The sequence below is a fragment of the Lethenteron reissneri genome, chromosome 18, assembly GCF_015708825.2.
Source record: "Lethenteron reissneri isolate LAM-NWPU_2019-01 chromosome 18, ASM1570882v1, whole genome shotgun sequence".
Classification (NCBI taxonomy): Eukaryota; Metazoa; Chordata; class Hyperoartia; order Petromyzontiformes; family Petromyzontidae; genus Lethenteron; species Lethenteron reissneri.
The window spans coordinates 9,084,950-9,207,428 of record NC_083796.1 but is presented as its reverse complement, the minus strand read 5'-3'; the positions used below and the strand labels follow the sequence as shown (position 1 = coordinate 9,207,428).

Genomic DNA, 122,479 nt, shown 5'->3' with positions numbered 1-122,479 from the left:
TCATTCTATAGTAGATAAAACAAGAACGCCTTTTTTTTAACACGAATGGAATAATAATCAAGTGGAGTTTTTAATTATCGACAGACGGAACAGTGGCCCGTGTGAACCTCTAGCTCATTGTAGGCAATGTGTAAGTGGACTGATCACAGCCAGGAAACAGTGTTTCTGAGATTCCTTGCAGGAAAACAGATATTTTATATTTCGATAACGCCTACTGTAACATGGGACATGACATGAAAACTGTGCAAGATCCTTTTACCTGTGATAATTATAATCTAGATATATGACCAGAGTAGAAAATTGTCTTGTGAAATCACTTCACTTTACAACATTGCACTGCGTTTTATTCAATGAGATTTTCCTAAATCATGTCCAATGTTCACCCACTGAAAATACAGTAAACATTTTTACACAAAACATTGAAATGCCCTAAGTGGCAATAATATTTATGTGGTATGATTACTTATTGCAACTCAAAACATATTGTGGATGATTGCTCCCAGAAAATGTTGCATTAGAAAATCCAGTTCGTGACTTTGCCATGGACTGAGGTTTTGTTTGTATGGGTGCGGCACCACCATGAGCTTAGAATCCATAAATGACTCAATACATATTAAAACAAAAACACCTTCCTTCAAAGCTGCTCACACACAGCTGGTCAAGGGGTTTTCTCGTGACTAATAATGCAACATTTTAAAGTTATACAACTTTCCACACTTGTAGAATGTGAACAAATTATTTAAGTGCAAAACAAATGTGAGAGGGAAAAAAGCATTCAAATGCCATGCAACGCATCAATACAAAAACATCTGCACCTGAACAGCATTCTCCATTCGCTCACACGTCTTGAAAGGCACTTCAAAAAGAGCCACTTCTCCACTCTTTTGTACAAGATGTCCAGAGAAATGAAACGCACCACTCTGTCATGGCATAATGCAATCAAGGGCGCTTCATGTAATGCGTATCAGACTACATTTAAAAGCTAAACGTGTGGAGAACATTAGTGCACTGTTTCTGCAACCTGGGTGTTGTTTATAACTCACCAAGATCAGCCGACTGCCCCACCGGTCCGAAGTTTCTGTCTTCTTTTTTGGTGTTTACCGAAATGTTATTCTGAAATTATGACTTCGGTTTATTTTATAGCCTACATCTATTAATATTACTCGTAGCAAAGAAAACAGTCCGTGGGAGGATGGTTTGCTGTTTTAAATCTTCAAAAGTGTTCTCCACGTTGCGTTGTTTGCTCAGGGCTGAGAAATGCGTGTTGGTAACGCAAGGCTTGGTGTTTTTATTGATCCAGGCAACTGCTTTTTATTGCGTGGAACTGCATAACAAAACACTTTTCCGCTTGCTTTTGCTGGCCACTTAAAAACCGAACACAGCTAAGTGACATTTCACGGTAAACCTTTACGATGTGTTTGTTCTATACCCTTATTTAAATGTACAATGGCTTTGCAGTTGCTCCTCATTTCACACTTTTTTTCTCTTTTAAATATTATTTGCCAAATTTGCAATGCGTATTGAGTGTTCTGTGGTTATGTAACTGAATTACATATTTAATAGGTATCTCCATTTCTAAAGTAAACATGAACAGCTCACGAAATTAACGAACTTGTGACAATAATTTGTCCGGGAGTTGCATACTCGAACATTTAAATCCAATGTAATAATTGAGATCACTTAAATTCGAAGAAAATTTACCAACACTCATCCTACTAAAGCAGTATGGCCACAAATGATAGCTCAACGAAGTGGCTTATCACGTGGAAATCTATAGCAGCCAAATGTGGAGAGAAAAACTGGGTGACCCGGAGAAAAATCCACGTGCAGACAAAGATGCAAACACCAAATATACAGCAGGCGTCAGAGTTTGGATCGAATCCACGACCTCCTGCATAACAAGTGAGGGAGTTAACATCTCGCCACCGCAGCGCTAAACTAAACCGTGGATGTCATGATTGTGTGTCATGTTGACATATAAAATACATTGACCTCGATGAACGCTCAAATAATACGAACAAATCTACCACATCTAACCACAAAGTTATTCATAAGTCAATATGCCTGAGCTAAAGCATTTTCTTTCCCAAGTCCGTTCACTTCGTATTGCAAACTAAGTTTGTAAGTTTAGTTGTACACAACGTACCAACAACAGCAGAGACTTGCGCAGTGCGGTTGCCATGAGATGAAATTCCTCTAGTTATGAACCACAAAACTATTTGTAAACCAACTTTTGATGAACTGCAAACTGTAGCAAACACAGGCTTGAGAAAATGTTGCTTCGCCATGCCAGACATAGATTCTCATCCATTCCACAATGAAAATGATGCGCCGATTCAATAATCAGAGTTATAAACAGTTGCTTTATTGTTACTTGAAGACAGCGGTGAGTACAATGAAGACTGACTACTACAGTACATTATAATGGCAGGTCAGCAGCTGAAGCTTAAGTGGTGTTACGAGAGCACAAACAACATTCTAAAAGAATGCTAAATTCACTCATAGATGTGTATTTCATGTTGAAGGAAATAAACATAACCTTGGCAAAATGACATTAAGTAAACATGTACAGTTTCCTTTAATTCATTATAAGTCTTTCGTCATGTAACGCGTATATTGTCCACCTCCCACCCAAAAAATTCATTCACTACTGTTTTCAGTCAAGCAAAAAGATGGTTATTTCAGCGTGTCACGTAGTACCTTATATAAATGTTGGATGATAACTGCATGGTAACAATGCTTCCAATGAACATTCTATGTTTGTATTATCAATTAAAATGTGGTCTTACCTTATTAATTTAAATATATACCATACATAGTGCCATATATTTTCACATATATTAATGTAAAAGCAACTTTGTTTAGTCGTACTGCTTCGGAAACTCATGCAGTTATTGCTGTTTAATGAGGCCAATTGGAATAAATATGGATACACTTTTACAGGACCTACGTAAATTTACTACAAAAATGTCCTGCTATTCGAATATATCACTTATCGCTGCACCAAAGAACAAAACAAAATTAACAATAAAATATTGTTACTAGCTTTAAAAAGGCATACTAATTTAAATGTGCCTAATTTGGAGGATAGTTCTGGGTAAAAAAAAATCTAATGCACATAATAATATCAAATGTAGAAACAACAAAACACCACCCCTTTCATTCCTGCATTTAAATTGCGCACAAACAACCAACACTGCATTGTTAATTACTTGTTATTAAATGATCTATGTTGTGTATGTCAAAAGCAAAACAACATCATTAACCAGCTGTTCTTTCCACAGACAAACAGGTTTTGTGGGTAAAAATCGTATCTTCTATCGATATACTTTGAAAAGAAAATATAAAATTACACTAATGAGTTATACTTACTTAGCTTTTGTTCTCAGTAAAGAGTGTCTCGAAACCGCAAGCTGCGTTACAAGTGGGTGTCTGCTATTGGAATCCGTTTCAGTTCCACGATTTGGGAGTTCGTTATGCTCCCGTCATCATGGCTGTCTCTGTAGGAGCCATCCTCACTCACACTCAGTCCAGCGCCTGAATAAACAAAAATGAAATGAACATCAAAATAAATTTATCAGAGGACATTGCAGCAAATTACAACGCTAGTTAATCAATTAAATGGGATAATCTCTTGAAAACATTAAATGATTTACACCGGGATGTGATAAACACCGGTTATAAATATTATGAATTCCCAATAAATTATTTAGATGATTCTTGGCATATTTTCAATAGCTCTTTGGAACATACCTTCAGTTATACATTGTAGAGAAAAATATCTTATCAAACATAATTGCTTAATCTATCATTCTAATACAAAATAAGTGTTAATGGTATGAATAGAATTATGTCTATTTTTTTCACAAAATTACATCTACGTAATAGTCTGATACATTTTATTTTAAACATGCAAATACTGTATCATAACAATAGCGTACAACATCCGTGCATTGTTGAATGTTCCACGTAAAATATAACCAACAAAAGTAAATAAATACAAAATAAACACACTACTAGAAAATATGTTTTATAATGAAGACATGTTATCATACAATTTTTCATCACGTTATATTATTGTCTATGTGCAATGAATGAGCATAAATCAGTCACAGGTGGCCGTATATTTACTCTTTGTAAAGCAAAATATGTTATGCTTATGCCCCGGGATTTCATTATCATTTCAGAAATAACCTCGATACACCAAACAGTTATGTATTCATGGTCATGTAAGGTCAACACAATACTCTTGATGTATGCATGGTGAGACCTGGGAGAGGTGAAAAGAGGCACATTGGGTGCTCATGTTACCGAGGGTCCCCATTGACTCCTGTTTACTATGACCAGGCAGAGACCGCCACGTCTCAGCTTCCATGGACCTTACAATAATTATGCAAATGCAAACAATTTACATATGCGCAATGCATATCTGTTACCATTTAATGGTTGCCAATGCGCTCAATTCAATTTCTCAGATTTCATTCTTTGAAGTCTTTTTTTCACATAAGAGAAAAGCGATTCATGTAATTGTAGTGTAACATTCACTACCAGCATTTTCCTGCATAAGTAAGTGGGGAGCTGCTGAGTGAACCCTTGTTTTACTGTCACTGCAAACGTCGCAGCCTTACACCTGCCGGTTAATTCATTCACCCCTGAAATGGCTCTCTCGGTAGACTCACCCGCTTTGAGTGCAAAAATTAGGTCATCAAAGTCCTGCGAGTCTTCGTCTGGAAGCAGTCCGTTGTTGACGTACGCGTACGTGGGGTCGTAGCGGAGGCCCCTTTGAGGGCTCTCCTTGGGAAGGCTTTGGGCACGGCTCGCTTGGCGTACGGAGTGGCCAGGCCAGTCCACTTGGGTCTTGAGCAAAATTCAAAAGGCACAGTCAACTGAGCACCACTGAATCACAACGCTGTGCACAGATTTCACGCATGTTTTCATAAAATACCACTTGACGTTTAACTCCGTGCAATGTAACTATGTAACAATTTATTTTACATTACCGAGTAAGGCCCACTGAGCTATATAGCTCTTTTTCAGAAGCAATGTAGCCATAAATGATAGCTCAACGAAGCGGCCTATTACTTGGAAATTTCTAACGGCCAAATACTCTAAACGCGTGTTTCTAAATGTGGAGGTAAAAACTGGAGGACCCGGAATAAAAACCACGTGATTACAGGGAGAACATGCAAACTCCAAATATACAGGGGACCTCCTGTATACCAGGCAAGGTAGTTAACATCTCACCACCGCGGCACCCCACTATAAGCAGTGTCTTACAACTATGGGTTAGACCACGTAAATATATAAATGTGTCGTTAAACCCGCCACCACCTGACACAGCCAACTAGTACGGTTTGTTATGTAAACGAAACATGCCAATTCATTACCAGTACAGCACACCAGTGTGTTGGAGAACAAAGGCACAACATTTACAATCTGAGTACTGTCGCTTTGCTCTCCAACACACCGGTGTGCTGTACTAGTAACGAATTGGCATGTTCTGTTTACATGACAAACCTTACTAATTGGCTGTGTAGAGTGGTGACGACTTTAACGACACGTATATTTACATGATCTAACCCAAAAAAAAACCTGTATTCTGGATGACATTGGTCGCGAAAGCCTACGTGTGAAACTGTCTTACAACTATTGTATTCACATTTAAATAAAATTCAATCTCAGCTGATATTGTTTCCTGTCTAAAGGCACACTTAAAATAAACAAGCCAGGCTATTAATACATTTGTATATTCTACCAGAATAAACAAATATACTTTTTTGCACTTAATTGCAACTGAAAATCCAGTAGCCATAGGCAAAATTGTGAATCACATTCTGGAAAAGCCCAGTGATCTATTTGCTCTTTTTCATAGGCGACCTGGCCACACATAACTCACCGAAGTGGTTTATCAAATGTGTAGTCACATAATCTGAATACATGTTTCTAAAAGTGGTGAACCAAACTGGAGGAACTGTTGGAAATCCACGCGACCACGGGGTGAGAACACGCAAACTCCAAACAACACATACAGACGTCAGGGTTCGATTGAACCCACGATCTCCTGCATACCAATCGAGGTAGATAACATCTCGCCACCACGGGATCCCATGACAGTAGGTGTATTAACCATAAAATACACACCGTCTGCTTCGCAGTGGATGACATTCACAATAGTAGGCCATTGTCTGTTGGCGTCATGGTCCGCATTTGCCAAATTTGAAAAATTACCAGCAAATTACTCAATTGGGATTATACACAGCAATCATCCCCACACCCCCTCCTGCGAAAACTAGGCAAGACCCTCCTGAAACACAATAATGAGTGTCAGTGAGGCTTTCCTGAGGAAGCCAGCATTCTAATATATAATGCTAATCACCCACTGCTTCCAAGCAAAATGTTATTTTATTTTTAATAGGTTCTATTTCCATGTTGCTACATTTCAATCCATCTTATTTTCAGTTGCTGTCTAAACCAAGTGCTAGAGACACAATATCTGAAGTAACCTCAAATTGTACACATTATATACTGCACTGATAACCTTTTTTTACATTTTACATGTACAATGCAGGAGCCCAATAATATCTTAAGAAAGTACACAATTGGATTTAATCCATTTGTGAGAATCTTTGAGTTTTATTAACTCGCATCCATGGGGTTACTCCAGATTTACTCTGGTTTCATCCACTTGCCAAATACTAAATATAATGGGAATGGTCATACAGCCCATTCCAGGGCCTTCCTGAAAAAGAACATCTCAGGCTTTCCTAGATAAAGGGCATTATTATTATTATTATTAAATTACAGTGTAATAAAGTAATGACTTATGGTGCAAGGAAGAGTGGTTGTTGTGGACAGGTTATTACCTCCTCTAGGGCAGTGATGAGGTTCTGGGTGCTTTTGTTGATGTCTCCAATGTCCTCAGGATACGTACTGCCAGGCAAGGGGTGAGTTGCCCTCCCAGACGCCTCTCTGCTTGCATTTAAATTGTAGCTGGTTTTCACTGGCCAGCACAGCTGATTCCGCAGCACTGCATAGACCACCAGCGTGTACAGGCCCTGGAATGGCAGTGGCACATTTCCAAAATTGCATTGTGATAACTGCAACACATTTTGCAGTGAAACGCTTGATGTAAAATAAGTTTGGAAAACCAACTGTGGAATCGAACTCGGGTTAGCAGGTTCATATGCCGTGCTCTAGCTATTGCACCACGAGTCCACCAATGACTTTCAATATCAATAGGAAATACAAACAATTGCAGTTTCTGCATGGTTGCTGTATATTGATTAAAAGCAGCACATGCTCTTTTATCTCTCAAGACTTTGTTGCAATAAAAAACTGACACACCAGAATAAAAAATGTGGATGAACAAGGGTCTAATAGAGCAGAAAATATAGAATTAAAAAAACCTACCTGCAGACTATTGCAGATCACAAACAGAATAAGCATCCACAGTCTCCGATATGCCAAGTGCAGTCCTCCCCAGAGCCAGCTCAATGTGATTAGCACAAACAAGTACAGGATAAGTGGGACCTCTGGGAAAACACACACACAGAAACATACATGTACAATGTCAAACGTAGAAATGCTTGATAAGCAATGTGTGCACAGTGGAATATTTCATATTTCAGTTTTCACCAGACCAATAATATGGTTTGAATAGGGTTAAGCAAAAAATGTTTTTCATAAAATGCATGCGAAAGGCTCCTAACATGTGCAACCAATTGTATGTGCCCATTCAAAAGTAACCATTGTCATAATTTATTTTGATGACACAAAAGACTAATCCCAGACATGAGGATGTTGGTGCTCCAGCTATATATTCACCCACCACGTAATCAATTTATCTACGTAATAATAACCAACCAAAAGTGTGACTAGGGCTCGTTAAGTCTTGTTGACTTCGTCCCGCACGTGACCCCACCTGAGGAGTTGGGCTTGCCCCTGAAAACGTCATCGTAGCTGCGCCACTGCTCAGCCAGCTGGTAGGCATGCAGGAGGGTGACAGTTGAAGCCAGCAGGCACACGAGCGGTCCAAGTACGGCCGACACCAGCGCCACGTACTGCTCACGGACAAAGCAGCTACAGAGCAATACGCACGGCCCATGACACAACACAAAACACGTCTGTCAAAGGGGTTGTTATTTGTAAATGGCTATAGTAAAAGTCTCGCCCTGCATTGCTTGCTTTTGCGTCTGCTGGCAGCAGGGAGTCCACAAGAGGGAGCTCTAGAAAGCCCCACTCGAAGGTAATGTTGGGCCTACTCTTCCACACTGGTCAGACTTCTTGCCATGCCAGAAAGATCCAACCAGTGACCTCAGGATTGCAGTGGCCAGTGTGATAACCATCACACCATGGCAGCACCCCTGGTTTATATGTAAGCAATCCTGTTTACTATGAAATACATTCATAGTCGATTTTCTATCTAATAACATAGGGCATAACACAAGTAATGAGACATTCTCAAATCCTTTTAATTAAAATAATTCATCATGGTACAAAAAGGATAAATATTTATTTGCATGTATGGTTCCTCTTTCATTTGATTTGAGAAATGTTATTCATGTATCCTCATATTACACGTCCTATTTTCTAAGTAATAAATTGTGAAACGTAAGATATTTTAATGGCTTTCAGTTGCTTTGCAGGTGAATATATTTAGAGCAATGCTCTTTTGTCAATTAAATTAAGGAAATACACACGTAAAAATTGTCCTTTTCAACGGTACGCTGACAGTTCTCATAATTAAATCCCCACCCCCACCCAAAAAAAAACCACAAACACAATTCAGTGATAGAATTGAATAAAGTACTGCAAATAATACACCCTTTATCCTTTTGAAAAATGATTTAATTTACCAATTTTCTCAATTGTGACCTCGTAGTAATTTCGAGGCATTGCTTGCGCTGGGTGGACTTACAGATCACCATGAATGGCGCCGTAAACGTTTCGTGACTCCCAGCCGAGTGCAGCCAAGAGGACAATCACCAACAGGACGAGCAGGGCTACGGGCAGCCCCCAACCCAGGATTACAAAGAGCGGGAAACGCCGGTCTGTGTGTTCGTCATTCAGCACCAGCACCTGCCACAGATTGATGGACTAAAAGCAATGGGGGACAGGGGAAGGTGAAACAATATCAAGTAACAATAAGTTAATATGGGCAATAATAAACATCAGGAAACAATGGGATTAACATTTCAATGTGAGCATTTTAGGGGGGTTTCTGTATTGAATACAAACAGTGTGAATTAAAATGAATGCTTTTTGCATGTTTATGAATTCAACCCAATAGCACCCAAACGCATTGGGCAAGCGGCAACTTTGTATGGTTGTGAAAAATTAGGCTGCCGAAATTTGCATTTTTGCCATTGTCAGGTGGTATACAGCTTTGCGGATGTCATAAAGACCTCCACTTGAACATTGATTTTGAGGTTTGTTGGTAACAAAAAAAATCTATGCTCAGTCGCAAACAATGTGCATTTGCAGTGTCTTTATAGCTAAATTTGTAGTAGACCCCTGTGAAGAAATCTGTATCTATTTAGATTTGCCCATAGTAAATGGAGCACATGTAGAGTGAGCACAATGACAACTGGATTTGCACAAAATGTAGTTAATTCCAAATGTGCAAGAACTCTTGAAAGGGTTTTATTTCATCTTCATGCATTCATGGACTAGATAATATGAAAAGAGTCAAATAAATTTGTTGTAATTTAGACTATACATTCAGCAAGCAGCACTTGTGAACATCATTTTGTATAACATCTGATTCACAATCCAGGTTTTTATTCCCTGGATTATCCAGGCAAATTCAAATTCAATGCCCCTGCATAAAATCAATTAAATCCTCATGACGTGCTTATTTAGTTCTCAATAATCCACTAAAACAATTATTTGATGTGTTTTATAAAGTAAAGTCTAAGTCACTTATACATTTAAAATATGAAAGGAATCTAACGTTTTGTATTTTGAAATACTCTGCAAACATTTGAATGCATTACACTGCAGTATGACGAAGCAATGCGATTTTATTAACACTCCTTTTTGTTAATTTGTATAAAAAAATAAGATAATATGTAAAAAATTGCAACGGTTGGTACACGTTACTTTTTCTAAAATCATTGTGATATATAATTAAAAACGTTGTGCCAAAGCAGCAGATTTCACGTGAAATTGGAAGCACAGAGTCCTTATGAATTACAATGCAATTCCCGTGAAGTGTCGACTTTACCCGAGGCTGACACTTACCTGCACCAGTATCCAGGTGAACTGCGCCAAGAAGAAGTAGTGCACGATCAGTCCCATCGCAAAACAGCTCTCGTCTGACACCTGGCCACTTACATAGGCGGCGATTAGAAAGACCACCTGATGGCGGACACAAATGTTAATCGGTAGCATTAGTGCAGTCAACGGTGAGCATGACAGCCTGTCACATGTGCACCCCGCCGTTTTGGTCATAAAAGCCCTTTTCAATTACCCATCATTAAGGTAAACATGCCAAGGAGAATTTGCCCCACCGTATGTTAGCTCTGCAGAGATGTTCTACGTCGTGAAAAGAAAAGCACTTCTCATGACGTGAAGCATGCTGTATCATTTTTTTATGCTACTACGCTTGGATAACTATATATTTATGTTTTATATAAATAATATTGCTCCAAATAATGAATCATGTCACTATCAATGGAGAGATATGTATTTAATCACGTGGAGTCTTCGTGTGCCATATTTAATTTAGAAAATGCACGATAGGGGTATTTAGCATTTTGATTCAAAATAATGGGAAGGATTCATTTTTGTTGCAACAATAAAACAGGCAGTTTCAATAAATGTCTTCAGCAACCAATCTGACCAACCACTTGAGCAAGCCACATTTAGAAAAGGGTTTCCTACTTTTGACCACCTACATACTATCAATCAATTTCTGGAAAAGACAAATAAATGGTAAATACCATTACGATTCACCTTTGTAGACTATACAAGGGCATTTGACTCAGTGAAAAATTAATGCAGTCATCCAAGCTCTCACAAACCGAGGCATAAACGAAAACATATTTAGAACTGATAAAAAAAAGACATTTGAAAGAATGAAACAGCGACAATGTGACTGCATGAAGTAACAAAATACATTTCAGAGTCGGGCCAGCGCATTTGCTCTCGCCAAAGTTATTCGCAGAACACTTGCAAGACCGTTACGATTCATGGAGGATTACACCCACCAAGAATATAGCGTTCATTTGTACAGACACAAAAGAAATCAATGTTTCAGGCGATTAAGCCACCAAATTACCTGCGTGGCAAAGCATGCAAACAGCATGTGCATGAGCAGCTTGGCTGCAAACATGGAGAGACGGGAGCAGAGAAGATGTGCAAGGAGCGCCAGTGCTAGGCCTGACCACAAGTACACACACACACACACCAGCTGTCAAAACCACGTGTGCATTCGCATGATTGTGTATAAAGTACAGGTTCAAGGGACAGCGCTGAAATTTCTTGCTTACACCACAGCTGACAAAAGGGCCTTCACGAGAGGGAGCCTTCACTACAGACAGCCTCGCCAAAGGGTATTTTACCTGCGCTTCCACACTGGCCAGGTGTCGTGTAGAATGAGAATACATTATTTTTTATTGTTACTAATTTAACAGTATTCCACGGAAAACATCTCAACACTTTATCCCACCGCGCACGACGTGCTGATCTGGCGAACTGCGGCAAACACCGTTTCTACTGCCGGGCGAACGGAGGTGGCGGAGATTTCGGAGACTTTGCACCGTTCTGTCGACTGCTGTGGCCCGGGAGATGGAACGGGCGACCGTGGATCGCGACAGGCAGCCCACCCACAGTAATAGCCACACGCAAGTGCACGAAAGCATAATTGATGCATTCAATGCTCAACTATTCTCGCCACTTTGTTTATTTGTTTAAAGCAGATGTGATTTTTATTCTCACCAGCACCATGCGTCCATCGTTCTGCGCAGGTCTATTGGACTTCATAATAATGGGGTACTTTTATTTTGGGGGGGGGTGGGGGAGGTTTGTTTACACAGAAAACACACAATGTGCGAAGTTCATATTGAGACCTCTATTTCATCAGATTTTTGTAACAAACCGTAAAATTAACTCCCAAGCATTTACACATGAAAAATGACCAACTGACAGAAGCTGTTAAATAATAACTCTCGCTTACTTTTGGAATGAAACATAGCGATGCTAAAGATAGGGAGTACAATCTATTCTGTGATTTTTCAGCTACTACTTCATCTTAATATGTATTGTCGTTTAGCTGTTTGCCCATTTGGTATTTTTGTTGTTATAACAAAAATAATTGAAGTGTGCTTGCCATACACAGGAGGGGATTCATGTACGGTGCCTTACCAGTCATGCAGATGATACAGGATATGTAGACCGCTATGTTGTATGAAGCCAGGTTGTCCGTTTTACCATAAACGGCATATGTCGACATGTGAGAACAGGCGCATTCAACAAAGTTGAAAGAGTCTTCTACAACCCGACAGTATTTGCTGTCCACCAACCAACTGTGGACAGATGACACACAAGATTTCTATATATATGGTGAAGGATGAGTTATGGATAAAAAAAATTACAGGTTTTCATTTTTAAAAGAACAATTTCTTAAAGATTTTCAGGATCACTGACATTGCGTATAATTTAACGTAACTTCCTGCTAACAATGTCACTCGATATCAAGTGACACTACTTTTGGTGGGAAATCACAAAAGTGATGTAACATGTGACGCCATTTACCGTGACATCATAATTTCATATACATCCACAATAAAACATTTGTCAGATTTTTATCCAAAAAATTTGAACATTTCCCTGAAATACATATAACACAAACCAAGTCAAATCCCAAGTAGTGAATGCATACCTCCTGTGCAAATAAAGCTATTTTGACACGCATACATCTGGCTCGGTAAATGATACCCACGCACGGTGATGTTTAATTGCATTGCTCTGATTAAAACTCGTTAATATTTGGGGGTTTTTTTTGAGTGGAAGTCATGCATTTGTTGTACCCCTCATCAGCCGGGTTCCAGAGAAGACAAGCAGACTTATGTGGCACCACCCTTCTGTCTGTAGCGTGTATCCTGTACGTGACTTCTTCCTGTGTAAGTGGCCTTGATGGGATGCCCTTCACGCCAACCGACAATACCTGAATGCACGTACGTGGCACAGGTTATGAATTAAACTCCATACAACCTTGCACAAGACAAAAAATTGCCAATGGCTAAGTGAGACCAAATTACTTCAATGAAAGGCCCATAAGAGGCCATTTTACTTGCTCAATGCAACTTACTGGTTATAAGTGAGAACTGAACAAACGTAAAACCCCATTTGGCCCCTCTAACAAGAGTGCATTTTAACCATAAAAAAAGCTTGCAAAAAGTAGAATCACCACAGCAGGGATAACGAGTAGGGTGCTGCTCACTGCAACCACGTAAAGACTGCAGTCGTATTCATGATAAATATCCCTCATCCACCACAGCTGTCAAATGTATTTTTAGAAAGCACTTCCTTGGGTGGGGTCAGTCAGTAAGTGATGTACCTTGCTTATCCTGGTTGTCAAATATATCCCAATAAAACATTTTAATTGGAAATTACATTTTTTTTACCAAAGCTCAGAAATCATATCCGCGTTACAAAAAGCTGAACACAATGCAGCGTAAATTCAAACCAGTATCAATAACAGCAGTCCAGCTGGTTGCCTCAAGCCAAAAGTAGTTTATGATCCCTTGACATGAACCGTGTGTATATTTGATCTACAGATCATCATTTTATCAAATCATTACAGACACACACACAGTAAATGTGTTGGCTTGGAATAGAATATGGCTCAACATAATGTGTATGGTATTAATTCAATGTATATTTATGATCAGGGATCCAACATGTGAATTAAGACATCCTTTTAAAAACAAAATATACCAAACTTGATTTGGAGCTTTCGTGACTGCAGGAATTACTCTTTGGTTCTTTCGGTAAAGTCACGTAGAAAGACTTTATATACCATTAACTTCAAAATATACCATTAACTTTATTTCACAACTTTACAAATATACAGGAATTCTTCATACTTTTTTCTTCAAACACAAACGCCACCCTCACCGTGCCTGCCATCACAGATGGCTGGTCTTTTGGTTGGTACCACTGCTGGCTCTGGTACTCAACGAAGAGAACATCATAACACTCCTGCAGGTTGGAGCCAGTCACGGGCAGCAGTCGCTCTGGCAGAGCCAAGGAATCTGCGGCTCGGCCCACAAAGTGATGTCCATTTATTTGTTGAGGGTACCAACGGGCAGACAGCACCATCAGACGTCCACATGAATCCAGCATGGTCTTGCCTCTGTTGTGTGCAAAGGGAAATGCCCATGGTTAGTTTCACAAAAAGAAAAATACATTTGTATTTAATTATATAGGGCCATTTGTCAATGCACTGTTGGATCACAGACTCCCCATTCTGTGTCGGCGAGCGTTGGTGAATGAGGGCCCTAGGATCGGTTTAGATATAATTCGCCGCTGATGTTAGCCATGGTCAGGGATTGCACACATATCAATGGGTTCGTACCAGTGTGCCGAGCACTGCACTACTTCTCGCCTAACAAAGAATGGTGTAAATTTTACTCTTGAATAACACTGTTGGGATTTTACATAGATGCCACCATGGGAAATCTAAAGTGTGCATTAAATCACAAAGAAAACAATAAATGTAGATTTGGCTGTGCAATTCTAGAGGGCATCTCACATGACAGCTAATCCATGGTAGTTAAAGATTGCTTCTGTGGCTTCATTGTAATCACCTGGACTAATTGGTATAACACCCTGCACAAAAATTCAAACCAGAATTAACACAAATACGCACCTATTATTCGAACGTCAATTGTTCATATATATTAATATTAGAAACAAACATCTGTGACACCCATAACATGCATTTTCTCAATAGTGGATTAAACTTAAGGTATAAATACATTCCAATAGAAACAAAAAAGGATGAATTAAGAGACCATGCTGTCCAAATGAATGGTTTACCTGATTGGGGCAGAGTCGCATTGGGTGCCTGTAAGCAGGGAGAAGGCAAAACGTTCCGTCATCTCCCCAAGAAGCGTATATCCACGCGTATCGAGCCGGCCTGGGTCCACCAGGTGACACAAGATGTTGTAGATCACCTTATTAATCGACTCATTGAGAGCTCGCTTCTCTCCTTCACTAATTATCTACCGAAGGGGACAATAAACAGAGCAGCCATTGCAGATGTTTTACACTCGTTGCCTTACTGCACCTTCTACAATATTGATTTTGTTTTTTACACATTTGCATAGGCGTGATGTGTAAGCTCTCTAGCCCGTGTTTGTTTAAGCGTATGCCGTTTGGCAAAGATGTCTGACGTTTCACACGATCTGCTGGGAGCTACTTCAGGAATTTAATGGAAGAAACTCCCAGGACGTGGAGCAAAATTCCAGACACCATGGGAAATAATACAAAGGACAACGCGAAAACACATTGGAATAATACACAGGACAACGCGAAAACACATTGAAATAATACACAGGACAACGCGAAAACACATTGGAATAATACACAGTACAACGCGAAAACACATTGGAATAATACACAGCACAACGCGAAAACACATTGGAATAATACACAGCACAACGCGAAAACACATTGGAATAATACACAGGACAACGCGAAAACACATTGAAATAATACACAGGACAACGCGAAAACACATTGGAATAATACACAGGACAACGCGAAAACACATTGGAATAATACACAGTACAACGCGAAAACACATTGGAATAATACACAGGACAACGCGAAAACACATTGGAATAATACACAGTACAACGCGAAAACACATTGGAATAATACACAGTACAACGCGAAAACACATTGGAATAATACACAGTACAACGCGAAAACACATTGGAATAATACACAGTACAACGCGAAAACACATTGGAATAATACACAGTACAACACGAAAACACATTGGAATAATACACAGGACAACGCGAAAACACATTGGAATAATACACAGGACAACGCGAAAACACATTGGAATAATACACAGGAAAACGCGAAAACACATTGGAATAATACACAGTACAATACGAAAACACATTGGAATAATACACAGGACAACGCGAAAACACATTGGAATAATACACAGTACAACGCGAAAACACATTGGAATAATACACAGGAAAACGTGAAAATACATTGGAATAATACACAGAACAACGCGAAAACACATTGGAAAAATACAAAGGACAACGCGAAAACACATTGGAATAATACACAGTACAACGCGAAAACACATTGGAATAATACACAGTACAACGCGAAAACACATTGGAATAATACACAGGACAACCCGAAAACACATTGGAATAATACACAGTACAACGCGAAAACACATTGGAATAATACACAGTACAACGCGAAAATACATTGGAATAATACACAGTACAACGCGAAAACACATTGGAATAATACACAGTACAACGCGAAAACACATTGGAATAATACACAGTACAACGCGAAAATACATTGGAATAATACACAGTACAACGCGAAAACACATTGGAATAATACACAGGACAACCCGAAAACACATTGGAATAATACACAGTACAACGCGAAAACACATTGGAATAATACACAGTACAACGCGAAAATACATTGGAATAATACACAGTACAACGCGAAAACACATTGGAATAATACACAGTACAACGCGAAAACACATTGGAATAATACACAGGACAACGCGAAAACACATTGGAGAGCATACACGTTTGTTAGTTCCATGCCGACGATCGACATTTCAGCTGTTGCAGGTCGCTGTAAGATAACCCTCAGGGTGGTGTGATATGTATTATTGCTTTACGATCGCTTTTCATTACCGCCGCTGTAGAATTTCACGTCTCAGCAGACCCTCCGCGAAACAATGTCAACAATGAAGAGCTCCATTTGTATTTAATTATCAATAACAATGTTTAACAGCCTTGTGATGTTCAAAAACATTTGCTGTGACTCCCATCAGTCGCCATCCAGGTGTGTCCAACCCGACCTCCGTAGCTCTCTCACAACACATCTTAATAACTGCCACCTCTCCACACATTCTCTCCAAGCCTCTGCCTCCCTCCCATACAGCTTGCCAGCCATTTCAGATCTCTTCTTCCAAGGTCTCCATCAATGCTAACACCATTGTGCTATCTTTATTATGTCTTTTAGGGTTTTATTGATGTCCGACTTTTTTTTTGCATGCTGGGAAGTGTTTGGTGCGAAATGTCAGGACATCACACCAAGTTACGTGTGATAAGTCAGAAATCACATCAAAGAGCTGAAAACATATTCCTGTTATCCACGAAACTCCCCCACTCACTCCTCTGGCCCTTCCCTTCCAATTAATTATTAAGTTCAGGATTAATCAACCTCTCAGTCTGACGTTTAATTCATTTTAAATGACCATCATCTTCCTGACGGTCTTTTCTGTTTTACCAGACAGCAATTAATCTGCCCATAGGATACCCCTAAGCCCTCAGCCTATATACCATTCTAACTAACGGAGCTCACATTCATCTGTGTTACACAACGTGATTTTTTTTCTCTGAAAAATCCAAGCAGGTAAACGAACCCATTGCGCTCAGTTCACCAGGCGATTCCATACCTGATGCAGCACCTGCAGGCAGGCGCTGAGCTGCTCGGGTGAGGCCTCTTGCTCCCGCCCCACTTTGCTTTCCAGAGTCTGCAGGATGCGTTTGATGGTAGCCTCCTCCACAGGCTGCTGAAGAGGATCCAGGAGACTCCAGTAGAACTGGGTGTCTGCGTCCGTCACGACGGTGACATTGGCCAGGTTGTAGCTCTCGTCCAGGCCTAGGCCCCCTGTCGGGGAGCTCAGCAGCACTTGGAAGCGCTTGGGGACGGGATTGGGAGATGCACTCTCGGGCGTGAGCGTGATGTCGAGGGACACCTCACGCTGGCCTGGCTGGAATTCCAGATGCCCCTCAGATGGAACAAAATCTTGGTCTGCAATAGCTGGGTAAATCATCACGCCGCCCATCTCCATCTCTGCACGACGCAGCTCCTGCAGAAAAAACAAACAATTATAGAATTTTAATTTGAGAATACATACAACCTAACTGACCAGCGTGGTGAAGTATTGTGAAATAACCCCTCGAACCATCATAGTATGGGGAGGCCTTCATCCTAAGGTGGATTGACAAAGGACTGTAATCATTACAATGCATACAGTATATAATTTAATTTGTTAATTTTCATTACTTTTCCTGTATTTATCTTCAACAAAAAGTTGAGCAGCATGAATGTATGACAAAATTAGGTTAATCAAATTTCCACATTCATGACATTTAAAGACAAAAACGTGTTATTTGAATCAATAACACTTTAAAGTTGTACTGATTTTTTTTCTTTCATTTTGAGTAAAAAAATATATAACAGGGAAGAAAATTATCATAAAATATTTTTAGAATATAATTAAAAGTCTAGACATGTCGTGAAATGTCTGGCACCATATGCGTCATGATAGAATATAAATATTTATCTGTACACTTGCTCTTCTTAATAATTTAATTACGCACCTCCGACTAGCACGGTTGGCTACGTACCGTGTGAAAGAAGTTCAACATACATACACAGTGGCTATTGCGACTACCCTGTAATGACACAAAGACAGCAGAAGGGGCTATACTACGGACTCATGATTTGGAAAAAGGTAAAACACAATCCAGAGAAGACAACATCTTAAAAGGTTTTCATTGAACGAATAAAGTTCAGTTAATTTTTTCTAAATTCATGAAAGCTATCATGTAATTTTAGACACTAGCATTTTAAATTCATACGGTTATAAGGAAAAAAAATATTTTATTAATAAAACATAAACATTTTAATTGTCCATCGGCTATTATCCCTAATCTTAATGTGTCCTGCCCAAGTAAAAATATATCTGAGAACTGCTGAGAACCCGACTTCCAATCCGGATAGCAAATCATGATCCGAGTTCTCAAGTGCAGCAAGTTAATGGTCTCAACCTCGTCACTGATGACTGCACACAAAAAACATGTGACATACAATTTGTTTTTTGACTTAATTTGACAAAAATCCACCCTTGAAAATGAAAAATGTTGGTTTTACTGCCAGTCTAAATTTTTTTTCTCTGTGGCAGAGAATGTGGGTAAGCACAGCACCCCTGGTGTATATATCAGAGGTCAGTTGAAGGGATCTGTGAATACATTGTGATATATCCTTGCATGAGCCATTCTCTAATGTGGAGGGTGCCCTGCACTGGCCTCTAAGAGTTCTGAATGAACACTCATTCTGATGATGCATTGGAAAAACATAAATTTGGATAAAATTTTACAAATTGTAAACATAAATATGATCAACCAAGTCGATGAAGTATCATTCATTCATTCATCACGCATAGTCAGTGAAAAGTGTGACCTCTTGCGACAACATTTGCATAAACTACTCTTGCTGCCATACCAGTGTCTCGAGTAATTTGTTCAAGTCTGGTCACAATTAATTGGCATTGAACAGATGCATTTAATTTGCAAAAAATCCCAATATAAATAGATTTTAGACAATTTCCAAATGTGTTTTTTTCAATCATAACCTGAATTAGAAGGTCTGCTTGGGAACAAGCCTGACTATAAGATGAGAAGTGCGGCAATCCAAGTTGACAGGCCTTAACTAGCAGTGGATTCTCAAACGGATGATGGCAATAATGATGATGACGACGATGACCATCATCACGATAATGGGCAGCCTCGTACCAGAATCCTGTAGTGCACAGCGACGGGCGTGGAGATGCCGTATTCGCGCACGACACGCAAGGTGACGATGCTGGACTTCTGGTGCGTGACCATCAGCCTGGAGCCCACGGCGAAGAGGACGAGGCCGTGAGGGTGATCACTGCTCTCCACGGTCACGTTGGCAAAACGGCTCGTGCTGTTGATCGCCGCACCCTCACCAACCCAGTAGATCTCAAGCAGGAACCAAGATTGGATTTCGGGCACCTTGAAGACAACCGTGGATTCATTGCGGTTCATCATGCATGCACCGCAGGGTGCAACGGCTATTGCCAACGAGAAGTTTAATGTCACAGCGTCTTGTGACAATCGCATCGCTTTAAAAATAATCAAACGTCAATAACGTTTAACCTTTTTAAAAGTATGTAAAAGCCCACACATATATCAACACTACTGATCGCCGCAAATTAATAATCACGTTTAATTTTCTTTATAACGACGACATATTTTTTTGCGTATATTAATCACCATGAGCGTCATTAACCCGCATCTTAGTGCATTAACATTACTGTTCTAATGGATACCTTATCAGGCCTGAGGCCCACACGAATTGGACAGCTGAAATGTCCCGCTTGACACACAGTCTCCCCAGTCACCGCCTCCAGCTCCTTCTCAAGGCTCACACCCTCCCTGTGTAACTGCACTGTGTCCTTGTCAAAGGTCGCCCTCCAGGCCACACGTACGTCATCAAAGACCCTGTTGTCGACACAAAACACGTGAAAGCATAATTCAACAGCACAAACACCACGCAAAGGCCAAACACGCAGAGACCAAACACGCGACGACATAACCATGTGCACTGGTTGGGGCAATTTATGCCAGCAAGCACCGATTAAGGTAGGTGTGGTGCACATTGGAGGTGGTATTGCCAGCACCATGCCCAACGAGCTACCTTTTGACTTCCCAGTGCTGATGTTGATACGCCGCACCAGGCACCAAGCACTCATGTAATGCAGGCGTGTCTCGCTTAACGAGCAAGATACGGGACCCGAAAATTGCTCGTTAAGCGAAAAAATTGTTAAATGATCGTCGTTTTGCCATTGAGTCCCATGTTACAAGCCGAATTATGTGTTCAGCCCCAAATGTTCCACTCTTGAACAACCTTTTCACTCGATAAATACAAATTAAAATTTTAAAATAAAGTAATAAACATCAAATGTAACACTGACCACACATGAAGAACCACAGTGCTTACAGGTGCTTGTCCTCAGCGTCTGTGATTAACCCCCCCCCCCACCCACTGCTCGGCCACCCACCCATTACAGTGCAACCACGAGCCCCCCTCTCCCACATGGCAAATCACACAACACAGCACAACTGGTAAACAAACAACTGCGGTCCACGGTTCGCCCCCTGCCGCCTCACGGTACGCATTCGATAGTTCGGTCTCTACTCGTTACGCAAACATTTGCTCGTTTTGCGAACAAATTGGTCTACATTCAAAATGCTCGTTATAGCGAATTTTCGTAGAAAGAACGCTGGGAGAGCAAGACACGCCTGCACGGAGTTAACCGATAGGAGGCTCAGGAAAGGCTTTAATATACTTGCCACAACTGTATGAAAATAACAATAACCTTTCTTTCTGCCGTATAATTATGAGCTCTGCAGAACGACCTTCTTCCGAATCTTCATCCAGCACCACTCCCAACAGGAAATGTGGAGAAAATCCCAACATTCCATTCTGCAGATCATTTCCTAGGGCGAGCAACAAACAGCTTGTGGTAAATTATCGACAAAACCAGAACAAAGCATTCCTCCCAGCTGTAATATGATTGGATTGAATATTTCACCAAGATTTGGAAATAAGCTGTATTTTTGGCCAAAACGGCTGCAATGTGGAAATTATGCAATAAATATATTAATAACAATGCAATATTTTTTATTACATTTACTGGTCACAAATAGCACCACATGATATGATATATTTTGAAAACAACCTTTTGTTAGACTCAATTCTTTAGCCTACACCTGGTTTTGAATAGTAGATTGAAATAATTGCCCGTGCACATTTTATTTGCTAAACAAATGGTGAAATAATAATCTTAAGCTCATGTATTTTTACAACATATTAATTTAGCTTAGGGTAAAAAAGTTAAAAAAATGTTTACGTAATATTTGAGCAAACAACAAATATATAGGTCAGGCATAATATGAATGTGTATGCACTTGCATATTAATCTATAACACCAGTTGTTCCTGAGGCTAACGAGCATGATTAGAGTGAAACTTCCCATCAGCCTGGGATAGAGTATTTGTCAATCTGCCAAGGCAATATTCAGATAGAATTCAAATAAAAATCCTTTATGCAAGGTACACCTCACAATGTATATGCTTATAGCAGTAACACTTAAACCACGCATTTTATACGTATGTACACACACACACCCATGCATGCACACACAATGGAAACAGTCGTATTACCTAGAATGATTACTTTAGCATATCCTCTCAGTCCAGAGTCATTTGTTGCTATTGAGGCCCCTCCAATGGGATCAGTCAAGTATACAAAGAAAGCCTCCTTGCCCTCCGTGACATCATCATCGAGGATCGTGAGTGTGACTAAAGCCTCCGGCACTCCCTCATGCAGGCTCACGTTCACATCCAATGACTCAAAGTCTTCTCCCTCTGTCGCCAGCGGTAACGTATTGTTGGCCAGAGCATGTTGCAACTCAACGGAGGCCGATAGAGAATGAACAAATCGGCTTCCTGCAGCTCTGACAGTCACGCCAACTGTTCCAAAAAGCCCTCGAACTCGACGGACAATCAACTTTACAATGTGGACCTTGTCTTCCACAACAAGCATTTCACTGGGACTCAAACCGAGTACTCCGTGGGGGTCATCATTTGCTACAATGGTAATGGCCTCAGAGCTGCCATCCGGGTTTAGTCGTGGACTATGCTCTGGGTCATCAGGCTCAGGCCAAGCAGATAAGCCAGTAAGGTTAACGAAAAACACCTCGTCCGGTTCAGGTATGTCATCATCAAGCACAGACATTTCTATCAGGGCCTCAATTTGTCCCCTTTGGAATATCACTTCCCCCTCGAGCACAGGAACAAAGTCCAAGTTTGGTGTAGCTGAACCACTGATGGTTTGGTATGTCAGTCGAGTTCCATTGCCTTCATAGCCATACAGTCTCTGGATCTTCAGCACGGCAGAGCCATTGGCTTCTTGTATCCTCAGGGGCTGCACGGCTTGGTCAAACTGGAAGACTCCAAATGGCTCGATTTTGGCAAATGATTGATTCTGCCTTCAGAGACAAATATCAGGGGAAGAAAAATGTGAAGTCAGCGAAAAATATGTTTTCATCAAAGCAAGACTATTTTAATTGTGAACAAGTATCACAGTATTATTTATATTTCGATTTAAAGCTTTCGTGACTGCAGGGATCCATCTTCTTGGTTCTTTCGGTAAAGTCACGTAGAAGGGAAGTAATAAAATAATAAAAAATAAAACATAATAAAATAAAATAATATAATAATATAATTATTTTATTTTAATAAAAATAAAACATAATAAAATAAAATAATATAATAATATAATTATTTTATTTTATTATGTTTTATTTTTATTATTTTAGTATTATTTATATTACGTGCTTATAGTAATACACTTATTTACAGACACATGGTATGTTTTTTTCTTTTCTCCTGGAAATAAAACATTGCCCCCAGCTCGATACTTGCACATGGCATTAAACCCACTGTGCACAGCTGCACCTAGCTGATTTGTCATGAACAGCAAAAATGTGTCCATAGCCTGAGATTTAGGAATAAAAAAAAAATCCCTTAATCCTATTGCAAAGCTGTTTATGTCCCATCACACTATCTGGGGTGAATGTATCTCTGCCAGTTTAAAATCAGTATCCCTTTCTGAACGTATATAAATATAATCCCACTTAAACTTCATTCTGATTATGCATTACCTACACGTATTTTCACGTTTGTACATTTATGCAAAGAAACAAATGAATTCAGCAAACATAACTATTTTATGACTGAATATTGTTTTAGGCACGAACTGTTAAATACAACCAAACAAGCACATAATGCAACCAAAGGCTGATCACATCCCTAATTTGCCACACATCGTTCTGTTGATAAAAATCTCTGAGTTAAAGTAGAAGGGGAAATGGTATCATCTACCTTATCTTGGCCCCACCAGTTACACTGCTGTATACCTGTGTGATATGAACAGCAAATGATTCAAGCTGCTTGCTACGTGGCATCAGCCTAAAGTCTACAGAATGGTGTTGTTCTCCATGGGCAAAGTGAATCAAACCTGCAGGAAAACACAATGACAATTCAATCAACTTAAAAACCTGGATGCAGTAAAAAAAAGGAATTGTTCTGCTTATAATTGATTTATAATTACACACCATTTTGTGATTATACAACCAATACTAATCATTATGTCGTATATAAAGGATGGTACCCACTTGAAACAACCAATGAAAAGTTCAGTAAATTGTTACCCTCTTTAATGAATAACAAATTAGGTTAAAATGACTCATACATAAATGAACATATATTATTTTGTTAATGCTGTCTATGCTATATGTAGTTTCTTGTTATGTGAACACCTACGCACAGAGCGGAGCTATTAATGAAGAGAAAGGTTGTTAAAAGAAAACTTTGTTCCACTCCCTGCTGGTGAATTTGGAGCTTCAAAGGCAAATTATGCTTTCAAAATGGCCATGACACGGACACATAATGATCTGCTGTTGTGCAAAGCATCACGAGATCCATTTACTGCCACAATGAAGCAAACAGAAATAATTGGCCTAATGTCTCTTCTTGCAAGGGTGCAAAGTTTATTAATAATACTCCCAGGCACGGTAAAAGGTAAACGGCGGTGCACGGCCAAGGCTGAAATTGTGCCAGTATTAGATGAACATGGCTCACCTGGGATAATAACAAATACAAGCAGCTGACGTGTATTTTGATTTAAAAACAAAACAAAACGGTGGCTTGATCCTCATTACAATTTTGTACGTACCGGCTGGTGGAAGAATTATGCCCGCTGAAAAGGCATTTGCGCTGCTTCCCTTTGGAAACCCACTGTTCCAGTGCACAGTGACATCCCCGAATTTGCCGTAGCGGGAGACCACAGCCTCACACTCGCCGGAGCTGACGTTGCTCACCCTGACAACTGTCTTCTCAAAACCCACCTGGGCACACACATCAAAAACATTGGAGACATTGGCATATTATTTTTTCAGACATCATATTTGATCACCTTACGTAATGTACTGGGTGTGACAATTATTATTATTATTATTATACGTTAATGCATTGTTTCAAACTTAGCATGTGCTGATCGTTCAACACTAACCGATGAAACATTATGGACATGTGCAGACGAATAATACATCTTCGTACTTTAATATGTGGGGGTTTTTCGCCCAAAAGCGTGCAACTCTTTCATTGCACACTTGGTACAGTTTAACACTCTGAAAATTAAATGTATCACACCTATGCAATCACACCAAGCCTTCTGGAGTTACTCAGTTAGAGGTGTTGGACATATAATTATTAAATGTTCAACGTTGTGTTGGTTGACATCAGGGATTGAACACCTTTTTGAGCATGGGCCTGACACCAGAGTAAAAAAATATTAATAATAAAAAAATATATACAAATAATGTGCTCAAGCAGGTCCTCACCATGGCATTTGCAGCTTCAGCAGTAACTGTAATTATCACGGAGTTTTGATCACTGTGGACTCTGGGAGGCCGGGGGGAGGTGCCAGATGCCAGGCGGACATTTGTGAGGGTCGCCACGAATGTGAAGCCGACAGGTAGAAACTCCTGTTACACACACACACGTACATTTGAATCCTCAATATAAAATATTTATCATCCATAAAACTTATTTTCTTTAGTAAAAGTTTCAACATGCCGTAAAACACCATAACATGACTAACAGAAAAAAAAGTATCATCATAATTAAGTGTTATAAATGGGTATAATAATTACCTCTATTAAAATAGGAATGAATGCTAAGCCAGAGGAGGCCCCATCTTGTATAGTTATGCTCCCATAGCCAATATCCTGGCCTGTTGATGCCCGGACGTGGTATGACACCACCACATCATCATGGGCTCCCGCCAGCCTGCTGATGTTCAGCTTGATCGCTCGGGTCACATTCTGGCTGCTGACCACTGCCTGCAAATTGGGCAGCAGTGAAAAAATACCATGTGGATCTCCGTTGGCAGGAACGGTGAGTAGGGTACTGTTCCTGCCAGGTTCTATCTCGGCCCCTCCCTCCACCCGAGTGATGGAGACGCGAAAAGTCTCATCAAGCTCTGCCGCATCATCCGGCAGGAGCCAAAGAATGATGTCAGCATCTCTCTCCATGTCAGGGATTGTCACCACTCCGTGACTTGTTTCAAAATCCTCTTCAACCCCAGCGTCACTTTGAACCTCCCAGTAAACCTGCAAATGAAATTATATTCATGAAGGTCGTTTAAAAAGTAATAAAAATAGGTCCTCAACTGTTATCCATGGCATGTCTTCCTAGCTTATTTTTTTATGTCACCTCTTGTCCAATTTAAATATTCATGAGAGTTTAAAATTCTTCTTCTTGGTTATTTCGGTAAAGTCACGTAGAAGGGAAATAATAAAATAATAAAAATTTAACATAATAAAATACAGTTCTCACGCGTCTTTCCGACAAACCTGTTCTTCACCTGAGGACGGCTGCTTGCGTTGTGGCCGAAACGTCGTGGGAATTGTATTTTATTATGTTGAATTTTTATTATTTTATTATTTCCCTTCTACGTGACTTTACCGAAAGAACCAAGAAGATGAATCCCTGCAGTCACGAAAGTTTTAAATCGTAATTTTAAATTCTTATTATTTTTTCCCAGAAGACTCTCAGCTAAGTCTCACGAATGTTTAATGAGGATCCTGCTGAGGATGTTTGGCCAATTCCTTATTGAGAAATGTCTCATTTAGTACATTGATGGAAAGTATATTTTTGATATTAAGTGAACAATGTGGTCCTACATTTCCTTTTACTTTAATCAACAGGTGTATACGGGGATCATGCAGTTAATAACATGTTATGTTGCTTATCAGGTGGCTTTGAAAAATTAAAGGAATATTCTGTACTGTACTTTAAAACTGATAATAGTGTTTTCATGTCATTCGATCGTACAGTAAGCCTTTACCTAATCTCGCGAAAAGTGTCCACATCACAAGCAGCACTCAAAATCGGACGCGATTAACATAAAGTACCACGACATTTGATTACGCGACAACACAGCAACCAGCAGGGTCCAGGATGGAAGGCAGAAATGTCAAGAGATGAACTCGCGAGACAGAGCGTGCTACTTCTGAGACGGGTAAAAAACAAATGTTACACCAGAAAAGAACATGTAACAGAAGAACAACATTAGGAATTTTCTTTTGCATAATTTTATTTAAAAAACGCATTTAAGAGTTAGTTTTGAGATGGATTAAATGTATGACATACCATCACATTCCAAGAATATCTGCCTGAATTTGGACAATATAACTATACTTGAAAAGTGTGTTTACAAGTACGGTAATAAAACATCAGAGATAGCAATGCTTCATGTAACTTGTGTTATTATAAATTTGCTCTACATTTTCTTGAATATCAACAGTATAGAAAAGAAAATACGTTATATATGCTTATAAAATTGCTTTTTAATGGGACGAAAAAATATTTTAGGCAAACATCTCAAATATAAATGCAGTTGTATTAAGTCTTCGTCTACCTGTCCAAGTGCTCACTTGCAATGGAAAATTACTTTTAATAAAAGCACGGTACTTTTTATGACCACAAGACACAGGGTGTTCCAAGTGTCTGAAAAGAGAAACTTGCCTATTATGTTTCCCTCCCTGGCATGCCAGTTTATGTATCAAATTCATCACCAAATATTTGGCATGCATACTTTTCAGTAAGTAACCCTTAAAACGCTACGGGGCGAAATAAATAAGCTAAACACACACTTTATCTGCCTCTTGGTCATTTTAAAATTACCGACTTAGGACCAAAGGTATCGCGTAACAAAATTTCACCATTCTTCACATTTATCACCCTAAATACTCGCAGGACACATCTCAGATATCACGCACAAATACATCACTTCATTAACCTCCTGTAAGCGCACAACAGGGGCACAACGACACGAGGATTAATGGGGCCGCAACGGCCCCGGCCCTTAATTATCCCGGGCCCGGCCAGCGTGACAAGCCAGAGCGATGAGTCTATCTCCGCACCCCAGACACGCACATAATGGAGCGTGGTGCGCGCTGCGCTGCCCGCATGAATTTAGATGAGCCGGGATCTCGCGCTGGATTCGCCTCATTATACGGGGGGGGGAGCCGTGGTTCTCCGGAGGTGGCGATGGTGCTCGAAAATGTTGGGACCACTAACAGATGACGCACGGTGTCCTGAGCGCTGTACCGGCGAAGACAGTGCTAATTAAGTTCAGCAAAGCCACTTTGATCAATGGCACCATTAAAAATACATTCCTGTTTGTATTTGTTATTCTCTAAAAGGGGATCATTAGCATGCTGTAGAGCAAGATGATTAATAGTTGTATCACTGCAAGCTCAACAAAACAACAGGAATGCAATTTATTTTCTAAGAAATTTTTTTTTATCCACTTTCAGCCCATGGGTAATAGAATTATTCAGTTATACAGCAAAAGTAAGCCTTTATATTTTACGTTATTTTGTTGCAAATATAGATTTTACTTGGATTTTTACACGATTATAATGACAATACAAAGTGAGTGATAATTTTTAAAACCTGGTAATCCCCTTGCACCATGTCCTATTCGTAAAACTTCAATACAACAGAGATCGCTATTCTTTTGTTACGACGTTATTCCCAGTAATTTGTGTGCACTGAACATTTTTCTTTAAACAGTCATCACTGTTAAATGTAATGTGCATGGAATTTTAAAAAAAGTTAAACAAAACTTACAAACATAAACTATCTCGACAACATTACCATTATATGCATCAAATAGCCGAACGTCAAACATGTAAAACAACATATAATGGCCAACAAAACACTGATATTCAATGTTGAGGTAGCCACTTCAACGCAATGAGCAACGCTGTTCCAATCGAAAGTTGCGTGGTCCAGAAGTGGTGTCGCAATGGCGTACCTCAATGTCTCCCATAGTTCCCTTGCTTCTGGTGATCGGGAAGGTAAGTGCGAGAGGGCCTTCTTTCACCGTGGGCTCCACAATTGTTTTATGCATTAAAGACTGCTCAGTGAACTGTACTACTCCATTAGGGTCTCCGTGCTTGAGAATCTGCAGAAAATGTTAATCCATATTTAATGGCTTATTCAATAAACACCGACAAATATTCATATTAAAAAAGTTACAAAAAAGATATGGATATATTGTTTAAACCCTGCATCTCTTACATGGACCACACCTGTGCCCCCCTCTCTGGTCATCCTAGTATGACGGAGAGATGTTCCAATGTTTGTACCGTATATTAAGGAACATTTATTTTTAAAACATTTCACAAAATGCAACCATTACCTCCGCTGTACATTTGCCTTGGCCACTACGAGCATCATTTCCCCCCTGCATTAATGTTGTATAAATTGCACGGGGAATTTTCAAAAGTGGAGTCACGCTAAGTCAACCATGAAGTCCAAGCCGTAGAGCCCAAAATCTATGCTGGATCTACACAGCAGCCGCGAGTTTATTGACATTTTTTGAAATGGTGTGTAAAAAGCCCTCATTGTGGGGCAGACACACAGCTGTGTCGGGTGTGTAAATCTACCGATATGCCCACTATACACGAACACAGGTAAAGCTGTTCTGGTGTCAAAATATTAAAACTTAGCACGGCTTTTAGAATCAATGGGGCAGAATGCGGCCGATAAGGAAGTGCAAAAAAAAAAACTAAGGTCTGCACATTTGACAACTTGTTGGCTTGTCAATCTTTGTAAAAGAGAATGCCCACATTTTAGAGGGCGGGAGAAAAAAACCCACCAAAACATTGCAACAGGAATGTCAGCAACCTACTTATCGTACTGCCTTCTTGAAGAGTTGCTCACAGCCCAGAAGATGGTAACGTCACACAAAGCGTCTGTTTGATTCGACAACGCCCCCCACCCCCCACGTACAAATTGCTGGATTACAAACAATGCTCTACCAACCCAAGCTAAATGACGATAATGGACCCCTGATGGTGATAAATTGCATTTCACTTCTACGTACGGTGAGAGACACTTCCCAGGACTCGGGCTGTCGGTCGGCTCCTCCTATCACTCCATGCAGTCGAATGAAAAAGGTCTCTGTCACTTCCGCCCCAACGTACGGCAGGACTTGTAACCTCAAATATTTTTCTCCACCCTCGCCATCATCAAACACCACGAGCCCTTGCACTGGAGGCAGCAGGTCTTGGTTCTCTTCTGGCAAGGCTTGCTCACCGTTGGGACCTAAAATTTCCCAGTGTACCTGAAGGGATGAGACAAACGGTCACCATCACGAAAATTGATTTCCGTTAATGCGATATTGTATGCGTGCGTGTATGTTGTTGAACTTAGTTCCCAGCGTACGCAGCTAACCGTGCTAATCGTTGGTGTGGGGGTAGGATAACAAATGAAACACAAAAGAATATTGCAAATGCTTGGGTTTAGAACACGTTTACAGGTACAATACAATGTCGCACATCCGGGCATCACATAGTCTCCCTGACCAGTTAAACCACCCATATCTAGTGCAATATATCTGCGTATATTGTAACTGTCATTTTATACAGATCTTCACACATCCAATGTTTTAGCATGCCCACCTACTCAGTCCACAGAAAGTCGGATATGCGACATTGCACTGTATGACTATTAGAAAATAATAAATTAAATGCTATTTAATTTATTATTTTCTCTTGATACGTGACTTTACCGAAAGAACCAAAGAGTAATTCCTGCAGTCACGAAAGCTCCAAATTAAGTATGTATGACTTGTTATGATTATTTTACTTCACGCTATTGTCTTCCTTATTTGTTTTTTGTTAATCCATCAATTATTACGAATACATATTTTTACTAAACCTATTTGTTTTCACTGAGTAAAAAGTTATGAGAATTAGCAGTTTTGCATTACAAAGATACTCGTTATATACCGCCTTACACATTCACACATTCACATACTATATTTGGCCTATATCTAGTACAAGCAAACCTATACCCAGTTGTATTACAATGTATCAAATCTTTAAAGTAAAAATGTTTCTGACCAATAACCAAAACAACAAAAAATGTAGAAAATTTCACTCTATTACTCTTATCACTTGTCGACAATTTTATATTGCATTTAAATGAATACTAGTCATCAACATAGTTCAAGACATTACTTGTTCCCCTTTCTATTTGAGGATATTGTCAGGCATTAACTTGGGGCTAAACCCAATATATTTGCTGCAATGGAAGAAGTTCGAACACTTTCAATTCCCCCCACAGACTCTGGCCCTCGGTACAATCAGATTTTAATGAAGTACACGAAAATCTGTGGTTACTGTCCACTTCTTTAAATTAGATTGACCTTTTATATGCACAAATACTACCAGGCAATTTTAAAGGGCAGATTATTTGAAAACGGCCTGTCCAGTGTGTAATGGTGTCACTCAGGAGGGTAATCTGCACCCAGCCATGTTTGCAGAGCTTATGCATGAAATGAAATAGTGCAGACATTTCTATTAGTTTTGGAATGTGGTGCTTATAACATTTGTGATGTCTTCATTTCCCTACTGACAGCTGTACTTATTCCAGCGTTTGCCTTGCCTGCGCTTATCAGGCGTGTGCAGGGATTTACCAGGCGAGATTGCAGAAGCACAGCCTTCATTGTTTGCTGGGCTGCAGGGAAAAAATCTGCTTATACGTCAGGCCGAACATCCCTAGCCCTCTTGAAGGAAAACATTTGAAATGAGACAGCTGCCGCACACTGCCAATGTAGGTACTTCGAATTTGAGTAATATGTTGGGATAAACACCTCCTTTTCAAGCCATTTTCAAAATGGATTTCTTGTGAACTTGGCGATGTTAGCTGCATACCTATATAGCGGCATTCATGAAATATAGAAAAAAAAACAGATATGATTCGAAAACAAACCATTTACCAATTGAGAAAGAGACCAGTCCGAGAACATGTTCACGCAAAACTGCCAGATATATTTTGCATTAAAAATATTGCTATTTGCTGAAGCATGGCAATATTTTGTTTCAATACAAAATGTACATATTTTAAGTGGATGGATATTTTAAAACTGGCATGGTCATATACAATTATTTAAAGCATGCATAATGGGATAAATTAATATATTAACGTTATTTTGTCCACAACACTATTCTGCCCATAAATTCCTCAATAAGTAAACCACTAATCACCAAGCACAAACAAAATCAAACTCACCGCCTTCATCGTTAAAACTTCTTAGGACAAAAATATAAACCGGATGAATATTCTGGGCAAGGGACCCTTATTGCTATGCACTAACATATAAAATAATCTCAGAGCCATTCATTTTCACGGAGAGCACAGTTTTGAATAATATACAGTTTAAAACAAGTGGGATGTAAGCTCCGATTACTCTCACAAATACCTATGTTTGGTTACATAAGAGCATTTTGTTTAAACAGACTTGCTGATCTTTTGCAGGTGCAGTTGAAATATTCGCAAGTAAAAAAAAACGCAAGCATTCAGTACCTGCTGTTCACCAATAAGGCCTCCACTCCTCCTGATGGGTAGCACCAGCTGGTGAGTAACATTGGGGTTGGGAACAATCAGCCGCGTACCTCCCAGGAAGCCTATGAGGCCATTGGGAGCATCGCTCTTGGCTATGGTGATGGTGGTGATGAGACGTGAGCCCAGCACTGCACCGCCCGTTGTTGAAACCAGTTGAATTTCAAAGGTTTCCTCAAACTCTCTGTCCAGGCAAGAGAAATATAGGCATGAGAAAATCCTGATCTGTATTCCCGAATCCTGAGCTGCTAATGTGTGACAGACGGAATATGTCACGCCCCATCTGATACTTTAAAGTCCTTGATATTTCATCGATGTCTGCACAAGTTTTATGCTGCTCACTCAAAATCAAAAGGAGCAGAATTTATTTACAAACTTGCAAAAAGAAAACAATAGTTAGTGTACTGCTTTGTTAACATAGTGCCAATTAGAAGAACAAGTAAAGACTAAAAGCAAAAAAAGAATACATATATTTATATCACATCCATAAATACTCTCCGTAAATAACACCGGTGTATACGTATTTCGTTCAACCAAACACCTTCACAGCTCAAAGCAAGCTGCTGCATTGGTAGCAAGTCAAGCTGGTGCACTCAGCTGAGCTGCCCACCTTTCGTCATCATCGGTGATGGATACGTTGACGAAGCTGACATTCTGTCCATCCATGAAGAGGGCCGCGCCATCCGGTAGGAGGTAATCTACACCCCCGGGTTGAGCTGTGACACCCCTTGACACGTAAAGGACCATGACTGACCCATACGTGCCCTTGTGTCTTGCCAGTGGCACAAGCAAAACACCATCCTCCTCCGCAACTGCAGGACACGGGAAGATTAGGCGCATGTATGTGTGAACGCACACGCAAGTATGATCACACACAAAGTGAGTTGAGTGACAAAGTAAAAACTTTTCTGAGATTGCATTTTGTAGCATTTTTTTTTACTAGGAATCTCTTAATTCCTCTTAATTTCAAGTGAGTGTTACATGAGATTACTTGGCCAATTTATTTTTGTTGTATTTTGTAGGTTGAAGGATGCTGGTGGGCCTGGAGAACATCCAAACTATTGAAATAAACTTGTAAGGCATAGCTCGATGACAGGTTGCAGGTCAAAGTGCATTATCAGACTTGCAGACATGTTAATATTTGCACTTAAGATAGAGACAACATTTAACTTTTAAATGTTAAAATAATCCGATTATTCATATTGATGTGACATCTTCTGCAAGTAAAAGTGTTTTTTTTAGAAATTTGCATTTGCACTTTATTATTTTGGTAATTTTGCATAACATCGTTTAATATTGCACTTCATATTTTACTTGTCAGACTTTTTCTTGAGTAATCAACGTCGTAAAAAAAGTAAAAAAAAAACACTCGGGTGATTGATAGTGCGCGGTTGGTGGTGTTAGTGGAAGGCACTCTGCCTCACCAGACATGCCAGATGCAGAGTCAAACTCTATGACCCCTTCAGCGCCATCATCCTTCTCTATCAGCACCCGCAGGGAGAAGGGAACACCCAGAGCAGGCGGCTCCTCGTCTCCCGAGCCACGCTCTCTCTCCGCAGAATCCCTCTCGCTGCACACGCCGCGCAAAGCACAAATTGCCACTTGCTGCGTGTGCCAGCCAACTTAATGCAAACGCGTCACATGAAACTGGGGATTAGCTTCACAGTACTCACTTGCGGAGTTTGCAAAAAAGAGAAAAAAAACGTGCGCTCTGCTTCTGTATGAAATTCTAAATTGTATTTTGCTCATGCTTTTATAATAGTGCTTAGCACTGCTTTTTTTAGATGTCTGCAAATGTACGGTTTTTTTTACGTGTAAAACAAAACGGATTAATGTTAAATTAATTTCTGAACACGAGTCTAATTAAACAGTGCAAAATGTTAACGGTGTCTTAACAAAAGTCCCGCATCATTTATTGAAAAGCGAATTCTTATTATCTTTATCAAAAAAATTTGACGTTCCAAAACGTTTTTCAAATTGGGACATTAAAAGTGCGGTAGGCACATTTTCAAATGATTGCTTTTTATTTTAATGCATTAAACCTAAGTTTAATGCAATGATTTGATTACATTACAAAGTGAAAATTGTACAGAAATCTTACATAGATAATGCTGCCTAAAAACTTGCTGGAAATGGCATTTGAAATATCCGCATCAATGTTTCAAATAGTGTAGTTCACAAATGTAGAAAAAAACATGTTTGTGTGCTTACAAATAATGTCACACAAACAAAAACTAGATTACAATAATACTACTGTGATCCTTTTGAGAAAGCAAACGTATCTAGGATTGGTTGGCAAATATAACAGAAAGAAACTCGAATCATTTAACTGTTAAATGTGTGATAAATGTAATAATTTGCAACCAAATTCATTGTTGGAGAGGTATCCTGCCAAACTGATGGGCACAAAGGTTACAGGGACCGTAATATTTCATTCTATGAGTGCATCTATCAAATTACCCATCGGAGATCAGCTGAACTTGGGTGATATTGAGGTAGAAGTCCTCTGGCCCCTCCGATATCTCATCGTTCAGAATCTTCAGTCCGAGAAGCTTTAGCCGCTCTCCCTCCTCAAACACCAAATCCCCGTGCAGCCGCTCATAGTCACGGCCTTCGGTGGCCGTGCCAGGCACGGTGAGGTACAGCAGTCGCACATAACCCAGGCTGCCGCCGTCACGTACTACAGACGCGTTCGCCTTCACACAAATACACCGAGTGAAGCGACGGAGGCTGTAGAGAGATGGCTCAAAGCGTGCAAGTCACATTCGTTCAGAATTTACATATTCATTATCGGGTTGAGTGGCCGTGTGGTAAGAGCACTCGACTTGCAGTCGTTTTCAGCTTAAATGCGAAGCTGTGCTTGGCTGGGCCTATGATTAACCTTCTGAGGTGGCTAAAATTGGTACCACTTTGTGGGAAGCCAACAAATTTCAACCACTATCTCAGGACTGCCAACGTTTTTTTAAAAGCACATCCAACTCTTTGACTAACTTAAATGTGGCAATAAATATCTAACAATACACTTAAAAAGCATCCCCATTACATTTCATGAGCCTTAAATACTTTATTTCTGACGGATTTATGTCGACAAAGTATTCATCGGAGAAGTGATCTAGAGCATTGTAATTGGTGCACTTCAGCCAGTGGGTAATAGTTGCACGTGCTGTATAATTATTCTGTGGGCTGTATGATTGTAAAACGTGAATAGGAATGCACCATCGCTTGCAGAGGAAACTTGATTCAATTCCCACAGCTTTCTGCAAACTGCATATATAAGTATTACCCTTGCCTTCAAGAAGATACATGCAATCGGATGCAACTGACTTTCAGCTTCTATCTGGTGTCATGAAATCTACATATTTAAACAATAGGGCCATGGTTGAATACCAATCTGAGTAGGATAGTCCATAACTGAAGCATAATCTCCAAATAATTATATCCCGAGATTTGCTGTTCTCAGTACTTACACGGAGAATTCTGCTTAACATCAACAATTCTCTCACTTAGCAGGATACGCACACACTAGGCCGATTGCTTTCATGTTGCTGCCACCCAGTCCCTAAACGGGATTAACCCACTCGGAGCTGCGCTTACAAAGAACCTAAAAGGCAGTGCTGTATCAACCCCAGATTACGGAGGGAATATAAGTGAGCAATTGTTTAGCAATGTTCTGCAGATCAAAGCACGGGGCTGCAGGAAAATGCAGCGATTTTGTAAGCACTGTGCATCTCCATGAAAGCCGCAGACTCTAGTGGGCATGGAGCCGCATGCCCACCATGCTTCCACAACTACATCGACATTCCCAAAAGGACAAAACAAAAGAAGCAAAATTGGCAAGTCTCCAATTGATCAACTCTGAATTCCACCCACCCCATAGAATCGTCTTTCATGCATTGTGCATGTTACCTTTGTCGGTAATGCTATGCTGAACGTTATGTTTAATATCTGCATATTTGAATACGAAAATGCTCATTTGTTACATTATTTTCCACGTTGATTTTTATACAGGTTACAGCTACGATATGATCCACGGTGTAAAATAACGTGCCGTAGAGTCACTGCTGGATGAGGGCCTCCAAACACAACGGGGCCGTTGTGAAGGTTATTTGACCACACATCACTGTGCTGGTCAGTGTGGAACATAGTAGTGCAGTAGAACTACCATAGTGATTTTGGCACTGCCCTCTGCTGCACACCTCAGATCACTGCACAACCCATCCAAAAAGTGACCAGGATCAATCAAACTTAGCTTCATAAATCTGATGGAATGTGCATTCTGGGTCATTAAGTCATCATTGTTATTAGCCATATCATGATATCATGGTTATTAGCCATATCATGATATCATGGTAAGCTTAGACAATGGATTTGCAGATTCTCTTTCATTGCCTCCAGTGAAGCAAGCAGGAGTTCCTGCTAACAAAACCACCTACGGTGGGAAAGGATTTTCAGTTTTTTATAATAAACGTTTTTGGGTTAGATCGCGTTATTTATAAATGTGTCGTGACCCTCCACCACCCGACATGGCCAATCAGTAAAAAAGTGTCACGTTGACATTAGACAAATAGTTCACTACTTTAGCACACCGGGGATGTTGAAGACTGAATCCACAAATTGTAAATGTTGTAAATAACGCGATCTAACCCAAAAACGTTTATTATGCATAATATTGGTCGCGAAAGCTTACGTGTTAAACAGATTTTCAGTTTGTCACAGATGTGAGTTGATACTTATGTTTGTTCAAAATGTAATGCATCCGACTATCTTTAGAACATCACCATGACTGCTGTTTTCCAATTAAATCTGCATATCCCTTTGGATCATGTGACAATACGGTTGCGTTTTCGATGTAGGAATTGGAAGGTATACCGACGATTTTTCTTTCCACACAGTAGCATGCAACCCCCAATTGCATAAGTTGATAAAGAGGCAACTGCAGCATCGACTGCTAAATAAATAGATGAGATGTTGTTTGTAGTGTCACAATCGGTAGAGTTTGATGATTAAATGATGATGGCTTGGGGTATAATGTAGATGATGTCTATACTTATTTATATTAAAGCTTATTAATGCATGTTCTAAATGTTGTTCGCGTTTGCTTATACAAGTATGTGGCCTTTTGAATAAAGGTCTCATTTTCCCCATTCATTAAAAATTGCCTGGGCATGTTTTTAATCTAACGGCTGTTATGAATAAATTAATTACTAAATTCTTATCTAATCAACTACGCTATGCCTTCCCTTTATGTAGACAAATACTATGTTTTATATAATAGCTCTGGTTTTAACAATACTAGTTTTTGGGTGTGTATTCTCAGTTTGGATCAGAAGATTGCATTGAACAAGCATGGATCGGAATGTGACCTGGTCAAGGTCAAAACACATCAAGATCGGGTCATGTCTTGATCAGCTGAATGATTTACTAGATCCTGATGTTCAACATAACTGAGATCCATGAGTGTCACTGTAGAGTAGGGTGCTTGATGTCCCTTGCTGAATTGTTACTGGCAAAGGAGGTCTAATGATGTTCAATGCCCAATTTAGAGATTATTTTTCTTTACGTAAGAACCTTCCAAATCATGTAATTAATAGTAGCGACTTAAATCCACATGAGTTATCTACAAAATATAACACGTGCCATTCAGACAAACCGCGAACCAAATAAATCCATGAGTGGTACCACCACCTTACACGCGTAGGTAGCCGACTCCATGGTGCCGTGGAAGCGGTGGATTGGAAGCATGGTTAGAGGCGATATTGTGCATCGTTAGGTCACTTTAGATAGTAAAATGGCAGCAACAGTAAAATAGCAGTATCTACCAGCGAGCAGTAGCTGATGTTTCCTTGCCGGCGCTGTTGGAGATGCAGAGCGCGTGCGTCCGATACCCCGGCGAAGATTACACGTGACTTATTTTAACATTCCAAAATCACTTTTAATCATAGATACTCATTAACTAATGTGCGAAGAGTAGTCCGTACAAACACGACGTTTCTGTAACTCCACATCAAATGTTAGGAGAAAAGTGAAGTATTCTTCATTTCCAGAATTGTCCCAGAATCCTGAGCATCCCACCTCTGCCACGGCAGAGTTTCTCTGCTCTCCCGATGTCTTTCCAGGTTGTACCACGCACTGTCCGGCATGCTTGGAGCGTCGGTTCCTGAAGAAGTCCCCAGGACGTGCAACCCTAATCTGCCCGAGTCGATTAGCGGCTGCAGGGAATTTAATATTTAATTTCGATTTCATGTTGACTTGCAATATTTTTTATTCCCCATTGTGGCCGTGTTTTTTTCTTATTCTGATCACTTTACTTCATCACTAATTACTGTGTTTTGATTGTTTTTGCTTTTTGGTAATTTCTCGTCACCCAGGTCACCCTTGCAAATGAGACTCACAACCGTGAAAACTGACACACCGTTTTTAGCTTACTTATAACAACCTCTATTGCAATATTTTAACCAATCCCAGTGTTGTGTATAGGGAATTTAAGTCAGGGGGGGAGTGGAGGGGGGGGGGGGGGCTATGCTCTACTAGTATAGCCCCATGCCCTTCCTTGAGTCTGACAAGTCGAGGGCGTGGGTGTAATGTATGGGTACCCACTGCCATCCATGGTATCACCTATGTAAGAATGTATCACACGTAGCAGAGGGAAACACAACGATTGCACCCTTCCTCGTTAGAGAATCTGGCTCGGAAGGTATCAGAATCAGAATCTTTATCTATCCTGGAGCAATTCGATGTTGTATGAAGCTTTTTTCACAGATGTCCAGTAAGGGCAAGTCAGAAAGTTACAAATGATAATGCAAAAAAAGATAGGAGTGCAAAGTATAGGAAAGGAAAGTAAATAATAAAACAAAAAGATAAACAAAAATTAACTATTTTTATTTATCCATGTAAAGCCCACTGAGCTATTAGTTATTTTTCAAAATCGACCTTGCCACAAATGATAGCTCAACGAATTGACTTATCATGTGGAAATGTATAGCAGCCACATCATATAAACGCATGTTTCTAAGTTTACAATCCCATATATAACACGAACACAATGCACAATACTCTTGTTGATGTAAAATATAATTTCTATCATTTATATTTTAAACTAGTATTCTCATAAAATATACGACGGTGCATTGCTTTGAGCAAATACATTCCTTCGTATTAATCAAAATAAGACTGTATTATCGAGAAGAAATCGATTAGCTATGAAGCTCTTTCTTTACAGACGTCCAATCAAAATTATGATTTCATTAACTTCACTTGAAATGAGACACTCCCTCTCTGGGCAATCTCCAAAACCATGCAAAAACCTCAGCTCCACATTTAAGATATCCTTTTAGATAACACCAATGAGTGATTAGACTTGAATAGTATTGTTATGCTACTTTTGATAGCCTGGCATGGTATCCAGTCAAACATTCCTCAACTCAGAGACTACACATTTCATTCCAATCATACCAAAAATGCTCCTACAGTATTTCTCAAGTATACGTAATTGACGGCGCACTTTCACATATGAGACACTTAACATTCTTCTTGGTTCTTTCGGTAAAGTCACGTAGAAGGGAAGTAATAAAATAATAAAAATAAAACATAATAAAATAAAATAATTTAATATAATAAAATAATATAATAATATCATAATATTTTATTTTATTATGTTTTATTTTTATTATTGTATTACTTCCCTTCTACGTGACTTTACCGAAAGAACCAAGAAGATGAATCCCTGCAGTCACAAAAGCTTTAAATCGACACTTACCATTGTGATACAGTACCCTCTTGGATTTAGATTACACCATCCTCTCAAACGTCTTTGACTTTGTTGTCATTCACAATTTGACTCATCTCTTTTCTAACAACTATATTTGAGCCCTTTTTTCTGTTCTAGTTGCTCTGTGGGATTTAGCTAGACAATTCAAATGTGCAGCCTGAATGCGGAGTATTTGATTTGTAGCTTGATTATAATAACAGGCTTTCAATGGGGATTTCAAAAACTATGGTAATTAACGAATGATACGTACATTGAAGTCAGCGTTACAGATTGGGAATCCACTTACATTGATATTATTTTCGTGTGAATTGTGGGGTGCTTTAGCAATGTTGTTTTTTAATACAAAATTCAACCATCAAGACATGCAGGTTTAGATTTTTTTCGTGTAAAACTTCTGATACTGTCTACACAAAAAACGAACACTCCTCGTCTGTCCTGCAGAAGGGAGGAAGAGCACAGGTCCTCTCATCTGCAATGGTATCTGTGCATGAACTCCATCTCGCCGTGAATAAAATTAACCCGTAAAAACAAAGTTTTTCACTATAAATCCTTTATATGCGTGGCGGATAGAATCCTCTCGTCCTCTGGCTTGAGATGGCTGCCACCTATGGGTCAGATGATTGCCTGCCACCATTAAGCAATTGGTAATTAAATATAATTGATTTTTTCCTAAAAAGTGTCAAATTTTGAAAAAAAAATATCACGAAAATAAATTGTCACGCACAACGAGTCTGTGTGCAAAATGTCAGCTCGATTGGATCACGGGAAGTGGGTTAAAAAACGACAGAAAGATTTGCACGGTCGTAAGCGTGCAAGCAAGCAAGCAAGTGAACTTAATATAAAGGATTTAAAAATACTGGATAATCGCAATCTGTAATAGAGTTTTTTTTTGTTGGGTTAGATCACAAAAAAACCCTCTTATGGATGAGATTGGTCGCGAAAGCCTACGTGTTAAATCGCAATCTGGTCAACAATTTGGGATGGCGAGGGAGAAAAACGTGGATTTGGAAAAATGGGGCGGCAGGGATAATAGGAGGTTTCGTGGAACCTTATGTCCTGCGGATATGAGAAGCCATGGGTAACAGGGTCGCGGAAATTCACAGTTCGACTGCAGTTTCTGTAGCTGTACGATAAGCAATCCAATAGATGGCCAGACAGACAATGAGATGCTGACCTGTCTATATGTTTTTTTTTGCACTGATTTCACTTTTCATGGGTACTCCGGTTCTTCCAACATTTAAAATAACAAATGGCCGCCAATCATTTAAATACATGTAAAACATTCTCATAAAGTTTCCAAATTAGTTTTAGGCTTACCAGATAAACATGTTTTATTCTTGTTTTCATAAACTCGAAGTTGATAACCTAAACTCAAAGTGCGAATGCAGAATTCTCACCAATGGGGCGGCTTCTGACATGTGAATGAGATCTTGGGAGAAGTGGAATTTGCCATGAGGGTAGTCGCTGCCTGCCAGGAAGATCTCCGCGCTGTCGGCCGAGCTATTCACCCTGGCTCCTCCACTCGCCATCACCAGCTTCAGCTGAAACGTCCGTCGCAGCTCCGGGATGTCATCATCCAATGCCTGAATATAGAACGATGCAACGTACAGCAAAAAAAAAGCTCTGTTATCCGGCACTTTTACCATCCGGAATGCTGTACTAACCGGCATCTGTTATAGACGGCAAATACAAATCTTCCTTCACGTATCCGGAAAAAAGTTCGACAGCCATCCGGCATCCTGCCGTGCGCTTCGGGAAGCTGCCGAGTGCTGGCGGGAGACTGTAATACAGTCTGAAAAATAAGAATAAGTTTTACCCTTTCTGGCAATAAAACAGGATATGTTAAGATGTTCAAACACCAAATAGAAATCGTTTGCAACAATTCAAGTCTGCAATAACCACACGCACTTGTGGTGAACATCCAAACAAAACATGCTCTAGTCATATATGGTATTGTCTTGAAACTTATTGGCCTACACCAGAGACAGCCTTGTTTTGTATGGCCTAGTCTCCCCAGTGTCAGACCAGAGAACGCCAAAATGTGAACAGTACAAAGACAATGCCACTATCAGAGCATTTATAGCTCGGGGTGAGCAGCTATATCATGGGATAACTTTTTTGCCAGCATGAAAGTATGACAAATGAATAAGAATAGGTTTGACCCTTTCTGGCAATAAAACAGGTGTTAAAATGTTCAAAAACCAAATTTCTGTATTTTGCAAGGAATCAGGTTTGGTGTAAGCCAATCACTTTAAAAGACAGTGCACATATTATTATCAGAGCATGATTCTGTTTGCATGTTCACCAGAAGTACGTGTGGTTGATGCAGACTTGATACCTTGCAAAAGGTTTCTATTTGGTGTTTGAACATCTTAACATCTCCTGTTTTATTTGCCAGAAAAGGGTAAACCCTATTCTTATTTTTCATACTCTGATACTGGCAAAAAAGGTCCCATGACCACAATAGAGTACAGAAACTGCTGTTTACCGCACTCTCTACGGCCCCACCGCTTCTCTACAATCAACGTACAATGATCTACGACTGACTGGTGAGTACTTTTTTAAAAGAGCATATTATTTCTTATAGCATAGTTAAAATGTAGACTAGTTTTTTTTTACGATTTACGTTAAGGCTAATTGTCGAGCGACGCAGAAGACAGGAGGAAACAACACAAATGAGATGGGTAAAAACACCGAGATAACAAAACAATCGATCTCCCTTGAATCGAATCAAGATGCTGGATCATGACGAGATTAATTAAATCACCCATTAAATGCGGATAAATCCAGAGTAAGTGAATTTCAAAGAGCAATGACTTACCGCACAACAAGAGTTGCAGCAATTAAACATTACAAACCAAAATTAATAGGTAAAAAGAACAATAGACAAAAAGGACAAAACAAATATATACCACGTTAAAATTATAATGGGAAAATGCCCCGGAAACATTTTCTTAAGCGGCTTCAGATTACTTAAGTCCCCTAAGAAGGCCTTGATCATTGCCTGCCCCACATTTGATGTCTCCTGCCTGCACAGATGTATACATGTGTACATGTGACCAACACAAGCCAATTTAAATAAATGGCACCCCCCCCCCCCAACTGGAAATAGGTTTGAAGAACGGCACTACAGAATTGATACGTTGTGTCATTCAGCTTTGAACATAATTCTATATCTTGTCAAAAATACGGAGGAAAAGCACAGAAGACAACTGGCCCCCCTTCTATCCCAATTGGCCCCATCCAGTGACAACTCCCTCCAGCACCCCTCCTCACTCACTCCTTAAGCCCCTCATTCCAAATACATCCTCCTGGCACTCCATAACCCCTCCCCCCTCCCTCGCTCCACCATCACCCATTCTTTTATCCGTACGCCACCCAATCTCTTGCTTAGTGACGACCGGGTAGGAGGCAGACTTGACACTCAATTACATTCTGCAGCTGAAAATGCAGCCCCCTCCTAAACTGGTGCGGAGATTTCCCAGCTTGCAATTTACTAAACCACACGCTTCACTCAGCCACACGTATTTTGACACCATTTCCAGTACTTAAGATTTGTCGCCCCTTTGTAAAATATTAGCAAATGTTAAAATGTTTGGCTATCTGACTGAAGAATTTAATGAAGAATTGTGTAATCCCTCTGTGTGCAATATTATTATCATTAAACTGTTACTATTCTGAATGTGAAACACAATCACACATTCCAGGAATTTCAGGAGATTTTAACAATAAGCGCATTACGAAGGTACGATTATGGTTACAAACATACCTTATCCACACATACATCGTTAGAAAATGCGGTGTTTCAAGTTAATTAAACATGAAGTATTAAGCAGCAACTTTCTCTTTTAACCATGTTTTGCTTTCACATCAAGTAAAAATTCGGGCTTATTTATTATAAAGACGGTCACCGTGTTGGATCTTATTTTAAGTTACCTTTTCATAAACCATTCAATAAACCATACAAATAACCCTCTCGGTGGGTGGGAGGGGGGGGGCAACTGCACATTTGATTATGGGTGAAAAATAATATTGACTCGAGAGAAAAAAAACACAATCAATGTTCAGTTTAAGGTCGATGGCTTTCACACGATAACTTTTGGACCACTTTTAAAAGTCAACAGCAAAATACTTTGGGCTCCTTGCCCCAGAGAGGGTTAAAGTGGCGCTGCTCAGATATTCCATTCCGCTCACGCCTTTTGCCATAATCTGGACTGCTCCCACCCACCGGCTGCACATTAACCTTTGCCTCGTGTTCGCCTTCCTGACATTTATTCAGCGCCGCGGGAAAGTATTATAATCTCTCTCCGGCTATAATTTTAAATTAGCATGCGCTACTGATAAGTGCTCAAATCTGCTATTAAAAATTAAGTGGAAATACTATAAAGTTAATGAATAAAGCTTGATAAGGGGGTGGCTCCATACTCAGCCTCATCATTAAAACTGGGATTGGGTTTTTGCAATGACATGTGGGCGATGAGCAGCATTCCAATAAGCCGCGCATGAGAAGCGTGATTTACGTGGCGACGCGCTGAGTGTCTGGTGAGTGGCGGTACCTTGAGGAAAATGTTCGCGGCCGACTGTTCATTCTCAAATGAAACTGTGCCAGATGTCTCTGCGAAGGCGCTGCCATCCTCTGGGGCCATCCTCCAGGTGACTGAAACTTCTCCAAAGATGCCAGGTCCTCGCTCAAGACTAGAAGACAAGAAAGCATTGCATAATGTGTTGACCGGGGCAGAGTTTTGAGCTTGTTGATTGCTAAATGTACCGTCACCCGAATAAGACCAGGAAGCACGCTGGCTTTACGTATATTTGTAACTTTCACCAATTATTACGCACCACCCATAAGCATGATATGAACACGGTTTCACAGTGGTTACCCGGGCTATGTAAGGTAATAAAGTGGCATGAACTAAATAACCCACGTAAAAGATTAATCTCAATATGAGCCTCCTCGAACTTTAGGAAAATACATATGAATGTTGAAGGAGAATAATTGATTTAAAAAAATCACTGGTGAAATGGAATGTGATTTTGTGTTTTTTCCCCACTTGGAGAAAGTTTTGTGCTGGGAACACTTAGTTGAATATCAATAATAAATGTCAACACACTTGACACTTTCCTAACTGTGCGGTAAGTTGTTTACAGTTTAGGATTTAAACAGTTAAACAGCTAAACGTGAGTTATAAAATATGTTGAAACGTGAAACGTTTTTTTAAAAAATACCTTTCAACAAATATAAATAATTCAAAGGCAATACTATATACTTATAGACACATACCAGCATGTATACATTTTTGTATAAAATATTATTTTTAAAGTTAACATGTGATCAAAAGATGAAGATTGTCAGATTAATTTGACAAACCTAAGTTTATAATATTGCATAGATCTGTCACTGTCGTAATAGTGAAACAACAACAAAACTTGGATACCAATGGAGTTTTTGAATCTTGAAGGCTAAGAATATACTAATCGGTGGGCTGTAAATATATCAGTCATTTCCACGAAATGGGGTATCACAGACATGCATACTCACACTTATACACATGCCACATTTGTCGGTATTTCACTATTCACTTCAATGTAAGTTTTAGTGCAGAAAATGCGGCCTCAAAGTAAGCCTAGCATTAGGTTGAAAGGCTGTATTTTATATATCATGTATTGAAAACCTCCCAATACAACATTCATATAGTAGAAGACATATTTGCAGAAATAACTAGTTGCCTTTGCTCATACTATACAACAGGGCACTTTTTTCAGAGGGACACAAGTAGTATTACAGGATTTTAAGGAATATTAATTCATAATTCAACATCCCTTTGTCAATCCACTGCTGGATGAAGGTCCTACCCATGCTGTGTTGATCATAGGGGTTGTTAAAATATACTTCTCAACACAGGTCTTAGTGTAATGCTATAGCCACTACACCACCACTCCACCCAGTCATCGTAAATGTCGGTTTTTCAGTAAATACACAAAAGGTTTGTAATAGACATCTTAAGATTGGTTACACTGAATCGCCGTTCATCCGTGTCCTGAAAACAAAAGACAGCACACAGTGTGATTTTTGCACATTTAAGACACTTCCGTGCAGACGTCCGTTGACTGTTTTGAGTAATAAAGCGAATGAGGACAATGAGTGCAGACACTCGAATGACAGTACTGAGATCGCACTGCAGAGTAATGGGAAATGACTCTAACAAGAATAAAAGAGGGCAATACTTCACTACGGCGGTTCCATTGTACGTCCCATGAGGCTCTCCTATGAACACTTGTCTGGATAAGCTGGCGACAGAGATGACTCCTGCTGCGTCTGGGTCCGCTGCTATCACAATCACAGCTCTGCCTGCAAGGGGCACATTAACAGCGGGCATCATTGCTGATTTTACGTACGACAAACAAGCTAAATTTCGATTTAAAGCTTTCGTGACTGCAGGGATTCATCTTCTTGGTTCTTTCGGTAAAGTCACGTAGAAGGGAAGTAATAAAACAATAAAAAGAAAACATAATAAAATAATTCTCACGACGTTTCGGCCACAACGCAAGCAGCCGTCCTCAGGTGAAAACCAGGTCTGTCGAGGCGACAGCGTCTGAATGAAACAGCACACGAGCTTGGAGCATATAGCATGCTGCTAATCCTACATAATGCACAGGCATATGTAGTACTAATCACATTCCTGCATTTCCCAAAAATATGCTAAATTCCTCTTGATATGCAAATTTATTTTATCAAGGCGCCCAGCTTATATATATGCTCCAAGCTCGTGTGTTGTTTCATTCAGACGCTGTCGCCTCGACAGACCTGGTTTTCACCTGAGGACGGCTGCTTGCGTTGTGGCCGAAACGTCGTGAGAATTATTTTATTATGTTTTCTTTTTATTGTTTTATTACTTCCCTTCTACGTGACTTTACCGAAAGAACCAAGAAGACCAACAAGCTATTGACTTCAATTAGCGTCATCGTCATAGGGAATGGTACTGTTGGTAAACAGTATTTCATATCTTTGCAGTTTGTTATTATTTTCCAGCCGACCTTCGTACACTTGTAAAGTTTTGCGTAAAATAAAATTTGTATTATTTTCATGAATTTATATTTTATTGTTTTGATAATTGTTCACGATAAATAAATAAACAAATACATATGTATTATTGGCATGGTACGGACTACAAAGAAATATTTCTGAATGAGCTGAATCTTTTATGTATTTGCCATTTTGGCGGGCAATATATCATGCCAAGTGTATGATCCAGCAGGAATGTGCAATGTACAATAACATCGTCTGCATTCATAGGTGTAGCATGACATCTGCAGCAAATCCAGTAGCATTGCAAGACATGTACGGTGAAAATGAGAGCAACGCCTAGTGATGTGTTATGTTTAAATGCCATTAGATATATTAAATATCACCCCACACCTCATACAATGCCTTTCCAAATAACCTAATGCAACCCTGTTACACGGTTGCAAAGTGCACATATAATCATTAAACTGAGATAACCAATACTTTGTTTTCGAGTTAACCATACATTTACATGGTATTTGATTTAAAACAAACATCTCTATTATGATCAATAACAAAAAAACATATGTAAGGTGCCAAATCAAGGTGTCTTTGACAGCAAAAAAAAGAATACATTTTGATATTCTGCTCAGCACCCTGCTGTACTATAATTTAAGTATGATATTTTATTACGATTATAATCTTTCCCATGGCGGCATACCACCCGTTGCAGAGATTTCGCCGTTGGTGGCGGCAGACACGAGCTGTACAGTGTATGTCTCCTCCCCTTCCAGCACGGAGTCTGGCAAGGTGCGGAGGCTGATTGTCTTTCGGCTGTCACCCTGTTCAACACACAGTCGCAACAAAGGTCTTCAAACACACTGACATCTCACTGCCGGTTTGATAAAGAATGACGCACGGACACGCACAGGCAGCGGATAATCACATAGATAATTGACATGCTAAATTCAGACAATGACACAAATTCACATATTTGCTCAAATAAATTACACGAAAATTTTTATTTCATATATATAAAGCATGGCGTCTGCATTTCAATTACGTCTCGAAAAGTGACAATGCCAGATAGAGGAATAAGGTCATCTCGAGCTGCCATCTCCAGCTGCCACGTCACTTGGATGGTCCCAGTGGTTCCATGGGTCCTGGTGATGGCAGCTTCCAACAGGCCATCGGGGTCATCGAATGTGCGCGATTCCTGCACGTGCAGCTGTAGCCAAAGCAATGACAGGACATTTGATGGGGTCAGTGGAATAACGGTGGCAACCCACTTTGAAAGCAAAGGGAGACGTCGCATTGTTAAAGCCACGCCGCCAGTTATGAAGTTACAAAGTGGCTTCCTGAAAATTTAATTAACCGCGTTAATATTATGTTCCTAATTTTATGGTTGGCCGTTGAATTGCTCTGTTTGTAAAGGATATGCTTAGAAATCAAATGTAGAAATATATGTAATTGTTTCTTTTTTTACTTTATATATTTACACATGAACCAACATTTACATGGGTTGAATATGCATTAGAAACACCAGTTATTATTATTATTATATTGAGAGAAATGGCACACAAACATTTGTATGTACTTTTTCACGTAAAAAAATACGTACATGTATCTAGTATTGTATAACCAAAGAGCACTTACTATTGTCTGTTCAAAAGCAAAGAGGCCAAAAGGAGAATCGTTGTTTGGGATGTTGATCGAGGCAATGATATCTCCTCCGAGTTTGGCTCCTCCAGTAACCAGAATCAGATGAATACTGAAGGTCTCCATATGCTCAAACATATCATCATCAATAATGGAAACTTCAATGACACCGACAGCCTAAAACACACGTAAATGTAAAAAAATGTTTTTGGCCGTCAAAAAGTATCATATTTTTTAATGGAGGCAAACTTTTAATAAACAAAAATAGAGCAAATTATGGGTTCATGATGATCTTTTGTCAGCAACTGTTTAAATGGCAAACTTAATTAGAATTTTTTACACGCAAAATGAACCATATTTAAACATTTTACCGACATGCTTTCAATTCTAAGGCCAGTATTAACATCATCTATGTTTTAAATGTAAAATATTTTTAGAAATCATTAATTTATGTCAAATTGGGAGAAAATTTCATTATATATTTCCCACTTAAACCGTTCTTCCAGAACCACGTAAATTGGGCCCTTTACATTATCATTTATCTGTAATGTTGAAACCAAGTATCAGGTAAAAAAAACTTTAAAATTTCAATGTTGGATCTTTTCTTTAGATTATCCGATTATTTGCATTGTGTTTCAGTTTAATGTGTTCTAGTACTAGTGTAGTGACGCTCAGACAACTTGAACTGTAGAGGTTTCTTTATTCATTATTTAGGACGCTCCACGCAGGTAACTTGACTTGGACAGGGATAACGCACAGATCGCTTGGGCCAGGGATAACGCACACATCGCTTGGGCCAGGGATAACGCACAGATCGCTTGGGCCAGGGATAACACACAGATCGCTTGGGCCAGGGATAACGCACAGATCGCTTGGGCCAGGGATAACACACAGATCGCTTGGGCCAGGGATAACGCACAGATCGCTTGGGCCAGGGATAACACACAGATGACTTGGGCCAGGGATAATGCACAGATCGCTTGGGCCAGGGATAACGCACAGATCGCTTGGGCCAGGGATAACGTGCAGATCGCTTGGGCCAGGGATAACGCACAGATGACTTGGGCCAGGGATAACACGCAGATCGCTTGGGCCAGGGATAACGCACAGATGACTTGGGCCAGGGATAACACACAGATCGCTTGGGCCAGGGTTAACGCACAGATCGCGTGGGCCAGGGATAACGCACAGATCGCTTGGGCCAGGGATAACGCACAGATCGCTTGGGCCAGGGATAACGCACAGATCGCTTGGGCCAGGGATAACGCACAGATGACTTGTGCCAGGGATAACGCACAGATGACTTGGGCCACGGATAACGCACAGATGACTTGGACAGGGATAACGCGCAGATCGCTTGGGCCAGAGATAACGCACAGATGACTTGGGCCAGGGATAACGCACAGATGACTTGGGCCAGGGATAACGCACAGATGACTTGGACAGGGATAACGCGCAGATCGCTTGGGCCAGGGATAACGCATAGATGACTTGGGCCAGGGATAACGCACAGATGACTTGGGCCAGGGATAACGCACAGATGACTTGGACAGGGATAACGCATATATGACTTGGGCCAGGGATAACGCACAGATCGCTTGGGCCAGGGATAACGCACAGATGACTTGGGCCACGGATAACGCGCAGATCGCTTGGGCCAGGGATAACGCACAGATGACTTGGGCCAGGGATAACGCACAGATCGCTTGGGCCAGGGATAACGCACAGATGACTTGGGCCAGGGATAACGCACAGATGACTTGGGCCAGGGATGGCACGCAAGTAGCGACGACGCGAAGACAGCGACGGCATGAAGACAGCGATGGCGTGAAGACAGTCGACCCCGATCCCATGGCAGCCCCAAACCTCGCCTATCACCCGTTTTTATTGCCGGCGTGGACCCCAAACTCCGCCCTCGGTCACGCCTTCTTTCTCGCATTAGCTCGCACTTTCCCGAACTTCCCAGATGGTTCCCTTCTGTAGTTACACCTCGTGACCACTCGGTCACGCACTGTCCCTGCACCTGCACTGTCTCCACACGCACTGTCTCTCTCCCCGTACTGTCTCTACACGAGTAAAGCGTGACGCTACCCAATGCCACGACACCACTTTTGGTGGGGAAAGCACAGGAGTCACGTAATATTAGTGTCGTAATTTCCTTAGATGACTTTCACATCAATCCAATCATCGAGAATGGTTCAATCTGAAAACCAAACATTCGATTCATCTGAAATTTCAACACTTGGATTCAAGTTTTCGATCAATCCGAACGCCAGCAACAGATCCCTACCGTATGGCTCTTGTGCAAGAGATTTTTGGAAAAAAATCTATGAGAGAAGGCACCATACCTGGCCATCAGTGAAGGCCACTGTTCCACTTGCTGGAGTGAAGTCTTCCTGGCTAGCTGTTCCCACACGAGCCTCCCAATGCAGGCCCACATCTCCAAAGTGTCCAGCCACCCGGATCACTGGCAGCCGCAGCACATTGTCCGGGGGTGGGAGCTCATGGCCAAGTACAACTCCACTTATCTCCTGCATCGCACACGCAACGTGGCAGTAGGCCAATTGCATACAAAACACTCAACCGATGTAAAAAAGCACAAATATGAGAGCAGAATGTGCCTAAGGAGATCATTGGCTTATCAAAACAGAATAGGAATATGGAAATTAGATACATTATATACAACTCCTTAATCAATTTAAATCTGTCTAATATGAACGTTGTAAAATATTTGCCGTTGTGAAAAATATTTTTCATGTAAAATGAAATATAATGTATATATTACCTAACTACAAATACATGCTTCTCTCTGGTTTCATGTCTATGAAAATTCCAGTATTTATCGACACTTTTCTTTCAAGCATCCATTTAGGGATGTAATTAGAATCAGTTGGACTTAGGAGACAAGACACTATTACCCGGGTGACATTGAACTGAATGAATCCATGAGGTTCATCGTTCTCCTCCACAGTAATGCCAGCCAGCTCTGCCCCAAGGCGTCTGACAGTCGGCCAGGAGTCCCCAGACACGTTTCCCAACAGCTCCACTGACGAAATGTTCACGTAGAACATCTCCCTCAGCTCTGGAATTGCATCCTGAGGCGTAAGTAAGTAAAAAGAAAAACCTTCTCAAGTTTTCTGTAACGTTTTAAATAATTGCTATCAAAATCAACTTGGCTATTGGCCAAATGATAAAAAAAGCATTTTTTCATTACATAGCCGTTGTATTAAGCTAGATCACGGGCCCATGAGTAAGCACCATGCTGCCACACATACGCAAGATTTATTTCAAGATGTGCATATTTTGAACAAACCTGCTGTAACAGAAAATGAAAACTATTCATTTTTTTAATGCAAAGGCTGAATTACAACACGCATGGTCAAGCATACTATACGGAGGCCTCCATCCATGAAACCTTACAATTTCCTCTTGCATAAAATAGATTACCACGTTAATACTCACGGGCAGAATTTCTATCTGGACAATTGCCTCCGTTGTGTTTTCTCTTAAGATGATGCTGGCCACTGTGGCAGTAAAATCCATGTTCTCAGATGCCCTGTGCACCATCGGTTGGGATCTGGCAACGGTTGTCAAGTAATGTACGGCCACATCTCCATATGAGCCACCTTCCCTGCTCACCTTCAGCGCCACATGACTGACATTTTCTGCACAGAAAGCAAAGGATATTAATTTTACTAAATGGCTCGTATAACAGATACTGACATGCTTACATTGCAAAGCTATTAGCACTCCGTTTTTGGATGTGCCAATGTCAGATGTAGCCAAGATAATTTAATGAAAGGCATGATGTAGCTTGGCTTTTATTTTCATAGCCCTTTTAAATACTAAAAATAGCGACCTCTGATTGCTGGTAATTAAAAAAAAAACACCCACTGGAAGGTCATTGTAGAAGTTATTTCAAATCTAAACATTGACCTACATTAGTAAGATTGTACTGAAAAGCTAATTGCACATCATGGCATGTCGATAACAATTACTGAAATGTTGACAATGGCACTATCAAGGACCCACGCGGAAGTAAGAGCGTATATAGCGGTAGCAGAAATAAATAACGTTATAATAAGTGTGCCTTTTGAGGAGTGCTTTAAATCTGAACGTTAAAAGCTGTCCTTGTCTAATGATCACTGTCACATATACAGGTGGACTTGGGTGTTTCTGATCAATAATTACAGAGCAATTTGGAAACAAAATAATTTTATAAGGTTCTTTATATATATAATTGATCGTCACCTCCCCGATCTCCTCTGATTCAATGACGTCCTTGCCTTGAAGATATTTTTTTATGAGTGCACATTCACTTTCAGCGCCCATTAATTAGAAGCTGGAAGAACAGATGAAGTAAAGGTTTGCCAGAGCATGCACATAGTCATTGTCATGGAAAAGGGCAGTTGCGTTTTTAACGACATTTCCATGGCTTTCTGTAGCATTTAGAGTGGTTAGATTTGCTCTGTAATTACCCATACACAATGTGACAGTGTTAAGCAAGCAGAGTAGGAGTTAAACAAAAGTTGCAGGCCGTTTGTGGAGAATCAATGGATGGATGTGTGTGTGTGTACGTTGAACTTATTTTACACCATACGTAGCCAGCCGAACACAAATTAACTTTAAGATACTGGAGGCCTCAAAGCTCAAACCACTGAGCCGGCATTGCCAAAATCGTGGGTTAGAATACAGGTAGCCACATTTTATTCAACTGGATTCTCAAGTGTAGCAATATGATAGTCTCACCCCTGTCATTAATGATAACACTCCAACAAAATATCGTGTTGAATTTGGGTTTACAATTAACTTGACTAAATTTCATCTCTGAGAGCGAAAATAATTGTTTGTCACGTGAACATCTCAGAGAATGCTTGAGAAATGCGATCCCTGTTATGGAAAGGATACATCAAAAGTGCTTTCTTCCACAAGGGATCTCTGACACAGTGGCAGTATGGTCCTGCGAGATTTCAAAAAGTATTCTTCGTCGCATCATGTGCTGTCAAATAGCATAATTGGAATTAAATTCGTTTGAGAAAAACAAAAAAAAGACTGCAGATGTGAAATTTGGATAGATCGAATTAAGGCAATATGAAGGCACTTTCCAATTTTAAACTTAGTTTTAGGATGCTTTGTTTTAAAACTCAACCGTCCATTAATTTAACATTTTAATCTTAGATGTTCCTACAGGTTATAGTTAATAAAGTGTGTGGACATTAACGAAATGAAATATTTAAAAGTGCTCGTTATACCTTTAACGAAAGAAATTATTAAACTCATGCAAAGATTTAAATAGTTGACATTGGAAATGCATATATACTTCTTTGCTTCCAAACCTAATTCAAATATATGAACACACACCCACACACACATGATTTCATTTTAAAAAGCATTGCTTTAAACTGTAAAAGTGTTCTAACAGCACAGAACTTAAAATTAAATTTTGGAAATACATATACTGGTCTCATACCACTCATCCCAAAAAGTGGCGTTTTTTTTCCTTTTACAGTTTTAATAAACTAGCCTCGTAGCTTCTTCTCATTCCACGTTGTTTTGATTTAAAAAAGGCCCTGAAGCCAAAATACCTGAGGGTTCTTCTACAGTGACGAACCATGACTCAGGATGCCAGCCGAATATACCGAAGGGTGAATCATTAGCCAAGATGTTGAGCAAAGCACTGCCGCTGGAGGCGTCAATCCTGGCCCTTGTCTGGCCATCCCGTCCAGACACAGTGACACTCCTCAGTTGTATGGAGATGGACTCCGTCAACTCAGGAATGGCATCCTCGAGCACAGTCAGGCTCAGCACAGAAATGTTTTGGCCAGATAAAAATGAGACCTGAAAATGAACGAAAATACGAATTATTTAGGCACTTTTTGCACATGTATGTAAACATTAAAATTGTGATGCAATACTAGTTAACCCGCTGTAAATGTGTGCCTGAAGCGATGCTTAAAAAAAGTTTTAAAGTTATCTTAGCGGTGTCTCATCAGATATCAACACAATGAAAATCAATCCTATCGATACATGTTATGAATTTCAAAAATAACATGAAGTTACCAATTGTTAATAAAAATTGTGATCAAATATTCTTAATGATACTCACCACTCCAGAATTTGGTGTGATGTCATTCACATCACCGATGGCAATCCAGTGCACAGACACCTGACCCAGCGTCCCAAGCTGACGTTCCACAATGAAGCTCACCATTTGGTCTACAGGGAGCTCTTCCAGTTCTGTATAAAGAGACTCCTACAAAAGTGAATGTGACATGTATAAATCACTTTTAAAAACTCAAAGGATGGAATCATGTCACCTGTAATGAAAACACCCAATCCACGCGTGATAATGATATATTTGTTTTCGCTATCTATTAAAGAGACTTGTTTGCCATCCTTTGAACGTCACGAGTAAAACATGATTAAGCGTGCGTAAATACCAATAATACAAAATTATATAACTGCTTCGGTGCAATTCATGGACAGGGTGAATTTCTGCTATTTCAAGGCCGACTATTCTCACGTTTCAGCAGAGCGGAATAGGTGCATTATAACCGTGCACTCTAAAATGAACCAGCCAATCATATGTAACGGGCAGGGCAAGAGATTTCCCCACAGTGTTATGGTATCATGGGAACAATCCACAACCATGCTCGTAACAGAGCAATCAGGGTGTGATTGACCTGACATACACGCATTCAGAATAATTCCACAAATGGTGGAAACTCCTTAACTCCATTGCAGCTGATTCCTTTCCAAGCGGATCAGGCAGGTGTATTTTTGTCGTGAGGTTTCCACTTAATTGTGGCATAGTGGACATTGTCGAACACCCTGTGATTAGTAATCAATGTGTCACCAGTTTCATGACACCTTGCCATGTCCCCCAAGAGAGAAAAGCTGCAATTCCACTGGTGAAATTATGACTCGTGAAAAGTCCATCACTCTGGATGAGAGCTGGAAACCCGTCATGAATTGTGTCCCAGATTGAATATCTACTAAGATTTCTCAACAGGTTAAAGAAACGAGCCTTCAACACCAATCACGCCGTCAATCATCCCACCTTGGTGAATCCAAATACCCCATGGACATCGTCATTGGACCGGATGGTGATCGTGGCTTGGCCATACGGACCAACTTCTGCACCTCCATCCGGATGTTTGAGAACAATTTTAAATTCTTCATCATCTTCTGGAATGTCATCTTCCAGAATAGTCACAGCAATTGTCATATTGCTCTCCATGGGCTCAAACACCAGCTTGCTAGATCTACAAATAAAAAAAAAATCACCAAATGAAATAATCATAAAAAAATGGTGTTCTTATATTATATTTTAAACCACATCCCATTCATCAGGAGTATGCTTACTTGTCATAAAATATCTTTATGCACAATTTTTCCCCAAAGTTAGAGAAGGCCAACAAAAATATGTTTAGGCATGAAATATAAATTATTGATTTACTCAAATGTATTTTATATACACTTGTTCAGGCAACTATGTGCAGATTCTATATGTCTGAGTATTCAAATGTTAATTCAACTCGGTCTAAGAGGATGGCCGCATTGGCATGTAAAACCATACACATAAGCACTATGACTTTACATTTAGATGAACAAAACGTCATAAGGGAAAAAGGTGTACTCACACAGGTATGAAATCTGACGGATGGTGTATGCTGGAAAGTTCATATATGGCAAAATAACCTTCTGCGGCAAGTGCAAATAAAGTTCTGCTTTCATTTAAAGAAGTCACGGTGAGCGGGAAGATGTCATTGGCTGCAGGAAGATTCAGTGCCTTTTCAAACAGCCCCGTGTCTGTTCTCCATTCAAAGAGAGATGAGCCTCTTGATCCAGGGAGAATCAGGTAAACTATATATTTAAAAAAAATATGACATAAAAATTTGATGAGCATGACTGCACGGTGATTGACGACAACTAAAGGTGATGCTGGTAATGGCGATGATTATGAATAATAAAATACGTCATGGTTGTTTTACTGATATATATGCATCTCCCAAGTATGTATATCCAGCCAAACGTGCTTTACGACGATATTTATTTAGCTCCATCTGCTTACTTAAGGGGCGATGGTTTATTGGAGTAGAAAATAAAAGGTACGATAAATTAAACATGTTTTGTGTGCTGGTATCCCCAACAGCTTAGGGCTTTAGAGAATTTTGAGCTTAGCAATAATGCAGCCACAATCCATCATCATTATTATCATGGTTCCATTAACACTCTTTGATGAACGGTGAGTATTGATGCAAGAGAAACTGTACCATTGCCTCCAGAGGCTGTGAAGGTGTTTATGCGCTTTAAGCTTTCAATTAAAAGTGTCTGTTGATGCACAGTGGAGGACATCTCCAAATTCCACCGGTATATGTCCAAAGTCATGCTTCCCAATTCCGCTGTAAAACATTAATTACAAAGCCACGCAGATATAGCTTAACATTTATGCTTAATCCGGTAAAATATGACACGAAGCTGTTTAAATTGATTCTCACATCGTGTAATACATATAGATGTTTCATGAATTTAAAAAAAGAAAAAGTTGGATTCCAAATGGGTGCAGCATCGTCCAATAATGCTTGCTGCCTTTTACGCAAAAGTACAGTTATAATAAAAAATAAATACATTCTACATACAATTATGATATATCTATATTGTCATACCACCAGTCATAATATAATCAAGTATATTTTGGTCAGAAAGGGTTATTGATTGATCGTGAAATTATCTAAGAGAAATCGGGGTTACAAATGCAAACACATGCAATGGCAGGCAGGTATGGAAAAAATAAAGTACAGGAACTGTAAAACAACAAACTGTCAACTATAAAAACTCTTGAATAACTTGTGATATACATTCAACACATTTACATACAAAATGTAAACACAATGAATAAAGTAGAACTCCAAAGTTCCATCCTCCAATAACCTGCTAATCCCAAAATTCGTGGTTAAAAACTTCTATAATCCTCAAAATATCGCAAAACTATATATTTACTGTATAATAAATTAAACTTGTAACGTATCACACAGTATTCGCTGACTCTGGTATAGAGAGAATGGCTCAAAGGTGCGAGGACCACAGATAAACAGGGAGGCAGCCATGTGACAGCCGGTGCCCAAAGTAATCCAAACTCTACAGTTCTATATATATATAGGTGTTATTGCCCAACCAATGAGTGTTTACATGTCGGAGAAAACCGTAGCACTTGGGAAAGGGGAAACACTCTATCCCATACAGAACTTTTTTGCTGTACTGTGTTGTCCTGGAAAGCCAGGGCATGGCAGCTCCATGCCCAAGGGGAGTTTTATATTCATGTGGTGAACCACCAACCCCACGCCTCCTCAGTGCTGCATTACAGGCGTGTGCCACCACCGCCCGGTATACAAATAACGACACGATGACGTCGGTGATGACTATTAACTACTAATTAACACTGGATGTAAAAAAATAGTGCTTTAAATATGTGATAATTAAATGGGAAGAAAAACAATTACTTGAGCTGCTTGTATTTAAAACAAATAAGAACGTCTCATTTCTCATGAAGCAGACGTGTACGATTCCAGTTCCTTCTGCAGCGAGCTCCTGAGGAGGGCTCTGAAAGCGAGACTCTCTCCACGCATACAAGCGGGAACGCCCAACGTTGCCACCTGGGTCCTGTGCACGTAACACCAGGAGATTTAAAATCCCCTTGAGATAAAACATAGCCACGTCTCCGGCCCAGGGAGTGCTTAGGCTCTGGTAAGACGCAAACCCGGTTCCATTCCACACGTAAACCTGGCAAGAACAAAGTGCAAGTTAACCAAGGCAAGAGCAAGCTGCACATTTTTTTTTTGCATTTATAATTTCCAACTATTTATACCGCTATTAAATGCTCACAATGTGTAAAGAGTATGACAAGTCACAATGTTTATTAATTATAATCTATTCCCAAATGATGTCATTCTTGTCTTAAACCATGCACACCTAGCCCTTAAGGAATTTATCCTGTTTTCTCTTTCACAGGTTACACTTTTTTTTGTTTTACTCGGCACATGTGCTTACCTGTGTGATCACATCAGTCTCATTGAATATGTCAAGGCAAATTAAATAATTGTTATGTTCATAAATAAAATGTTTGACTGATTTGAATCTCTCTCCAGGGAATTCTTGAAGCTGTTCAAGAGAAAGTAGGCCTTAATTAATTAATTAATGCACATTCAAGAGCTGACAGAAAATATACGCGTAATATATGTGTTACATGAAGGAATGTGTATTATTAATTGAAGGCATTGACTCAAAATGAAGCGTACCAGCTGTATACCCCCATCTGGAAGGAAGGCGTAGAGATTACTGCCTCCGTTATCGCTGCTGATGAGCACATGAGGAGTGCTGTTAACGCTGAGCGTCACACAACTGGAAGCACCATCTGTAGGGAAATGCTGGAGACAGGACATAACGTCGTTGCAGAGATTCACGGTTTAGAATCCAGCGGCCGCCCTGAGCAATACTGCAGGTGTGTATTAAACGTTCAAATACTGCTTCGCGCTGGATATTAACAGATTCCGTGTTGTCATTTGCAAGAGTAGGCCCTCGTGTGTCAGCGTCACCGTATACATTTGGCAAGTAAAAAAACTAAATTACCCGCAAATTCCTCAGTTGGAATACAATGTTACAGTACAAAGCAAATCATCGCCCTCGACTGCAACAACTGGGCAGGAACCTCCTTAAAAAAGAGTCACGTGGCTCGGTGAGGCTTTGCTGGATAAACACGCGTAATCATAATCATAATAATACAGAAAAAATATATGCAGCAGATAATTCTTACATGCACGCAGTGGACATATAGAGCCAGTTCCTTACAAATGTCTCATCGCTGCTCAAGACAAATGAAGCCATTTAAAGTAAATATTACAATGAGTTTCAACTCGATTGCCTGGGTGTTTCCTGCTCTCTCCCCTCTCCCATGTGTCCCTGCCCTCAACCCACCTCTTTCCATTTCACCTTCTTCCCTAATGGAGTGCCTCATTTGTGTGTATAATACTCAATCTTGAGATTCAGCTGCATTTAGATGCTTAATGAAATTGAAATCGTTTTTGTTGTTGTTGAACCCTAGACCGGTGAAATAATTGCCTTTTGAGCAATCACTTTTCATACACCGTATATTTATCAACGTAGAGTATTAAAATATTGAGTTTCTACACAGTTTGCTTGTGTGATTAGTACAACTGGCGTGTCTTTTGCTAACGCCAGCGCTCCCTCTTGTGGTCCAACTTGGCAATGTTCGCACCAGCAAGTCGGCATCCCATCATTCACCAACTAAGCAGTTGCAATATTAACCTGATTGATGCATCACCCCCCCCCTCCACCACCCCACCATACAACATTCCCGTACAGGCGGACCGCCAAACTAAACACGGCCATAGATGTAATACCACATTACCTGTCTCGTTTAAGATTATGCACGGCGTGTTAAAACAAAAACAATTAACGGAGGCCTACCTGCTGAGGCACAAACACGCCTTGCCAACGATAGATTACGGACACCTCTGTGCCATTCGAATCGCTCGCGTTTCTCACACGTGCTGACTGCAGCAGTACGCCGTAGACGGAGCCGTCATGAATAAATGAGCACCAGCCTGCAGCCTCGGGGAACATCTGCAGAGTGGCTAATGCGTTACTATCACCCCCTGTGGAAACACAACGTGCGCAATGCAACCAATTCAGCCCTCCACGCTGCTAAGTCTCTGCCGGCACAATAAAGCACGCAACTCATATTTTAACAGCGGTGTGACGCTTTTTAAAAAATAAATTTAAAAAAATTCAGTTGGAGACAACTTAACAAAACCTGCTGGCAAGAGATCTTTTCAGAGGCACAGCGACACAATGCGGTGTGTGGTGAATGTGCTTTTCAGTGGTGGATCTCGAATGGTTTCCAATCCTATTACGATCCCCGCACAGAAACGGTACGCTCCGTATCTAATGCTCCACATGTGCGTGAAATCAGAAGCACAGTGGGGGGCAGGGTGGTGGGGGGGGGGCTTTAACTGTGTAAGCGTATTGCACTTTATATTTTAGCTGTTACTGCTCAGTATTGGAAACGAGAAACGAACTCGCCAGCCGACACCCATCCCAAAAGATCCACCACTGTTTGCCTTGGGTGGCACGCGTAAGAGAGGATCTACCGAATCTTACTCTGCCCCTGGGCCGTCCCGGGCTGGGTCTCCCACTCCACGCTCACCCTGCCCAGCAGACCCTGGCTCCGTGTCACGTGCATGTAGACGGTCACATCGCCCTCCCGCACACTCACCGACGCGGACCTGGCGGACAGAGCCACGCGCGTTGAGTTCGTGTCACGCACCTGTGCTCCACCGTGACTTAACCTCGCACTGAATGTGTTGTTACCCATGCTGCAAGCTGAGTGGGTGAACTCTACTTGTTTTTTTCTCTCCGAGAAATTGCCCTAATTTTTTTTTGTATCCGTGCATTCGCATTACAGAATCAGAATATTAATTTATACTGGAGGAATCTAATGAGCTGTGAAGCTCTGTCGGGGTGGGTAAGAACGTTAAAAAAACAAAAATACAAAAACATGACAGTAGTGCAAAGTACAAGAAAGGTAAACAAATCACCCAAACACGTACAAATACAACACTAAACCATCTCCATCCTACCAGACAAAGCACACTCAGGTATTAACTTCTTTTTCAAAAGCGACCTGGCCACAAATGATAGCTCAACAAAGTGTTGTATCACTTGCACATTTATAGCATCAAAATAATCTAAATAGTCTAAACGCATAAAATTTCGATTTAACGCTTTATGTGACTGCAGGGATTCATCTTCTTGGTTCTTTCGGTAATGTCACGTAGAAGGGAAATAATAAAATAATAAAAATAAAACATAATAAAATAATTCTCACGACGTTTCGGCCACAACGCAAGGACGGCTGCTTGCGTTGTGGCCGAAACGTCGTGAGAATTATTTTATTATGTTTTATTTTTATTACAGTGTATTTTATTATTTCCCTTTTACGTGACTTTACCGAAAGAACCAAGAAGATGAGTCTAAACGCATGTTTATAAATGTGGAGGGAAAAACCGGTGGACCCGGAGAAAAAAAATCCATGCGACCACGGCGAGAACATGCAAATATACAGCAGCAGGGGTCAGGGTCGGGATCGAACCCGCGACCTCCTGCATACCAGGCGAGGTAGATCACGTCTCACCATCGTGGCACCCTTTGAATAAATAAAGTATATACGTTAATTTCTAGAGCTGGAATATCTGATTATTTAAGTACTGTAATTGATTATTCTACCAAGTATCGGTGAAATTACTAAAATAATAATTATACAACAAAAAGAGTTATTGAAACAAAATAAGCATAACCTTTGTTTCCGTGTGTGCTGTTACCAGATGCTTATTAAATCACTAGAACTGCCTTTTGCCATGAAATACAAAGACACATAGGTCAAAGTTAATTGTTATGATATAAGTTGAAGTAGAGGTAACCTGCAGTGTGAACTCGTTCTACATGAGTTCGATTCCCAGCCAAAGCTAACATGAGTGAGGAGTAATATCTGCAGCATTCCTGCCAAAAGCCCCACCGCTCATTCACCAACCCACACTGAAGGACATGGTGACGTACGGTTGAATAATGAGACGGTTTGTGGAGATGTTCATCCAGTAACCAGGTTGACAAAGAGCTGTATATTATAATAAAAATACTAATGGATTGGTTATTTTCTGTTAACTTTTTGAGCACACTGTTAAAGTGTCACAATGTCTGCTGGATGTGAATAAAAAAGGTATATTCTTTGGGTCTTTCGGTAAAGTCACGTAGATAGGTTCAAAGAAAATAACAAAAAAATAGCAGTCGCTTGTGTTGCGATCGAAACGTCGTATTTTTGGTTATTTTCTTTGAACCTATCTACGTGACTTTACCGAAAGACCCAAACGAATATGAATTCCTGCAGTCACGAAAGCTTTAAGTTAAAAAGGTATGTTTCAGAAATTGTAAATTACGTACACTGGGTTTTAATTACATATATATGTAGCATTAAGGTAGTAATACAATGCTAATATGGGGTATGTTAAGGCAGCCCATGCTATTTTAGAAACAAATTATCCCTAAATACAAATGAAACTGGACAGCAATTAGACGTTACTATCAACCACAACAAACACTAAATCTGTAGTACATTTAAATCTACTATGCAGCCTAATTAAGCACACACGTGAAAATATTTCTCGGATTAACCAAGAGACACAAGACGCAAACTTCAACGTTGGAATATTTAGCAGAAGTTACAATTATAACAATTATTTCCTGAACATGCACAAACTTTGAGATTTATAAAAGCTCCCGAGTCTAATAAAATTCAGCAGAGAATTACCTCACTGTATGGTAGTTATGAATCGTACCTCAATTAGGCAAATGTATAGGAGAGTGTTTTCTAGCACACACCTCTGGCCGATGCAGCTAATTTTGAATGACGCCCTTGATTGCCATGTGATTTACAATTACCGATAAGGCTGCATTAATTTACATAAGTATATCATGAAATATAATTAAAGATAAATGAATAAACATCACCTTGTATGAGATGCAAAGATATTCAGGAGTCCGTAAGGAGAGCCGTTCCTTAGGATTCTGATGGTCATTTGCGTCTTGTTTCCCAAAACCGCTCCTCCGGTGGGAGAAGAGAGTGTGACCAGGAATATCTCATCCATCTCCGGCTCATCGTCTATCACTGCTGAGATCTCCAGGGGCTGCAAAGATAACGGCGTGTGTGTCATCTCACACGAAAAGCCCCGTCTGCCTGTGTGCACTTCTCACGAGCAACTCAACGTCAGCATCCGCAGCGGCAATGGCACACACCTCTGTCCCGCAAGCCTAATTAACGTTACTTTTTTTTTTTAGACCAATTAATTGGGGGTCGAAATGAAATTGATTGAAACGAGATGTGATAATTGGGAATGCCAGCTTGCAACTCAATGAGTTAACTCTTCACTGCCCTGGAAATTGATTTTGTAGCAAGGCAGCCTTAATTAAAATTCTTTAGAAAAGATGCGATTATATATTTATAACTCTAAAATATTTATACACGCAGCCACTTATAATACGAATACAACCAGTATTGTTCCATCACAATATGTTATAAGTCAACGTAAATGTATTAAGTACAAGCCAATATCCACTCGACATGCACGTTGGAAGTGTTCTCGTCCTATACCTTTGATCTGACCCTGTCTTCCAGAACCACCACACCCTCAGACGGGGTCAGATCCAGCACGGGGCCAGAGCTATTGCTTTGTGTCACCCTGAACCGCACGCTCACACGGCCAAACACCCCGAGCTCGGGCTCCCTGACAATCAGCATCCGTGCGACGCCGTCTGCGACGGAGAACAGCACCGGCTCTGACAGCACCACCGCCTCGTCCGAGTCGAAGGCCAAAATGCCGTGTGCGTCGTCGTTGGCCAATATGGTGACAGTGGCTGCGAAGAGAGGGAAATGGAGGAATGTATTCATGACATGCATGCAAGGGGCTCAATTGCTCACTGAATATTTTCTGGGTCGCTGGCGAAACTGAAGTAGGAACGTGACCGGTAGCTCCGGTAATAGAGTGAAGTATACTAGAGTGTTGTGTGCTGGGTGTGGATATATTTTCTGGGCTGTTGACCCGGGCAGACGCAGATACAATCAAGCCGAGCATGCGAGTAACATGCAAAGCAGTACATCCTTAATTTACATGAAAACAGCAACAAAAATATCCAACAAACCAAAGCAACTCACAACGCCGTACTCTATACTATGATTCAGCAGGTATAAGTAGGAAGGGAGCGTTGAGGTGGTTTCCTCTTTATCTTCCTCAACAAGTTTTGATTTAAAGCTTTCGTGACTGCAGGGATTCATATTCTTGGTTCTTTCGGTAAAGTCACGTAGAAGGGAAATAATAAAATATATTTTATATTTGTATTATTTTATTGTTTCCCTTCTACGGACTTTACCGAAAGAACCAAAAATATATATTCCTCAACACGGTTTTATTTTAGATGACACCATCAGTGGACAGAATTTTAACACCATAATCAGGACGACGTTTCTTTTAAATGTAAAACATGTTGTTGAAAACCATACGTGTGTCACAATATCCTGTACTAGCAGGGTAATGTTTGGTAGTCACCTGTGTTGAGAGGACCAATCTCTACACCTGGAGAAGGGTTGGCGATGATCAGTTGAAACCTTTCGATTCCTTCAGGAATAGTATCATTCACAATGTCTATCTCTAAAACTTTGATGTCTTCTTCATGCTCAAAATATAATGTCTGGGTAAAAAAAAAAACAGCATTAGTCTTATCAGTCAATCAATCAATGACATGAATTTAGGACAAGTGAAAGATCAATGAGACAGACAGTCTCCTTTCAAGTGAGATCCAGGGTGTCATTCAAGAAAAATATCAAGTACTTTTGTTTTACAAAATTTGGTACAAAAACAGTCGCGTTACTGTTATATTGAACAATATTAATGTAATCACCAGTGAAACGTCGTACTCAAATTGTAAATGTTGCGGGTTTACTCTCTAACACAACGATGTGCTGAAGTAGCAGTTAATTGGCACGTTCTGTTTACGCGACAAACCTTACTAATTGTCTGTGTCGGGCGGTGGTGGGTGAACGACACAATGTACGCGATCTAACCCAAAAAAACACCTTCATTATGAGTTAGCGTTTTGACTTAAAACTTTCGTAACTGCAGGAATTAATATTCTATGGTTCTTTCGGTAAAGTCACGTAGATAGAAAAAATTATAACAATAAAATAATAAAAAGAAAGTGAATAAAATAATACAAATATCACGACGTTTCGATCACAACAGAAGCATTTTTTTCATATCTAAATGACTTTACCAAAAGATCCATAGACTATGAGTTATCGGTATGGTTACTATAAGTAGTAATATTCACCCCAGCAGTGAATATATAGTCCAGTCCAAGTTCAGCATCCAGGCTCTGTGGGTAGCACAGCACAGATGCCCTGCCGTAGGCCACCGGCCCCCTTAGTAACACCACTCTCAGCTTGCCCACGTCCTCCTTCACCACACTGCTGCAAATGCAACACGTATGGCAAGGCGATATAATAATATAAAGGTAAACTACATTCAGCATGGTTGGCTACGTACGGTGCAAAATAAGTTCTACATACATAAAATAATAATAAAAAACTTTCGTGTGAACTTGTGAACAACGTAGGCAGTGCTAAAACTACATCATTCTTCTCGCGGGAACAATTTATTTGTAAAAGTTACCGCAATTAGTGTAATTGTAACCATTGCTGAATAAGAAAAGACATCAATGTGAACAGTATTAATACAAACGCACTTTACCTGTTTATTTTCCAAGATATAATTCCTCCTGCTCCATCATTAGCTTCGATAACAACTTGCGCCACCAAGCCAAAGATGTCTGTACCAGTAACGTTACAGTGCGTTAATTAGCTGTCCATTTGAAACATATTACTTAGTAAGTTAATATCAAAATGAATAAAGAGCCATAATTCCGATATTTACCTTTTAGCTTATATCTAATTATTTCAGGTTCTTGATGAGATTGAATGCAGCAGATTTGAAGTTTGAAAAGAGCATGGGAAAGAGAATCCAAGATGAAGAAAAGTCAAAAAGTTATTGAAAGGAAACAATAAAGTAATTAGAATTAGGTTACAGCAAGGCAATACATGGAAGTACCAGAGAAAGTATGTAAGAAAATAATGTATCAAATGTTATACATTGGGCAACTATGAAAAATATATATGCACATACAAAAACAGTGAAGTGACATATCCCCTATTAAACAATGCAACATACTGGAAGACATCAGTCTTCCGATTTGAAATGTAAAAATTCCCTGCATAGCACAGGTGTGGAATGTGACGGGAGTGGAATGACAGCTGCTTACCCAGACGTGGAGGCCCAGCTGCTGTTGACACAAGCAACTCGACTGATGTCAGGTTCACCAAAAAGACCTCACTGACCTCTGGAATTTCAGTCCTAGAAAAAAATACAAGGCCAAAGTGCACAGTATTTACACGAACGAGAAGCTCAATATAATGCCCCTCATCAATTGTGCAGGCACATGAAAAGTTGAACAATTAAGCTGCATGTTTTATTTCATTCCTTGAAATTTGAACCTATTCTTACACCTTGACAGGTAGGAGTGTTGCATTTACCTCCAGAACTGTGACACGGATGGACGTTGATGTCTGTCCCTCCTCTAGAATAAAGAAGCCGGCCGTGTGAAGGTAGTCCTGCTTAGGATCTGCCAAAGCCATCTCTCCGGGCTCCAGTGACTTGATAGAACCCCGGGAAGTCATATACGTCACATTCACTGCTCCTGTCAGCGAAATGATTACATCAGTCGTTACAGCCCGATGACACCATTGCAAAAAATTCAGAGTTCAATGGAAACATGTCAGGATGTGTGCAATAATTGTACGTGCTGGATATAATTATTTCAACTTTTGTGATTCGATGTTTGTGTGCTACCTAGGTGCAGCGCTCTGTTCAATCATGCTTCTCAATTCTGTTGGTGCTTTGAGACTTATTTTATATTTGTGTAAGGTGTGATATGATGATGATGACAAGGATACGCACATATATGTGTGCATTGATACACTCAAATATCATAAATGTGTGTTGCTGGTTCAGCAAAATAGTCCATTTAAGCATTTTAAAAAGTTCTGTTTTGGGTAATACATTATTTGCATACAAGCATGGACTCATCACCATTGATTGTACTGTGGCTAGGGGCATTTCTGAATGCACGTTGATTAAATAAAGAAAACCGATAAATTCGGTATAATTCTATCAAATAATCCTCAATCTTGCCTTGCAACAGTTTATCCAAACTGTAACGTAGGAGCAATTATATCAAATAATTCATGATCAATCCACTGCTGGATGAGCATTCATCACACGCCTGTGCTGCAACAATAATGCATCTCGCTCCTGCAGATGAACAATCCATATGAACGGAATGATTGCTCCATCTCCATGGTGGTTCCCCTCTTGGTTGCATTCGCACCTCTGAGGTTGCCATGCCCATACTGAACACCTGCTAAAAAGAGCTTCATAGCTCATCGGATTCCTCCTGCAGTCTTAATACAGATTCTGATCACCAGTCGCATGGACAGGCAATTTTTTGGTTTTTTTTTGTGTGTGTGCCCTGCACACATCAATATGACGTATGCCTCTGATTGACAATCAACACGAGATGTTTCCGGTTTGTGTCTGTCCCCCTGGTCCGTGCATTCATTTCTGCGTCTGTTCAATGCCATTCTGAGCGTGCCTCTCTTTCGCGCTTCTTTGCGCATTTCTCACCTTTTCTGAACTTCCCTTCGTACGCGTCGATATTCCTGACCCACGCGGTCGCGCAGCGATACGAATTAATATGAAGTAAAAGCATTCTGATGGGCAGTGTACCCATGGTAGTCATCAGTGTTGTTTGTAACTCTCCTCTGACCTATGCCCCGCCCCCACATTCCCCTTGGCTCCTCCCCCCTTCCTCAGCTATATAATCCCTTGTCACAATCTGCTCTTTTGCCTACTTCAACAATTTTCTTGCTGTGGTTGTCACCACCTGATGACGGACGCTTGTGTTGCGCCCGAAACATAGTGATTTAATTTATTTATTTGTATATTTTATTTAATTTTAATTTTATTTTCTTTACCTACGTGACTTTAACCATGAATATGAATCCTTGCAGTCACGAAAACTTCAAATCTAGAAAAAATACCCATCGTAGGTTTTGCCTGTTGGTGTTTTTGCTGCCTTGCTCAATGTTGATAAATAGTATTCCTGAAATCGATTAATTACTATTTTTGACTTGTATACCATTTCCTCTATTTTGCACTCCTATCGTTGTTTTTGTATCGTTTGCCGCTGCAACTTGCTGCGCCTGTGCCCAGACTGGACACCTGTTACAAAGAGCTTCGTCGCCGATGAGCGAATTCCTCCTCCAGTCTAAATAAACATTTTGATGATTCTGATACCTTCCGAGCCAAACTCCCTGACGAGGAAGAGCGTGATCGTTGTGTTTCCCTCTGCTGTCGAGACGTATCGAGATTGAGGGGCAAAGCCGATGACTCCGTGCGGCTCGTTGCTGGCCGAGACAGTGAGCACGGCCTCCGACGCCTGCTCGTCAAGGGCCGCTGCCCCACCCCACCACATCCCTAAAACACCGCAAAGACAAAGATCCCCCGTTATAGCCTTAACAGACTGTAGGGGCAAGTGCTGTTAGCGAGCGCCTATGAAGGCCGGCACGGCACGCGAAGTGACAAAGGTTAGTCATCAGATGTGACATTAACTGGGGTAGAGCTATAAGGAGAAATCCTGGCCTGCAACGATCATAGGTGGATGAAAAGTGCACAGGGCCAAGCGGTGTAGACGATGGGACGTGACCGACCAAGTGTCCTGACGTTGGACAGCAGAACGCCGTACACCTCCTCCTCCTCCGGGACTCCATCCTCCAGCAGCTTCACCGAGAAGTTCATGCCGAGCGACCCCTGTGCAGACACAGATGAGGGGATACACGGAGAGGAAACGAGCGGGGAATATATGTGTACTATAAATACATATGTATTATAAATACATATGTATAAGGAGAAATCCTATGTATCTAAATAACGCATTACAATTGACTAAGAATAATAAACAAATCGGAAGCCACTTTCATCTATAGTTTTAGAATTTCACAAGCTCACGAAGGATATCTTTTAAATGTGCACGTCATGCTATTGCTAACAGAAATGGAGAGGTTGTAAACGTTATTTTCTTGTTTTTATTTTATAACATACAGAGTTTTCACTTCCAGCTATTTTATTTTGGAGATATTTTCTTAATATTATATCTGAGGGATTGTACAACTGTCGATCTTGAAAGAGCATGCACGATAGCTAAATACACGTGTAAAGGAGTTCCAGTCGGGGTAAGTTTTGTAGCTCGTTCTTTACGACTCTTCAACAGGTGCAAGCCGCAGCACCTACAGACGTCCGTGAATTACTTCTTTCAGGCGCCACAGGCTCCAGTTAGCAGTTCCTTTAATCCCCTTCTCACCCTTCTCAAACTTTCTCCATCTCTCCGCCAATCAACTCCGTTTCCCCTAACGCTCCTCCAACCGACACATTATGAACATTTCACGTGTCCTGGGCTTTTTCAATTTAATCTCTCTTTCAATCAGATTTTAATGTTTCACCAACACTCCAATCATGTTGCGTGCTCAAGACGGCAGCTCTCAATGTGGCAGATCACCGATGGGAATTGAGCACATTGTTTGAACTCACAAGTCGTCACTCGGCGAGTATTGATTATTTATTTATTTTTTATTCACAGGCTATGTCTTTCGGCATCCCTTACACATGTGATGCATTGGAGTTAAAGCTGTTGTCACCTCTTGAGTTTTGTGTTTATAAAAATAATTCTTATTGACTTTGTTTCAACAGTAACTGAGCCGACATTCCGTGAGTCCGAACCTCTGCAAAATGGATGGTTCCATTGTATGGGAGAAAGTTTCTCCAGATGCTCTTCCCTGTCATGGACCAGTCCACCATAACAGCGCCAGCAGCAGGCGCACTTCTCTCCACTCGGAGCAGCAACACGTCACCTAGCAGCACGAAAACACACACCAGCATGCCTCGCCAGCACTCTTGTGACCTCTGTTAGATCATGCAGCTGCTGCGCAGGAGACACGTAACCTCCACGATCAGCCCCAACAGTATCTCACCATCTGCTCTTAGATCTTCTCTGTTTCAGTCGCCATACTGTCATGCAACTATGGTTCCATAGTCGTGGGGAGGCAGGGCCCACTAGCCAACTTTCACCAAAGCCATCTCGGCTACCTGAGTGGATTGTGCGAACCTTAGTAATTTGGGCGTTTGAGCTGGTAGAAAAACAACTCTTGTGATTTTAATAAAATGGCAAGTTGGGAGCCGGAGCAAGACACTAGGTTGTAACCACACCTTTCCCGTGGCGTTGGCCTAAGTTTCATCTGCCTCTTTCGTAACCAACAGATTACCAAGGGTCCCACCACCACACTATGGGTGCCATTGGTCTTCTAGTTACCTGGGCAGGTTTATTATGCATGTGTGGCAGTCATGATTTTATCTGTCTCATCAACCAACATACAACTATGAAGGTTTATAGCGATATTCATTGCTATCCAGTCGAACCAAATGGAATATATGCATGAAGTGACTATGCTGAATTTTGACCCAACGAGGGTGCTCTTGCTGTAACGAATAGTTTAAGATTGCCATGCAGGAAACGCTTTTCACTGTCCTGCGATTAAATATGCTGTTTATTATTATATAAGGATTCGTCGCTCAGTCAACTGCATTCCCTTTTCTACAGACACGTGGGAACAAGTTAATGGAAAAAAATATCGGTGGAGAACATAGCCATGGGTGGCCATGGTGACGAGATGTTAACTATCTCGCCTGGTATACAGGATGGTCGTGGGTTCGAGCCCGGCCCTGACACCTGTATATTTGAAGTTTTCAAACTCTCCCTGCGGTCGTGTGGTCGGGTCTTCCGGTTTTTGCCTCCACATTTAGAACCGTGCTTTTAGAGTATTTGGCTGCTATAAATTTCCACAATGATAAGCCACTTCGTTGAGCTATCATTTGTGGCCAGGTCGTTTCTGAAAAAAGAGCTAGAAATCTGAGTGAACCTTACATCGTAAAAATTAACCCGTAAAAACAACGTTTTTCACTATAAATCCTTTATATGCGTGGCATCGGTTTTATTTTATTATTCATTTCTGTTTTTCTTGAGTAAGAGTTTCATTTTATCACATTGGTATTTTAAATTAAATATGAAAAAAAAATTCCTAAAAAGTGGAAAATTTAGGAATTTTTTTTCACGAAAATAAATTGTCACGCACAACTAGTCTGTGTGCAAAATGTCAGCTCGATTGGATCACGGGAAGTGGGTTAAAAAACGACCGAAAGATTTGCACGGTCGTAAGCGCGCAAGCAAGCAAGTGAACTTAATATAAAGGATTTAAAAATACAAATAATTCAAATTGTTTTTTAGTAGCCAAATGACCCAAAAAAAACTGCTGAGAGGCCCTCCTGCCCTGCCCATCCTCCTCCCTCTTCCCCTATGTTCTGAAGCACATGCAACCTCTTCTGCCTACATTGCCATTCTGCCCACCAAGCAATTATGAGTATAATGGGTTTTTTTATCAGCCCGAGCAGATATTGTTAGAAGGCGTGGACCCATTTATGTAACCACAAATCACGTGACCAAAGAGTAATTCCTCGGCAACACGGCTTGCATGAACTCATTTCTTTTTCGGTCACATCTAAACGTGTCAAATGTCAGCTGAAAGGACTTGGGAGGCGCCCCGATGAATAAAAACGTTAAAGCAGTGCCATGTGCACGTTTTGCAAAGGGAGAGACAAGCAGAAATGGAGCGTAGAAGAAGAACAAGAGGGAGAATTGACGAGGAAATTCGCAAGTCACGTTCAGGGTAAATAAATGTAAACCATCATGCAAACTCCGGTCACCCTCGCAGTAGCTTTTGGCTAGCCATCGAACAAAGACGATCACCGTATCGTGCACTTTCAGATGCACTTTTGCAGCCATCCGGAACGCTCTTCCTACTGACATAAGGAAGCCACTGCAGCTATGCACTTTAAAATGTAGATTGAAAACCCATTTCTTTAGAACAGCTTTTTGTGTTTACGTTTGTTGTCCTTCCGCCACACCTCCAATTAGCACGGTCGCCAACGCACGGCGCGAAAGAGGTTCAACATGCACACATTGGTACAAACCTTCATCGCCAATGAAAGCCCTCGAGGCCACGTGGAAGCCAACCATGCCAGCCACGTTGTCGTTGGCCAGTATAACCACAGTGGCCGCTCCTTCCCCTGGCTTAATGCGACCGCCGCCGTGCACGGCCGTCAGTGCCAGCAGAACGGTCTCATTCACCTCGCCAAAGTGGTCATCGACCACCCGCAGCTCGATGATTTTCTCTGTTTCGCCTGACGTGGCAGGGAACAAGGGATGTTTTTTTTTTTTTTAAATGCAGCCTCATTTTAAATGTATGCATTTGCTCATTGCATAAGGAATGTCACGATTTCTTTCTCCAAATGAATCAATGTAGCCCGCTGCTAATCATAATAAACTGTGCACTTTATTAAGCTCGGCGAATATAATGTTGAAACCCACACGAATTATTGAAGCAGTTAACACTGAACACTGAACAGAGCATAACACCAAATAGCTACCACCAGCACTATGCTCTCATATTGTGCAGAATAACTTTTTTTTATAAATAGGAATAAGAAAACAAACTGATTAATTAAAGTGGTTTAAAAAATGTTTTACTTCTAAACTAAACGAGCGTCAATTGGGTAAAATACATACATTTAAAAGGATGCTAGTATTTAATTTATGTATGCTAGTATTTAATTTATTATTTTCTCTTTATATGTGACTTTACCGAAAGAACCAAAGAGTAATTTAAAATGATGTTTAACAATATGGGTAAAAGCATGACCGCAATAAATAAATATATTCACACACCTTCTTGAAAGAGAAGCATGTCATCATCAGCAAAGAAATCTACATTCCTCAGAGCTGTTCCCCCTTCGACAGCCCACGTCACATTGACATCACCGATGCTTCCTCCCTCTCGCTTCACGGCGATCTGCACAAATGACTGTGGACTCTCCTCGACGAGTATCTCACGAGCATCCTGACCTGCTCGAGGTCCGGCGCTGCATAGGATGAATGCCCCGTGTGGGTCATCGTTCTGTCTTATGATGACTCTGCAAGAGCTATCTCTGCCAACGTTTGGAAGGATCGTGTCGTCAGCGCTGGCGTCCGCAAGTTCGACGCCTGAAATTGACAGGCCAAACGCCTCGTCCATCTCCGGAACGTCATCTCCAAACAGAACGATAGGAATGTGGACAAACTCAACCCCTGGAGGCATGACAAAGCTTGACCAGGTCAACCCCTCGTAATCACTGCCGGACAAGGCCATTTTCCTCGTAAGCACTTCGGACGTATACGTCTTCTTGGATCGTATTACGAATCCCGTGGAGTCGTTGAACGTCTCGCTCAAAGTTGGCATCCAAAAACACTCGGCAGCAGAAGGCGTGGCTCTGTATTGAAAGGCCAGACAAGCCTGCTCTTGTAGACACGAGGCCGCACAAAAATGCAAAACCTCGGTCTCGTTGTTCACGTGAAGGGGCAAGGGCACAGCAGTTCGAGCAGTTGCACTCCCATTCACAGCTTCTTCAAAGAAATCCATGACGGTAGAGCCACTATCTTGCGCCAATTCCAATATGCCGATTTCGTAGGTTCGGACATAAATGTGCAGTTTTCCAAAAAGGCCACCACTGGAAAATGACACCACACAAAGGAACGAATATTAAATCGCTATAGTGTGCACATCCAAAAATGGTTGAGGTGTAAATAAATATTGTAACTTCTCTGACGAGCACAAAACTATACTCAACATATATCGTCATTACCTCAGTATTCTGTTTCCTAGTTCCGAGCAATCAGTATAACGATGGTTAATCAGGGCGTTGGCAATTGGTTGCTTGGATGCTTTTACTGTGTACAAAAAAGTACAGTATTGTATATGGCAATAAAGTGTATGTGCGCCGCATAATGTTTACACGTAAACAAATCTTCTAACAGTCAAAAATAGGGGCTCTTCGATTCCAATTCTCAAGCTTATTACAATGCAAGCTTAAACGTCAAGTAACTGAAACTGAAAACAGAGAAAATGGTAAATGTGGGGCGATTGCTTCCAGGGAGAAGTGATGACTGCAGTTTTAGAAATTAGTGTCTCAAGGCCTTTACCTCCAAATCTTCATTATTTAAAAAAATTGCTCAGCACAAGCCCAAAGGGCAAAATTCAAAATGGTCAGCAACAAACAGAATGATTAAAGTTGTAATAGAACAAATGTTATATATTTCTTGAATAGAGCAAGGTTCTAAGAACTTGAGAAAAGAGACAGTGGGAGGGAATTTCAAAATCCAGCCGTGCAAGGAAAGAAATATAAACATATTCTGAGGTTTTTTTGGTAAAGTCACGTAATTAAAACATTAAAATTAATAAAAGTAAAATAAAATAAAAATCACGACGTTTCGGAGGCAACACAAGCTTCCGTCTTCAGGTGGAACCGTCACAGCCACGACAGCTGTATCAAGTAAATGAGAGATTGCAAGAGCTACCACTCCGTATATATAATGGTTATCTTATTTTACTTTTATTAATTTTAATCTTTTACCTACGTGACTTTACCGAAAAAAACCTAAGAATATGAATCCTTGCAGTCACGAAAGCTTCAAATCTAGAAATATAAAGATAATTGTTTTGACCTGCAGTCTGGTGACTGAACACAGTATGGATGAGACTAGTCAGTCCGATAGACTAGAGTCCTCAATATGGATGGAGGAATCAATGAGTGCAGTTCATGGGAGCAGTGACTTCCCAAGACGCCAATGGGTGCAGTTAAACCGCTTCTGCTGTGACCAGGGAGTGTGGTGCTCCTTCCGAACATCGATGGGGCGTGCCACGTGACAGCCCACTACTGTGTGAATGCGGGGAGCAGGAGACCATGGTGCACCATCGTCTTTGAATGTGCAGTGCGTCAGGGTGTGCCGGGCGGACTGGTTGTTTCTGCACGTGCTGGAGGAGGAGGCTGCAAAAGGCTATGTGGCTCTGTGAACTAACGTCGACTCAAAGAACATTTAATTATTTATCCATTTATACATTTTGTAAATGTATCTGATGTTTTGACTCTGGGACGTTCGCGTGAAATAGCACTCGCTAAATAAATAAAATGGGAGCAGTAGCCACGGTAGTCATGATAAAAGAGTGACAAGGGGGCGACTGACTGACCTGGCAACATTTCTACTTACATCCTGTGCAGGGTGATGTTAACAGTGTCTTTGTCGGACTGAGGCTCATGAACGACGTATTCTGGCCAGAGGAACTGCACAGTGCCATGGGGGTTGTCGTTGGCTGCCACGATGACCTGTGCCAGTGCCGGCCACCCAACCACACCATGGTTGGAGGCGTTCACCAGTTCCACCAGAAAGACCTGCAGATCAAATGCATCGCATGGACGAAAGAAGAATTTACTTCGAATTGCCACAGATATATTCTGAGCGCTGATGTGTGCATTGTATTGTTGAACTCATTTCGCACCGCACATAACCAATTGTGCTAATTGTACGAAGCCAACCTTCATAAGAAAAAAAAGTGCTTCATTATTTAGTGCTTTATTCAGCCTTCATTAACCAAAACAACACTGCACAGTTGCAGCCATCTTGTCAATACATTGATGGATGGGGGTCTTTTCGCGCCACGCAAGCTGTGGGGGTGTGTTCACATACTCCACCACGATGGTCAGTGCAGGTAGGCGAAGGCAGAGAGCATAGTGCAGTGCAACATCTGACATTTCTGCACTGACCTCTGCAGGCAACGTGGCTCCCCAATTGGAAACCTGTAAGACCTGTGTTACGCACGGTTGTCGAAATGAGCGTTTTGCTACGTATTTTAATTCATGCCCCTCTTAGACAACATTAACTCTTTTACAATAACAACAAAAAACCTCCTGGAAACCCAAGCAGCTTCACGAATTCCCAGCTCTCACCTCCTGTAATTCGGGGACGTCATCGGCGAGGACGTCTATCTGGATTGCGCGCTCCGTGTCTCCTGGCAGGAAAAGAACGGCGCCGGACGACGGCAGCAAGTCGTCGGATGCCTCGACGCCCCCCAGCGTGGCCCTCCACGCGAGCGACACGCTGCCGACGGAACCGCCGGCTCGGAGGACAGCGAGGCTCACCGGCCGCGTGCCGAGCACCGGCTCTTCCACCAGCGCGAGCACGTCCTGCAGCACTGTAGCGAGCGTCGAACCGAAAGCGCACGCGGCGATTTCACAGCACCGTTATATACGCGCTGCGGTCCACATTTTCTGTTCAATTGCCTGAGGATTTACGTAGAGGAAGAGTGTGGCACGCACTGCAGGACCTTTAAGTATTTCCTGCATTGAAATTGAGCACTTGGTAATAAGGAGTGAAGAACGAACAAAAATTACAGAGTACGAACAATTTAAGTTTGCCGAATTAGAACAATATCCATGTTTGTGTTTACGAGCTAAATCCCTTGCAATGTGTTTGTATGCGTTCTATAAAGTAAAACGGCATTGCATTGGCGGTGGTATTACCATTATAGGACAAGACCAACCGGCGTGAAACAAGAAATTGCGGGGCCACACCTTTATCTTTTTTTTTATACATACTACGCGTTTGCACAGAAGGAAACGCACTTACCGAAGTAGCCAAAGGGATCGTCTGACGGCTCAATGGTAACGATAGCAGAGGACACAGCCCCGAGCCGGGCCCCACCCGTTATCTCATCCATCAGCTGGACGGTGAAGGTCTCCTCCAGCTCGGGGCTGATGTCACTGATTATGTAGACTGGAACTGCCTTATAGGTCTCGCCCTCGTGGAAAAGAACGTCAGAGGAACCCACGGTGAAGTCTTCCCCTGCAGTTTGGCAGACGGGGCACAAGGGTGGCAGCTCACGTTTACACATCTACCGCCGGTCTACTTACAGAAACGGTCCGCTGCACTTAAGTGCATCCGTAACGTTTGTATACCTGTGCTGTAATTATGCCGGCACGTGGTCGATTGGTCCATTTGGAATTAATGCACGGGACTTAGCGTCTGTCCACCCAGCAGCATAAATGGGGACACCCACAGCTTGGCGATGAGTAAGTCACGGGTGGTGGGTTAAAGCGTTGGTACTCCCACCTATTTCAAGAGGTCTGGCCAGCGTGCAAGAGCAGACAAAATACCCGAAAAAGGGCTCCTCTAGAGCTCCCTCTACTGGAGGTCCTTGCGACAATAGTGGCATGGGCATGCAATTACAGAGCCACACCTTTACGATTGCCTTCTTTTTCCAGCCTTGTGTCATTGTCCTTACCTATGCGTGCAGTGAACGGTATCGTCTTAAACTTGACTGTGACATCTCCAAACAGACCCCCCGTCCTGGTCACATTGATGAAGGAGCCGGACAAATCTTCAGACACGAGCACCTTGGCGGCGGAGAGCTGAAGCACGCCGTTGGCATCGTCATTGGCAGCGATGACGATCCGAGCCACGGTGTCTGCCAATGGCCCAAGCCGTGGAGGCTCCACGACTGTGAAACGTAGAGCACACACCGATAGCTAACAGGGCCCATGCCATGGTGCACACCGGCCCCGTGGCATTGCGGGCAGGGAGGGAGGAAGTCGCAACTATGGGGGTGGGGGGGGGGGGGGGTATGCAGCAGCGTATGCGATGCATAGGGGCCCACTCGTCCACAAGGGGACCCCAAATGAATAGGTGAAAATTTAAAAATGTTCCGAAAAATTCAAAACGTTTTTTTATTGATAAAAAAAAATACCTGCAGTCTGCCATGGACCAAGCCCGATTAATGCATCTGGCTATCATAGCAATAGAATATAACAATTGTGAGCATTGTACCTTTACATATTTGATTAACACTTCCACTGTGAGACTGTCTTCCTCAACCCGATACACGGTGGAACTAAAATAATATATATAGTTATAGCCTACATATAATTGTATACGGGTTAAAAACATCCGTTGGTATTTCAGTAAAAGTGAGTTCGGGAGAAAGAAGTGGGATCCATAGTCGTATCGTTGCGTCCCTGGCAGGGGAAATGGTAATAATGCAATTTATTACCAGATAATTAAGTGATAGATGTAGCAGCCTCTCCTGTATGTACGCGTGTTGAACTTATTTCGCAACGTACATAGCCAACCCGTTCACATGGGGTGTGAGCGCTCCATCAGAAAACATGATAGACAAGAGCAGATAATATCGCTAATTCTGGTTTGTGGTCAACATTTGTTCAAAGGTTGTCTAACATTGACTGTGCAATGCCCCTTCACTGAGTTTCTGTATGCCGCACTTACAACAAAATCACACTGCAGGGTTGATTCCCACTGCGTTTTACTGGTACTGGAGAGTTTGTGGTTATTAGCTTTGAAATAAATTTTAAACAGGTAAAACAATCATTATTTTTGAAATAGCAATTCAGTTATTAGTAGTGTGTCAGAACTTGCAGGAACATTATCGTTACCTTTGACGTCTCCCTTTAAAAGGCTCACGTTCAACAACCTCACGAGCAAAGTTTCAGCCCTTTCTGGCTCATCATCGTTCACAATAGGTACGGAGAGAAACGCCTCGCTCTGGTTTTCTTTAAATATAACACTTCCAACCGTTGCAAGGTAATCGCTTTGCTCATTTGCCAGCAAGGTGTGTGGAAGCATTTGGGACAAATACTCGTCGTCTTCAACGGTAGAGAATGCCACTAATACCTCGCCAGTAAGGCCTTGCGTTCGAACAATCGTAAGAGTTGCATTTCCCGATTCCTCCTGCACTAAAGCCGAGTAGCTGCTCTTTGCGAAAATGAATACGCCATACGGGTCGTCGTTAGGAAAGACGGTTAACGTAGACGTGGCATCGGTTCCCAGTCGACCGGCTGAAACATTCCCGAGAGTTATCGTGAAAGTCTCCTCCATCTCTGCAAATGCATCGTCTGCGATCCGAAGCGACACGTTTCCCACCATTTGACCAACATCAAATTCAACTTTGCCCGTCTGGGTCACAAGGTCGTGGTCAAAATCGGTATCCACCTTCCAGTAAATGGTCACTCTGCCAAGATTTCCACAAGACCGAATGACCTGCAACAGATAAAATAAAACAATTTAGAAGTATATTTACGCAGAAATTTTCGTAATAACTTTCAATATTCGGTACTTAATTAGATATTTTTTGGGAAAGGAAAAACAAGTTCTCTTTCCATGAGTAAATAATGCTTGTACTTACGTGAAGTGTGATGAGGCTTTGTTCAGCATTTTCATTCCCAAAGACGGACAATGATTCTGGTGCGAAGTTAAACACTCCGTAGGCATTGTCAGAGGCATCGATGATAACCTCTATGCTCGAGCCCCTGTCAAGATCAGCTGAACACAGATAGACGAATACATACACAACACACATTACTTTAGGTGAGAACCACATTTTTGTTATTGTGAATTAGTAGTTAGTACATTTTATTCACTTTAGACTGCTATGTTAACTACAACAATTTTTTTACCCATTTTTATATTTATATTAAAAAAACATATCAGACTTTAACAAGTAAATATATAACATAAGCAAACTCTCTCAAGTCTGTAAGCAACCAAATAAAAGTTTATAAGTAAAGTCACTGGCTTACAAACAGTTTTCATGCAATTCTATAATAAGCTCAAGCGAGCGGTGACACTTTGGTTATTGCACTTCAAGTGAACCCAGTGGCCTGAGTTTGATTGCCAGCCCTGGCTAATATTACTGTTTAATGTACGTGTGTTGAACTTATTTCACACCGTACGCAGCCAACTGAGCTAATCGGAGGTGCGGGGGAAGGACAACAAACTAAACACAAAAAGAGATTCTAAAGAAATTAGTTTTCAATCGAGATTTAAAATAGCGTTGCTCTAGTGGCTTCCTAATATCGGAAGGGAGAGCGTTCCAGACGGCCGCAGAAGCGCATCTGAAAAAGCACATTGCGGTGACTTTCTTCGTCCAATGGACAGCCAAAAGCCACTGTGAGGATTTACCAGAGTCCACATGATGGTTTACGATCCTTGACGAGATCAGCAAGGTATGATGCTCCATTTGTGGCAAGCACTTTGTGTGTAATGAGTGCGACCTTGTAACGTATTCGTTCGGAAACCAGAAGCCAAAGCAGCGTGGCGAGCACTGGATGGACATGGTTGGATCTGACCTGGTCCTGCCACCCTCGCTACCCCTTCACCAGCTTGAACCATTGAGTTGTAGCGTGTTCAAAGAATACCCGTGAACGACCTCGTGTGGGCACGTCTTCTTCATCCAGCGGTGGAATTACAAAGGGTTGAAGCTTATTGTAGTCTGATTTTATAATAAGCTTTCAAGTCATAAGAGGGCATTTTTTGTTTGTTTTTAATTGCACAGTACGGTGGCAATGTTGGGGACACATTCACGTCTGCAAATATACGCGACGTACATTTCAAAAGCTACCGATGTTCCTTTGGATTGTTCAAAGTGCAGTGACAACCATGGTCATCGTGTAAAAGGTATTTCCTCACCCCAAGAATAGGAATTGTTAAAGACAAACAAACTCGAGTCGGAGTCTCCATCTCCACTGCCACTGGCAGCCAAATCAAGAAGATCTTCCGTGTCTGCAAGAAAGTTTGCACGAGCACTGACGACAAATATAAAAGCACATGCAAGCTGGGACATGACTCATGCAGAGCGATCCATCAAGAGTTGGGGGAGCTGAAACATATGTTCGCGCTCCCAGCCCCCATATTGGCAAACATCTGCAGAGACAATATATGGGTATTTTCAAGAACGATTTATTACTGCACTGAAAGTAACCCCCCCCCCCCCCCCCGGTGCAGTTTAGATATGGTTGTCTCTCCATCCATAAAGGTTTAATGGGAATACGTCACGCACATTCTCACGTGGCTGAAATTTCAAAGTGTTCATTGTCAGGGTCTGCAAGCTATTCCGCTGCAGTTAAGAAAAAAAGTGTATTTTAAGATTAGATAAGCCTGTTTTGAAAGTATGAATCACATATCCGTATTCATTATTGCATGACTAAAGTTATATATTTGGCTCCTTACACATGTCATCACTAAGCACTGCATTTTATCAGTAAATATTTCATCTTTATAGCCTAATGAACAGCTACCATGACCGTACGCATTACAATTCCTGTTCCAGACCAATAAACCATAAGCAGATAATGAATTACACATTTGCCTTTGAACCGACTCAAAATGTAATCACCACGCGAAAAGCTTCCCACGTTGTGTTAACATTGTCCTTGTACTCGAGTCAACAAACAAAAAGCAGATGGGAAAGCAGTGGCTCGGTGGGAACGCTCCATTGCCACTACTCACCTCCTGTGGTGTGAGTGAAGAGCTGCACCAGAAAGGACTTTGGCAGCTCAGGGATTGAATTATCTCTGACCTCCACGCTGATGTTCTTGTATCTCTCTCCTTCGCGGAAATGCAGGCTACCCGAAGTCATCTGCACACGCGCGGCCAAGGCACTTTTTATGCTGTTGTGCCGGTGCAACAACGTCAATGCAGCATCACCGATAAATGTGTGCGAGTGCAAACGTTGATTATACATTGTGAATATGATCAGAATTAAGATCTCACATCACGGATTGGTGCTCATCTTTTGTTTGTAACCTCGAGCCAGTAGTGGGAACTCCATATTCCAATAGCAGCAACAAAACTATTCACAGGGCTACCAATTTTGTTGCAGTAAATGCATGGAGTGTAGCCGTTAGCATGCTGCGCTACAAATCCAGTGACCCGAGTTTGATTCCCGCTCACAGCCAACCCCAGTGATAATTATATTATTTGAGCTGGTCCTCGGCCTCCCCTAGGTCGACTCAGCCTCAAACGAGTACCTGATGCGGTGTCTAAACATTGCCGCTGGGGAGACAAAGGCGGCCAGGAATTGTCTTGGCCACCCACCCCCTCGTGTGCCATGCTGGTCTTCATAGGTGCTCACTAACAGCACTTGTCCCAACAGACTGTTAAAGGCTATACAAGGGATCTCTTTCTTTATCTCACCATTATGCAAACTAATGTGTTATATAAAACAACACTGTAGCAACAATTATCTTTGTCGAGGAACACTGCAGTGAGGCTGAAGACTTTTTTTGAGCAGGGTCCTGCAATGGGATTCTTGGCCAATGAGTGAGACATGTGGGAGAAAACTGGAGTGCTCGTGGGGGGGGGGGGGAGAAAAACCTCACACATGGGGTAAAATCAATAAAAAGCTCCTCACCGATTAAGTAAAAAAAATCTATTTTTGGACTGCCATCTCCTTCCCACCAATAATCCCCAGCCAGTCTCCTATTGTAGTGCAGTCCTGACCAGGCTCAAAGCTGCTTAGCCTTCCACGATGCAACAGGATTGGGTGCATTCAGGGTGATTTCAGTGCAGGCAACGTGAACGTGACAGAGCCTTGCCACTGTCAATTACGGACATCAAGACAAGCTGTTCTGTCGCGTTTCATTTCCGTTACAGCGGAAAACCGGAAGGAGGACGCCTCCCTTCACCTGAAAGTCACGGGGGCTGGTGGCTGTGAGTGGCACGGTGTGATAGCCAGCGACAATATCCCCCAGGGAGCCCTGGGTCCGCACGACCAGCAGCTGGATACGGCCCACCTCCTCCTGAACAGTCACAACCGGCGCGGACTTCACGGGCTTGATCACGGGGTCGTGGTCACTCGGAGCAGACCCCAGAGAGAACTGGAGCAGACCTAAAGGAAAGCAGAACGATTGCATGGTCATACGTTCTAAATTAAACTAAAGTGTTTTATTTCGATTTAAAGCTTTCGTGACTGCAGGGATTCATCTTCTTGGTTCTTTCGGTAAAGTCACGTAGAATGGAAATAATAAAATAAAAAAAACATAAGAAAATAATTTTATTATGTTTATTTTTATTATTTTATTATTTCCATTCTACGTGACTTTACCGAAAGAACCAAGAAGATAAAGTGTTTTATTTATGTATTTATGAGAAGCGACCTGGCCATGAATGACAACTCAACAAAGTGGCTTGTCACGTGGACATGTATAGCAGCCAAATACTATAAGTGCAATCTAGATTTGAAGTTTTCGTGACTGCAGGGATCCATACTCTTTGGTTCTTTCGGGTAAAGTCACGTAGGTATAAAATAAAATACATTTTTGTTTTATTTCATAAATTAATTTTATTTTATACCTACGTGACTTTACCGAAAGAACCAACTATAAGCGCACTATCTAAATGTGTGTTTAAAGTATCGGCGTCAGGATCGGACCGACGACCTGTATACCAGTCGAGGTAATCAACATCTCGTCACTGTGGCGTCCACTGCCCTTTTCTGCCATTAAATCTTCATTCTCTTAACTCGTTCTGCCATTGTCTCAAACAAAACAATTCTAACATTTCAAGCGCTAAGATCACAGATAGGGGCACACACTGTTGCATATGGTTACCTAAAGCGGTGCTATGTTGATGTTGATGTCAAGAGCTGTGTGATTCAACAGGGGGGTGATCTAATTATGGATACCGCACTCAGATAAAATGGGGGAATTATAGAGAACAACATTTCACTTTATAACTTCTACACGTCTCACATCAATCTCATTACACTTATCACGTGTTTAAACACACTCCTCGGTAACATATGGATCCATTGCTTGCACAATATTAAATCGCTTGCTGATAAGAAAGTGCAGAGGTTCGTTAGATACCAGTGGAGGTTCTGTTAATGCATAATCCTGTATAATTTGTCGTCAAGTGCATTCCTTTTCAGCAACGTTATTGAATAACTATCGCAATTAAAATGTATAAAGGTTCATTAGAATGTGCAGGAAGCAAAACATGAACGTTGATTCGGCAAACAGCTTCAATCGACATCGACAAGTAAATGTGCACGCTGTACAGTATTGTCATCCCCTGAGCGAGAATCACACGGGCACCACTGTTGAAAAGTTTACGTCGGTCATCCAATGGCTGGGTCTGCTTCCGGCCATACGAACGTGGAATTTCCATTGCTGGCTCAGGGCCTGCCGACTGAACAGAGTCCTGTGTGCCCCAAATGCTTGCATGCAGTATGGGGACACGGCTGACTTGACTTGAGAAGAGTACTTGCGGCCAGCACCGCGACTGGCGTACCGTGTGGGTGGTCACTGGCTTGGATTGCCACCAGCGCCCTGTCCTTGCTGCGATCGACGCTGGCCCCGCTGCTCGGACTTCTGCCTGCCTTCCCGTCTGCAGAGAGCGCCGCCACCAGCGCCACCTCAAAGTGTTCCATCAGCTCCGGTCGGTCGTCATCGAGCACTTCCAAGGTCATCTCCTGCCGGAGTACGTGTAACGATACGAGCGCATTTAATAACAATTATCTAGCTATCTGCTTGAGTAGAAACATTCAGTTGCTTGCATTATACTTTCTTGTTAAACGTGGAAAAGGGAATTTTCCAGTTGACAAGAGGGTCATTTAAGCCCGGTCTATTGCTCTGTGTGGCACATTAGGAATGGACCACTCTTTTAATTATTTCCACGTGCGGCAAGGGAGAAAAGTGTGGTTTTGTAAAAGTCCTTATGTGCTGTGCAGTACATCAATGCACGTGTACACACCAGCAGGCGATAACTGAGTTGGGCCTGTGGGTGGCTGGCAGGGTTTTTGATTAACCGGACTTGAACACCAGTCACGTGGTTAATGGCGACTCGGTTGAGGATTGCTGTGTGTGACACACGTGCTGGTGCATTTTACAGATTGACCACAATAAATGTGTTCGCCCTCAATTTGGAGCACCTGCCCACGTCCTTCATTTCGAGTGTGCAACATCTGTCCTGGTAAAGGAAATGGAGAAGTACCAAGAGACCACGATCTTCAAAGCTTGAATAGCCATCTGCCAACATATGTACCCACACAGTCTAATGCGCTCCTCTCCATTACGACGATGCTTACAAAGATTTTTGTTTACGAATCGTCTATTTTATGATTTCATTTGTAAACCGTTCTTGGTTATTACGTCAAACGCTCACCTTAAACGTCTGCATCGGTTTGAATGTGATGGCTCCTTCGTGCACGTCGAAGTCATTTTCCATATCGGTGCGTTGTGAGTCTGTCTGTGTGACGATGAAATTGACTTGAACGAAATCCAGGTCTCCCCGCGTCCGCTCCACAATGCACGATAGCTTTGAGCCCTCACTGCAAACCTGAGTAACACACAAGAAACAGTGAAGAAATTAGAGCAGTGATTCTTCACCTTCACCTGCAGCCTGCACCCCTTGGATTCTCAGAAAGGGCATCTCGTACTCCCAGGGGGTGGGTGCATGCACCCCAGGTTAAGAACCACTGAATTATAGCAATAGGTACATTTTTATCGGGGTCCTCTGGTTTTTCCCTCCACATTTAGAAACTTTACGTTTATAATATTTAGCTCCTATAATTTTCCACATAATCCACTTCATTTGTAGCCAGGTCGCTTCTGAAAAAAATAGCTATGTAGCTATGTAGCTCAATGGGCCTTACCTTCATCATACCACTTCATGTAACGTTTTTTTGAAAACAGAAACGCTTGCAACTATTCCTTTGAAAATCAGTTACGCGCTTTAAGGGTTAACAAACCTGGTAAAATAAATAAAAACTATACATAGTTTAATTTCTTTAACTGCTAAATGATAACAATCTGGCACCAACACGTCCTATGGACAAGCCTGTCTAAAATCACAATCCTTAATGCCACTGCATCGCATGAGTGGACCTGAAGGTCCGTGAAAACTTCGTTGCACACCACCGAGGCACGGTTTCGCACGAGGAGCAATACCGCGGTGTGTCCACTGGGCGGCGCGCAACTCACTTCTTTCGTCAAGATTTGATTTTTAACCTAAGGTCAAAGGTCACAGATAATTGCGAACACAGTAGCATAGATCCCTGGTTCCTCACAATCAAAGATAAGCCCCTTACTCAATCGTATGATGACAAACAACTTTGTTTGAAATATAAGGATGTGAAATTAATAAGTAGACAACTACATGCATCACGGTATTGTTTTTAACCAATACGAATGTATTTTCAACGCAACATTTACTACATATATCCAAAATAGGTGACCCTTGTGTTTAAAGTGACTAACGAATGACAATTGAATGAGCATGTACGTTGGCGTGGAAACGTACTGTTGCCGAGTTCTTTGGGTGGTTTTTTTGTATTCCCCCTGAATATTTCCAATGGCGAAGGGGGGCATTTATTTAATTCCATCGCGCGTCAGAGCCGTTGCTTACCTCCGGAATGCACGGCCCAGCAAAACCGAAGAGGCCGTTGGCAAAGTCGCTCTTCTCAATGACGATTTCGGCTTCGCTCCCAACAGGAGCCACCCTGGCCCCGCCTCTGACGTCGAAGAGCCTCAGGGTGTAGATCTCCTCACCCTCGGCGTGGTTGTCGTTGAGGGCCTCGACGATGAAGGATTTGTTGCCCTCGCCTTCCCAATACTCCAGGTACCCCGACACTGGGCTCAGGTCGTACTTGGCCGGCAAAGAATGCACCTCGTGGATTTCGGACGGCGAGAGTTTCCGGCCGTAGATGCGCAGGTCTTGCATGAGGCCCGTGTACGGCTCGTAGCCGCCAATCGCTGCGCCGACCACCAGCACGCCGAGGCCATCCGCGGCGGCACCATTCGCCAAGTTGCTGCTGCCCCCTCGTTTGAGAGTGCCGTCTAAATAAAAGTCGCATGCGCCCGCCTCGAAACCCACAATGAGGTGGTGCCACTCTCCGTCTTCCACTTGTTTGTTGAAAACCGCGGTCTCATTTCGGGTGACGTCCCCGTGCCGGTAGCTGAACTGAATAGAAGAAGCGTCCATACCTGTCGTGATTTTGAGGCTGTAGTAAAACAGTGAACTGTTGACATGTTTGGCCGCAATGTATCCTTTGGTGTTTGGATCTGGAATGAGCCACACAGATATTGTGAAGCTTGCGTTGGTGATGACGGGCTGGTGACTAGGCGGGACGATTCCAAATGCATAATCGTCGCCAGAAAAGTATAAGGCATCAGTGCCTGTGTGGGGCCTCCTCGCCTCGGGCCTGAGCTGAACCTTGCTTGGAAATGTTGCCAGCAGGATCAGGTCCTTGGAGGTGGGAAACGTCTCCGCAGCAGACTTAGACAAAACCTCCCACGCCACCCTCACGTCTCCGTGCAAGCCTTGCCTCCTCATTACAGTGAAACTGGCGACGTTTGTGACATCGTCAGGGGATAGCAGGTCTTCTGAAATTTCTTGGTAAAGACTCTCTGAGGCGATTGAGAAAATCCCTCGTGGGTCGTCATTTTCGGGGATTGTAACATTAATTAAGATGCCAGACCTTGCCAAGTGTCCACCAGGCCCTGGGAAGCCACCTGAATGCGAAATAAAAATTAACTATTACGATAACATGCTCCATGTGCATTTACAGAATAGTACTTTCCAATATATGAATTGCAAGGTCTTTTTATATACAGGATATCCTTTTCCACAACTTACAATGAAAAAAAAAATGCAATTATATATTGTGTTACATTTCAAAACAATACAAACTTAAGAACCAAACTAAAACAAGTGTAACTAATTTCTTATATTTAGTGTTCAACATTTAGAAATGACATCTATTTTAAGATGAAGCCCATGTAAGCAGAACTTAATTCTGTCTTGAGTTTGTATACAATATTTACTCAATTGTATTGAACAGGGCCCCATGGTTTAGATGGAGTGTTGTTGCCAATAACATGTCCTCACCCAGAACCATTTGTTTAACTAGCTTGACTGGTGGTGAGACCCATCCAGAGTTTGCTTGTTTAAACAAATGCTACCAGATAACGTTGGTCTGGAGAATCGAATGTTGGCAAATCAAAATTGATGGGACTAAAACATTTGTTTTACGAATGCGGAGCCACGAACCGGGCTTCCGCTGACACTATTTCGGCTCAACGCTTTGCACGCAGAAACGAGCATCCATTACTTGAGACAGAGGTGAGTTTTAAGGTGTAGGTCTCGTCAAACTCGGGGATGTTGTCCACATTAGCGGCGAGCACCACGGAGTGATCCCTCTGGCCAGCGAGGAACACCACGGTCCCTCTGCTGTCTCTGAACTCCTCTCCATCAAGCGGCGTTGCGTTGCCATTGAACAGCTGCCAGGAGACAGCCACCAGCCCAAACAACCCACGTTCTCTGATGATACTGCAAAGACATTTCAGATGCGACGTCTTTTAGTGCTGTGCAGGAATATCAGACATGCCGAACAGTGCACATGCATAATGGGATAGGATATGATACCTTTAATTGTAAGGAGAGGCACTTTAAAACAATGCTGCATACATCTAGAGGGACGTCCCTGATGATACTGCAAAGACATTTCAGATGCGACGTATTTTATTGCTGTGCAGGAATATCAGACATGCCGAACAGTGCACATGCATAATTGGATAGGATATGATACCTTTAATTGTAAGGAGAGGCACTTTAAAACAATGCTGCATACATCTAGAGGGACTTCCCTGATGATACTGCAAAGACATTTCAGATGCGACGTATTTTATCGCTGTGCAGGAATATCAGACATGCCGAACAGTGCACATGCATAATGGGATAGGATATGATATCTTTAATTGTAAGGAGAGGCACTTTAAAACAATGCTGCATACATCTAGAGGGAGCCACTAGAGCCCCCCCCCCCCCCTCCAGTGGAGCCTCATCCACCAGCAGTGGTGCAAAATAATTGTAAGGTTACACACCTTAAAATTGCTGTGCTGCCTTCCTCAATATTGATCTCGTGTGGTTCGTTAAAAGAAAACAATCCATTAGGATCATCGTTGGCTTCAATTATGAGCGTGGCTGTTGATGACCCATGAAGAACAACATCGCCTGGAGGTAGTTTGAGAGGAGAAAGTCACGTGTGATATATCCAACATAAATCACTACATCAGCATATAAGAAATACTTTGACAAGTGACTTCATTAATGTACGTGAACGAGAGTAATAAAATAAAGGAGGTTGCGATGTAGGTTATATGCATTTCATCATCACGATCCATAGGCAGACAGCCTGTAGTTGTCCACTACACATTTCGTCATTTTCTTAGGTTTTTTCGGTAAAGTCACGTAGGTAAAACATCAAAATTAATGAAAATAAAATCAAATAAAACAAAAATCACGACGTTTCGGAGGCAACACAAGTCTCCGTCATCATTAATGTTGATGTTTTGCCTACGTGACTTTACCGAAAAAACCTAAGAATATGAATCCTTGCAGTCGCGAAAGCTTCAAATCTAGAATTAATTTCGTCATTTGTTTCCACTTTCCTCTGTCTTGTGCCAATAGGCTCAGGAAGTGCACATCCTTCTTTTAAGTCATCAAACCATTCTCCGTAAGGGCTCCCTCACCTTCCGGTTCCATGCATTTTCATGCACGACATAAAATGTCCCTGTTCTTGCTCATTCTACATATGGCACCCACACGTTTAAATAAGAAGATTTAATTACGAACAGCGACGCTCTCTTCTACGTCCACGGTACCTGTCGGGTCGAAGAGGACAACGAAAAACGATTCCTCAATCTCCGGGAGCTCATCGTCGACGGTCGAAATGTAAATCGAGGCTTCCGTCTGCCCTTGAGCAAAGTGCAGCACGTCTTGCCCTTCGGCCACTGGGACAAAATCGCCATCCTCGGCGCTCGCCAGCCCAGGCTGGGTCCTGAACCTGACGGTGGCCGCACTCTCCCTGGAGCCGTCGCGCCGCACGGCAATAACCGCCACGGAGCCCTCGGACACCCGCAGGTCTGCGGGTTCTGTGAGTGCAGGCAGGCAGTGCGATTGAAACACGTCACTTGAGAAGGTGTGCCTCTTCACGTTGGACTTAGACGTACAAATAACGTGATGTAATTGGGGTATAGTGCTCTCATGGACAACGCTGTGGTTTTCAGTTGATGAAAACTATATGTTGATGTGTGTATGTTAGCTCAATGTATGTATGTATTTTAACTTCTTTTGCACCATACGTAGTCAACTGTGCTCATCGGAGGTGCGGGGTAAGGACAACAAGCTAAACACAAGAACACTTTCCGTCTAAAGTTGATAGGGTCAAAGCGTCTGTTTATTTGTTTGTAGCTAGCGGTGACGATAAATCTCGTACCAATGATCCAATAAAAATGAGATGCTTCTATACACCTGTGTTGCTGTTAGAGGCTTACTCTGCTTCAAAACTGGCCAAATTGATCAGTGTTGGTCAAAACTCAGAAGTAGATTAAGCCTTTTCGGCCACGGTGATGATGTCGCAAGCCATATGTGCCTCATTAGATTATTGCATGTGACGTCATCTATTTTAACAGGTCAGAATGTATATCATCGCTAATTCAATAATTACGAAGCCAAATTTGTCCTGGAAAGTAGAATAACATCCATGCACACACACGTGCTTTTTAAGAATTGTTTTTCGCGAAGTGCTCCATTTGTATTTTTGTTAAAAACAAATGTGTATAGTTAATCTGACAATTAGCGGGTTATTTACCATTTAAACATGTTGCCCAATATTGTGGTGTCCAATATTTAACTGAATAGGTGGCACAACTGCAGCTATGTTTTCAAATATTGTACCAGTATATATTGATCACCACGCAAGTTTATCAAATACCAATACATTAAAACTCTAACATTATACTTGTAGTCCATTCATGTGTGGGGGTCTTTTAATTGATCAAACAACAAACTAACCTCATGCTGCACTTTAGTGTGTTTTTCATGTATACACAATTTACACTGCAATTTACACAAAACCTATACTACCATTTCGAACCTCTGATTAGCATGGTTGGCTACGTACGATGCGAAAGAAGTTCAACATACACACTTACAAAATTTATGCTAACAGTAAAGTTGCTCACTGGGAATCCACAAAGCAACCATTACCCCCCCCCCTACCGTGAAAAGTAAGCAGAACTCTGCTGAAAAAGAGTTACGTGACTCAGTGAGGCTACTTTCCTGGGTAAACAGGCATGTTTAATAACGCCGAGCTGCAGTGAATGAAAGGTGGCATGGCTGCCGAGAATAATCAATGGCAGGCGAGGTGTTGTTTATTGGAGGTTGGAGCCCTTTGCAAAGGTAATGAGTGGGACTCCATCCTCCTTGCAATCAATGCTTTCATTATGGTCTGCAACGCAGTGTACACACAACCTTTAAAATATATTGGACCGTCATTGCTGGCGATAGTCAGAATGGCAACTGCTGGGCTCCCAATGGAGGCTCCTCCGGTGGTGTCACTTAACGTGATGGTAAAGTTCTCATTATCTTCTGGTATCTGGAATGCAATAAAGCAACAAGCCTTTTTTATGACTATGGCAATTTCTACACAAGCAAATAAAACAATTAAACCTATTTGCATGCAGTTTTTTTGTTTTGTTCAAGCAGCTTAGGCACAGTAAAGTTAACATCGTTCAATGCAGACGATTGCCTCATGACATCACCTCGTCTGGCAGGGACTGCACAGTGATGTTCTGCTCTGCCTCTTGGTCACCGAAGAGCAGAGTCCCTTTGACTGGAGAGATATCCCGTGTGCCCCCAGGAGTGATTACCCACGAGACAGAAGCGACACCAAACCTGCCTCTGTGCCTCTCCACAGAGAACTGAGCTGCGTGGCAACAAGATAGTGAGGACAGAGGAAAAGTACATCATCAACATCACCATGATCAGCAGCCATGGTCAATCCACTCCCCAAAACCTCCGATCAGCACGGTTGGCTAAGTACGGTGCGAAAGAAGTTCAACATATTTTTTCGATTTAAAGCTTTCGCGACTGCAGGGATTCATCTTCTTGGTTCTTTCGGTAAAGTCACGTAGAAGGGAAATAATAAAATACTAAAAATTAAACATAATAAAATAATTCTCACGACGTTTCGGCCACAACGCAAGCAGCCATCCTCAGGTGAAGAACAGGTCTGTCGGAAAGACAGCGTCTGAATCGACAGACCTGTTCTTCACCTGAGGACGGCTGCTTGCGTTGTGGCCGAAACGTCGTGAGAATTATTTTATTATGTTTTATTTTTATTATTTTATTACTTCCCTTCTACGTGACTTTACCGAAAGAACCAAGAAGAAGTTCAACATACATACACAAGACGCCAGCATTTTTGCGAGGTTTCAGATCAAGTGTCTTCAATTGATTAATGCATTCGAAAGCAATGACGATGGTGACAATTATGATAACGAGGATCACTAACAGATTACAAATGTTATCGCGCTTAAAGGGGAACGTTATGTCGCATGCCATAGCATTTACAAACCTCTCACCACACATGCTGTCAATGCAGTTAGCAAATGGAAATTGTTGCTATGACATCGTAAGAGATCAGTGTCCCTCCAGCATGGAATCGTCTGATGCCCTACTATGCCTGCTATTTCCCATGATGCTAACCCAGTACGGTACTCAGAGAAGGGACGCTGTATTGTATTACACGTGCAACTGAACACCATTGATGAATAAAACAGCACACTAGCAAATACCGACGAAAGCAAATGTAACGGTTAAACGTAATGCATTGGGGGCGTGCCGGTCGCCATTTCGATGAGGCTATACCTGTGCGGTTGTTCTGCCCTTTGCTCTCAAGGACTCGCTGCTGGAGGTGGGAGCTCCGGATGACGAACACACCGTGAGGGTCATCGTTCTTCAGCACTGTGATGTTCAACGAATCCTTGTCTCCCACCTTACACGCACTTCCATTTAAACTGCTCAGCTGCAGCAAATATGTTTCATCTAGCTGTTCGTAAAAAATGTAAATGTAAAATATATTAAAACAATACACGCCCCCCCCCCCACCACAAAATAATGCTGTAATTGTGTCTATAGCACAATGTTTGATTACTTTCCTGAGTTGCTTTCAAACTACCCTCTCACGGGTCTCAATCCGGTCACGTGTTCTAAAGCCAATCATCCATTCATCACAATCACGTAATTAAATGTAAATGGTAGAGGTATGGTTATAGTAAACATCTTGGCTTGATTGTTAGCCCGAAGAATGGTGCTTGAAAAACATCTGTTTTTTTTAATAGTTGTTGCAGGATGGTTGGAGTCAAGCTAATTCCCGACACAATGAATTATCGTGGCGGTCAACACTCGGATTGCAGCACCTTGGAGGTGGAGTTTGTGAACTGTGAGAATGCCATGGAGTATGATACACCCGACGTCCAGGGCTTTGTTGAGGTGTCCAGGTAGGGCCTTACTGAGCTATATAGCTCTTCTCTGAAGCAACCTGGCCATACTGTAACTGATAGCTCAATGCAGTGGCTTATCATGTGGACATTAATAACAGCCGAATAATCTAAATGCATGTTTATGAATGCGGGGGGGGGGAAACCGGAGGACCCAGAGAGCAATACACACGGCCACGAGGAGAACATGTAAACTCCAAATATACTGGGGTTAGGGCCGGGATCTAACCAATAACCTGCCGCATACCAGGCGAGGTAGTTAACATCTCGCCACCACAGGGCCCCTCAATAGCGCATCGATCAAAATCCCGAGAAAGATTCTGCTGAAAATAGACACTGAGTGACCTGGGTAAATATAATAGTAACACGAATGTTATTGATCTTTTGAAGATATGTATGCATATATAAACCATAACAACAAATATATATTTTTCATAAGAGCAGCATCTGCTCCAGGATTCACACCTCGGGGATGCCGTCTGCTTGTGGGACCAGGGAAAGCTCCTTCTCTGTGTCTCCTGGAGAAAAATCTAAAATTCCATTGCTGCCCATGAACTGGAGGCTGCCCTCTGGTACCACGTGGTACCGCAGTAGGCAGGGCAGCAGGCTGCCTCCATGCCGGACAACACGCACAGCAACAATACTGGATGGGCTCTCCTGGGGGTAGATAAATGATACAATCATTAATATTACGTAAATACAAGCATTGTGTGATTACAAAATACAGATAGAAGCTGAAAGGGCATTCATTTATTGAACCATTTTTAGTTTTGAATTAAAAAAAAATCATTATTTGTCATTCCACTCCTCGATAAAGGCCTTGCCATGGTGGGTCGCTCACGGGGTTGTTTCACATTACTCCACCACGCTGGAACCGGCTCAGTACCAGTTCAGACATCCTTTGCCACTGATGTTAGCCACAGCTGGGAATTCAACTCAGGTTGCCAGGTTCAGAGCATAGTGTGCTGACTGTGACACTCCACCCCTTCTTTAATAGCATTGCTTAAAGGAAGAACCAATGCAACGAGCGTTGAAGAAATGCATCATCAGCAATGCTGTAATGGGTCCCTCTTCCAACAAACGTACACCAACAATGTCTGTAAAGTGCAATGACTCGTGACATTACCTTAACAAAGACATGTCCTTGAGTGAATGGAGATATCTCAAATGTTCCTCCTGGATCATCATTCTGCAGAATGACTATTTCTCGACTGGTGAAACCGGACTTAAGTATCTGGTTGTCTGGTTCTGCTCTGTGACAAAGAATGAGTCAAAAAGTGTTAGTATTTAACACAAAACATTCAACACTATTTAATATCGAGGGTTGAAAGACTGACCATACTACTTTGAATCAAAATTTGAATCAAAGTCCCTATGATTACTGTTGTTACATTGTATTTCATAGCTTTATTTTGGTGATTTCGAAAACATATGGTTAAGCCATGTTTCTTGCAGAAGTGCAGAGTTGGCCTGATAACTTTAATCTAAATTGTCTTATGGTTGTCATTGTTTGACTTGCATAACACTGGGATTTTTGCACACAGCGTTGTAATACGTTTTTTTTCTGGGAGATTTGCTGGTTTATCCAGGATGTTTCTGTTGCGCGTCGTCGCTTTAAGATGTTCTGTGTTCATATTTTGTTTGTTGCGGTTGCACCCGACTCAAGAGCCGCATGGCTCACAAGGTTATACCAAATAAATGAAACTTGAAATGAAACTTGAACTACGATGATTGTCTGTAATTTGTGTATAATTAAATACGTTTTAAGTTGTAAAACTTTGTTTAGGAGACATAAACATGGGGTAAACATTTATTTAAGAGGTCATTAGAGTTAAAAGTAAAGCAAAAAAATCAAAACACGCATTAATACTACAAAGTAACACATTAAATTTGTCACATTTCATGCAATAGCACAGCAATCACGAGATTAATTGTATAACTGTCACAGACCTCATTTTCCATGGTGGTACAAAAAGCACAAATATGTTCCTGTACCACTGATAAGTTTATTTTGCTTTTGTTTATCAAAGTTATTCCCATTTCTCACGTGTTGTGCATGAACCATAGTGAAGTTCGTGTCAACTAAAAGGCCATTTACCACAGAACCATAGTGTGGAACAATATCCCTTTGCATGGCCACCATGCATGGCAGGAGGAGAAATGGGTAGGGTTGGGGTGTGACATGCAATTCTGCACGCATGCGGCTGTGTACAAATTGCTATAGCAATAATGATTCGTCACTTTGGCAAGCCATATGCTTTTGGATTTTGCGTGGCATGAGGGCTGGAACTTGAAAATTATCACATACGAACTTGCAGTATACAGTAATATACACAGCAAATACTTTCATAACGCTTCGCATGATGAAAGAAAACAAAGCGAATATTTTTTTTGTTTCCTTGGCACAAGGGTGCAATTTAATGTCAGCGCGTATGCATTATGTTACGGAATGCTAATTATGGCTTGTGATCAATATGCATCAAAAGGATAGCCTGGCAGGGTGGCTGGAAGATGAACATTGCAGGGAATCGGGGGCATTGGGGGATGCCAGTTTTGTTATAAATGCACAGCATTGGGCCAGACCTGCTGTTATCTTGAATAAGGAACTGACAGATCCCAGCAGGGTCCCAGCTAAAAGGGTAAAGGGCCATGTGGAGAGAGCAAAATGCATTTATACATTTATTTCTTATCAGAGCACAATTTTTACCCATCTGAAAACACAGTTATCAGACACTTTGTACACATTTTGCTGCTCTCCATAACATGGGATTTGCTAAACAATTTTACAAGCAACGATGTCCAACATTTATTGTATGCTGCATGGCAGTGCATGCAGCATTACACAAATGACACAACAAAGGCTCCACTGAAGGCTCACAATTAAAAAAGGACATCTAAATGTGCAACAAAAACACAAGTTTACAGCGAGTTGTCGAAAACTATAAAGCCACTTCATCGCAGTCTTGCCACACTGAATAACGAAGCGGAATTTACCACTTACCCGTAATAGACTAAAAACCTCTCTGTCTCTACCCTGAAAAAAGAAAGAGAGCGGCATGCAGCGTGTGAAGAGGAAAGATGTGGTATGGGTATGGCTTAGATCCTGGCCTGGAAAGCAAATTCAAGGGGGGGGTGGGATTACGGGGGGTGCTCCTTGGGCATGGCTGTGGGAACAGGTCTCCTGAATTCTGAGGCCAGCTGGAAACCACAGATGCCAAGCCACAGCCGCTATTCACTCTCAATAGGCACACTTAGCTAGTGACAAGTCAAAGGAGTGGGCCTGGCGAAACGAACTAAAAAAGCTGCTTACAAATGTCCATTTTCAATGCCTCCCTTCCTCCCTCTTCCGTTTTTTGTATTCTTCCATTTACGGGACTTGCTTGTAGCGACAGGGAATTTTGAACTAATTAAAATAGGCTCATTTAAATTCTGTGCCTCTTTTCAGAATAATAAAAAGGTTCATGGCAATTAAAAGAAAAAAAAATTGTAAAAAAAAATCAATAGCCATTTTCTTGTTTGTAAACATTTTAGCATCGTCTGTATGTGTTTACAAATACTAAATTTAGAATTGGGATTTTAAATAGAAAGAACACTGATGTTATACAACAATCATGGATAATTATTATGGGGAAAATATAATATAATGAAACTATAATATGCAAACAATTTATGTAGCATGGATAATGTTAATCAATGTTTCTTATTGCATATACAATACCACTGACCTGTTCAGGGTTAAGCGGACAATCTCATCCATTTCTGGCATGTCGTCAGGCCAGATGGTCAGGTTTATGGCCGATGTGCCTTGGCCACTCGCGAATGTCACCGAACCCTCAAAGGGGCCGATGTCAGAGAGTGAAACATACTGCTGACTTGGTCCAACCGGGGTTAAACTCCAGAAGACAGCTGCATGCTCATCAGAGCCTTCCCTCTGCAAAGGGATGGTTATCTGGGACAGGGAAAATGTTACATTTGCATCTCACCAAATTCCAATCGCATAAAACTTCATAAAAAACATTATATAAGTGCAATATTGAGGGCCGTATTGACAGGTGTAGTCAAATATATTGGCAGTCCAGTATTTAAACCATAGAACATAATTTATGATTCCTAAGAAATATGGGTCAAAATATCATGCATATGTTTGCTTGGTTATTTGAAAATGCTTAAAATTCTTTCAATTCACGTTCAATAAAGTAACTTAATTTCACCTGCACTGGTGCACCTTCCTCTGGCTCTGAGACAAACAAAGTCTGGTTGGTGTTCAGCCCAATCTCCTCATTGGCAACATGTAGAGGAATAGGCAGAAAAACACTCCGGTAGCTTCCAATTCGCGGACTCAGTGGTGGTACCAATGGTACCACATCAGCTAACTCTGCTTTCTCAAGCTGTAAAACAAACGAATACATAGTTTTAATTTGGATTTGTGTGCACTCCACGGCTGGTAGATGTTTAAAATAAACTATTACGCTAGTTAACACATTCATATTAAACATATATATAAACTACATTTAATATCAAGAGTGACATAGCTGATTTGTAAACATTTCATTCGTGTAACTATAGATCAATGACATGAACAATTAATTTGCTTCTCACCTTAATGTAAAAATGGGCACCGCTCTGCAGGAAGGCGTCGCTGCGGATGAGAGCAGTGAAGTTCACAGCAGAGCTTTCGGGTGGCATGAGGGCACCGCCACTGAAGCCATCACCGCCACCGCCACCGCTGCCGTCTGTGGCGTTGAAAACGTCGCCCCTGCCCCTGGAGGACTCCAGGACTCCCGGGGGCAGGTAGCGAAGCATGTAAGAAACCCTGACGGCACCGTGTGTCCCCCCCTGCCGGGTCAAGCCCAGGGTGAGGCGTCTCCCCTCGGCAGAGCCCTCGATGCTGTGCTCGTAAGCGGGCTGCAGCTCCACAACCCCGTAGACGTCATCGCTGTCCTGCAGGAAAAACGCCACCTGCAAAGCGGGATGCAATTCTGTTTAGGTTTTGTGGCACGGCTTTTTGGAAAGCTGTTGCTGCTGCTGTGGTCATGGCAAATCTGTATATCTCTTCCAAAAAGTGGTCCTTGCAAAAGGGGATAGATGAGATGCAACTAGCCATGGCAATGTATATATTGAGTGTGCAATTCTCGAACAAAAAATGTGAATGTTTAATGATGTGGGTTATGGCGAGTTAATCAATTTGACAAAGGTACCTGTCAACTTGCCTGAGAATAGATGCCTGATACTGTCCTAGGAACACACTGTCATGGGTATCTTGGTTCAAACTAGGGAATTTAAACTCAGAGACAGGCATATTACCTTCTCAGCCATTGGTTAATGCCACACTTTGCAAATGTGCTGAGGATAATGCAGTAAATGATGCTGCAACCAGCAGTCTCAATGGGTATACCACAGTTAGTTGATCGGCAGTTTATGTGTGGTGTGATAGAGTATTGGTCCACTCGTGTCTTCCAAGACATCTGGCAAGTGTAGAAGAGTCACCCAAATATCCTCGAGAGAGGCGTTCGAGAGCTTCCTCGAGTGGAGGTCCTTCAGCAATACGTGGAATGAGCAAGCACTTTTTTCAGGACTGCACCTATACCTCATTTGCAACAAGGAGTTTACTTGCATATATACTAAAAAAGACAGCATGTGGGTAAGCAATGTTAACATTGGAGGAGGGTTACTCTGCACCTGGAATGGGTCCGTTAGCTCTGCACCTCCCTGGGCACTCCCGTTGATCATTTCAAAGATGAATTTCTCTGCCTCCTCCGCCTCTACATCTTGCACCACCTGCAGACTCACGGCCACAGCCCTCTCCCCATCAGCGAACTGCAGCACTCCAGAAGCTGGGGATAGGTCAGCGGTCACTGGAGAAGGGTCTTCACCACCCCGTGTGATTCTCCACCCAACAGACACCGCACCATATGTGCCGCCTGTGCGTACCACAAAAATAACCTCCATCCTGTGCCAAAAGAGAAAAAATACCATGTACATGTGACAGTGACGAATCTGTGGATGCTAACAGCGGTGGCTGGAGGTGGCATGACCGTGAATTTTGGAAGGTTACCAACTTCTTTCTTTTTTTTAATACCTTCCCGTGACAAAAAAATTCTTACCGTATCAAATGTACACTAAGTGCGTTGGTTTTATATAAATATATTTGCATCATTTTATCATCATTATTATTACCTTGGGGTTGTATCTTCGTTAATAAGGAGTGGTTGCATAATCATACTGCTGTTAATGCTTAGAACTCCATATGGTTTGTCATTCGCTTCAATTGTGACGTGCAATACATGCGGTTCGGTCAACACTGCATCGCCCTCCATTCTGTCTTCTTGGAGAACCACGCTGAAGGTTTCCTTAATCTCCGGGGTAGTGTCATCCACAATACGAAAGTACAGCTCTGCTTCTTTCGCCCCAGGTGCAAAGGTGACGCTCCTGTTTGCTTGCAAATCCAAAAAGTCCACATCTAAGATGGCAGCTGAAGGCCCGTCAGAAATTATCTGGTAGTCAATTAGTCACAATTCCATCGTCTAGGCCTGCAAAAGCACCAACTTCATCTGTTCCCCGAATAACGGAGACTGCTAATCTCTCCCGCTGACTCCTAGCACTGAGATCTCACTGAGCGAAAAACGCACAGGGCTGTCGTTTTTGCTGATGATGAGACGGACAACGTTCTTGGTCTCATCGACCGAGGCGCCTCCATCACAGGCCACAAGCCTGATATCAAATTCCTCTTCAATTTCAGGGATCTGTGCAAGAGATTTGTGGTGGACATATCGAAATTATTATGGATTATTTATATTCAATATCTCCAAAGTATATGTTTTTTTTTGGCTTTGTGTAACATTAATACTGTAATAAAATAAACCTCAATCCTTTATACAGTATGTATATTTATATTGCATAAAAGCCATAAATAAAATAACCACAGTAAGTCAAAAATATATTTTTTGTTGGAAAAAAAGTGTGCTCAGTTAATGACCATTTACTCCATGTGTGTATGATTTCTAACAACGTACGAAAAATCCGGTCTTCTTTCCGTTCAAAGATGCAATACAATGACCTTACTGCTCACCTGGTCATCCAATATGTAAATGTTATAAACAACCGTAGATTGTCCTGGTAAAAATGTAATCTTCCCTTTTGTTGGGTACACATCTCCCTCTGCATTATTGGTGTCATTGCCAACCTGCAAAATAATCAATGTAAAAAAAACACCGCTTTATTGAACTCTCTTCCAACATTCTCATATTAAGCAGGGGAAAGGAATTTTGCAAAGCCATAGATTCATTCGCGAATGCGACGAATGTGTACTATATGCCTTGACGTGGATCAGAAGCATGGAAATTAACGACAAAAAAAGGAAAATGAACAAATAATGGCAAGTGTACGCTAAAAGCATGCTACAAAGAAGCGTGGAGAGGCTCATACTTGGATTTACAATTAAATAAAGAACACAGGCAGGTTAGAGATAGTATAATATAGACTGTTAATAAAAGTAAGTGGACTGATATTCTTTGGGTTTTTCGGTAAAGTCACGTAGGATGGTTCAAAGAAAATAACAAAAAACTACGACGTTTCTATCACAACACATCTTCTTGGTTCTTTCGGTATAGTCACTTGGAAGGAAATAATAAAATAATAAAAATTAAACATAATAAAATAATATCATATAATAATTATTACCTTCTACGTGACTATACCGAAAGAACCAAGAAGATGAATCCCTGCAGTCACGAAAGCTTTAAATCGAAAGATCACAACACAAGCGATCGCCATCAGGAGGAAAGACGCAACACAAGAGTTCGCTTGCGTTGTGATCGAAACAACGTAGTTTTTGCTATTTTCTTTGAACCTATCTACGTGACTTTACCGAAAGACCCAAAGAATATGAATTCTTGCAGTCACGAAAGCTTTAAGTCAAGATTTAAGTGGACTGAGACAAGATGCATCTATAAACAGGGATGATGGCTGTCGGTTGAGAATAATTCTGGAGTTCCAGCCAAGGGAGGGAGCACACAAAAGAGGGCGTCCATCGCAGAGAAGGAGCGGTTAAAATCAACTTGTGTGCAGGTGCTGGGTGGAATGTAACATCACAGGACCCTGGGGAATCGTGGCAAGCTTTGGGAAAACTTAAATCAGCAGGTAGAATGATCATGGTTGATGATTATGATGCTAATTTTAACGTTATTTTCTGGGTCGTACAAGATGACGTCACTATGGTGGAATGACGTGTGACATCATTGCCTTGGCCGAATAAGGCTTTTTATTTTCGCGCTGGGTTTATTTTGCCGAATTTAAGGTAACCGCTTGATCAATTTGTATGCTATTCAATACGGTACGTGCATAATAGCAATACAACTTTCATCCAAACCTTTAGTTTACATTGTATCATCTTTACGTGAGTTAGTGTGACCCCAGGTTACTGACAGATGGACATACATACAGACAAACACAAGGAGAGATGGACAGAGCTGATGCATGAATGCTTTCAACCTAAGTTGTAAAGTGTTAAACACGGACAATTAATATATTGCCCATGTGTGAAAAATCATAATTATTGCATTGTTAAATTACGTAGAAAAATAGTCTAGAAAATTGCTCAAAATCATGACACGTTTTGTGGCACCAACATTGTTTTGTGACCCTTACTGTAAACATCACAGACACAGTTCCAAACGTTCCCTTTTCTCTTCTTAGCACAAGCTCCAACGATTGGTTCCGGCCTCTTGTCTCGCCGTATGTGATTGGCGATGACTGGAGGAGATGAAGGAAACAAAACATAATCCAATTAAATTTCGATTTAAAGCTTTCGTGACTGCAGGGATTCATCTTCTTGGTTCTTTCGGTAAAGTCACGTAGAAGGGAAGTAATAAAACAATAAAAATAAAACATAATAAAATAAAATAATTCTCACGACGTTTCGGCTACAAAGCAAGCAGCCGTCTTCAGGTGAAGAATGAGACAATGCCAAGCTAGGAGCTTATATATAAGCTGCGTTGGAGGTGGAAGAAAGAGCGCCTTAACAAAAGAATGTGCATATGACCCCCCCGCCCACCTCCTACGCATTTTCCATGAATATGCTAAATTCCTCTTCATATGCACATTCTTTTGTTAAGGCGCTCTTTCTTCCACCTCCAACGCAGCTTATATATAAGCTCCTAGCTTGGCATTGTCTCATTCTTCACCTGAAGACGGCTGCTTGCGTTGTAGCCGAAACGTCGTGAGAATTATTTTATTTTATTATGTTTTATTTTTATTGTTTTATTACTTCCCTTCTACGTGACTTTACCGAAAGAACCAAGAAGATAATCCAATTAGGCTTTTTTTAATCAGGGATTTTAACCAGTGTTCCTGCTTACACGCAAAATTCTCCCACAGCAGGGTGCGGAGTAAAACCTCCACTCGCCCCCCCCCCCCATGATCCCATACAATCCTTAAGCTCTCTCACACATTTTGGAACCCTAACCACACTGCCCTACGCAACAGAGTGCGGCTGTGGTCATCCAGAACAGACCGTGCTACGTTCAACGACGCAATGCCCGATCCACAAACACGAAGCAGACATTGCGGCGATGACACTCCGCTGCTTCTGATGCGGTGGTCTGGCTCGGCCACCTGATTGTGACATTGTAGCTGTTGCTTTGCCTCGACGTCAGCAGCCATGAAGAATAAGAAGAAATATTCTTAGGTTTTTTCGTTAAAGTCACGTAGGTAAAAAATAAAAATTAATAAAATAAAAATCAAATAAAAATCACGACGTTTCGGAGGCAACACAAGCTTCCGTCTTCAGCTGTTGCCTCTGAAACGTCGTGATTTTTATTTGATTTTTATTTTACTTTTATTAATTTTCATTTTTTACCTACGTGACTTTACCGAAAAAACCTAAGAATATGAATCCTTGCAGTCACGAAAGCTTCAAATCTATAAATAAGAAGAAACCCTCCCCCCCCCCTATTCTTCCCTCCATTTGTATTCCTCACAAGTTAACAGATAAGCTTGGCCACAAATCAAATATACGCTTTTGGCAAACATTACTGACGTTATAGGTCTGTTGCGTTGTTTTTTTTTTTAAAAAGGGGAAATAAAATGAAGGTTTAAAAATGCTTGAGACCCAAAAATTACAAATACGTGCTATCAGTATTCAGCCTCTCTTCACTGTGCTTCAGGAAACATTGCCTAATACCATGGCGACAAGCCTACTGAATAATCACTTAATTACAAACACAGCCAATGTCATGACACACGCCATTCCCTCCATAAATTACCAGCGAATTGTAAACACTTCAATCGTCTGTGTGCCCCGTTGCGTTTGATGCGCTGCGTATTTGGTGAATCAGAACACCGCGACGCACCGTGTTAAAAGCGACGACTCCAAAGGCATTGTCGTTTGAGAGGATGGTGACCGTCACTGACTTCGGACTCCCCACCGTCACGTCCGCAGTGTCACCCTGGGAATCACAGCAACGTCAACAATCGACTTGGACAACGCATCCCGTTAAAAACCACAAAAGTGTCAACTTTTACGCTCTCGACTTTTCCATCCCCTTCGTGAAAGGCTTTTCTTTTTTCTTGGGACAAAAAAGGTCGTGGCGACAATTGTTTAAGTGCGGTTTTTTTTGTGTGTGTGTGTGTGGCTGCTGCTGCTGCTGCTGCTGATTTACTTGTGCGGCCAAGTAGAAAGTGAACGTTTCATCTGCCTCGGGAATGTCATCGTCAGAGACTCCGAGCACCACCGCCTTGCTGAGGTTTCCCAGCGCGGGGAATGAAGCGACCACGGACGGAGTAAAGAAGTCCCACGTGTTCTCCCCTTGCAGCTGCGATGACAAATACAAATGACAAGCACTACAGCGCATTGTTTGCGGCCGTACAGCAAAATCCTTTCATCGCGTATGAATTCATTGATTGTATTCAAACAACGCGTTGTTGTGTAAGCATTCACAAAAAGACAGCATAATGGCAATTTCATATCTCTAGTTGCATGTATTGCTACACTCCAAGGGTGATATAGAGATATATATTACATAAAGTAGATTACAACTCTTTGTCAATGCACTGCTGGATGACGACCTTCCTACAACCGTATTGGTCACGGGAGTTGGTTGACCAATGCTTACTGCACTGTCCTGACCAGTGTGGTTTGGTAAAAGGTGAAATAGGCCAGGATTTGAACAAATATCACTTGCCGCTGAAATTAACCATTGCCACGAATCAAATTTAGGTCGTTCCTCACGAATGCAAATATGTGCAGGTATTTATTTTGTCCTGTAAGTTAAATCTGACCATAATTAAATAATAAATATCCATTGCACTCATCTATAGGTCAGTAGGAGCAAGCGAACATTTGTCTGTTATTGCAAATCAAATTTTTTCACTTTCTTTTTACCTCCGTTAAATCGATTGCCATGTGTGTTCTGTCCTCATGTCAAAGTAATTGGAAATGGACTCAATCCATACAAATTATCAGAGTGCATGTTGTGTTTTACTTAGTTTAACACGCAGGCTTTCGCGACCAATATTATTCATAATCAACGTTTTTGGGTTTAGATCGCGTTATTTATAAATGTGTCGTAACCCTCCACCACCCGACACGGCCAATCAGTAAAAAAGTGTCACGTTGACAAAAGACAAATAGTTCACTGCTTTAGCCCACCGGTGTGTTGAAGCGTGAAACCACAACATTTACAGCGAAACGTCGTACTCAAATTGTAAATGTTGTGGTTTCACGCTTCAACACACCGGTGGGCTAAAGCAGTGAACTAATTGTCTTTTGTCAACGTGACACTTTTTTACTGATTGGCCGTGTCGGGTGGTGGAGCGTTACGACACATTTATAAATAACGCGATCTAAACCCAAAAACGTTGATTATGTGTTTTACTTACCAGAATATATGCAGCAAAATCTTGCGCAGCTGATCCGGTTTTCTCAATAATTATTTTAACGATAGAGCCATCCGATTCAGTTACGACAAAATGTGGCTGTGTCACCAACTTTATTTCAGCAGCTCCAGATGTTTGGGTGGCGTACAGAATAAGGCATAGCAATGACGAGCAGAACACAGTAAGCATACCTGGAAAGCAAATAGTAGCGAAATTTAGTATTCGTATAATTGAAAACCTTTAGTAACACAGTAGATTTTTACGTTCAATACTTTTGCATTAATGTATATATTTCGTCATTCACGTGGCATTTGAAGCACAACTGACAATATGTATGTTAAAGTTGGTAATCAATTTGATGCCATAGGGAGTTGCTTTTAATTCAACAATATAATACACATCTCTTCAACACGTTTTTTTTGCCATTTATAATAACCGTTTAATGACCACTATTAAAACGATGCATTATATTATACAGCCACATGCGAAGATGCATTAAGTGAGAATATTTTGTATTTGCCACTGAATTTAATTTTCACTCTCTGGAAACCTTCAAAAACAAAATCATTCCTCTGCGGATGAGTCACAAGGACGAGGGCTAAGTCACTGCAAGTGGGGTATCCTCCAAATTGAGTTTCTCGGACTATACATTTAATTATCGCCCATCACTATGCACGGACATCAATTTTGCATAACTCGTTGACTATTCAAGCTTGCGGGTAGAGAGAGAGAGAGAGAAAAAAGAGGAGTTACAAGGCAGTCTCAGGTTCCTGAAATGCAAGCTGCCTCACCTACACCACGTCGCATGCAATGATACACATGCTGCTGCTTCAGAAGGCTGTCTCTAGCTGCCACGGAAGCAATTTGGATTACCGCCTAATATTTTATTCAGGGTGGTTTTCTCTTTGTTTATTACATTCCAGCATACATGTCTGACATTTTCATAGTTACAGTACAAAATATGCGGTAGTGTTAATACTGGCCCTACGGAGTGGCCCATGGGTCTGGAATCGTAGGGGAAAAGAACGATTAATATTTTTTGTTTGTTTCTGCAGCCCCAAGATGTCTCTGAGTAATGAAGAACGAGTCCGAATAATTCTACTCGTAGGGAATCAGAGACAGAGGGAGGTCGCTGTTGAATTTAACAGACTGCATCCAGACCGCGAGCCAATAACACAGAGTTGTGTTTTTCCTATGATTCCAGACTTATGGGACACCCTGTATAATAAATGAGGCACAGGTGGAGGCTTGCATCGTTTTACCCATGTCCCACTGACGATCCCACATTGGGGAGGAAATTCCCTAACTATGCAAGATAATACATGTTGTGTTATCAATCAGGGTGCTTAATTTTTTGTAACACTAGATTGGCTCAATCTTGATTTGAAGCTTTCGTGACTGCAGGAATCCATACTCTTTGGTTCTTTCGGTAAAGTCACGTAGAAAAATAATAATAGCTCACGACTCAGGACGAACGCTTGTGTGGCGATCGAAACGTCGTGATCTATTATTATTTTCCTACGTGACTTTACCGAAAGAACCAAAGAGTATGAACAGAGTGGCATTTGCTGCTGATGCATCACATGTTAAGATGTAGCCCTATTACGGCACTTTATGCAAACTAACATTCAAACAGGCGAATGGAAGCATTTATTCAATTACATTGCATAACATGCGGGGAAGTCGATAACGTGGATAATAAAGACTCACAACAGCGGGCTGTAAACGACAATTATCTTCGCGAATATTACATTATCACAACATGTCACTGAATTGTTGTGTATTTTTTTTATATATAATCGGGTACATACTCACATTTGTTTTGCTCTGACTCCATTTTTCCGTCTCGGATGGCGTTATCGACTAAGGCACATTTACAAAAGCATTCAGCTGCTGGATTACCACCGAGGAGCTGACCTGCTTACACGAAAACACATGTCACCTATTACATAGCCGGATGGATGGTTTTCCCTCCACAACAAAAGAGAGAGAGAGAGAGAGAAAAAACACTGATCACATCATCTTGGCTGCCAGAAACAACTGCCTATGATTATGATCACGACCATTTCTTTGCAGTTGCAGACACACGGGTTTATTACATTTGCTCTGTACGGCTTTCGGGAGCTACAGCTACTAGCAACAGCTCTCCCCCCCCCCCCCCGCCAAATGGAGGCTTTGTGAGAAGCAGACGGGGATTATCAATAAGCAGCAGCAGTGCGTGTCTCCCGACTGGAGGAGCATCAGGTTGTAGGATTGAGTCTTGGTACGAGGCAACGTCAACATGAACTTATTTGCCCGACGGCAACGCAGTGCTACAATAATAATAGTAGCAAACTAAAGTACTGGGAAAATATGAGCCACATAGCAATTTTAATATTTGTTCGACTGGACATTTGTTACAAAGAGCTTTACAGCTCATCAGATTCCTCCGGTATACATATTATGATTCTGATCTTCTGATATGAATAACGCAACTGATTTAATTGAGTATTATTGTGTAATAAAATTAATAACCCCCCCAAAAAAATAGTATGTTAAATTCAATGTATGCATAGTGCATAAATATAATTTGGCATACAAAGCATGTTTTGCAACACATTATGCATAGGTACACATATTCTATATTAGCATAAACACAAATACACTCACGCAATTAATCAAACAAAAACATGATGAAAGAACATAATCTTTTTTAAAGCATAATGTTCATTATTATATAGTCATATGATGCATTAAGAGTGAATAACAAACCTGCATTCAGTATATAGAAAACACCATTTAATATAAAAATTATATTTTATTGGCAAGAAATATTGCTTTTTTTATCTCAATACAATATATTGTTGAAAACGTTAGCATTGCACAATCATTAATACTAAAAGTGCTGTTGTTATTAAGTGACATTTCAGAATTGAACAGAGTGGAATTCCAAAAAATATAACTGCAGATCAAAATTGACAGCAAAAAGTCTTCACTTACCTTGTAGTTGTTGATTTTTGTCATGGACAAAGCAATTTTCTATCACATCTGACCTCGGCTGTCATGTAATTGATTAGCGTTGCGCTTCCAAACTTCTGAGATCCACCAGCTTGCAAATACAAACGCAGCCTTACACATTCCAAATCATATCTAAAAACGGAAAGCAGTTCTGACAATTACAAGGACTGTTGCACTCAATACTCAGTTGTCACCACTCCAACAAAATATATACTCGGGGGAGGGGGTTTTAAACCATTTTTGCAGCAGCAGCAACAACAACAACAACAAAAAAGCAGCAAATAAATACAAATCCTGACCTTCGGTGCACGTCCCATACGTCCACACAGAAGTGAGAGGTAAGGGGGAGGGCGCTGGAAGGGGGAGGAGTTAAATTCGTGACGTCACCGTGAGGGCAGTATCAACGCCTGCCTATGCCCCTTGTGTGTGTTTCTTTTTCATCTTTTCATCATCCCACCCTCTTCTCTGGCCATTTATTCAGAGCTCTAAGACAAGCAGAACACACACACACACACGCATATACAATAACATTTGACTTAGTAGTGGACTGTAATTCACTTGCAACCCCACATATTCTCAGCAATTTTGTTGTCGTTGGAAATAAATCAAGAAGCTTATCGGAAAAAAATATAAATAAGTTGGTGATTGAGCTGTCTCACGCTATGCATTTGACTGCTGCTCCCCGTGGTACACCCAGCTCTGTCGACTCCACATGAACACAACATGTGCATCTTCTTGGTTCTTTCGGTAAAGTCACGTAGAAGGGAAGTAATAAAATAATAAAAATAAAACATAATAAAATAATTCTCACGACGTTTCGGCCACAACGCAAAAGAACCAAGAAGATGAATCCCTGAAGTCACGAAAGCTTAAAACAACATGTGCAGTGAAGCAGCCACAGGTTGTCATTTTATACCGACTGGCATCGCTGCCTTTGCTCAACATGCACAATAGGAGACAGTGGCCGTTCTTGGGAAAATCAAATTTTAGCCATACTATTTACTTATTCATGAATCCTCCTGTGAATTAAAGGTGAAATACCGTGTATGAATTGTTTTATTACGCTTACCTCATGAAGGCTAACTTCATAAAGTATTCCTAATTACAGTATTACTTGAAACAAAAAAGAACGGCCCCTTTTAAACGTCTAGAGCACAATAAAGGATTGTTATATTTAAATTAACACTTCATTAAACGGGAATCGTTTGGGATTTTATAAAAAGTGATTTAACAATGAAGCAAACTGCTTGTGGCCAAGGCAAGCCTTGGTGTGAGAAATGTAATTAATCGGAGCTATATCTCAGTGTCGCGTGAAAGAAAGAATCGCAGTTTCTAGGCAGCTTTGCCACAGCGATGCAGACTTGGACAAATAACCCTTTAACAGTGTCAATAATGCCGCAAAATGCCTTTCGGAGCTCGCTATTTACTGCATCTCAGTTTTCATCAAGTCGCAAGAAAGAACCTTTCAACAGGTTTCTTCACCCAAACCCATAGATCAATTCACATATTCATAGCAAATCCTGCCTGGCAACAGCTGTGCTGCTAACAGGAAAGATCTCCGTGGGGTCTGACTGCCTGTGATGGATGGCCCTGACATGTCATGGACGTCTTAACCCCTCCGCTGTGTGTTTCCATGATGGGAAAGGCCGACGACTCGCTAGCCCTGGCTCTAATTCAACCCTTGTCAGTTTAATGGCAAAACTCTCCCGTTGATATTTGTTTCAGAGGCCAAACTGAACAACGTGTGCATTTGCTGCATGGCTGATATTTTTCAAAGCCACAATTTGCCACGGTTAACAGTGTTGCAAGTAAAAATTCACATATATTGTTGTAGCGGAAACTAGTGACATGGTCATTAACCACATGGTCTACTACATGTCTGCAGATGTGTTATATAATGAGGTACACAATGCACTTAATGCAAAGGGCATTTAACTGCGACTTGACACCGCATGGCTACATACAGATTTACAAGTGCAAAGCCACTGGAACAATGCACATTTAAATCTAGATGTGTTTATTTTGTTGTCCTTCCCCTGCACTTCCGGTTAGCATGGTTGTCTGTGTACATTGCGAAAGTAGTTCAACATACATACAAGGATAATATTTTAGCTAAATATATCAATAATTATCGGCCTTGAATAAACTTTAACTACTGATTGACATTTATTATTAATACACATTCATAAATGCAAAACAAACAAAAAATCCCTCTCACCTGAAAGTTCGTAATGTATATTTAACTGGTGAATGTCTATAGTACCACCATAAAATGCAGCAATTCAATTCAGTATTAATACAAAATAAATACGCTTATCAGCCACAGTTTCCCGTAGCAGTGCATACTTTGCCCCAATAGTGACAAGTTTGCAAACAATCATACGCCCATTTTTTTCTATTGTGATCATATAGTGTCTGACATTAACAAATGCACAAAACTGATGCCATACAAGAGAGAGTCCTTTTGTTGTCCTCAGAGGCCCCCCATTATCCTCCGCGTAGTTTGTTTACAGTCTGACATCATGTTTGCTCAGTGTGGATTATGCGATCGCTTCGAGGCCACGCGAGAAAGAATTCTCGCCGTGACGCTTCGCCCTGCCTCGGGCTCATTAGCATGCACGATGGTCACTGCTAAGCAGGCATGGCCCAGACCGGACGAACAAAAGAAGCGCACTGCTATGCATTCAATTTGCCGATCCGTATATACAGCTAGCTGGCTCTCTCTCTCTGTGGGGCGTTCCTGGAACCAGTGGCTGCTTTGTTGCCATAAATGCATCCTTGTTTATATGGTGCTAGACCCAGCCCATAACCGTGGTCTCTCACAAGGCTGACGTCTTTGTTTATGTCTAGCCGTTAAGTATTTATTCTATTCTTTAAGTACAAGCATTCAGTGTAGGCCTAATTGTAGCACTGTATATGCAGAACAATCTCTTTGGAAACAATGGTGTATCGTTAACGTACATGTATGATGAGCATACTTTCTACGCAGTTTGTACCATCGTCTGAAATGTTAGAAGTGTAGTATAACAGATTAAAGCATTAAAATATATTCAAGGCGTGAGTAGATAAAAACAAATCTGAAATGATTTTGAGTAAAAAAAAATATGTTGCGATCGTAACATGTACGTTTTTGTGACCAATTCAATGAGTTTACAACGATATGATTTATTCATGCCTATGTATTGATCAAATTAAAAACTTTCCATGACGGAATTTAAGCTCAACATACACGTGTGTTGCTGTATGTTGATGCTAACTTCGGTCGTGAAAATTCTTCAGCCACAGGTGAGGTCTATTTATCAGCATTTAATCGATATATTGGTATACCTAACAGAAAATAAACAACGTGGATAAGCGATTGAAATTTTAATGTCAGAAATATTTAAAATGCAATAAAATATTGTTGTAAGCATTCGTTACTCTCTCTCTCTGAGGGTAGGTCCGTGGTTTAAGCGCCTTCTGTCCCATCCGATCCAATGCTACTACAAAAACACACTCCATGTAGACTCCTTGAGCCATAACTAGGGAAGGATGGTAGAGGTGGTTTTCCTCTGTCCTTCTCAACAGTGTTGGATGCAGTTTAACATCATGCGTGTAATTTTTTCTATCATAACAAGTAAAACATTAAATGTCGGAATTCTTATACGAACGTGTACTGTATCTGAACGAACAATTATCGTGTCATGATTAATTAAGCACGCACGTTTAACTGGCCAAATATTATTGTTTAAAAAAATTAACATTGATTATCTAAATGTTCTAGCAGCTGTTAACAGTTATTTCAATACAGCGTTGACATCGATAAGGTTAACAAAGTTATGATACTATATGCAGACAAATGTGCTCAGTATTTTCACAAATAAAACTATTAACGGCCCAACTTTATTTTTTGCAGAGCATGGCACACTTTTTTTCATCAATCAAAAAGTCATTGACGTGTTTCCAAGTTTGCAAACAAAGGGAATCCGTGTGCCGTGTGCAAAGGAAATAACACGCAGCAATTATACTGCGTGCCTTCTATACAATCCATCGGTACCTGAATGGAAAGTTACCAGGCCATGCAATGCTGTCAGCGTTCCGTATGCAGTTTCCTTGCGGCTCAATACGTTGTAAATGTTAACATGTGCATGCATTCACAAGTGTGAAGAAAAGCTTTCATTTTGGCCACTGAGCCCAGCTTTCACAATTCCTTCCACCTGCTGAATTTTATTGCCGTCTACTCTGAAGGAAACTGCACGACTCCACACCGCTCTTGGTTTAAAAAAAAGACATGTGCCAACAATGGCTTTCAATGCGGTAGTGGCGGTGTAAGCACTTTCAATTGAAAACATGTCAAGTGAAAATATACACGACACCTTCCAAATGCAATCCCATATTTAATTACAACTGATTGTGAGTGAACTTCAAGTTGTTTCGAAGCTTCCTGTAACTCGTTTTCTTTGCAGGCGGCGTGGTCATAACTGTCATCTGATAATTGGACAGCAGGAGGCATGCGTAGCCCAAGGCCAAACGAGACAGGGGGACATCGTGAAGAAGCCAATGTATGTACCGTACTTTGGATTTATTTTCGCACCGTACGTAGCCCACCGTGATTATCGGAGGTGCGGGGGAAGGACAATAAACTAAACACACACAAAAAACACAGTTCAAAATAAATTAGTTTTCAAACTAGATTTCAAAGTGCACAGTTCCAGTGGCTTCACAATATCAGAGCGTTGTGAATTCTAACACAGTTAATATATTTGCACTCTAATTAGGGGAATTCTTAACTGTGCGTTTGTGATTACACGTTCAGCCACGTGCATGTTGCTTTATTATTAAATCCTTTATATTAAGTTCACTTGCTTGCTTGCGCGCTTACGACCGTGCAAATCTTTCGGTAGTTTTTTAACCCACTTCCCGTGATCCAATCGGGCTGACATTTTGCACACAAACTCGTTGTGCGTGACAATTTATTTTCGTGAAAAAAAATGTCCATAACTTTACACTTTTTAGGAAATTTTTTTTATATTTAATTACCAATTGCTTAATGGTGGCAGGCAATCATCTGACCCATAGGTGGCAGCCATCTCAAGCCAGAGGACGAGAGGACTCTAGCCGCCACGCATATAAAGGATTTATAGTGAAAAACTTTGTTTTTACGGGTTAATTTTTATTTACACGTGTCATCTGGTGTGAGCTCGTTTCAAGCATATGAGGTTTCTGCCACCGTGTGGCTAAATGAGGTTATGCTGCACGAATCGTTTACAGAGTGCCTCGTACGCGTCCTCTGCAGTATTTGTGAATCGTTGTGTATGCACGAGATACGAACAGTAGAAATTAGTCCACCTGAGGTGACCGACCTTTAGTGTGTTCCAATTTATTTGTGTGACCAGTGAATGCTGTGATACCCATTATTTGAGCGGGGTTATCTAATAAGTCACTCTCATTAGCCATACACATTAATCGGTGCTGCTAAAATGTTACTCCCTTATGTGGTACCAATTGATACTGTGGCCTATGAACTAAATGTGAAATGTATGGCATTTCTGTGGAAATCTCTCTCATCCTATTTTACGTCGGGGCTGATAGGGGTAAATTATGTTACGTTTATGTGTGGCAATGACTTGTTTGATCAAGGTGGTAAAGTCTGGATGAACACAGATAATATGCCGCATTCTCTGCCACTTCCAGGGCATTCCATTAATCCGTGCAAATCTTGGAAAATAGTTGCGGTAGAGGGAATATGAAAATACGTTTTGGCTTGACCCGGGGGTACAGTTAATCAGAAAACAGAATTATACTAATAGGTGCAGTTTATGGTTAATTCAACAGGTACTAATAATAGGACAGGATAGTTTAGTATATGTTGTAAACACTATGAGACCTCCTTTACCAGTAGCAAAATATAGTAATAGGTTTTTACCCTTTCACACCCGGTGTCAGTTTTTGTACCAGATGAAAGGGTAAAAACCTATTACTATATTTTGCTGCTGGTAAAGGAGGTCTCATAGTGTAAATGCTTTCCCCGAGCTCTCAATACTCTGATAGTGCGCTGTTTTTGAGTTGTACGCCTTTTGGCGTCATCTGGTCCAACACCAATGGAGACGAGGCTCTAAGAAAAACTGTCTGGGGTGTGGACCAATCAACTTCAAGGACAGTGCATATCATTAGCAGAGTTGTTTTTTGTTTGTTTGCGTTTTGACTGCTTGTGTTGTGGTTATTGCAAACATGACCCCTTGTAAAAAGGTGTCAGTTTTTGTACCAGATGAAAGGGTAAAAACCTATTACTATGTGTTGTAAAGTTTAGCACTAAACTAAACCACTAAAGAAAACGTTTTATTTTATCTACCATAAAAGTCACAGTGAACTATATAGCTCTCTTTTAGAAGCGTTTTGACCACAAATGATAGCTCAACGAAGTGACTTATGTGGAAATGTATAGCAGCCAAACACTTTAAACGCAGGACCTGGAGAAAAAGCCAAGGGATGAACATGCAAACTCCAAATATACAGGATTGAACCCACAACCTCCTCCATACCAGGCGAGGTAGTTAACTTCTCATCACCGCAGCGCCGCCACAAGTTTGCAACGTGGAGTAATGCCACGGTGGTTCGGTTCAGCATCTCAGCTAAAAAAATAAAAATGTTTCATGGTCACTATTGTTACGGCCTTTTTCTCTACACCTAATTCCGTAACTATACAATATTATATTTCCATTTGCACGATCAAATGAAAACAGAATGTAAATGAATGCCAATTGAGAGTACAGCTTGCAATGAGCTGGTGGTCAATGATATCCATCTGCAATGTCATTGTTTGTACGGCATGGCTGTACTCGTGATGACAGGTTCACATATATATTTGGATTGGAAAAACTGCATACATTTAAAAACATATCTTAGATGTGCTGATGACATTGTCATTATAATATCCAATTGAAGTTAACTACAGCAAATTATGGGAGAACTTAATAAATAAGGGTGCAAACTTAAGACTGAAGATAAATATGAAAAACAAATGAATATGCACAACGAGTTCATTTAAACACTAAGAGATATCTGTTGAAGACGTAACTTGAAGAAAAATAAGTGGACTTGAGGAGGACGGGTCAACAGAAGGGATGATAGCCGGTGGGTGAGCATAGCGACTGAGTGGCAGCCCAAAGAGGCATCGGGCTCAAGAGGATATCGACCCCAGAGATGCAGGTAAGAGATTGTGTCAGGTGAGAGGCGCTGCATAGGCCGTGAAGCATGGGCGTGACTTGGGCAGGTCGTCTTCCAGCAGTAGCTTCATCTTTGCATGCATCTCCAAACCATTTTATGTATTCACAATGCCACTGGAACAATGCAATTTTAAATCAAGATTGAAAACTCATTTCATTAAATCTAATTTTTGTGTTTGGTTTCTTGTCCTTCCTCCGCACCTCCGATTAGCACGGTTGGCTACGTACGGTGCGAAAGAAGTTAAAATACATACATTGAGCTGACATACTCACATCCATATATATTCTTTGGTTTTTTCAGTAAAGTCACGTATAAAGATAAAATAATAAATTAATTTTTTATTTCACGGCATAAATTAATTTATTATTTTATCTTTATACGTGACTTTACCGAAAAAAACAAAGAATAATTCCTGCAGTCACGAAATATCCAAAATTAAGATTGATCCATATATATTTTCGTAAACTTAAAACCATTGTGTTGTCTATGAGAGCACTCTACCCCAATTACGTCACATTCTTTGTACGTCTAAGATTCAAGCGCTGAGCACAAAAAAAATCCATCTGACTACTTTCCATTTCCGGGTTTCACTCATTTAAAACACGATTGGCTATCATTTCTGCATGCCCAGCAGCGCCTTCAGTTTGTTGCCCGTTCATTGATCAGTGAAGCAATCCTAACTGACCAGTCAAAGGTAAATCATTTTCCGGGATACATTATTGGACATGATCAGTGTGTTTGCCATGTAGCACATGCCTGTATTTGCCAAGCACACAAGAGAGGTATTTTTTTGACCCAGCTACTGTTCTTTTCCATCAACTCGCTCACGGGCAAACATAAGTGACTGTTCAGATGCCGTAAACTGTTTGTGCATATTTATCATACGTTTTGCTGTAAACTACCAACGGAAAAATTGGCATTTACCAGAAACGTTGGGTTATTTAGACAGCGATGGTGAAATCACACTCCATAGAGAATTGAAAAAAAGCACCGATACAAGTTTCATACATCAGTCGAATGTTATTTTCTAGGTGTTCAATACAATATTTGGTATTTGACTGAACATGCCTAGGTTCGATGAGTACAACGGAGGTTGTATTGCCAAGCGCAGTATTCTGGGTTGGGCTGTGTGTTGAGCATTTCTTCTCACGTCAGTGACTTGCATCGATAATTCGCCGCGCGTGGTGAACTCTCCAGAGAAGAACTGCGCACACAGACACCACCCAAACTGGACAAACCACCACCCTTGGATTGCAAGCGACCGCGACAAACCTATACGTTAAAAAGGGCGCTTTGTAATGGTTTTCATACCGGTTGTAAATGATTATAGATTCCACTAGAGGGTACTGTCATTCTTTTTTTGCTGCTTAAGAACCACTTTGCGTGGAAGCTCATACTGAGTTGGAACTTCTTCTGTAGTTTTATTTTGAAAAACAACTTTCACGCTTGAACATGTGCAGCACTGTTACATGCAGTGCTCTTACTTTAACACAATGTATTTCACATTACGCTTGCCCGTGGACATTTGCAGACAATTGTTTTCCCACATTTCTTATTAAAAAAAAAAATAATGTGTCCATACATAGTTTCTTAATTGTGAACACACGCAGTTACTCGTGAAATAATATTATCATGAACTTAATGCAAGACACAATTTTTTTCTTTCGTATGGCATTTCCTTTTTCTTTTGCGGTCACGTTTCAGATGGTGCCTTGCGTAATCGAGGGCGTATCCGTTTATCTTCTAGCCAGAGCACTCGGACCCTGTGGGTTTCTTCTAGCGCCAGGACATCGTCATTGCCATATGATCGCATTTTTTTCACCGGAGGTTGCATTATTCGCAACGACGGGCTGACATTCACATTCCTTTGGGCCGTTTTTACTTTTGCTCATCAGGCCAGGAATCCCTTTGTCGATCATTCGACCGCCGACTTAGCACGTGGCAGAGAAGACCGCGTGCCGGTCGTCATCTTTGCCCCCCAAAGACACAATTACGTTCAGATTTATAAAAGTGTTTAAACACGTTGGCAACAAATGTCCGTATGTATGTTGAACTTATTTTGCACGGAACGTAGCCAACCGAAGGTGCGGGGGTACGATGCCAAACTAAACACAAAAAGCAGTTCTAAAGAAATTAGTTTTCAATCAAGATTTTAAAGTGCATAGCTTCAGTAGCTTCCGAATATTTGGGAGGAAGAGCGTTCCAGAAGGCAGCAGAAGCACATCTGAAAGCAGGCGATGCAGTTGACCGTCTTTGGTCGATGGCAATCCAAAAGCCACCGCGAGGATGCACGGAGTTCACGTGATGGTTTACGCTCCTTGGCGAGACCAGCGAGATATCGTGGTTCATTTGTAGCAAGTACTCTGTGTGTCATGAGTGTGGACTCATAATGAATTCGTTCGGCAATCGGAAGCCAATGCAACTCGGTGAGCACTGGACAGACATAGACGGATCTTGCAGTACCCATCACGACAGATGCAAATTAATGTTTGTGCGCACGGCAGCGTGGACATTTTTTTTTACCAGACGTCTAATAGAGTAGTGAGTTGCAATAATCGAGCCTTGTCGATACTTAATCTTTGTACACTTGTTACAAATACGTGGTGTGTGTGTGTGTTGATAAATTGTCCACCTCAGACGACACGTCGAAAGTGATGAGAATAAAAAAAATGAAATCGAGTACATTCTGAACTGTTTGTCCTGCTTCAGATTTCAGAAGTAATATTCTGCATGGCAAACAACAACGCCCAAATGCGTCAGTGTGGTGACATCGGCGGCGGCGATGGCCCTGGGCGGGGTCGACGTGACGGCCTGTCTGTGTGTAACCACCCCATTCCGTCGCTTTTAGCAATTCCTAATCACACGCAGACATGGGCACCAAAAAAAAGACTGCCATCACCGATCCTACACGAGACAGTGTCTCGTTTTCTTAAATCCCAAAATGATGATGTCCGAGAGTGTGCTACTGTTTGCTGTTGTTTTTTTCTACTCAGAGATTCAAATGTTTCGCATCAAGTAAAATCGAACATTATCTCTCAACGCAATGCACTTGGATTAATACATTTTAATGGCTTGCATTTACTGTGCATGCATATATACTAGTTAATCATGTTTTGTGGTTGCGCATCATTAAGTTATATTTAGCATATTTTGCACACAACTAACGAATGTGAAACCAAACCACACATCTTTCCTCTTTGCTTTGATTATGCTGTGGCGATAAATGTGTGTGTATATAAGCATACTTATACAATTCAAACAAAAATGCCGAACATATTGTTACTATGACCGGAGGTGCGATCAAGTCTTCATTCAAGAAGTCCTCATTCAAAAAAAGGGTCACCATTGGCCCTCTCTCAGCATACCAGAGTCCTAGAACTGCATCAGCAGCTAAAAACAATCTGCAACATGATGATGCACAGAGATAGATCGCTTTCCACATGCACTGAAGGTGAGCCATCAGTTATGCTCACTCTGCATTGCAGACACAATGAGAGATTCGCGCTTATGAGTACAGTAGCTAAGAGTATGAATCCTTGCAGTCACGAAAGCTTCAAATCTAAAATTCATATCTAGAAGTACAGTAGCTGTTTAAAACATTTGTTTCAAAAGATGAGCGTGTTAACGGCTCTCGTTGACAACCGTTTCGTGGGCGTTTAATCAATGACAAAATATATTTGCTTGTGGAATACTATTTTTACTACTTTTGCAGTAATAATGAAAAAGAAATTGTCGTTTTAGAAACATGTATACTGAGTATACGGTATGGTTGTCATATATCTAATCATTGTTAAGTATCGATTTATTTTTAAAGCAGGTTTATTCAAGCTATAAGTTTGGACACATTTCCATTCCACACGTCTTGGTTGGCCAATCAAGGTGAATACATTTCCTCAGTCAAAAATATGTCATTTTAGCAGGTGTATAAATGTAGTCTATAGTTCATATTTTAAATAAATAATAGAAACAATCACAACCGTTCATTATCGGAAATATTGCTGAACTGTTTTTTTAGAAAAAAATCTAATTATTTAATAGCTTTTCATTGTATGTGGCAGTATATTTCAGACATATAGTTTACTTAAGAGCTAGCCTTTTTCATAATTGTTCTCAGGGAGCCTGACTCGAGAAAGGGCAAGCTTAAAGGTCAAAGAAGACGGTTGTTTGCCTGCATTCCAGCGGCATGTGACATATGTATACACACCGCTGACAGGTCAGCGAAATTTAAGTTTGGAAAGACCGAACTCAATCCGTTGTCAATTCAATTATGACACGGAATAAAACAAGGCTAATATATTATAACAGTAGTATTATTATTTATACATATCTAATTTTATGTAATAAAATGTACTTTAAAAAAATTCGTTTATGGAAGTTTTCTACTGCACTAAGCACATTGTGCCCATACCTTGTATTTTGTTTGGAAAAATAAGTTTGCATCCTCACCAACCATAGTTTCATTGCAGCAGTGCTATAATAACAAGGTCAACATCACATCATATTTCACATTGTTAATCACAATTTACAGGTGAATAATTGAATGATTTGGTATTTTTAGCATTATATGCTACTAATGTTATGAGGATATCACTTTATTCACATATGAATGCAAACATATTTTTTTCTGTGAAACTTAATAGAGTGCAAATCTGTTGCACTTATACAAAACCACGTATTCTCTATTAAGCTAGGTTTCGAACAGCTCACCAGAAAAACCCCCACCTTATCTCACTCCGTATAAACAAGTTCCCATTCGCCTCCACGGAGCCTTTAATGGATTTGTCCCGTGGTACACAGGTTAAACTTGGCACATGCACCGTGCCAAAAACATTCCCAGACTCTCTACGTGGCCTCGGGACCACTTCCTCATGCCGCAATCCATAAATAGGAGCTGTTAGTACGTGTAACAATGTGCTGGACATTTCTCGTCCATTCGGCATTAACGGAATCAGTACGCATTTTAGGGAAGGGCAAGTGCAAGTTAATTTGAAACTGAAATTTGAGGGTTACGACACATTTATAAATAGCGCGATCGAACCCAAAAACGTTTATTATGAATGAAATTGTTTTGTTCGATGCATACTGGAAATATTAATTTTAGTTTCGACTAAAACATTTTAAATGTGGATATGTATAAAACAAGTATGTAATGCAGGTGAGAACATAAGTTGTGTATTTTAACCACATGCTACATATCAAAATATCCCAAGGATGCTTTTAGGAGTGTTATGTTTGGTGGCTTTCTTTATTGTCAAATTCCAAGGCTCTTCAATCCAAGTGAAATAGTTTTACTCAGGTAGGGATGTAAGCTAAATCCTGTGTAAACCGTACGAGTGCACACACTTAATGTCGGCATTAGCAGTCGAGTGCAATTCCACATCGCAAATGCTGCTGGTGGACATACAAAAACAGCCTGTTATATTGGTAGGAACCACCTGGTTCCACCAGCCCACAGGGGATTATTGTGTCCGTCCGTCGTGCAGGGAAGTGCTGGGAAGGGAGGGTGGGGCTAGGTGGGGTGGGGAGGGGCTGAGGGGGAGGTGGGGAGGGACTGGGTGGGGAGGGTGGGGAGGGGTTGGGTGGGGAGGGTGGGGCTGGGTGGGGGGTGGGAGGGGTGTGGCTGGGTGGGGAGGGGCTGGTCACCCCGTGGTGCCCTTATAAAACTCAACGTTTAACCTACTCACGTCGGCTTGTGCCCGCCCTCACAGTCGGGCATATTTGCGGAATACACCACGCCGCCGTTGACCCTGGCCATTGACCGAGCAAGCCAAACGTTACTACCAGCTCCCTCCGCAGGAATTTGTTTTTCACGTCCCATAATTCCCTTGTGCTCTGAGCTGCTCCTGTACATCACTGAGTAATAAACACAGCTGCAGCACTTTCAAATGTGAACCGTCATGGGCTCCCCTCTCTGTGCACTAAGCTGCACCTATCGACATGGTGAAGTATGATCAAACACCCCCCCCCCCACCACGTGACCAACATGCCATGATGAGGCTTTCTTCTAGCAGTGTATTGACAAAGGGTTGAACATTCTAATGTTTTAAATATATAAATACAAAAATTTGGCATTTTGTTGCATACTGATGGCCACCCTAGGTCGGTAAGGGCTAAGAGTTTGGGTAAACATGAACGGTCCATGAGAACTGCTGTATGGTACAATTTTTATTTACCCAATCCATGTGTATTTGCTCACGGTCGCTCTATTTAGATGAAAACATATTTTTTAAAAATAAGTCTACCTTTTATGACATCCACTGTTATAAGTGCACTAATTTGCCTGAGTCGATAAAACAGGAAAGGTTTTTTGAAAAAAAACTGTTTTGTGTTTTTAAGGTTCACAAACATTAAAAAAAATTGTTGTTTTTGCTTTTTTGTTTGTTGAAGTGTTCAGTGCAAAGCAGAGATGAGATAGGGGCTAGAGCAAAACAAGTGAACCTTGAACAAGAGGTGTCAAGTAACCTCAAATAGCACCTAACCAACTCAAAAGATTCTGGCACAAACTAATGCCATGTATTCC

General features: G+C 41.2%; 1 protein-coding gene across 1 annotated transcript; it reads right to left on the bottom strand.

Moving 5' to 3' along the window:
* Positions 1-2,350: 2,350 nt before the first annotated feature.
* On the bottom strand, positions 2,351-109,076 carry LOC133343843 (adhesion G-protein coupled receptor V1-like). The gene is given in 94 exon segments (XM_061553750.1): positions 2,351-3,537; positions 4,680-4,857; positions 6,864-7,055; positions 7,411-7,532; positions 7,922-8,079; positions 8,918-9,096; positions 10,243-10,359; positions 11,282-11,382; positions 12,367-12,527; positions 13,032-13,168; positions 14,122-14,359; positions 15,046-15,230; positions 17,696-18,112; positions 19,821-20,063; positions 20,381-20,552; positions 21,431-21,551; positions 22,278-23,104; positions 24,000-24,135; positions 24,853-25,024; positions 25,520-25,663; positions 25,832-26,290; positions 29,005-29,154; positions 30,079-30,318; positions 32,565-32,784; positions 33,211-33,412; positions 34,025-34,170; positions 35,061-35,296; positions 41,766-41,951; positions 44,925-45,063; positions 46,594-46,717; positions 48,093-48,213; positions 48,435-48,599; positions 49,028-49,207; positions 51,379-51,561; positions 51,949-52,125; positions 52,493-52,695; positions 54,616-54,868; positions 55,137-55,283; positions 56,091-56,295; positions 56,674-56,896; positions 57,307-57,435; positions 58,534-58,813; positions 59,081-59,191; positions 59,329-59,457; positions 60,518-60,705; positions 61,211-61,335; positions 63,614-63,789; positions 64,254-64,516; positions 65,206-65,347; positions 65,987-66,125; positions 66,406-66,484; positions 66,974-67,062; positions 67,190-67,191; positions 67,245-67,408; positions 69,067-69,246; positions 69,480-69,579; positions 70,546-70,676; positions 72,850-73,059; positions 73,604-74,421; positions 75,959-76,140; positions 76,696-76,940; positions 77,375-77,590; positions 78,030-78,245; positions 79,195-79,798; positions 79,944-80,080; positions 81,227-81,319; positions 82,046-82,175; positions 83,224-83,426; positions 84,830-85,010; positions 85,703-85,876; positions 86,945-88,050; positions 88,650-88,867; positions 89,422-89,551; positions 90,202-90,471; positions 91,853-91,976; positions 92,143-92,306; positions 93,251-93,431; positions 94,348-94,539; positions 95,009-95,135; positions 97,608-97,831; positions 98,094-98,270; positions 98,482-98,841; positions 99,562-99,832; positions 100,060-100,388; positions 100,390-100,478; positions 100,481-100,625; positions 100,952-101,065; positions 102,529-102,633; positions 104,232-104,327; positions 104,541-104,693; positions 105,760-105,947; positions 107,572-107,698; positions 108,736-108,885; positions 109,053-109,076. Coding segments are annotated over 92 exon segments (18,699 nt in total). The 5' UTR covers positions 107,594-107,698; positions 108,736-108,885; positions 109,053-109,076; the 3' UTR covers positions 2,351-3,418.
* Positions 109,077-122,479: the final 13,403 nt, after the last annotated feature.